The sequence below is a fragment of the Ostrea edulis genome, chromosome 9 (assembly GCF_947568905.1).
Source record: "Ostrea edulis chromosome 9, xbOstEdul1.1, whole genome shotgun sequence".
In the NCBI taxonomy this organism is placed as follows: domain Eukaryota; kingdom Metazoa; phylum Mollusca; class Bivalvia; order Ostreida; family Ostreidae; genus Ostrea; species Ostrea edulis.
Window position 1 is genome coordinate 43268367 of NC_079172.1, and position 121896 is coordinate 43390262.

The following is a 121896-nucleotide window of genomic DNA, read 5'->3' on the forward strand; positions in this document are numbered from 1 at the left end:
AGAGTTCAAAGCCACAAGATCAAAGGGCATGATATAAAATGAAAGGTCTTACTATAAGACATTGATATAAAAGATATACTTTTAATAGTTCAGGACATATTGAATTGGTCACAATTTTATTAAAAGTAGGTCAAACGTCCAGGTCGAGGTCACAAGATCGCACACTGTAAAATCACATGATAGGTCCTTCCAAAACGAATGTATAAACAAAATATAAAAGCCCTAGCTTAAATAGTTCAAGATAAAATTTATAAAGATTTTTCCTACATACAAACTTTGATCACCTATTGTGGCCCCATCCTAACCACGAGGACCATGATTTGAACAAACTTGAATCTACTCTATGTCGGGAAGATTTTAAGTGAATTTCCAATTTTCTGACCCAGCGGTTCTTGAGAAGAAGGTTGTTTTAAAAAATCTCAATGTATCTTGAATATAAAATTTTGATCCCCTATTGTGGCCCCACCCTACCCACGGGGACCATGATTTGAACTCGAATTTGCAATATATCATGAAGCTCTCATGTAAATTTCCATTTTGTTTCCTGGCCCGGTGATTCTTGAGAAGATTTTAAAAGATTTTTCCTATATATTTGCATGTAAAACTTTATTCTCTCTTGTGGCCCCACCATACCACTGGAGGCCATGATTTGAGCAAACTTGAATCTGCACAATATCAGGAAGCTTTCATGTAAATTTCAACTTTACTGGCCCGATGCTTCTTGAAAAGATTTTTAAATGACCCTACCCAAGTTTGCATTTTCGTATTTATCTCCCCTTTTAAGGGGGCGGCTCTTCATTTGAACAAACTCAAAGCACTTTACCCAAGAATGCTTTGTGCCAAGTTTAATTGAAATTGGCCAAGCGGTTCTGGAGAATAAGTCGAAAATGTAAAAGTTTACGGACAGACAGGGGGCAGACAGACGGACGCCGGACGAAAAGTGATCGAAAAATTTCACTTGAGCTTTCAGCTTGGGTGAGCTAACAAGACAAACCACTCAATACACAGCAAATGATTTTATATGCACAACAAACAGTGTTATTTTGCAAATGACAATGAAATCGAGATAAATGGTTTCTCGCCATATATATAAATACATTGAAATCAAGATTCATAAACGTGTGATGAACAGACAATGGATGAGTAAACAGTCATCGGGTGGCGCCCCGTGAATTTTTACCTCGCAGATTTTTGTGGAATAGGTAAACATACATAATAACAAAGAATGATATTTTGTACATTTTCGGAGATAAAGAACAAAAATGGCCCTGAAAGAGATCCCTGAGGAATACCTGATTGTGTAGATCTTGGAGAAGATGTAAATCCATCTAGAACCACTCAATGTGACCTGTTGGTTAAATAGTTTTCTACCCATTTCATTATTTGTTTTGACATACCATAGATTTGTATCTTATAAACGATACCTATGTGCCAGATTCTATCAAAGGCTTTTGCAATGTCACAAAATATAAACCTTACATCTTTGTCAAGATTTGGAATAATTGTATTATAAATTTCAATACGTTGATTTGTTCTTGAATCATCTTGTTGGAACCCAGTCTAATATTTATAAATAATATCATGATCCAAAACATAGTTATTTAAGGAATATTCAATTGTGATTTTTTTTCCGAGTATTTTGTACGGAGCTCATACCTGTAGCATAGGTCTTAATTTGTGGTATTTTACCTTCAGCTGGTGACGTCTCAATATGAGTGAGAAAAAATCTTAAGAGACATAAAACGAAACATAATTGACTACTAAATACATGTTACTTTCATAAAGGATAATTTTACCTGTCTTAAGGTAGCTCACTACACTAAAGCTTATACTCGTTATGACACTACGTCACAAGATGGCGATTTAAATATTTTGTGAAATTATTTGTATCGATCAATTTGTTTGTCCATCATCGTAGCTCAGTGGTTAAAGCATTGGGCTGGTGAATCGCAGATCTCGAGATCAAATCCGCAAGAATCTTTTGTTCATATATGTTGAAATGAATTTTTTGAAAATCATGTTTTTATCCAAATTTGCGTATTTTCTGCCTTTTTGGCATATATACTTATTATATCTCATCAAATCTTTTATGATTAAACCAATTCGTACTAATTTGATAAATTATTTCAAGGTGTAGTGAGCCACCTTAAATGTTACTGTTCGTGTAACAACACGATGATTATGAAAAAAGAAAAAGTAAGCAAGCTCACATGCCCCATGCCCCAAAATTGCTTGGGAATGTCTCACATAATGAATGGTAATGCTATGCATTACTGCAAGAACGTGCTAGACGACCTCGAAATAATAAGTTTAAAAGGAGCATAACTCCAAAAAAAAATATTGAATCAGAATTTTCAGGAAATATGCACAACTACACAATGTGTCCTTATTAACGACAAAGTTTCACGAAATTCTGTCGAGTGGTCTTAGAGAATTTCGAGTCCGTCTGTCCTGTTCTTGTCAACGTTGCATTGACAAGAACAGGACAGACGGGCTCGAAATTCTAAGTTCGAAAGGGGTATAACTTATGGTTATGGTTATTTCCATATATGGGGAGCAGAGTGAACTGAAAACCCTTGGCCAGCGAAGATGGTAAAAGCGAGTAATGAAAACCAAAATCCTATTTCACAAAAGACTACACAAAAAGTTTTAAATCAACATTTCAAATTATGACAACGAAAGAGAACAGCTTGTAAACGAAGTGAAACAAAGTTTGACCATAGGCGCTTGGGTCACGAATAATGTAAATTTAAAAGTTTTGTTTTAGTATACGGTAGGTGAAATTAATTTTCAAACGTTTATGAAATTAAATTTTTACAGCATACCAGTATATAATAAGCAAAATAGATTACAGAAAATAAAAACCCAAATCATGGAAGTTGAAAAAAAAATGTTACAACCATAGTTCAAATTTGTTCGATAGCTCTATTTTTTATTTATTTATTTTTTTTTTTTTTACATTATCCATGACCCGAGCGCCTATGACTTTGACTGACGGACAAATAGACGTATAGACATAGAAAATGGCGCTTCACACTCCCCCTTCCAGTCTACCGGTAGGGGCACTCGAATACCATGATAAAGTTCTGTCAAGTCGTTTGATGTTAAACTTCAAAAACATATCTGGCACCACAAACATTTATATCTATTTCAAATAGATGGATTTCCTAACACTACTGTTAATCGCCTCCAATGCGAAAGAACTCCATTCTAAACACGGAACTTTGGAAATGTCGAACGACGCCCCGATACCAAAACAGAGGAACAGCAATCCTCTTCCTTTCGATTTCTTCTTGTGACCAGGATAACCCTCCATCAGCTCTTTGGCAGCTTTTATAGAAAAGGTTTGAAATTTGAAAGAAGGCTTAGTAATCTTGAATGATTTCTTTGTCACTGGGTTTGAGATTCCTAGGTATTGCATCACAATTTTCTGGGACGAAATTTCAATTTTCATGCACATATCTGGAAAAAATTACAAAATAAAGCTCAACAGTAGTATACGGACAAATAGTTCTTTTCAAAATTTCTTTTTATGAATTAATATGCAATTATCGTTTTAATCTTTATATGACTAAACAAGTAGTAGTATAAAAAAAATATATCACAAAGAGTATACTCGACTAGTTTCTTCAATAATTTTTTCAGGAGTATATAAAAACATTCATAATACGTTTGATACTTTACTTCAACTTGGAATTCATTGCTTTACATATATATATATATATATATATATATATATATATATATATATATATATATATGAAACGTGTTTTTGGATTTTATTCTATGGGGTAGAGAACATTATGAATAATGTATTTGAGTACTTATCATACCGACAGTCTATATTTGAAAATAAAAGTCGTACTTTCATAATTCAAAGATTCAAACACGTCAACTCCGTCTTCGATCCCGTGCATTAAGAAAAAGCGCTCGTCAGGGCTATCCAGGCTGAATGTTGTATGTGGCTATGGAGATAATTATAGTTATTAAAAGGTTTTAAAAATCATACAGGTTCAATTATTGCTTGACAGATCGATCAGTTTTTCGTTAGACTAAAGCCATATTTGTACGACATTGAATATCTTGTTTGATAATGGATGCCGTTACTTTAGTAAGGAGTAACTCTGGAAATTCGGTTGATTTTCTTTATTACAGAGATGAGATTATTGAACAGAATTAATGCACATTCAATTTTATAATCACCTTGAGTATCACAGCGGCGGACTCCTCACCAAGCGTTGAAGAAATGTCGTAGAGTTGACCTTCATCCTCGAATATAAAAACGCATCCATAGTACGCCTGATAACGCCTCTTGGAATCCATTGCTTTGCACTTAAAAAACCGGACGCCAAATTTAACTACAACACAAAATCAATCCACATAAAGAACACGCAAGACTAGATAAACTACAGAAGAACGATTAAGTTGTGAGAACTTCTTTCTGAATCTGTTGTACAATTTATAAAATACGTTCAAACCAAATTACATGTGAATAGCTATTAAATAGTGCAATAGAGTAAGCTGGACGTATTCCGGTACCGAGTTCTTATACTACGATGTTATTTTTGGACTGAAAGCGGCATGGAGAACGAGCAGTGATCAATTTCATAAATCGCATAAAAATTAATTTAATGAAAAATTATCATAGTAAAGATATTGTTAAAAAGCTAGCAATAAGCCTACATTCAAGCTGCAGACATATTTACATTACAAATTACATGTATAATCAAAGTACTGAAAGTATTTACATTACAAATTACATTTAAGAAAACCACCGAGGAGAAGGTTTGGTTTCGTCAACTGGTGGATTATTCTGTCAAAACATTGATAAACGAGACTAGCACATGACCTTGTAAATCAGTGTATAATATAGTAAACTAGCATGTAAAGCTAGGATAAATTAGACTACCACGTGATCTTGTAAGTCAGAGTATAATATAGTAAACTAGCATGTAAAGCTAGGATAAACTAGACTACCACGTGATCTTGTAAATCAGAGTATAATATAGTAAACTAGCATGTAAATCTAGGATAAACTAGTCTACCACGTGTTCTTGTAAATCAGTGTATAATAGTAAACTAGTATGTAAAGCTAGGATAAACTAGACTAGCACATGATCTTGTAAATCAGAGTATAATATAGTAAACTACCATGTAAAGCTAGGATAAACTAGACTACCACGTGATCTTGTAAGTCAGAGTATAATATAGTAAACTAGCATGTAAATCTAGGATAAATTAGTCTACCACGTGATCTTGTAAATCAGTGTATAATAGTAAACTAGCATGTAAAGCTAGGATAAACTAGACTATCACGTGATCTTGTAAATCAGAGAATAATATAGTAAACTAGCATGTAAAGCTAGGATAAACTAGACTTCCACGTGATCTTGTAAGTCAGAGTATAATATAGTAAACTAGCATGTAAAGCTAGGATAAACTAAACTACCACGTGATCTTGTAAGTCACAGTATAATATAGTAAACTAGCATGTAAAGCTAGGATAAACTAAACTACCACGTGATCTTGTAAGTCAGAGTATAATATTGTAAACTAGCATGTAAAGCTAGGATAAACTAGACTACAACGTGATCTTGTAAATCAGAGTATGATATAGTAAACTAGCATGTAAAGCTTAGATAAACTAAACTACCACGTGATCTTGTAAATCAGTGTATAATATAGTAAATTAGCATGCAAAGCTACTTAGCGGGGTTTTACGCTAGAAATAAAATGAAATTCGACTGTAGTGTTGAAGACACAATAAAACGAGTGGCTAGAGTTTAGAATCTACTAAAGGTATAGTCTACTTTCATCCTGATGGAATCAGTGAGTTTGTTGATACATTGAGGGTCGATTACACAGGCACCTGTTTCTGTGAATACATATGTAAGTTGTGACATCTGTATACTCATAATAACACAAAGTACTTAGCTTGAAATGACACTGAATGATACCCTCCTGAGAATGCCAGAGAAACTTTTCGAATTGTCCATTTTCGCGACCCTCGATATTTTCCCCACACAATATAGTCATCATGGTCAGTTTTCGGTCTTTTCTGTTACTGAGTTTTACTTACACATGCTCATCTCTCGTCTTTCTCTGATAGGGTATCCATAAACACATGTTATGTTTCTATCCACACACAAGTACACCCCGGTCTCGCACGCCACGCGAATATGGTAGTTCCGAGGTTCGTATGTTGTCCAGGTCATGTCTTTGAACTTTCTAGGGGTCAGATCAATGTTTGACAAATCCTTCGTACAGTGGCATCTACTTGTCTCCCCTATAACGAGTTTGATCTCAAGTACATCAGTTCTATTTCCTTTGTTTAACCATCGCCACAACACCTATAATCACAAACAGTCAATTAACAGCAAATGCTGTTCAATATCAAATGCTAATAAAAGGAATTAGAAGCTGCAATCGATATTTGGATATATGATAATCACCTAAATGCTAGTACATATATACGTAGACACTCATCTACTTTTTTAGAAACGGTTCTACACTATAATGATCATGGTGGTCCTATTTTTGTGGCAATTTTAGACTGCAAATAAAAGCTTACGATAGCGAGCGGAGGAATGGTATTCTGGTCAAATTCTACAATTTAGATGTAATGGGTAAGATTTGATCAATTATAGACGATTGTCATATCGATAATGAAAGCATTGTTATTGTTAACTGGTTTCCTAGCCAACAAGAAGGGATTCTATCAGGTTTACTTCATTGTGTGTTTATCAATGAATTAGTACATATGTGACCGGTCGACAGGGGGTGCTTATTCCTACTAGACACCTGACCCCACCTCTGGTGTATCCAGGGGTCCGTTTTTGTCCAACTCTCTATTATGTATTGTTTATAGGAGTTATGGGATTGAGCACTGTTCGTTATCTTCACCTTTCATGCTAGATATACAAAATCAACAAATCCAACATTAGCTGATATTGGTAAAGTAAAGTAGAGAAGACTAGTGTATTCTATTGTGGGTACAGCCGTTCATGGGTAGTGCAATCCTTTACAACACGTAACAGATTTTTGAGTTGGTTTTACTGGATAAATTTCAATTCTCACTTACTACCGACACCCCTACTTCTGTCCTAAGATTTTTCAGCAGTTGTCGGACGTGGCTACAACTGTAATCCTTGATGTTTTCGTCGTTGATCTGGACAATTCTATCGTAACGTCTGTTGGAAGGAATAATGAAATATACTGAACGGTTAAAACACCAACAACAAAACATTGTTAGACTGATCTCCTTCCCTACTTTAAATTAACATACAAATGTGTAACTGAAAATAACGTAAAGTACAAAGAAAAATACATTTTGTCGGTTTTACGTTTTGTACATCCCGGAAGTGAATTTGTACTAACTTGAGACTGTCCTTGACGGAGTCTGGTCCCACGTTTTCTATGTAGTGGTGGTATTCTCCAGTCTTTGAGGGATTTTCTGACGATTTTACTCTGCATATTTTTTGTCCGGAGATCACCATCTTTGACGCTTTGATTTTTATTTTAGTTTGCTGTTGGGGCGACGACGTTGATCCTTCACTTGAACTCGACGAACTCTAATGAATTTAATAAAAATTATATATCGCTCGTCAAACGCTGGCATATCTTATGTAAGAGAAATAAAAACTAAAATCTTGTGAATTATCGACTTTCAAAAAATATGACATACTGGTAACTTTCCTTAGGTTAACCTTCAAATGACACGCATTTTAGAAAACGGGGATGTTAACGTCGTCTGCCAGAAAAGCACCTCACAGGCCTTATCTGTAACCTGAGTAGTAGTTAAAAGTATCACTAGTCCCAAGGGCTATGTAAAAGCACTTAATAAAAGCATTTATTAATAACAAATTGAAGAAAATATTGTATGCAGTATATTTAGAAATGTTCCATAAACGAAATCAAACTTCCACCAGAGTTCGTTTGCTCGCAAACCAAACTCTTCCACTTAGGCATTATGGGATAGCGATTTCTTAGGCCGCGTATACTGTGACGTCACTGTAGAATGACGAAAACACATAACGTCAAACGTAAACAACTTTCAAAACAAGAACGTAAACATCAAGTTCATTAACTTTACACAATAATTTGAACAGTCTCCCTACTTTTTAATGATCTTTTGATCATTTTATGTTTAAAATAAGATTCATACTTTTATATTAATGCTCTTAATATCAATATCTTCAAACTTTTAACTGCGAACTACTTCTTTAGTGTTATTTGCCTGCGTGATAATCGCGGACTCACAATATACAAATCTGTATATTGTGATGCGTCACATAGGAGAGTTATATTCGTATATAGGTGACGTAATGAGGCCTCGACGGGGAGTTTGTCAACGAAATAAGTTTTTTGTTTCACGTCATTACTCGCCAGGTGGCGTTACTGTTCTAGGGGGTATATCAAACTCCCCGTCGAGGCCTCATTACGTCACAGTGCCTACGAATAGACCTCTCCTATGTGACGCACCACAATATACAGATTTGTATATTGTGAGTCCGCGATTATCACGCAGACAAATTACACTAAAGAAGTAGTTCGCAGTTAAAAGTCTGAAGATATTAATATTAAAAGCATTAATATAAAAGTATGGATTTTATTTTAAACATAAAATGATCAAAAGATCATTAAAAAGTAGGGATACTCTGTTCAAATTATTGTGTAAAGTAATGAATTTGATGTTTACGTTCTTGTTTTGAAAGTTGGTTACGTTTGACGTTATGTTTTTTCGTCATTCTACAGTGACGTCACAGTATACGCGGCCTAAGAAATCGCTATCCCATAATGCCTCAGTGGAAGAGTTTGGTTTGTGAGCAAACGAACTCTGGTGGAAGTTTGGGGGGTATATATGAATAAGCAGCATGGCGTCACAGTATGCGAGATGGCCTGTGACACGATTAAAACGCGTACTTTCAGAAAGAGGGGCAATTACACGCGGCCGCAAGGAATAGCTTGTGGAAAGGTTAGTATACAAATTACAATGATTGTAATATTTTGATGTCTTTCTCTCAAAAATATGTAGAAAATGTTACAAAATCCCTTCTGTTTATCATGCAGACCCCTGTCGAGGTACGAAAATTGGAATTCGCTAAACAGCTTTAAAGACCCAATTTTAAGTTAACCCAACCCCCCAACCCCCCTCCGAGACATACATGTACATGTGTCTGTTATCTGACGTCCTAAAATATTATCTGTATCCTGATCAATGGTAAGCTACACGCCAATCAAACTTTTAACAATACGCCTGCAGGTAACCTCAGCGAGTTTGGTCGAGGCTGGATACTCGGTCCAAATATCCAAGCTGTCCGCCGCTGCTATATTTTCTCATAATAATATTCAAATTTTTAAAAGTCTCTTGGACAATGCAATTTAATCATTATATTTTTCAATATTCTCTCTAGACAGGTGTTGTAAATTACACAATCAGAATTCAAACAATAATTTGCACATTAATTTCTAAAACATATAACTTACTGAAATAATTTCTATTAATAATTTATAACAGCTTTATATTTATGCATTTATTTTAAAAAGAAATTGTTCATTGACCCATTGAATTAGAGGAAGAGATGGGGGGGGGGATAGACCGTGTCAGATCAGATAACAATTACCATATATAAGCTACACCCAAACCCAGTAAGACACCCTTAGACATTGGGGGGGGGGGGGGGGGGGGGGGGTCTTTAAAATTAACAATAAACATATCGTCAATTCCATATTTATACCACTGTTTAGCTTTCTTTAAACTTATTTCAGATTAGAAGCCTATGATAGAAATTTCAATTTTGTTCCTGAACCAATTGTTCTGCCACAGCCAGATGCTGTCGATTGGCCACAGTCTGGTTTCCAGCAGTTGCAGTCTATGCATGTGCATCTACTGCCGAAAATCACTAAAGAGCAAATTGAGGCTTATTTCATATTTAGATTGGCAGGTACGTAGAAATATAATGTTCACAATAATATTGATAAATAACAAATTCTATACTACTATGCATGAAAAGTTTTCATGTCATTACTCACCAGCTGGTCTTTACTGTTTTAAGTTTTACAAGCACCTAATGATATATATGTAAGCCAAATATCAATTTGTGTTTTTGATTTTTGTTAAACATGACATTTGAACAGTATCATAGTTAGTCACTGTACTTGTAGTAGCACATAGGTATTTAAATAGTGCATACCACTGGTGGACATATAATATTCCAAAATAGAATGAATATATATATATATATATATATATATATATATATATATATATATATATGTATGTATGTATTATATACTTTCAATTTCATCACTTCTATTTTTTTTAAAAGTTTGCGGGCATATGTCACACGATATATGCCCGGAAACATTCCGGCCCGCAAACATTACGTCACAATCAAATTTCTACGCCGTTAATTTTTAAATTTTTCGTGTTTTTCATCTTTTACTCAGTTAAACTGATAAAGTTATTGTTAAAAATAAAATTATTGTTAGTTTCTAAATGAAATTGAAAGTATATAATAAAAAGGTTATAGACTTTGTATGGGAAATATGACGACCTCGTTTTTTGTCGCGAACGGACCTCGCAAGCTCGGTCCGTCTACGCGCCAAAAAACTCGGTCGTCATATTTTCCCATATAAAGTCTATAACCTATAAATATATATATATATATATATATATATATATATATATATATATTAGAATATGACTTATGATATTTACAAGTTAAACACACTGCTACATTTAGATTTAGTGATACATGGACAAATATAATGCAGAATCTTTTCTATTTTAACCACAGGGGACAAATATGCTGCTTCTGATGTGAAAGCCTTGGTAAAGGGTAGACTTATAAAAGATGCAGATAGAGTTTTGGCCTGTTCCATTCTTATGCAGGGAGGTCAAATCTACTTTAGTGGTATTGTTGCTTCAGCCATGAAGAAATTAGTATGTTGTCATCATTTTAATGTTATACATATTAACATAGTAATTATGTTGCATACAGTGATATACCAAGATGTATACCCACTTGTGGGAAGCTACATTGGTACACATGTACCAATATCAATTAAATGAATCCTCTTAGATAATTTTTTACCCTTTGTGTATTCCATATAGATGAAATATTTCTTCGCGTTTTTGTATAGCTTTGACATATTTCCTGCAAATGTACGTACATTCACGTAACGATGGTATTCTATATTTACACACCACCACAAAATAAGAAAATGAAGATATTATGAGGTACTCATAGTAGAGGACTCTAACCACCCCATCCCACCCCCAACGATTGAAAAAAATGAAGTGTAGGGGGGAAATTATTGAGGCAGTCAAAGTAAAAGACTCGTTAACCCTTCACCCCCACATTAGGACTTTGAACATCGGACCAAACATCTTGGTTTGTTTGGTTTTTTTTATTTATTTATTATATTGCAGTTTTCGTTCATCTTTTTAAACTATTATTTTGAATGGCAAGAAATTTTGAAGAATCCATTTTTCCAATTTTTTTCCCTTCCTGTTGTACCCCCCCCCCCCCACCCCCCCATGAAAAATGACGATACATATCTGGTTATTACATGTACATTTCGCTTTGCAACACATGCATGTATACTGATTTTATGGTGTAGAATTGCACCCTTTACCAAGTTTTCCTTCATTTACGCAGTGTAAGGAATGGTAAACTAAAATCACAAAACAAAATGCATAAAGACCAAGATATTTTTAAGCGTAGGAACTTCATTCACGAATACATAAATACATGTCTTCAGAAAAATCGCATGCATGCATTGCAGGACTATATCATATGTGTGTTTTAACGTTTCTGTAGCATGCCATGATGATTACTTTCAAGCTTGAGTGTAATTTATTCATAAATATTTTCATTTCGTAGATCTGGCACAATGGATATATACTGAAAATAGACTTACCTCTGTACGTCGAAATTTCAAATTCAAATGTATTCGATAAGATGTTAGTATTCATAAATCAGTAAAATTCGTGTTGAGGTTTTATTTGATATGATAGTGTCAATATACTGTAATGCATTAGTAGGATATGCAAAAGGCAAAAGTATAAACATTTTCCTTTTTCATTATTAGTATCAATATCTATATGATCACGAAAAAACATGATATAATTTATATCCGGATTCATATACCGATTTAGATATCATTAAAAACAAAGCTGAATAGTTCGGGGAGGGGGTTCTAATAAGTCTGATGAAATTAAAAGAAGGAACCCCACATTTACATTCAAACTAGATGTACTTCAAAATGAATTCATTTCTGCTCTGACTGAAAGCATGATTCTAAATTCGGGAACGAATCTTACATACAAAATAATTAATAGGGGAACACATAAATTCGAGCTCCTTTGGAATTCAATGAAATGCAGGTATGCACCTTTCTTTCAACACGAATTGATATGTTGTTTCAGGCACGTATACAGGGGGTTGGGGTGGGCAGGGAGGCTGGTCTGCTCTCCCCCACGTTTTTGACAATTTATTTTTTTCCGTTATTCTAACATACAAAGTCAGTATTTTCTACATGCGCAGTTCAAACTAATATTTTTTTTTTTTTAAATTGTAATGAATTCAATAATAAGCATCAACTCCTGTAAGTTTCCAATATATTGTAATTCACAATTTTTTATATAGCTGGAAATTTTTAATGCTTGCAATTGTAAGCTTACATTTATATCAGTGATCGATTTTCTTTCCTTCTGTGAAGTGATATATTGTACATCGAAGTAGGACGCTCTCTCTCTCTCTCTCTCTCTCTCTCGCTCTCTCTCTCTTGTTGAATCAATGAATATGGACATACATAGACCGTAAATAATTATATGGTTCCCAAAGAGACAAAATTATGTTTTCGTTTATATATTTCCTTTTATACGTGTCTTTGTGTAATCAATTGTTTATTATGGATTGCAAATGCAATACCCGCATTTTCACACAGGTGTATATTTCGATCATTATTCCCTTATTTGTATATCCAAGTTTGTATATGATCATCAATAAATTTTGAATTGTGCACGCAATATATCCAACCATTAGATTCCGATTTTTATCAACTGCAAAACCTCGACCAGACAAGCATTCAATACAGGAAAAAAAATTGACTCTCAGTCTGACATCTCCCCTGATTGAAAACACCCTGTTTGGCACGGGTGAAATGTGTCGCAGTCTGTATAATGGAACGACAACGTGTTGTAAAGTTCTAACGAGATCCAAATGGAGTTTATCATTTTGTTTCGTGGATTTATCAGAATAAAGAGAATCTAATATTTTCGGTAAGTGCACATCTCCGATATCTGTTGAGTAGACGTCCGTATTTGATACGGGGTTGTTGTGGGTTGTTTTGGGTTTTTTTTGGCGAATATGCTATGTGCATTATATATTATGCATATGGCATGCACCTGTATTTTGCAAGAATTGCTATAAATAATAGATTTTATGCTCTTTACTTATTCCATTCTATCAGTATGTAATTGGCAAATGATTTTTCCGCATTTATTTCATAAGAAACTGCAAATACTTGCAAGTATGCAAGAAAAGATTCTTTTTTTTTCTTTTTTCTTTTTTGCATTTTTGTCAAAATTATCTAAACTTTCAGAATGTTGCATGGGTATACAATAAATATTTTGTAATTTTGAGCAAAGCATAATGTTTTAAAATGTGATTTTATTTGTTTCTCATTCCCTATATATTACAATCGGAGATGTGCACTGGTCGAGTCCACCTAGAAAAATCACTCAGGTGTGACAATCACATTTGGGGTATATACGGGTAGAGTAAATTAGGCTACCTGAGAGAAATATGGCAGATAAGATGAGAAAGGTGTTCGTATTTATTAATTCATGTCAGCTTTAATAAAAGAAATAAAATCAATTCGAACAAGGTGATGGGTGACATTAATCTTTATGTGCAATCGCAAACCCATTGAATACAATGTCGCATTAAAGCATTCAGTGGTGGATGTAGAGAGGGGGGTGGATTGCATCCCCCCTTTTTGGGTTGAACTTTTTATATAATTAAAATACATCCCTCCACTTGTTTTGTAGGATGCCCAGTTAATTGTCACAAATCTCAGTTTCAGTTTCAGTTTCCAAATTCTTCGAAATTTAAGGTCTTTTGGGAAAAGAAACATAATCCCTGTCCCGATTTCACATTGCAGTTCAAAGCAGCGCATTGTACCATAAATACAGGACTTTTCTATGTATACAATATAAAACCCTATCAATGCAATCGAAAGTTGTCTCAGATGACGTCATAAGCTACGAGCGATAACTCACGTCACAACACATTTATCGATCGCTCAGGTAAAAAAGTTTGATAGCGCCGTGTAATTCACGCCAAGTGATTTTTATCAAAATTGCCATGGAAATTAATCCATAAGTGTACGACAGACATTTTTTCTGTATAAAAGTCAAGTTTTAGGAAAATCACCGTACTTGACCTTTAAGTGGACATCAGTGTTACGTAATCTTGGCCGAGATTCGGCTCGGTTGGATAATTGAACCGACGAGCATCCAGCCGAACAAGCTGAATCTGAAGACCAAGGGAATGTAGTTGTTCAAATTAGAAAAATCTTAAATCTCTCTCAGAATTTTGACCATTTCATTTCAATTTCTTTTAAATATATTCTATTTTTACAGATATTACGTTCGATTCGTTCTTTTCGACATTCATATTATGCATCAAGTCAGAGCGAAATCTTTATAGAGTGTTGACACAAACAAATAAATACTACACAACTGATACACACAGACACATACATACAGCAAAACAAAATATATACTACACATACTAGTAGCACATGTCACACATCTTACGTCTTCAACTTATCAATAGGATAATTACTTCGTTACCTTCAAAAGGAAGGGAGACTAAACCAGTATTTTCATGCACGAGCTTTCATTTTGCACGATTAGCTATGAAATGACTTGCACACATATACATCTGCATTTCAGTTACACTTCAAAGTATTTCTTGTAAATCCCATAAACAAAATGATTTCGAGATAAAATTTCAATTAGATGTAAACAAGTGACTACAATTTTCTATTTCATAGCATGTTGTATTTTACATAACTATTTACATAATTTAGATGTAATGCCATTAAACTTGAATAAAAATGGTCAGGACCAATGAAACAGGGTGAATTTACATGTAGCACACATTTTCTAAGCTAGTTTTTTTTCCTGCAAGTATACATGTATATGAAATACGATTTGTTTCTTTTGACACTAAAGTAGGACAAGATTCTTCAGGTATATTCTGGGGCCATTTCAAATATTTCATGTTTGTTTTATAGATGACGTTGGTTTTGATGACATTCTTTATTGGGAAAAACCTTGTTAAAGCGGGCCAAGGTGCAACAGAATCCCTTTTTGTTAAAGCCTAATGTCCAATTCCGCATCACCGATGACCAGGGTGAAGTTGTAGCAGACGAAATTTTAGACACGTACATTAGGCCCCTAGTAACTAGGCCTAAAGATGGTTTACAGAAATGCTTTTATAATTATTGATTAAAATTCACTGCTTGGAATACAAATAAAAACTATAAATACATTTTGTGTGATGTTCAGTAATCACCACGATTATATTTTCCAACACATCTGCAAGTTTAACAGGAAACGGATCATTATGACAATATACACATGTCAGTAGACTAAAACTTATTCTTACAAAATTGGATGGGTAAATTAAATGGTCCGAATAAAATTGGAAAGTACAAAATCCGCGACAATGAATTACATAATGCAGGTGCTTAGCCTATACGCATACGTGCGCAGCTGAGAGAGAGAGAGAGAGAGTCCCCAAAACGTCGTTCCGGAAAAAAGACCCAAGTTCAAATTTAAAACGTTTTCGGGGATCAATCTGTGGTACATCCCGATTATAGATTCATTTTTTGACCAATATGGTGCTTCATACTATTTTCTTAAGTCTCAAAGAGACGAAGCATGTGTAATCATTTAGGGTGACACAAGATTTTATGCCCCAAAACCTTTACAATTTAAAGTTCCGAGAATCAACGGAGAGTTAAAAATCATGGGATTTTCATATTTCATAAAACTAAAGTATATGAAAGCACTAGAAAATTGATTTTTCAATTTTATTTCGTGACTTAGATATCACAGAAGACCGTCTTATTCACATCGTCCGTTGAATTCCGTACATCTAGTGTTGGATTTCCGGATATTTCCCATTTCCTCCATTTTGATGACGTTGCTGTTAAGGAATTCAAATAAGGACTGCAGATACTGGAGTTGATGTGGTGCTACAATCGTTTATAAAATCATAAGTACAGTTATACATGTAAATGTACGGAAGCATATCAATGTCATAAACTAAAAATAGATACTGTTGCGGCCCTAATATGCTTCCGTAGTATTATGCACACTGATCTACCAAAATTTTTCTACCAAGATTTCACAAGAACATCTTACATTAGACTCACTGATGTTTTCCACGATTTAGTGTAAAGTTTTGATCATTTATGTCGAAGTTTTAATGTAAAGTTATCGTTTAAATGACTTGTGCGTTTCCCATGATTGGGTCCATCGTTAGAAATAAATTGCAATTTTTTTTCCAAATACATACCAAGATACTTAGACATAAAGTTTGTGATGTCAGCTGTATTTCCGGTGCTCATGTGGTTCTCTACTTCCTCGAGGTGAAACATGACCGACTTGACGTAGTCAGTGTACACTTGAAGGATGGTAGTAATGGCAGGGGTGGCGTCTGTAGTCAGGTAGGTAGGAAGGAACTTCCTCACCCAGGCCTCTGTCTCCGTTAGGGGGTTGGCAACAGGAAACCTATTCAAGATAACATTTTCCATTAGAATTCTATATACATTCAGAATTATAAAGGCGTTCTTTTTCTTGCGAATCCGACATTTGGCAATAAGGAGAAATTGCAAAAAGGGACAAATGTAAAAATCATTTTTTATGCTTACGTTTCTTGAAAATGGCTAGCAATTCCATGGTGGAATTGCCATAGATGATTCATGCTGGGACATTTAAAGAGAAAGTGATTGTCTGTCAAAAGTTGATTTAGTTTCCCATCGAACACGCTTGGGGACCATTTATTATCCTCAGCCATGCTCATGAGCATCTTCATTTTCCCAAGGAATTCCTCGATATCTGAAACATTGCAAAAAAAAAAAAAGACTGTTTAGACGATCTCAAATTGATTTGAATATATATCTATTTAGTTGGGAAGATTTGAGGGGATATAGAAATACCTTGCAATTGGAAATGACCAAGGTGATCAATGACCTGTCCGTATGTGTATGACTGTGCTGCCGAAACAATTCGCTGGGCGACGTTATTCACATTGGCTGTGTCCATTATCCAGCTCTCTAGAATCTTCCTCACGCGCATGTTCATATTCTGCTCATTGGTCATTTCAGGCGATTTCTGCTTCAAAACATCTAAATAGAAAATTAATGTATATGTTAATGTATATGATGTAGATTTGATCGATACCTAGTATATTAGAATTGCCATATTTCATCGATAAAACTAATTGGGGAGATTTAAAACTCCATTGTAATTTTAATGATATAACTTATATGAACTTTCATGGAAGAAATTCTGGACTTAAAATTAGCCAAAGGTTAGTGTGTAAAAGTTATTAGAAAATATGAACTGCTTACCCTTACAGTGGTAAATATGAACATCGGACAGATATTTTCTAAAACACTTTAAGATAGTGTATTGGAATCAGAAACGTTAGCAAATACTTTTGATCCCCCAAGAAACGGACGCGAATTTTAGAAAATGTTTATGCGAGTACCATGCATTAAATCAGTTAATAGAGAATATTTGTGTTAGTAATCACTTACAGAAAACTATTTGGTTGAGTTTTGTAGTTGCGCACTGGAAATGGGCATTCAATAGTTCCCCCGCAATGTTGCCTAAAGCCCGTTCTCTGAACATCACTTGGTCACTTCTGTACCATGCGCTCAATTTTTCCACAATATCATGTTGTGTTGAAGGCATCTCCACTGAGAATTCAAACGATATTGATATAAAAACCATTCAAGCTTTTGCATGCTTATTTTTTATTAAATGTTTTGGCCTTACATGTGTATGGTCCAACTGGGAAACTGACGAAGTGTGGCCTCAGAAGCTTGCCCAACATTCTGGCGCCGGGGACAGGGAATTCTGGCGTAGACTCGCTCCTTGGTTCGATACGGCTCATCGAGTACTCTGGCATATCCACATAATCTACCTGCCGCCGTAAGCTTCCTACGAGTCTCTCGAGTTGTCCGACAATGACACGTAGCTCATCATCAGAACCAATAGGCTTCGAGAGTGAACCTGAACGAAAATAGAATAGTTCATATAAACACAAGTCTTCTGTTAAATTTCACTATGGTGACAATACGTTCACAACATTCCGTGCGTGTTCGAATGGTTTAACCCCTTTAGATATAAAGCTCGGAAATACTCAATACATTTGAAATAGTGGAAATATAGTAACGAAATATCTTACCGTGAAAAACTACGAACAAAACCACGAGGACTTTCAAGAACTCCATGCTTCGCTTGTTTGGTGTGACTTCTATCACCTGTTGTCTCCTAATACTCGCACTCACTCGCTCACTCCTTTTATATCCACCCGGCGTCGCGCTGTATAACAATGGACCGTTAAAATTTGATGACAAGCGCAATTTTGGTTTAGGAGGGATTTCAAGGATGTAATTCATAATTAGATTTAGCTATTTCATTATCCCCACTCCGTATATTGTAGAAATGAATCTTTAGAGTGTGTATATTAAAAAGATTTTTACTACTAAAGAAAATGCACTTATGCGCATACTTATATATTGGAATGAAAATGAAAAAATACATAATTGCAATATCCTTGCATAGGCCTCTTCTAGATGTTAAATTAGGAATTTCGTCACGTTTATCCCATGAGTGTGTCACGGGTGTATCTTGATTTCATGTAGTTTATTGTCATTTATTTATTTGTAAATTATAAATTTCCTTATTAGCAATAGTGCAATATGGTATTAGGAACTCTCTCTCTCTCTCTCTCTCTCTCTCTCTCTCTCTCTCTCAGATCACATCTTTACATGATCATACAATGTACACATGCATCCTCTCCCAAGGACTTAAATGCCACTTTAAATACCGTGAACATAATATCATTACGTTAGCAGGGGTGGATCTAAGAATTGCGGTAAAGGGGGCGTAACTTTTTTAGGCAGGGGGTCTGGGGGCGGCCTTGCGCCCCCCCCCCCCCCCCCCGTTTCAGGGCTATGAATAGGTCTCCTATGCAGGCATTATTATTTTCTGTCATTTTTGGTAAGGTGAAATTAATAAGATGACGCAACTTTTAAGGGTTTTTGGGAAAAGTGTAAGTTCTCCCAGTAAAAATAATTCAATATATAAAAAAAGATTTTTTTCATTTATTTCTCCAAGAGTGGAAGAATTAATTGCTTCTTCTATCGTAAGTCATTACAATTATTTCTTAGAAAAATTCCTTAACTGGCAGTTAATTACAATCAGAAATAGTTAATTTTCTATCTATTCCTTATAAGACTATGAGTGGCGCAAAGGGCAAAAACATCACATAAGAGAAAATAAAAAAAGTTCAATTTCAATGACAATTACATGCTTAATCAACTGACCTTTTTGCAAAACAAATATACATGAAAGCCACATTAACGGTCTGGTATGTGACAAACAGACGTAACTGCAAAATAAACGGTTATCGAACAATATGCATTAAAAGAGGCCCATGGGCCATATCGCTCACCTGAGCTATATTGGCCCTGTCATTGTTCAAGGTCTCAAGGTCAAACACCAAAGTATAACAATGTCTTACCATAAAGAATCTATATATACAAAGTATGAAAGCCCTACCTAAAATAGTTCTGGATATATTTAATAGGTTATGTTTTCTAAAAAGTAGGTCAACTCAGAGTTCAAAGCCACAAGATCAAAGGGCATGATATGGAATGAAAGGTCTTACTATAAGACATTGATATAAAAGATATGAAAGATATACCTTTAATAGTTCAGGACATATTGAATTGGTCACAATTTTATTAAAAGTAGGTCAAACGTCCAGGTCGAGGTCACAAGATCGCACACTGTAAAATCACATGATAGGTCCTTCCATAACGAATGTATAAACAAAATATGAAAGCCCTAGCTTAAATAGTTCAAGATAAAATTTATAAAGATTTTTCCTACATACAAACTTTGATCACCTATTGTGGCCCCATCCTAACCACGAGGACCATGATTTGAACAAACTTCAATCTACTCTATGTCAGGAAGATTTTATGTGAATTTCCAATTTTCTGACCCAGCGGTTCTTGAGAAGAAGGTTGTTTTAAAAAAATCTCAATGTATCTTGAATATAAAATTTTGACCCCTATTGTGGCCCCACCCTACCCACGGGGATCATGATTTGAACTCGAATTTGCAATATATCATTGAGCTCTCATGTAAATTTCCATTTTTTCCCCTGGCCCGGTGATTCTTGAGAAGATTTTAAAAGATTTTTCCTATATATTTGCATGTAAAACTTTATTCTCTCTTGTGGCCCCACCATACCACCGGAGGCCATGATTTGAGCAAACTTGAATCTGCACAATATCAGGAAGCTTTCATGTAAATTTCAACTTTACTGGCCCGATGCTTCTTGAAAAGATTTTTAAATGACCCTACCCAAGTTTGCATTTTCGTATTTATCTCCCCTTTTAAGGGGGCGGCTCTTCATTTGAACAAACTCAAAGCGCTTTACCCAAGAATGCTTTGTGCCAAGTTTAATTGAAATTGGCCAAGCGGTTCTGGAGAATAAGTCGAAAATGTAAACAGTTTACGGACAGACAGGGGACAGACAGACGGACGCCGGACGAAAAGTGATCGAAAAAGTTCACTTGAGCTTTCAGCTTGGGTGAGCTAACAAGACAAACCACTCAATACACAGCAAATGATTTTATATGCACAACAAACAGTGTTATTTTGCAAATGACAATAAAATCGAGATAAATGGTTTCTCGCCATATATATACATACATTGAAATGAAGATTCATAAACGCGTGATGAACAGACAATGGATGAGTAAACAGTCATCGGGTGGCGCCCCGTGAATTTTTACCTCGCAGATTTTTGTGGAATAGGTAAACATACATAATAACAAAGAATGATATTTTGTACATTTTCGGAGATAAAGAACAAAAATGGCCCTAAAAGAGATCCCTGAGGAATACCTGAATGTGTAGATCTTGGAGAAGATGTAAATCCATCTAGGACCACTCAATGTGACCTGTTGGTTAAATAGCTTTCTACCCATTTCATTATTTGTTTTGACATACCATAGATTTGTATCTTATAAACGAGATACCTATGTGCCAGATTCTATCAAAGGCTTTTGCAATGTCACAAAATATAAACTTTACATCTTTGTCAAGATTTGGAATAATTGTATTATAAATTTCAATACGTTGATTTGTTCTTGAATCATCTTGTTGGAACCCAGACTAATATTTATAAATAATATCATGATCCAAAACATAGTTATTTAAGGAATATTCAATTATGATTTTTTTTCTAGTATTTTGTACGGAGCTCATACCTGAAGCATAGGTCTAAATTTGTGGTATTTTACCTTCAGCTGGTGACGTCTCAATATGAGTGAGAAAAAATCTCAAGAGACATAAAACGAAACATAATTGACTACTAAATACATGTTACTTTCATAAAGGATAATTTTACCAGTCTTAAGGTCACTCACTACACTAAAGCTTATACTCGTTATGACACTACGTCACAAGATGGCGATTTAAATGTTTTGTGAAATTATTTGTATCGATTGATTTGTTTGTCCATCATCGTAGCTCAGTGGTTAAAGCATTGGGTTGGTGAATCGCAAATCTCGAGTTCAAATCCGCAAGAGTCTTTTGTTCATATATGTTGAAATGAATTTTTTGAAAATCATGTTTTTATCCAAATTTGCGTATTTTCTGCCTTTTTGGCATATATACTTATTATATATCATCAAATCTTTTATGATTAAACCAATTCGTACTAATTTGATAAATTATTTCAAGGTGTAGTGAGCCACCTTAAATGTAACAACACGATGATTATGAAAAAAGAAAAAGTAAGCAAGCTCACATGCCCCAAAATTGCTTGGGAATGTCTCACATAATGAATGGTAATGCTATGCATTACTGCAAGAACGTGCTAGACGACCTCGAAATAATAAGTTTAAAAGGGGCATAACTCCAAAAAAAATATTGAATCAGAATTTTCAGGAAATATGCACAACTACACAATGTGTCCTTATTAACGACAAAGTTTCACGAAATTCTGTCGAGTGGTCTTAGAGAATTTCGAGTCCGTCTGTCCTGTTCTTGTCAACGTTGTATTGACAAGAACAGGACAGACGGGCTCGAAATTCTAAGTTCGAAAGGGGTATGACTTATGGTTATGGTTATTTCCATATATGGGGAGCGGAGTGAACTAAAAACCCTTGGCCAGCGAAGATGGTAAAAGCGAGTAATGAAAACCAAAATCCTATTTCACAGAAGACTACACAAAAAGTTTTAAATCAACATTTCAAATTATGACAACGAAAGAGAACAACTTGTAAACGAAGTGAAACAAAGTTTGACCATAGGCGCTTGGGTCACGAATAATGTAAATTTAAAAGTTTTGTTTTAGTATACGGTAGGTGAAATTAACTTTCAAACGTTTATGAAATTAAATTTTTACAGCATACCAGTATATAATAAGCAAAATAGATTACAGAAAATAAAAACCCAAATCATGGAAGTTGAAAAAAAAATGTTACAACCATAGTTCAAATTTGTTCGATAGCTCTATTTTTTTTTTTTTATTTTTTTTTTTTTTTTTACATTATCCATGACCCGAGCGCCTATGACTTTGACTGACGGACAAATAGACGTATAGACATAGAAAATGGCGCTTCACACTCCCCCTTCCAATCTACCGGTAGGGGCACTCGAATACCATGATAAAGTTCTGTCAAGTCGTTTGATGTTAAACTTCAAAAACATATCTGGCACCACAAACATTTATATCTATTTCAAATAGATGGATTTCCTAACACTACTGTTAATCGCCTCCAATGCGAAAGAACTCCATTCTAAACACGGAACATTGGAAATGTCGAACGACGCCCCGATACCAAAACAGAGGAACAGCAATCCTCTTCCTTTCGATTTCTTCTGGTGACCAGGATAACTCTCCATCAGCTCTTTGGCAGCTTTTATAGAAAAGGTTTGAAATTTGAAAGAAGGCTTAGTAATCTTGAATGATTTCTTTGTCACTGGGTTTGAGATTCCTAGGTATTGCATCACAATTTTCTGGGACGAAATTTCAATTTTCATGCACATATCTGGAAAAAATTACAAAATAAAGCTCAACAGTAGTATACGGACAAATAGTTCTTTTCAAAATTTCTTTTTATGAATTAATATGCAATTATCGTTTTAATCTTTATATGACTACACAAGTAGTAGTATAAAAAAATATATCACAAAGCCGATAGAGTATACTCGACTAGTTTCTTCAATAATTTTTTCAGGAGTATATAAAAACATTCATAATACGTTTGATACTTTACTTCAACTTGGAATTCATTGCTTTGCATATGCATATATATATATATATATATATATATATATATATATATGAAACGTGTTTTTGGATTTTATTCTATGGGGTAGAGAACATTATGAATAATGTATTTGAGTACTTATCATACCGACAGTCTATATTTGAAAATAAAAGTCGTACTTTCATAATTCAAAGATTCAAACACGTCATCTCCGTCTTCGATCCCGTGCATTAAGAAAAAGCGCTCGTCAGGGCTATCCAGGCTGAAGGCTGTATGTGGCTATGGAGATAATTATAGTTATTAAAGGGTTTTAAAAATCATACAGGTTGAATTATTGCTTAACAGATCGATCAGTTTTTCGTTAGACTAAAGCCATATTTGTACGACATTGAATATCTTGTTTGATAATGGATGCCGTTACTTTAGTAAGGAGTAACTCGGGAAATTCGGTTGATTTTCTTTACTAGAGAAATGAGATTATTGAACAGAATTAATGCACATTCAATTTTATAATCACCTTGAGTATCACAGCGACGGACTCTTCACCAAGCGTTGAAGAAATGTCGAAGAGTTGACCTTCATCCTCGAATATAAAAACGCATCCAAAGTACGCCTGATACCGCCTCTTGGAATCCATTGCTTTGCACTTAAAAAACCGGACGCCAAATTTAACTACAACACAAAATCAATCCACATAAAGAACACGCAAGACTAGATAAACTACAGAAGAACGATTAAGTTGTGAGAACTTCTCTCTGAATCTGTTGTACAATTTATAAAATACGTTCAAACCAAATTACATGTGAATATCTATTAAATAGTGCAAAAGAGTAAGCTGGACGTATTCCGGTACCGAGTTCTTATACTACGATGTTATTTTTGGACTGAAAGCGGCGTGGAGAACGAGCAGTGATCAATCTCATAAATCCCATAAAAATCAATTTAATGAAAAATTATCATAGTAACGATCTTGTAAAAAAGCTAGCAATAAGCCTACATTCAAGCTGCAGACATATTTACATTACAAATTACATGTATAATCAAAGTACTGAAAGTATTTACATTACAAATTACATTTTAAAAAACCACTGAGAAGGTTTGGTTTCGTCAACTGGTGGATTATTCTGCCAAAACATTGATAAACGAGACTAGCACGTGACCTTGTAAATCAGTGTATAATATAGTAAACTAGCATGTAAAGCTAGGATAAACTAGCCTAGCACGTGACCTTGTAAATCAGTGTATAATATAGTAAATTAGCATGTAAAGCTAGGATAAACTAGACTACCAGGTGATCTTGTAAATCAGTGTATAATAGTAAATTAGCATGTAAAGCTAGGATAAAGTAGACTACCACGTGATCTTGTAAGTAAACTAGCATGTAAAGCTAGGATAAACTAGACTACCACGTGATCTTGTAAATCAGTGTATAATAGTAAATTAGCATGTAAAGCTAGGATAAACTAGACTACCGGGTGATCTTGTAAGTCAGAGTATAATATAGTAAATTAGCATGTAAAGCTAGGATAAACTAGACTACCACGTGATCTTGTAAATCAGTGTATAATAGTAAATTAGCATGTAAAGCTAAGATAAAGTAGACTACCACGTGATCTTGTAAATCAGTGTATAATAGTAAATTAGCATGTAAAGCTAAGATAAAGTAGACTACCACGTGATCTTGTAAATCAGTGTATAATAGTAAATTAGCATGTAAAGCTAGAATAAACTAGACTATCAGGTGATCTTGTAAGTCAGAGTATGATATAGTAAACTAACATGTAAATCTAGGATAAACTAGTCTACCACGTGTTCTTGTAAATCAGTGTATAATATAGTAAACTAGCATGTAATGCTAGGATAAACTAGACTACCACGTGATCTTGTAAATCAGTGTATAATAGTAAATTAGCATGTAAATCTAGGATAAACTAGTCTACCACGTGTTCTTGTAAATCAGTGTATAATATAGTAAACTAGCATGTAAAGCTAGGATAAACTAGACTACCACGTGATCTTGTAAATCAGTGTATAATATAGTAAATTAGCATGTAAAGCTAGGATAAACTAGACTACCACGTGATCTTGTAAATCAGTGTATAATAGTAAATTAGCATGTAAAGCTAGGATAAACTAGACTACCACGTGATCTTGTAAATCAGTGTATAATATAGTAAACTAGCATGTAAAGCTACTTAACGGGGTTTTACGCTAGAAATAAAATGGAATTCGGCTGTAGTGTTGAAGACACAATAAAACGAGTGGCTAGAGTTTAGAATCTACTAACGGTATAGTCTACTTTTATCCTGATGGAATCAGTGAGTGTGTTGATACATTGAGAGTCGATTGAACAGTCACCTGTTTCTGTGAATACATATGTAAGTTGTGACATCTGTATACTTATAATAACACAAGGTACTTAGCTTGAAATGACACTGAATGATACCCTCCTGAGAATGCCAGAGAAACTCTTCGAATTGTCCATTTTCGCGACCCTCGATATTTTCCCCACACAATATGGTCATCATGGTCAGTGTTCGGTCTTTTCTATTACTGAGTTTTACTTACACAAGCTCATCTCTCGTCTTTCTCTGATAGGGTATCCATAAACACATGTTATGTTTCTATCCACACACAAGTACACCCCGGTCTCGCACGCCACGCGAATATGGAAGTTCCGAGGTTCGTATGTTGTCCAGGTCATGTCTTTGAACTTTCTAGGGGTCAGATCAATGTTTGACAAATCCTTCGTACAGTGGCATCTACTTGTCTCCCCTATAACGAGTTTGATCTCAAGTACATCAGTTCTATTTCCTTTGTTTAACCATCGCCACAACACCTATAATCACAAACAGTCAATTAACAGCAAAGGCTGTTCAATACCAAATGCTGATAAAAGGAATTAGAAACTGCAATCGATATTTGCATATATGATAATCACCTAAATTCTAGTACATATATACGTAGACACTTATTTACTTTTTTAGAAACGGTTCTACACTATAATGATCATGGTGGTCCTATTTTTGTGGCAATTTTAGACTGCAAATAAAAGCGTACGATAGCGAGCGGAGGAATGGTATTCTGGTCAAATTCTACAATTTAGATGTAATGGGTAAGATTTGGTCAATTATAGACGATTGTCATATCGATAATGAAAGCATTGTTATTGTTAACTGGTTTCCTAGCCAACAAGAAGGGATTCTATCAGGTTTACTTCATTGTGTGTTTATCAATGAATTAGTACATATGTGACCGGTCGACAGGGGGTGCTTATTCCTACTAGACACCTGACCCCACCTCTGGTGTATCCAGGGGTCCGTTTTTGTCCAACTCTCTATTATGTATTGTTTATAGGAGTTATGGGATTGATCAATGTTCGTTATCTTCACCTTTCATGCTAGATATACAAAATCAACAAATCCAACATTATCTGATATTGGTAAAGTAAAGTAGAGAAGACTAGTGTATTCTATTGTGGGTACAGCCGTTCATGGGTAGTGCAATCCTTTACAACACGTAACAGATTTTTGAGTTGGTTTTACTGGATATATTTCAATTCTCACTTACTACCGACACCCCTACTTCTGTCCTAAGATTTTTCAGCAGTTGTCGGACGTGGCTACAACTGTAATCCTTGATGTTTTCGTCGTTGATCTGGACAATTCTATCGTAACGTCTGTTGGAAGGAATAATGAAATATACTGAACGGTTAAAACACCAACAACAAAACATTGTTAGACTGATCTCCTTCCCTACTTTAAATTAACATACAAATGTGTAACTGAAAATAACGTAAAGTACAAAGAAAAATACATTTTGTCGGTTTTACGTTTTGTACATCCCGGAAGTGAATTTGTACTAACTTGAGACTGTCCTTGACGGAGTCTGGTCCCACGTTTTCTATGTAGTGGTGGTATTCTCCAGTCTTTGAGGGATTTTCTGACGATTTTACTCTGCATATTTTTTGTCCGGAGATCACCATCTTTGACGCTTTGATTTTTATTTTAGTTTGCTGTTGGGGCGACGACGTTGATCCTTCACTTGAACTCGACGAACTCTAATGAATTTAATAAAAATTATATATCGCTCGTCAAACGCTGGCATATCTTATGTAAGAGAAATAAAAACTAAAATCTTGTGAATTATCGACTTTCAAAAAGTATGACATACTGGTAACTTTCCTTAGGTTAACCTTCAAATGACACGCATTTTAGAAAACGGGGATGTTAACGTCGTCTGCCAGAAAAGCACCTCACAGGCCTTATCTGTAACCTGAGTAGTAGTTAAAAGTATCACTAGTCCCAAGAGCTATGTAAAAGCACTTAACTTAATAAAAGCATTTATTAATAACAAATTGAAGAAAATATTGTATGCAGTATATTTAGAAATGTTCCATAAACGAAATAAGTTTTAATTCAGTCAGAGAAATATTTTTAATATTTAATAAAAGTGACTTGAATTTCACAATGTTTAAAAGGACTGGATAGGGCTATGCCCCACCTCCTAATTTGCTATAAACTCCCGATGCATAATTGACCTTGAACTTCATGCTATTGACCTTGACAGTCATCTGACGTCATACCTTGTATACCCAAGCATTCAAACATGTTTGAATTTTTAAAAATTGAACAAAATTGAAATTGTTTAGATTTATATTGCTTAATAGAAAATATCATTTTAAAAACAAAATGAGATATGCCAAACACTAGAAACTATCTAATTGTGTTCAGAATTTACTTGTAAATTGAAAAATTCTGCTTTAAACGAAACTTTTACTATTATATTTAACCTATGTAAACACAAACATGATACGAATCTTGTTTACATAACAAAGAATTGTGAGCTCTTTAACTCTCTTGTAACTCGACAATTGACATTCAATTTTTTTGCCGACCATTAGAAATACCTTATTTAAGCATTGTAAATATCAAAAATGGAAAAATAAAATTTTAAAATATTCTATGACAACTCAATTCATGTCCATAAAGGGTTAAATGATTTTATCATCAGCTATACATACAGAGGATGGCGACGAGGACGATGAAGAGTTGGATTCCCTGCCATCCATTTCATCCTCTATCGGATCCTCTTCGATGGAGCAGTGACCCTGTTTGGCTCCGATTTTCATCCAGTGATGTTGCAGTTTTAGCACACCACGTGGTGACAGTGGGACGGGATTTTTAGATTTCTTGCCATCATATATAACGGACTCCTTCACTATATTACACGTTAGTCTCTTTCCATCGGACCCCAGGACATCCATCCTGTACAAAATGTACGAATGGCGAGGAAGTACTAACGACAAGGTATCTGTAGTGCAAAAAGAATTTCCTGTTATGATATTTACCTGGGAAAATCAATGTCCGGGACGGAAGACATACAAATACAACGTGGCTGGCATTCATTTACGTTGTAAGCTGATTTCTTCCTTATTTCAATAGACATAAATGTCTAGATCTTTCTTCTAAATTGCCTTATTCCTCAAATCTAAGCGATGGATCTATGAGGAATACAGTTCTGTGTGTAAAATCATCATACTGATGAGGCTTGAAAAGAATCTTATTGTTGTATTAGGAAATATACTTAAAACATTGCCACATAAATATCCAAAAGTTACATGGAGAGTTCGATAAAAAAAAAAAAAAAACTGCATCAATAGCGTTCTTCCTAAACCTTCTGATAGGTGATTTGTCGTTATTGTTATTTAAATTTACACCACGTGAGTTTTTTGACCCATTAAAAGGTTAGAGGTGAGGTCAAATTCCGCAGTGAAGGAAACCAGAAATAAATCTGCCAAAGCTATAGTCATTTTCTATGAGCGTGTTTGATTACAACAAAACTGGATTCGGTTTTTGAATCTGGTTTCGTAAACCAACTGCTTGTAATCAAACGCTCAAACCGAAACTGGATTTTAGCAAGATGGCTGTCAGTAATGTAGAATGCTATCCATGGCTTGAGTTTTTGTTTGAGGATGAAGGAATTGACCTTTATACGTATTATTCCCAACCTGTTGTAAATTTCTTTCGATAGCCGGACTGATTTGGGTACGGAACGACCTGTGATTTATTTCTTCTTTTTATTGAATGTTAACCCTAGCTAATGTGTAAATGCGTTTCCATAACCAGTACACATGTATTTACAGGGAACGTCTAGGCCATGTGCGTCTTGCTTTGGTTTTCCGTCTGTTTGGTAATTATATAGGTAAAACTGTCCCAAAATAGCATTCTGTTGTTGACATTTGCACGTACGCAAACAATCTAACAATCTATAAGGATTAACAAATAACAAAACTTCAATAATGAAATGACAAAACTTATGGAACTTTATCGGCCGCCATCTTGAAACCAAAAAATCCAGCCTCAGAGCAGGATTCGCGGTTTCTCGAATCTGGTTCCGGTTTTGCAGAAACAAACGACACGGTTTACGAATCCGGTTTCGGTTTGCTTGTAATCAAACGCGCTCTATATGATATACATGTATCATCAATACATTGCAATTACGTAGAAAATTCAGTTAAGTACTGTCATACCAGTGATGATTGTGAATGAGTGAAAAGTTCAGGAAGTTAAAGTTATTTAAAGATCTAGATTGTATTAATAAAATGCAGTTTAACCGATATTTAGTCTTATTGTCGTGTCATGATGGGGGGGGGGGGGGGGGGGGGGGGGCTTTTCTTCTTTGGGTTGGGGGGGGGGCAACGGTAATAATTCAATTGTATATAACATGCAAATAGAAAAATTGGGGTGACTGCTTTCCTCCATTTTCATTTATAGTGGTAGTTAGGGTAAAGACAGAACTGCAAACTAGTATGGATGGAGAATTTGTATATATATGTCCCCCCCCCCCCCCCCCCCCCCATTCCTCCCCGAATTACGAAATCGAAGGTAAGAAAAAAAAATGATCGTTGGTAGAAAGTTTTTAACCCCAACCCCCAGGAATTAAGAAATCAAGAATTTTTTCGAACTTAGGAGAAAAATTCACCTTCCTCGATTAAGGATTTTGAAGAGTGGGCAAGACAAAAGATTTTTCTCTTGTCAAGGATTTTTAACAAATATCTTCTAAAGTTAATGAAATTTCTTAATTGTATCCTTTATAATTGTATAAAAGATATGATATATTTTATATTTTTTTCTTAACAATATACGTTATAAGATATCTTATAAGACATACATCTAAATTAGATATAATTCAATGTCTTTTAAGATATCTCAAACTTTATAAGATATCTTATATATTTTAAAAGATATCGCAAAAACGAATTTTTATAAGATATCTTGTAAACTTTATCATATGAATTTACTTTTACAAGATATATCATAAAACATATCAGATATCTTCCATGTATCATGAGATATATCATAAAGTTTATGAGATAATTTTTTAAAAATTGTTTATGAGATATCTTATAAGATATGTAAGCTTATGAGAAATCTTATAAAACATTTAAGATATCTATGTTTTATAAGATATCATATCAAAATAAATATCATAAGATATCATGTTTGATATACAAGATATCTTATAAAGCTTAGGATATATCTTACATAATTTATACATTATGAAAGGTGAAGATAACGAACAGTGATCAATCTCATAACTCCTACAAGCAATACAAAATAGATAGTTGGGCACGCACGGACCCCTGGACAGTGGACACACTAGAGGTGGGATCAGGTGCCTAGGAGGAGTAAGCATCCCCTGTAATATATATCGATATCTTAGATATTTTATAACTGTAAATTATATGAGATATCTTATAAGATTTATTAGATATCTTATCAGAAATAAAAGATACTTCATATATTATATACGATATCCTGATAGGAAAAGATATAAATATGGCGTGCCATACACCTCACTTAGGAAAAAGCTAGATTAGCAGGATTTATAAAATTATATGAATATAAACATATTTAAATTTAAAACTTAACGTACCAATTTTACTCTTTATACTAAAGCAATTCATCAGCAAATGTGAATCATTACTACGGCTGTGCTCTGCAATGCATGCAAGCAGGTAGTTATAGTTATACAGTATTAAAGTTGAAGAAGTACTATGTACAAGTTACTCCTCGTAAATGGAAATTGAATGGTTGAAAATTCCCCACATGTCTTTAAATATACATAGTTTTCTTATCTATATGTATTGATCAGAAAGTAAGACAATGTTACACCACTGTATCTGCATAAAAGTTTTTTTTAAGTCTTAACTCTTAAATATTAAAGAAAGTAAACCTTTAGAGTGGAAAATCTCTACAATATGTCTATGTATACATAAAATCAGATGCTGAAATTTTATTAAATTTAATTCAATATCAGTATATATACATACATTTTAAAGTTATAACAATTTCTTAAAAATTCTTGGAAGTTATCTTTCTAACTTTAGTCTGTGACATGCACTTTAGAGTATCACAGACACCATATTACAGGATTTGAAGGTAGATCCTTAATGTAAACTGATGAATTCATCTAGGAATGTGCACTGCACACCAGCAATTTCCTCAAAATGAATCTGAAAGAAAAAAAATCACAATGATCAATATAAGCTATCTAAATTTCATTTTCCAGTATGAAATATAAATACTGATTGATTGTTTTTTATGTTCGTCAAGAATTTTTCACTCATATTGAGACTTCATCAGTTGTAGGTGAGGTACCATAAATTTAGATCTATGCTTAACGCTCAGGGCCGTAGCAGTGAAGGTTCTCTATAGTACCAACTTAAAAGGCTTTGCATGATATAATATAGGTAAATCAACACAACATGATGTTAACTAATTTGGACCCGTCCTAAAGTCAAAGCCCTGGGGTTGTAAAATTCACAATTTTGGTGCATCCTTTTCTGCTTTTCCTAATTATGCACATACTTTTTACACTGTATCAGCAAACTTAAAAAAGTCTTTCAAATGATAAGGACAATAATCACCTTGGAACTAAAGTCCCTAACCCTGGAATCATGAAATTAATTCAAAGTTTGGTAAAGTCTTGTCTTAATTACTCCTTCTAATTATCTATTCAGTTTCGATTTAGTATCAATAGCATTAAAGACAAGAGGCCCATGGGCCACATTTGCTCACATGAGTTACCTTGGCCCATATCTAAAGATCGTTCTTGTATATTTGCATGTAAAGGTTGATCCCTATTGTGGCCCCAACCTACTCCCATAACCATTATTACAAAAATTGAATCTGCACCATGTCAGGAAGCATTCATGTAAATGTAAATTTCGTTGTCCCAATAGTTCTTGAGAAAAAGATTTTCCCTATATATCTGTATGTTAAACTGTGATCCCCTATCATGGTCCCACCCTTCCGGGGGGGGGGGGGGGACATGGTTTTAACAAACTTAAAATCTGCACTATGTCAGGAAGCTTTCACATAACTGTAAGCCTTTCTGGCTCAGTGCTTCTTTAGAAAATTTTAAAAGATTTCCCCTATATATTTGTATGTGAAATTTTGATCCCTTATAATTGTGGCCCAATCCTACCCCCTGGGGACCATGGTTTTAACAAACTTGAATCTGCACTACGTCAGGAAGCTTTCATGTAAATATAAACTTTTCTGGTCCATTGGTTTTGAGAAGAAGATTTAAAATATTTTCCCTATATATTTCTATGTAAAACTTTGGTCCGCAATTGTGGCCCCATCCTACCCTCGGGGGCCATGATTTTAATAAACTTGAATCTGCACTATATCCGGAAGCTTTCTTGTAAATTTCCTGGCCCAGTGGTTCTTGAGAGGAAGATTTTTTAAGATTTTCCCCATACATTTCCATGTAAAACTTTCATCCCCTATTGTGGCCCCATCCTATCCCTAGGGGTCATGATTTTAATAAACTTGAATCTACACTATGTCAGGAATTCAGCTCCTCTGGCCCTGTAGTTTTTTTTAGAAGATTTTTAAATGACCCCACCCTATTTTTGTTATTATCTCCCCTGTGAAGGGTGGCAAGTTAGGTTGAAATTAACATTATGATTCTGGAGAAGAAGTTGAAAAAGTTGAACAAATGGACTGATGACAGCAAAAAGTGATCAGAATTGCTCTTTCAAGCTTTCAGCTCATGTGAGCTAAAATCAAGTTGGAATTTTTCTATGCTATGTGATTTATTTCTATCTACACTGCATATACACTATATGCCTATTTTACCAGAAAGAAAAATCTTAATTATAACTTTACATACATGTATATATTTTATGATTTTTTTAAAAATAGATATTCAATATAATTAACATTTTATAGAAGAGAAACAAAAATACCACAATCAAAATTTGAAACTAAAGATTGTTTTTTAGGAAATACAAATGTCTCCCTGAGCTCCCCAAATTGGAAGTTCGATGAGTGAAACTGTCCCTTATTGTACTGCATTGTGTGGAGGAGAAAGCATGAGCAGTAGCATATAAGCATTATGACCTCCAATAAACCATATACAAGTGTTCATAAACTATTTTATACCCTCCACCCCTCATATTTTAAGAAAACAATTGGATCTTCCTGTCCCTACAATCTGCCTATTTGCAAATGACATTGAAGTATTGTCAAAAGTTTTAAGTCTAACTCTGATAGTCTATATCAGAGGAGAAGCATTCACAAGCTATTTAAACGTCTTCCATCCCTCTTAGATCCACTATAACTTTTAGGAAAATAATTGGATCATCCCGTCCCAACAATATGCACATCTACATATTGCAATGAAGCATTGTACAAAGTTTCAAGTCAATCCGATACGCCATATAGGAGGAAAAGCATTCACAAAAATTTGTGACAGACAGATGGACAGACAGAAAGTACAAAAACAATATGTCTCCCACTGGAAGAGGGGAGACATAAATAAATTAACTGTAACAACATGCTTCAAAATACTTACGATTTATACTAAGACACTGAATACTTACAATTTACACAAAGACACTGTACTATTTGTTGGGCAGCAATTAAAACATATGGCTTCTAGAAGGAAAAAAAATCATGCAGTTATTCAGTACATGTAACAAAAAATGTAATATTATGAAATCATACGATTTGTCAATAATTAAGATTCAGTATTCCATGAAACAGTGTGTGTCATCTGCAAGTGTACAAATGTACTATACTCAACCAAGAGAGAAAGACAGGCAAACTGATACATGTAGCATAAGCAATAATGTATGTTTTCATGTTTTCATGAAAATATTTCTAAGATCTGCTACATGTACAATTATTTGCTTTATTCTTATAATCTTAATTTTTCTGACTTGTATCAAATGAACGTTTTGAGGTAGAAATTGTGTTTGTGCCTTTGTATGCATGTACATAATTTGTAAATGTAGTTGGACTCTCAAGTAGATTTTACATAATAAAACACTGAACACATACATGTGTTACATATATATACAACCGTAAAAACATGTTTAAATACTATAACAATTTTTTAAGAAACATAATTATCTGCATGCAGTGACACTATAGCTTGGCCAAAACTTTAAGGACAGATAAAATGATCTTGCTTTCTACGTGACAGAATAATCTCCTTTAAAATCTTGAAAACATAATCATTACATTCAATTATAGGAAGATTGATACATGTACCTTGACAAATCTAGGATTCCTTTGAGGACCTCAATATACCCTAGTTGAAATGGTGGTGAATCTCTCAAATTCCCCCAAAAGGTACACTGAAAACATACAGTCACAGATACACAAATATGTATTATGATTTGAAATTTAGGCTAAAATTATAAACTGCTGTGTTTCCTCAAACATTTAAGTCAAAATAATGGCAAGTTGGTTAAGGATAAAAAGAATTCCGCTTTTCTACGATACGCTTCCATGTATTGAGGTGTACTGTACTGTAGACGAGTTGAATATACCAGTTCAAATTTTAATTCAGATTGTAATTTGTATCTTTTTTCTTTAACTATAAACATTAAAGTTTAACATTCTCTGATCACAATCTCCATTTAAACAAATTAATTATGATGTCTTATTGAACATTTAAGGGGCTCATTTTTCACTTGTCAATGCAACTTTTATATTTAGTTTGATTAAAATTACTTTTTATTGATGAATTGAATTACAGATGTCGAGCACTTTTAAATGCCTTAACATTTCTTAGGGCATCATCCAAAAGGTCGTAATCATGAGGTAATGGTTCGGTTCTCGTTCCCAGCTCCGCATCTGGCGTCAAACCTATGATATGTAGTGACTGTTCCTTTGCCAAGTGTCCGGCACTAGTGTCGTTTAAAGTCCTTTACCGGTATTTGTTGACAACTCATACGAGTGAAAAAATCTCGCAAGGGACGACTGATCAAAAGGTATCCAATATGTGTGACCTTGACTAACTTTCAAGGTCTAATAATTCATTAGATAGCTTGTTCATAGAAACTTCGTCTTGATACAAAAATGTCTATGCCCAACTGCCCTAATACCAGTTCAACGTTTGAATATATTTAAAATCTTTTTGTAAAGCTAATATGATGAATTGTTGACTTTTTTATCATCACAGTTTTTATGGTAAAGGTAAACCCGACAATGTGTGAAGTACTATTTATCAGTGACGTAACACCCCCAATGTGACGTAGGTCATGACGTGTAACAACTTTTTCAAAGCTTGTAAAGTCTCAGGCTGTCAAGACCTGTCTCATTCTTGGTCCAAGAGTAGACACTATCGTATCAGTGTAAGATCAACCTTCCGCACAGTTTTAACTTTGATTATATTTCACAATGTATGCCCAGACGGACGAAAGAAAGGCATTTTTCGAAAAAGTGCACAAAGAAGCAAGGAATGCAGGGAAAAAGGGATGGGGAGCACTAAGTTTTCTTGTTGGACTCAAAGGGCAAATTTTTAAGAAATATCCTCTTCCAACAAGCATACCTAATATCCCGACTTTGAATATTCGAAAAGATGCTGTTTCCTCAAAGCTTTATCCAAATGATGTTCCTGAGCTTATCCCGATTCAGATATATGGTGATGGGAATTGTTTATTCAGAACTCTCTCTCTTTTGTGTTTGGACATGAGGACAATTTTAAGGAAATGAGGGTACGAATTGTGTTTGAACTTGTTTCAAAACTGAAGCGCTACACGAATGAAAACACTTTTGTGACCATGTCCACAAACAAAAGTTCACTTCAATATGTCTTTGAAAGTTCCCTGTCAGAAGAGTGTTTAATTACTGGTGATTTGATTGCTTCGTTACAAAAGGAAACAATAAAAACAACCCAGAACGGTTACTATTCAAGCCTTTTACATATGTTCGTAGCTTCTAACGTTTTGCAGAAACCAATCATGTCGATTTTCCCCGAGGTGCAAAACCCTGGTGTAAACAGACAAGATCATAATCAGATTATTGTTCCTCTTGACCGTGCGGATGCTAAAGAATATCAGGATGATATCCACATCATGTGGACTCAAACAATTGCTACAAAAATAGATGGTTGGACACCTAATCATTTTGTTGCCTGTATTCACAAGCATGAGGAACCTCTTTCAAAGCGTTCGAGGTTATCCTTTGAGGATTCTGAACCTCATCGCTCATTTGAACCAAAACAATCACAAGATAGTCCTTCCCCACTCTTGGAGTCTAACACAAATGAGGAGTCTATTGAAACAGGTAAATTGGGGGAAACTGCAAACAAAGAAACAGACAAACATGTTAAGGTTGCTTCCTTTATTGATTCTTCTTCTTCTTCAGAAGATGATATCTCAGAAATACCAGTTCAAAAGGTCCAGGTTGTACATGAAAAATGGCATACACCAGAGATCGGTAGTACCCCAAATCAGCCACGGAATATTTTCTTTCCAGCAAAAAAGTTTGGTAAAAAGATGAGATCTTTCAATGCCTCCTGGTTTGATCGGTGGTCTTAGTTACATTATGTAGAAATCAAAGATGTTGTATTCTGTTTTCCTTGCATAAAATCATTTCAGAAGAAGACTCTCAGTTGTCACAAGAAAGAAAAATCTTTCATATCAAGCGGCTTTAAAAACTGGAAAAAGGCAACCACAAAATTCGCCGCACACGAGAAAATTGATTGCCATAAAGAGGCAATGGAAAGGGAGTTTACGATAAAAGAGGAGGTTAAAGATGTTGGAGAATGTCTTTCAAAGACGCACGAAGTCGAGAAGAAGTCTAACAGAGGTTATTTGCTTAAAATCACAACATTAGTTTCTTGCTCGACAAGGAATCGCTCTTTGGGGTGACAAAGACGAGAAAAACTCGAACTTTAATCAACTTCTCATGCTAGAGGCTAAACGCGATCCCCAGCTTCAGGAATGGCTACAACGCAAGACAAATAAGTATGTTGCTCCAGATATACAAAATGAAATTTTGCAGGTGATGGGGTTGCAGGTTTTGCGACAAATTGTTGCTTTCATCAAATCGTCTGAATTCTTTTCAATAATGGCAGACGAAACACGAGATATTTCCAACAAAGAGCAACTTGTTTTATGCATTCGATGGGTTGATAAAATTTTTACCGCTCATGAAGATTTATTAGGGATGTACTGTCTTTCTGACATTGGGGCTAATTCAATAATTTGGCAAGGGCTCTGCAGGCTCCAAATCTATCGGCGAGTGATGGTCAAAAAATGGCATCAACGACAATGAGTGCTTTGCAAAGTCTCCGAGATGAGACAATCTTCACTCAGTTTTACGAGGAAGTTGTTGAAAAAGCAAAAAAGATGAACATCGATGATCCTGTTCTTCCTAGAAAACGCAAATTCCTCGTAAACTTGATGATGGGACAGCAGCACATACTTTTTCATCGTGTGCAGATATGTATAGGAAAGATTTCTACGAGGCATTAGATCTGCTTTTAGCTGGCATAAAATCTAGATTTGACCAACCAGGTTACAAAGCTTATGTTAATCTTGAAAACCTCGTAATTAAGGCTTGCACAGGTCAAACGTTTGAAGAAGAATTCAATTTTGTCACGACCCTATATGATACAGATTTGAAGCCAAAGGATCTTCACTGCCAGCTTATAATGTTAAAGACTGTTTTGCCAAAAGACTTTACGCCAGATATACCAAGTGTGGTTGAATTTTTCAGACATTCAATTGAAAAAAGTCTGTTTGCCGAGATCCTCAAAATTCTCAAACTAATTTTGGTACTTCCTGCAACTAACGCTACCAGTGAGCGCTCATTCAGCGCCTTGAAAAGATTGAAAACATCACGGAGATCAACAATGAGCCAAATACGAACAAACAATATGCTTTTATTGCTTGTTCATAAAAATGAGACTGATGAACTGAATCCAGAAAAAATAGTTGAGGAGTTCGTAAGTGAAAGTGAACACAGACTGGCGATTTTTGGAAAGTTTACCGAATACTAAATACCTTATGACTCAGAAATGATTGATAACAAAATGATAAACATATAAACAAAAACAAAAAAGATTTAAAAAATCCTTAACACCCCCCTCCAAAAAAAACAAAACAAAACAAACAAAACTTAAAATTAAAGTTGAAGGGTTTTCTGGGAAACTAATTAGATTCTATGTACATAATTAGATTTATGTACATCACGTACACCTCAATGCTTGCACATATTTATGCAGTTATCTTTTTACTAATGGTTTTGTCGATATCACTTTTTTGTCGTAAATTACTTTGGTGTGGTGCCATCGTATCGATGGCAATTTACTGAAATGCGGTAGTTCATTCTAATACCGAGACGTATTTAATTCCTATTACATGAATACACTTGTACATGCACTACTAAAATAGTGTAAATATCATCAAAATTATCTAAACGTAGACCATTTATAATCGGAGTTTTACGAAGAGGCTTACTTTTACAATCGACGGCTGACTTTTATAATATAAAGGGACCAACTCCAAATATGAAAAAAATTGGGAGTGGTATTTGCAAAATTCAAAGACTTTACCGCATTCATGTTGTATATATTGTTTGATGTCCCACTCATATGGGATTGTGGTAGCTCAGTAGTAGAGTGTTCGCTTCGTAACCAGGAGGTCGTGAATTCAAGCCCCGTTCGTGCCATGGCCACGTCAAACCTAATATTGATTGATTTAATATTGTTTAACGTCCCTTTTGAGTATTTTCCAATCATATGACAAACCTAAGCTATCAAAATAGGTAGTGATTGCTACTTCGCAAAAAGCTCGGCATTTAGAAACGAGAATCACGGGTCGTTCAGGTATCACCTTAACAACGGAGTTTCCGTGTCGCGGCATGTGTTGGCAGTTGGCACGAAAGAGCCCTCACTACTAAGGCGCTGAGCGCTAAATATTGGCCGGGTCTTCCTTTGTGGTACTTCACCTACAGATGGTGACCTCTCAATATGAGTGAAACATCCCGGAAGCAACCAATCAATCAAATGGAGACGTCATCATTGCCGGTGATTGGCTGCAAGGTGTAGGCCCATGCTCTACGGCCTTTGAGCAGGGGTGGATATTTATCGTGCCACACTCTTTGTCACACGGGGCCTTGGTTTTTCCAGTCTTATCGGAAGGATCGCCCCATTTAGTCGCCTCTTACGACAAACAAGGGGTATTGAGGAGCCATTCTAATCCGGTTATCCACGGGGTATGGCATTTCTAAAGGACAAGCGCATGTCAAATGCTTATATCGATAATGTAAAGAATATACTAGTACACTGGGGAATAATCGTTTTTCATGGGGGCCAATTTTCATGAGTCATTGAATTACCACAAACATTGTTGATTCTACTGTGTATATTAATTGATATACATGTATACAATTACATATCACGTATTGGTTGTCCACACTTTTAGACCTAGATATTCAACACGGAAGAGAGGGAAACAAGGACGTAAACTTTTTTTGAAAATGAGAGGGAGGGGCTATGAAAAAACATATCTCGACAAGCTACCCAGATCTCACCTTTTTGATCTAGTATAGAGCTGTCATTCAAAGGTAGGTTTGTGGGTGGGTGGGTGGGGGTTGATTTGTTCCTGGGGGAGCCAGGATCCTAAGATGTGATATATAGAGAACTTTTAAACTTTGAGGGCTGATGACACATTATTTAGAAATGTCAGGATAACTCGTGTTCGCCTGCTTATATTGAGCACGCTATGATACATTTATGATATACAGTAAATTCGCAATGGATTAATACGAGTTGTACATTGCGAAAGTGTTGAACAAATGTAGACAGAATAGGAGTTGCTAAAAAGTTTACAATACTCTATCAATAAACATAATAATCGGATCGATTGTAAAAGTAAGCCTCTTCGTAAAACTCCATCACCCCATAAATTGACTTTATCTGCAATATATTGGCAAACATACACCTATTTACAAATATCTATATCAATCTTTTTTTTTAATCATTTACTTAACTTTCGTAATATGTATCTTTTTCGTGGTAATTTTGCTTCCCCCCCCCCAAATAATTTCACATTTCTCTTAATTTTCCGCCATGTTGAACACTTGATGCTCCCGCTAAAGTCAGGAGTAAACTTTTCCAACCCGTGTTCAACTCTAGTGTTATGGAATACTCGGTTTATGTACAACTCTAGTGTTATGGAATACTCGGTTTATGTACAACTCTAGTGTTATGGAATACTCGGTTTATGTACAACTCTAGTGTTATGGAATACTCGGTTTATGTACAACTCTAGTGTTATGGAATACTCGGTTTATGTACAACTCTAGTGTTATAGAATACTCGGTTTATGTACAACCCTAGTAACTCGAGTTGTTCAATCAAACGTGTCCCATGTGAACAGAAAGATGGAAGAGGCGATCGAGATATTTGAAGATTTCAAGAGAATAATTTGTATCGATACCTGCAACAAATTGTGTCCGAGCAGGTTCTGCTTTGTCTTTCGCGGTAGGCTTTTGATATTTGACATGTACATGATCATCTCATGTAGATGTGCTGGGTACCATCTAGTGACCTTTGATCTTGAACCTTTATGTTCACACAACTTTTGAAGCTTTTATAGATAAATTCCTCTAGCCAATGTGTCGTGTTCCTAGTTTGTGACGTTGAAATTTCATAGATATCTAGTTATATAAGCATAATAAACTTATGCATAAATGTACAATTTGTTTTACCATACTTTAAAGATTCAGATTAAGCTTATGAGACGGTGTATGTATATACCCCCCCCTCCCACCTCTTGTTGGAAATCGCGGACGAGTCGATTCTGAGGCCTTTGATTAATTCACATGGGTGGGGGTAGGACTATATCTAATTCACATGGGTGGGGGTAGAGCTATTTGTCATTCACAGGGGTGGGGTAGGACTATTTTAAATCACAAGAGTGGGGTTATGGCTATTTTTAATTCACATGAGTGGGGGTAGGACTATTTTTAATTCACAAGAGTGGGGATAGGACTATTTTTAATTCACATGAGTGGGAGTAGGACTATTTTTAATTCGCATGAGTGGGGTTAGGGCTATTTTTAATTCACAAGAGTGGGGGTAGGGCTATTTTTAATTCACAAGAGTGGGGGTAGGACTACTTTTAATTCACATGAATGGAGTTAGGGCTATTTTTAATTCCCATGAGTGGGGTTAGGGCTATTTTTAATTCACATGAGTGGGAGTAGGACTATTTTTAATTCACATGAGTGGGGGTAGGACTATTTTTAATTCACAAGAGTGGGGGTAGGGCTATTTTTAATTCACAAGAGTGGGGTTAGGACTACTTTTAATTCACATGAGTGGGGTTTGGGCTATTTTTAATTCACATGAGTGGGGTTAGGGCTATTTTAATTCACATGAGTGGGGTTAGGGCTATTTTAATTCACATGAGTGGAGGTAGGGCTATTTTAATTCACACTATATAATCCAAATTAAAATGCAATATGCCTTACCAATATACAATAGTGCCTCCTTAATGGATATGCCAGATTCTGAAATACAATTCTCGATTAATGACCACCTATATTTAGAGACTGTTGATGGAAATTAGAACAAAAACAATATCCTTTGCAAGCTATGTAAAAGAAAGAAAAAAAGAATTAAGTGAAAAAGGAAAAAGAATTGTTAGATGGCCTTTTATAATTAAGAGATGATTATGAACATCATATGGATACAATAAATGAAAAGAAAAAAGAATTAGAAACATTAAGAATGCAGAAACTAATGGGTAATATGGTGAGATCCCATGCTAAATGGATTAATGAAGGCGAAAAACCAACAAATTACTTTTCAAATCTTGAAAATCGCAATTATACAAGTAAGATAATACCTAAGATAATTAAAACTGATAATGACATGCAAATAGAAATAACAAAACAAAATAAAATTTTAAGAGAAAGTGAGACATTTTACAAAAATCTATATAATCCCCAACAACAGAAAGAGTCCAAAATTTATTTAAATGATAAATTAAAGGACTATAAAGTACCACAACTTACGTACAAGGGGGAAAATATCCGTTGAAGGTAAAATTACATGTACATGTATAATGAGGGTTTGGTAGTATTGAAGAATATGGCTAACAACAAAAGTCCAGGGAGCGATGGATTTACTGTGGAATTTTTTTAAAATATTTTGGAAAAAGATAGGACATTTTGTCATTAGATCTATAAATTATGGTTATGAAATAGGGGAACTATTATCTACACAAAAGCAGAGGGATTATAACATGTGTGGAAAAAGAAGGAAAAAGGTAAATTCTATTTAGATAACTGGAGACATATATCATTATTAAATGTAGTCTACAAAATTGGGTCGGGGTGTATTGCTAGAAGACTGAGACATGTATTAGACACTATAATCAGTTCTGAGCAGACAGGATTTATTCCAGGGAGATTTATAGGAGAAAATACATAATCTAATGAATTATACAGAAATTAACCATATACCGGGTGTCTTAGTAATGATTGATTTCGAAAAGGCTTTTGATTCAGGATCATGGAAATTCATTTCTGAAACTGAAATACTTCAATTTTGGACCATCCTTTTGCCAGTGGGTTGCAACTTTTCAACATAATACTGTTCCCAGTGTAACTCAAGCAGATATCCTGTCTAATTTCTTTAAACTTGGAAGGGGTTGTAGACAAGGAGACCCAATCTCACCGTACATTTTTTACAATGCGCAGAAATCTTACCTGTAAAAAATAAAAAATAATGAAAGTATTAAAGAGGTATAAAATGTGTCCATGATTTATTAGGTACAAATTGTATTTACATTTTGTCTTGAAAAACTTCAAAATCAATTCAACATTAACGTAGTTCCACATTCCTGTGACGTCATAGGATTTTGCAAAGTCAATGATTTAATGACAGGAACATAAATTGTGTTGGAGTCTTTTTCAATAGTCATTGTAAAAAATCTTGTTAGTCATAAAATATTTCAAAAGTCTTAGTTATATTTCAAAAGTCATTGATATGTTTCAAAATATTGAATCCAAGGACAATAACTCTGTTTTCATTAAATTATTTTATCAAGTTCATTATGCGATAGATTTCCTTTATTTTTTACTAACATTTTACCAAGGTGATAAGGAATCATTATCTGTGTCTTTTCATGAAATTACATAAAATTTTAATCCCGAGTGATTTTGAATAGCTCAACTGTATGGTGCCAGACTTCATTTTTTTATGGGGGGAGTATACATACTCTGGAAGCTATAGATTTGAAATTACATGTATTAAGGAAAGGTATGGATTTTTTTTTCATAAATAACTATAACAGATGTACATCTATTAATATAAACAGAAAAAAATGATATGTAAACCATGCAATAAGGAAAATGCGTCCACTTTTGTTTGTTTTTTAACATTTTGGAGAATAACGCTATTTCAATAATTTTGCACATATCATTCTAAAACTTGATGAACATATTGAAAATGGCATGTGTTTTAATTATTGACATGTTTCCCGATAAATAAATGCAATTCAAAAAATATTTTGTTGTCTTTATTTTAAAATAACAACAAATAACTGTTTCCAATGAATTTCATAAAAATCTACATAGGGGTACACGACTTCAGTAGTGTCTGTAATGAAAATTAATATGGAAATCCTTAACTGTTTTGCCTTTTTTCATTACTCTGAATGTTAATTTATTGATTCCAAACAAAAAAATGCTACCTATACCCCAAAATTTCAGGACTAAGGACCCACCTTAAGATTAACCATTTGACTTACACGGAAATTAAGCAAGTCATACGGAACGATATAAAGAAGTTTAATTTCTATAGAGAGGAAATCATTCTTAAACCACACATTCCATTGAATATCAAAGTTTTTGTATTTTCAAAAAAGGGATCTAAACCCATGTATAAAATTTTGAATAAACAAATGGTGAAGCCAGTGGGTGAAAAAAAGTGGGATAGATATTTCAACATCACACAATAAAAGTGGAAAGTAATATATGATCTGCCTTTTTCAATCACTCAAAATAGTAAATTACAATGGTTGCAATTCAGAATTAATCATTACATTCTGACTACAAATAGTTCTATGTTTAAAATTGGCAAAGAAAACTCAAACTTATGTGATATATGTAAAAACGAAGAAGAAACGTCAATCTATCATCTGTTGTGGGGTTGTCCTCTTGTCCAAAATTTACTTGGAGAATTCATTAATCTTTGTAATTCAAAAAATGCCATTTTAAATTTGGATGTAATTACCTTAATATTTGAAAAATTAAACAAAAGTGATTCAGCCAAAAATATCATGTTAATGGCCATAAAATTCATTCCGTTCCGTTTTCCATTCCGTGTTTTAGCAACACCGATGCAAACAATCGGTGCGAATAAGATTTAATAAAAATTTCACTTGTATTTGATGAAAAGAGTCGTTGAAATACGCTAAAATTACAATGAGTCGGTCAGGTATTATCAGTAAAGAACCGGACGAAATAATATGTAGCTAAAACTCTAGTAAAATTAATTACCTTTCTGCACTTTTGTCCCAGAATTAATTAGAGTACATAAGATATGAAAATACTACTCACCGACTGTTATTAATTTGTTGTTATGAATATGACTTTATCGTAGAAGTGAATATTTTCTATTCTTATAGTGATTTCTGTTCTTAAAAGAATAGTAAACGTTATAAAAATATTACACACGTAACGTTACATAAACGTAATGCAATATACATGTATTCAGGAGGAAGGTGTCAACTTTGCAATGTCATAACTCAATATATAAAAGGAGTTTCACTGAAATATTTCATATTTTTATTTATTGATATAAAACCTATCTGAAAATGTTAAAATCTTATTTTATTGAAAATACTCAATAAGCTTGGTTTTCTGGTGGCTCATCGCATTATATATATATATATATATATATATATATATATATATATATATATATATATAATCCAAATAGAAAGAGTTGATATCACACAGTCAAAATAATTCAATAAAAAAAAAAACCAGGAAAATATACAGTTCCAAAATATATTTAAATCACTAGCGCTTTCTGGATTTTAACATCCATCCTCAGGTGAATACAAATTAATAATGAATACAAAGTTGTTTATCTTAGAGACGTCTATTGTGACGTCATGATAGTCTTTGCGAGGAAGGAATAGATACATGACGTCATAATACAAAAGTTCGGGAAAGGTGACTTGGACAAAATAAGCATGAACATTTAGCAAGTCTCATGGACGTTGATTCTGTTTTAAGTTTATAAAATGGAAATACGCTGTAGTTGCCTCTAGCACAGGTGTCAAAATGTTCGCTGCATGGGGTATTTCTTGTACTGGGATCGTTAATTTGTTGGCGATGGACAACAATTTTTTTATTGAATTATATATATATATATATATATATATATATATATATATATATATATATATATATAATGAGATGTTTAAATAATAGCCTATCCATGGACTCTCTCTCTCTCTCTCTCTCTCTCTCTCTCTCTCTCTCTAACAATGACATCAATAATATATAATCATGTTTTGTCATCATATATCCACATACATGTATAATGTATAATAGTGTATTACATCTATATTCATATGGAAATAAATATTGTAACACCACAAAAAGAATTTAATTCACATGGGGGTGGGGTGGGATGCAAGATCTTTATGTTATCCTAACTGTATCCTCACGGTAATTCTCATCTCATTAGAGTTCAATACATTAATAAGATGCACATCTTGCGAACTGTCATCCGTTGAGGATCGAAAAGCGTGTCTTGGCATCGGCGTGAAACTTTCCGACAAACAGCTCAGAATTATATATATGGTTACAGATAGTATACATATTTTATTCCAACATGTCCAAATCGTCCTGATTGGTAGGTCTATTTTTAATTTGCATGGGGTGGAAGGCATGAGATTTATATATGCTATCTACACTGTATCTTAGTTCTCGGCTTATTATAGTTCAACACATTAATCAATATGCACATCTTGGGAACTGTTATGGTTAACATCTCAGTCACTTCTTAGAAGAAGTGAAATGGTTTTGGTAAGCAAGGTTTTAGAATATTTAAAAAGGATGGTCTTAAAAGATCTTAAGAAGTGACTGAGATGTTAATTAACCCGTGGCACGATAAAGATCCCTTCCTGCTCAAAGGCCGTAAGCTCAGAGCATAGGCCTAAATTCTGCAGATTCTCAAGAGGGGTGTTAAATAATATCCAATCAATCAATCAAATTAAGTTTAGGAGATGCGGGCAGAAACCCCAGCTGTGCCTTGGGTCTAATATTTGGACCTATCTCCACAGGGGCTAAGCCCGTTTTGGGCCCGAACTGTGACAGAGTTCGGGCCCAAAACGGGCTTAGTCCCTGTGCCTATCTCTAATTGAATTGAATATAAGTGGAGATAGAACATACAGGTTTAATTCAGTTCCATCTAATCATGAATGAAATAAACCCATCTTTAATGTTCCACTATTTGACCTTGTTTTTCTAAACTGAATATTCGACATCATCTTCAAATTATTAGCCTATCTCTAAATCAATTAATCATTAAGGATGGGCATATTTTACTAAGAAATTTCATTTAATTTCAATTTAATTGGATCTATATCTATTTATTGAATTTGACCTATCTTTAATTCGTTTAGGGATATGTTCAATAGTGTCCGTGATGCAGTCCATTATACTTTCAGTGGTTCACGTCAAGTTGTATCTCCACGCCTTCCGACAGAACCTCACCTGTGAATAGGTGACAGCAAGCATCGTGAACCCGTGGGGATCCGGGTTAGAACACTTATTCAGTACCCCTTGCGTGTCGTAAGAGGCGACTAAATGGGGTGGTCCTTCGGATAAGACCGCAAGAACCAAGGCCCCGTGTCACAGCAGGTGTAGCACGGTAAATATTCCTTCCTGTTCGAAGGCGGAAAGCGCCAAGCAAAGGTCCTATAATTCTGCAGAACTTCACCGGCAATGGTGACGTCTCCATATGAGTGAAAAATTCTCGAGAGGAATATATACAATATACAACCAACCATGCACCGTGATAATAAAGAAAGACTTTCCCTGTGCTTTGTTTGGAGTTTCTAACTCTAATCTCTGGGAAGACATAGATAGGACGATTGTTAGCTGCAATAATGTAGCCCTCTCTGATTTTTTTTTTTTTTTTTTTTTTTTAGGGAGAGGGCTACAACTCCTTAGGATCTCCGTAATGGTGCAAATGCGGGAGTGATTCACTCCCGCAACATTTGCGCTCATTCTAAACATTTCCTGACTTTCTTTACGTAAATAAAATGATATTCTATGTTTCTTAGTCATTATATAAATTTACAACCTGCAACTTTAGATTTGTGAGGCTCTGTTCTACCGTTTTCAACAATTTCGATAAATTCCAATTTCTCGATTCATATTTGTGCGCCATGTTTGATGTACTGAAGTTTCAACTTCCGGTTGTCAAATCATTTGCATATGCCATATAAGGTAGTATTTACATCAATGGAAAAGTATGGAGGCGAAAGCTATTTCGTCGGTATTGAAAAGGTTTGAATTTAATATCAAGTTTAAAACCGAACAGCAGAGTGTAAATTCTTTCTGCAACAATATGATTTTCCTTTCTTTGTCGAAGTGGCTCGAGTAACTACATTTTCGAGCTGATTGTCAATGATTAGGCTTTTCATTAGATCCACCTACGAGATCTCGCGATAACAAGCATGGCGGAGCAGACGAAGAATTTTGCATGCTGTACATTATATTTAATGAAAAACACCTTTATTAGACATGCCCGAGCACAAAGTTGGTACTCCTTTTGGTGTAAACAACATTTGGGAGTAATACACAGAGTTTATTATCGGTTATTCATAAAATTATTTTGCACCATTACGGAGATCCTATGGAATTGTAGCCCTATCCCGAAAACGTCAGAATTAAAAAAAAAATTGGATAGGGCTACATTATTGCAGCTAGACGATTGTAGGCATATACTGTACATCTTCAATAAGTGCATCAGAAAATCAGACGCTTTATAATGCGTAAGTTTAATTCTGGTTTACATATTTAACAGCCATTAACAATAGATATACAATTTACACATCCGTTAATCATAGTAATTACACACATGTTCATAAAAATCATGTAACCACTAAACAATAGTGAAAGCATTAACGTAAATTAACATGGCCTGGCTTATAAAGCCAATGAAATTGTTCCAGTGATGAGAATGTCCATTAGGTATCGATTGCACGTCCACTAGATATCTATTAGATGTCCATTAAAAGTTCACTTCGGCACATCTACATCTTGTTCTTTATGGCGGTATGAGCCAGCCAGATATCCGAGCTGCAGTCTCCTCCTGGGTACCTCACCTCGTGGGCTAGCATAGGACCCTGGGGCTCTTTGCCGAAATCAACGAGGAAATTCGGGTTCAGGGACAGACCTCCCGTGACATTATTTACGTCCAAAATGTACATCTGGCATCCGTTTCTGGTACAAAAAAATCAATATAGATAGTTTGCCAAATTGATCGCTATCATCATATTAGATCGTTAAATCATCATTATTGGAATGGACGAGTTTTATAAAACTCTGCTCTAATTATTTAATTATGAATAAATCTTACATTTTGAAAAGTTGATAAAAACAAGAAGTTGTGTAAGAATAGTTACTTGTGCATGTCGGGGTAGAATTGTTCGTCCCACTTAGAGTAGAGCGATGTGGTGACGTACAATCTTTTCCCGTCCAGACTCAGCTGAATCATTTGTGGGGAACCGCGGAGGCGTTCGCCTTTCACGTACACCGGATCGGGCTGGCTCTGAAAATTTATGAAATAAAATCATATCTACAAAACAAATGGCGTCATTGCAGACAAAAACACATTCTCATAAAATTATCAGCCAAAGATAATCATTCGTACTTGTAGTTAAAAATGAAATACCATAAATCCAGCATTTTACGTGGAGATTCATTTTGTAAATTTGGATCAAAATTTTGCGTTTCTTTTACGAGTATCAGAATTTTGCGAATCATTATCAAATACCTAAAATAGATATCAAGCGCTTTATTAGAATTCGTTTTCGAGAAAACATATTTGTGAATTAAAAAAGCCCTTACGTGTACGTCTTTGTTAAACAACCGTGGTACATTAAAATGGAAGTTCATAGAATCACTACCTTTAGTTCCGGGTCATCTAGCACCTTGACCTTTCCATCTTTACAAATACTTCCTCCTAGGAATACCTGGAACGTAAGAGCATTGTCCTTGAGGTTTTTATAGAAAATCTTTTAAGACAGGTATTTCCATAAAAGATAAAATGTTTTCCTTCTTGTTCATTGAAAAATTCTTTACATCGCAGGGTTTGACACTAATTTAAGGCACGTCCGACCGACTGAGTCTACTAAATGATAGGTCCGGTCGGGTAAAATGTCAATTTACTAGTCCGACTGGTCGTGTTGAAAAAATAACAAGAAACTTTATTTTAAACCATAAGATATTTTATTCTTAACTAAAAAGAATAACCGCATGATGACACAATCTCTATTTTTAGTTCTAATAATTAAGTCGCGGTCGGAAGTGGTGATTTACGACATCTACTCGATGTTAATGTGTGTAAAGTTGTTTTAGATGAATTTATTTTCATTTTTTTTTTTAAAACCTAGTTTATTTGAATCAAATATAAGAAAGTGTTTATCAAATTAATTGTAAAATGCCATTTTTCGGTGTTGACATATGTGCGGGAATGTCTCTATATTCAAATACGACTTCTCGTCCTCAAGGAAAGATGTCCCAAGAGAAAAAAAGTAAAAGGTTGGGAAGAAACCAAGCAAGACTTATGAAATAGAGATTTAAAAAACGGTTGAGGCCATTTTATTTTCAATTGACTAGAGAATTTCCATGCCAGGTAGAATTTATAGAAACAGAAAATGTATTTGAAAATGAAAGCGTTAAATTGAATGACGAGACTAAAGCTCTATTTTGAGACAATTAAGTATGTTTTAGTTCATGCAAACTCAATGTTTGTCATTTGAATTAAGTACATTTAAATATGGAGAAACTATTAGTTTCTGGAAAGTTGGTCGGGGCAAGTGGATGTAAGGTCAGGTCTAGCAAAAATCATTTGAAGTAGCCCGACTGGTCTAGTGCTAAAAAAAGTAAATATCAAACCCTGCATCGTTCGGTATAACAATAACGCTATGTATCTCACATAAATTGCGGTTAACTCTTACCTAAATAGATCTGCATTAAGTGAAGAAATATTGAATATTTCACTATATGTGGATACCTACTTCCGCCTGGGTTGAACTCATGACCTGCCGAGAAATCTCACGCGTTGTCGCACGCGCTACACGGTGATTGAGAAAGAAAATTAGATAATAGTTCAATCTCAAAAGCGAGAAATATCTTTTCTCAATCTTTTCTCATTGATCGGTCCCGTGTCGATCCAGGTTAGAATAGTTCCTCAGTACCCCTTTCTTGTCGTAAAATGCGACTGAATGGGGCGGTCCTTCGGATAAGACCACGAAACCCGATGACCCATAGATCCCTCCCTGCTCAAAGGCCGTAAGCACCTAAATTTTGCAGCCCTTCACCGGCAATGGTGACGTTTCCATATGAGTGAAAAATTCTCGAGAGGGATGTTAAACAATATACAATTGTAACGGTCAGCTGGGTACGATCGCCGGTGGTCAGATAGCTCAATTGGTAGAGCACCTGACTAGCGATTCGGGGGGCCCCAAGCTCGAATTCCGGTCTGGTCCGTTGCATTTTCTTCCTTCCTGTTACATTATCAATCAATTTTCTCAATGAACGTGTGACTTCCCTCATCATGTGAGGGCCTAGAATCCCAACGCTATTGAAAGCAAGTAAATAGTCGAACAGTTCAGCGGCTTGACTCCCGCTGTTAGGTCGCGAGTTCAACCCCGGAGCAGACGTGGTATCGCGAGTTCAACCCCGGAGCAGACGTGGTATCTATAGCGAGTGGATTTATCTGTGTTTTGAGTGAAATAACATTACCTGTCCCACAAGTTTCGGATTCCTTCTATCTGTTATATCGTACTGCCGGATATCGCCGTGGCACCAGTTACTGAAGTACAGATAGCGGTCATCTAGCGATAACAATATGTCCGTGATCAGACCTACAGGAGAAATAGATAGCGGTCATCTAGCGATAACAATATGTCCGTGATCAGACCTACTGGAGAAATAGATAGCGGTCATCTAGCGATAACAATATGTCCGTGATCAGACCTACAGGAGAAATAGATAGCGGTCATCTAGCGATAACAATATGTCCGTGATCAGACCTACAGGAGAAATAGATAGCGGTCATCCAGCGATAACAATATGTCCGTGATCAGACCTATAGGAGAAATAGATAGCGGTCATCCAGCGATAACAATATGTCCGTGATCAGACCTACAGGAGAAATAGATAGCGGTCATCCAGCGATAACAATATGTCCGTGATCAGACCTATAGGAGAAATAGATAACGGTCATCCAGCGATAACAATATGTCCGTGATCAGACCTATAGGAGAAATAGATAGCGGTCATCTAGCGATATCAATATGTCCGTGATCTACAGGAGAAATAGATAGCGGTCATCTAGCGATATCAATATGTCCGTGATCTACAGGGGAAATAATCCGTAAAAAAGGAACTAGCGATATCAATATGTCCGTGATCTACAGGGGAAATAATCCGTAAAAAAGGAATTAGAATATCGCAAGATACAGCATTCAAAGTATTTCCGCTTACACTTAACACGAAAATACTCCAATGACTTCCTCAGACAGAACACAGACACAGCCAATCTGGATACTGTTTAACCTCCATCCCCAAAATATGAAATTTTATGTATTTTTTGTGAAACCGTTTCTTTAAAAGTTCATTCTCGTTTCACATAAAATATAACGAACGATATGTTTCTTATCCCCTTAAATGATTCATCATGACCGACAGATATTTCAAAGAAGGATAGGGTGTACATTATGCAGACCACTTGGTACCTGGCATCACGTCCATTGCCCAGCCGGACACTTTCTTTGGTGGAATACTAATAACTTTTTCCGCCTCCCACTGCCCATTCTATAATCATTAAATATACAAATTTACTCGTTCATTCTGCAAAACAACAGTGAACTTACATTAAATCTAGTAATTTTATTCATTTTCTTTAGATGATGTAAATGTCAAAATGGCCGCCAATGTACTTACAGGGGCGCGGAAGAACCGGAACACGGTAGAGCTGAGCGCGCAGCCCACGAAACCCTCTGTGGCCGTGGGGTCGTGGAGGAAGCGTATCTCAAGCGGTAACTGACCATCTGGCCCAAGGTCAATTCTTTTAATCAGTTCATGAGTGGTCCAGTCCATGACATTCAGATGGTGACCGTAAAGACCTATGATAAAATCATATGTACAGTAATTCTGAAATAAAATCGGACATTTTGCACCGTGTTGCGGCGCTAACATGTGATCGTTACATCCATTCAAAATACGAAAAAAGCAAGGATAGCACATAAAAAATATCTTTTCTTCTTTTTAAATTGAATGGAGATCCCCAGTGAATAATTACCATCTGTCACGTGTTGGGGGTTGAAGCCACTCCTAAAGGCTTTAGGGGCTCCCCATTCTGTACTGATCAACACATTGTGGTACGGCTGATACCAGTAATCATAGCCAAATTTTAACGGTTCCATCTCCCAGTTTCCCTTCACGATGAAGGACTGTCCATCCAGCAGGACAAAACCACCTACAGAAATCAAACATGTTTCGGTTTTTACTTCCAATTTGTACTGTTATTCAAGTATCAACTTATCATTAAAGATTACTTCTCCGTGCCTTTTGCGTTTCCGCTTTCGTCTCCCATACAGCTGATGAGAACCTCTCCAGACCCCAAACAGTGTGTGGTGTGAGGCGCCCCGAGGTTTGCTTTCCCGTGTAGCTGCCACGGTTCCACACTCTGAAACACATCAAAGTAAATTATCTCTTATTTTGCGCAATATATGCAAACTTGTATCTACATATGTATTTTCATATCATGTTGCTTAAGGCAGCTCATTACACTACGTCACAGGACTGGATGGCGATTTAATGTTTTGTGAAATTATTTGCATCGATCGAATTGATTGTCTATCATCGCAGCTCAGTGGTTAAAGCAGCGGGCTGGTGAACCGCAGATCCCGAGTTCAAATCCGCCAGTCTTGTTCATATGTACTGAAATAATTTATTGAAAATCGTGTTTTTATCCAAAATTGCGTTTTTATACGTGCTTAATATATCCCATCATATCTTTTATAACTCATTTCGTGCTGATTTGAAAAATTATTTTAAGGTTTAGAGATCCACCTTAAGTTTGATGATCCTCATGTGATGTCATAGGTTATTGCAAAAATCTTCATAAACTAAACTTTGCACATGATAGAAATATATCTTTCTGAGGAATGTTATTCACTGGATATAATAAAAAATCTGGTAAACTATTAATACTGAAAAAGTTTACATTTTCCACGAATAATCAATTATTTATGATTAAAAAATGTTGTCAAGGGCAATAACTCCTATGCTGAAATTTCCTCTACTGGATGTCTATTATACATTGGTTTCCCTAACATCCACAATTAATCTATACATATTTATGAGTTAGCAGTTTTAAAACTGTTGGTATCTAAATTTTGTCATTTTAACAAGTTTTTATCTATTTTTATTATTCTGTTTAACGAAAATGTGTGATTTTCTGATGTTGCTGTATACTTTTGTTTTTGTATGTCTGACATCTTTAAAAAGGTGGTAACATATACATTTTCTTTGGTTATTAATTGAATTAAACTATATTGAGTGGAAATTAATAAAGTTTTTCCACTTTTAACCATTAATATTGATAAGTCACATGAGGATGGAGCTACCTTAATTTCTTTTACTGGATAAAGCAACATTAATGAAATCTACAAACCTGTAAATTTCATACCGTAATTAATGTTAACATAATAGAGACACTCATGCCTGCTTAATACAAGATGTTTTGAGGTATCAAGACTATATTTAGAACTAAAGAACGTCTGCAAAGAAGGGAGAACACTCTAGTGAACTTGATGAGAATACCGTGAACAGCCGCGGTGCTCGCTCGTCGGTTCCCACGTCCACAACATACACTCTGTCACTGTTCAAACACGGCAAGATCAGACGATTCCGGCTTTTGGAGGGATCTCCATAACAACTGGAGCAGGCGTTCCACCCTGAATGATGCAATTCATCCTCTTTGTTTGGCATGTAAAGTCGATGTATAACCTGAAACGAGCGTCAGCAGGGTTAAGTAGCCTGTAAAATCAATCAAAGTACTGATAGTACTGAAAAGACGGTGTATAACCTCTTGAAAACGAGCGCCAGTAAGGGGTTAAATACGTTGTAAAACGGAAAAAAGGAAGATTAAGCACTTACCAATTGTTCTCAAATGCCTCTCAAAAAACTATAAATAATTCTATGAATATATTTCATTCGCATCATCAAGTAGCATATATCAATGGACGAATGCATGAATCAAAGTACCAGAAATTAATGTACCAGAACTGTTACATTATCACAATATTTGCCATACAAAATGTTTTTCAAACCATACCATCGGTAATGTTTGTGGTTTCGTAACATAATTTTGAAATAATCCTTTACCTAAACACTGAAAACATAAGATGAATCGAAAGCAAATGATATTATTTGTTGGCAATTTTCTGTTTCTATCCTTTGAAGTCTAAAGGCAAGTCAATGCGATTTACATACTGTCATTTCTCTATTGAATGGTGGTGACACAAACACTGTTTGTAACAATAGACATATTCATTTCATAAACGTTATATTACATCACAAATTTTATTATTCAGCTGTGTGACAAGGCGGTTAAATTTGCAACTTGTAACAACTTTTTAAAATACTCGAACTTAATTTTTCAGGCTTGTGCATCAAGATTTCGGAGAAACCAAAATTAGGAAGTCCGCCGTGCACGCGAACTACCTTTGGTTTGGATTAAGGGGATTGGCTTAAAGAGATGAATTACATAACCCATGCAATACCCTTACTGATCAGCAGTATACACAGTGACTGTCCTTGGACAACTATCAACACATCTAAATAGGGATCGTCTCAAGACACAAAGACGCTAATCAGAGGGATGTTATGTGACAAGTCAACCACGAAGATCAAACTTCCTTCCGTAAACAGGAAAATATTTCCATATGACTTTTAGACTTTCGGTTTGTTTTTAAAACTATACTTCTTTTTACTCTTTGTAATTTATTTTTCTTCACTGAATAGGATTATTGAGTTGACATGGATTAAATCTTGTATCGTGACCTGGATCTTGTCGACGAATGGGTCACGTGACCAGGATCTTATCAACGGATGGGTCAATGCAAGTAAATATACCTTGATGCTATGAATAGGTTATCTTTTTATCATTTTGTATAAATATACATTTCTACCTGTACAACAGTTTCTTGATGCTATAAATAGGCTATCAGCAAAAATGGCGCGTTTGAATTGTAACTTACGAACTTGTCAAATTAAATATTTCGAAGATGTTCCCGAAAATGTTCAAAAAATCAAAAGTCAATAGAAAAACATTCTCATAAAAAAGTAAACTAATGGCATTCAAAGCCAGTTCAGATAAGAGGGATTCTTTTCACAAATATCAAACGGAAAGTCCCATCTTTAGATCTATTGAAAGCTATCTATTAGGAGACACACGCAATTTCTTTGTGTTGTTACGACATGTCAAACAAGAGAAGTGCAAAAACGTGCAGATCCGTGCGAAATACTCGCTATCTGCATGTGAATGTCATTTGACAGATTTACTGAAGGTCGTCTGATCGTTTTTTTTATTTTATTTTTATCGATCATCTGTTCAAAGATCGGCTAACATCAAAGTTCATGCGGGATAATTCCACTATCTGATTTAAAAATTATTTTCATGAATTGGAAAGAAGAAATTGTCTATATATAAGCTCTCTTCATTATGCACGCGATATCATCCAAATTCTACAAGAGTTGAACACAATTTACAACATTTCTACAAGTCGGACATGATTTACTGGGGGAACCTGTGGAAATAAATCATCAAGTAGATCTCAATCACGACGACTTGGGGAAAAAAATTGGCTCAGCAAATTTTCTAATAATCTATGGAACAGTCCCCTAAAACTCAGAAATAACATGTTGGGTATGCAGAAAAACGGGGCATATCCACCAGATTGTCACACAAAACGGATGAGACGCAATGGACGCAAAAGAAACAACCAAAGGGGAAAACGAGCGAATTAGAATTAGATTTCTTCCTCCAAAATAGGATTATTGGAGGTAGCAAAGGTGACAAGCGAGAACTTCCAAATTTACCTGCTGTTGAAAGTCTTAATTTTTCAATCATCAAAAAAAAAAAGCAAAGGTTTGGACCGGTCATTGATACAGATCTTCTTTTTTATTTTTGACTTTTTTTTTTTTTTTTTAATTATCATTTTATGAATAAATGTACATATATTTACAGGTCCATACTAATTTCATCTGAACTTTCGAAACCAAAGGTAAATTCAAAGTCAACAAATAGCGATGGCGGCACAACAAATAGCGATGGTTGCACAGATATCTGTTTGAAATTAAAAAAAAATTCACAATTCTCAATGTCACATCCGTTTTACACATTGTTAAAAAACCAATAGATCGTTTAGTAGGGACTGGTAAGAGTAAAAGGGTGGTTGACTTCATTTTTATCTAGTAGTTTACGAATTTGGAAAAGCATATGTTCCATTAAATAAGGCTTGGGATAAAATGCTAAACGTCTAAATAATTTAAAGAAAAATGTCCATATGTACATGTACCAGAAGAGTTATAGACTTGCATCCTGTCAACAGTGTATAAAAGACTCTTAGAGCACAGCTAACAGAATATCTTGATGCTACGTGTATTTCAATGAACAAATGCTCTATATACATTCAGTAATGTCACGACTACAACTGCTAGACAACTCGAAAGTGGCTCCTATTTGGCAGTTATCTTGATGGATCTTATCTCATGTTAAGATAAGAAAGATCTTGTCACAGTGAATATACATGTGAAGTATGAAAGCCCTAGCATTAACCGTTCAAAAGGTATGGTCAACGTTAAAGTTTTTACGGACAAACAAACAGACAGACCAAAAGAAATATTCCCCCGAATCTGATTGCGGGGGCATAAAAATTATTTCTGACAGTTTTATTTTTAATTTTTATTATTAATTTGAAGACAATAGTGGAGTCAATTTTTCTGGCTGCCCACTCTACTCCTTTCCATCCCACCCCATTTTGAAAAACGATGCTACGTGCCTCGAATTAAAACGTAAAAACTGAGAGATTTACATAATCTGACACCGGTGTAGTTTACAGAGATAAAACCGGCATACTATAAAACCTGCCCTGACCCCCCAATGGCCTGATCTGATCTCAAAGTCGACCAGGCCACTATTTTGGCCTCGACTTTGACTACAACCCAAATTCAAAGTTGACCTCCTAAAAATTATTTGGCCTCAACCAAATATGATTTTTTTTCTGCTTCTCAGAATTGATTGATTTCATAGATAGATGTCCATCCTCAATGAGGGGTCCCGAGTCATCTCATAGTCCCCTGAGTCTGTGAGAAGGATAGATACAATTATTTTCTTTTCCTTTCTTCACTTATATTCTAACTAATGATATGATTAGTCTCTTGTTTCGGTATTCAGCAGACATGATAATCTAAGCGTTACACTTTCAAATGAATCTACAGGGATAGACCAAAAAAAAAAAAAAAACTGAATTGGCGGGTTTTCAAAGGGAGGTCATCCTCAAAATGTGGTGTGGTTTTTTAAACATTTTTAGCAAAATGTTCTGACGAAGGGGAGGGGGCGTTCCGAGCATTGAGAACAGTACAAGTGACATTGTTTTCAATATGAACATACTACAATGATTACAGTAAAAAGGTTTGCTAGTATAGATTTAGATTTTCCACAACAGACTGCAGATAAGTAATAATCGCACACGAAGTAAATAGGATGTTAAATTCATATTTTAGAGTTCATAGTTTTGTACTTTACATACAGTAGAATAAAAATATGTTCATAACCATTGTACATGTAAATTCAATAGGATAGGTAGCACAAAATTAGTAAAAAAAAATATATGCATATCATATTTCTTGATTTTGTATGTTGGTTCATTATCTCGACCAATGATTCCTTTTGAAATTTATTTTTAATCCCCTGAAGAAAAAAATTCACGTTCCCATGCTATAAGCACGTGTGACATTTCCATCCAAAACCTGGAAACTCGCATATCATTGATTAACTTTGACTTCCTTTGAAGAGCCACGTTGAAAAACCGATATCCCATTATAGTGTAAATAAACAAACAGGGTAATGTTTATGTGAATCAAGATTTTCCATCTCATTTTAGATTGTTTGAAATCATTTTGATAAAGTATCAAAACTGAATAAAAGTATGAGCATCGTAAACTTTTATTACCATTAAAACTATAATTGTATTTACTAATCTGCATTTGTTTATGGAGTATTTGATAATTAGACACTCCTAGTCGCACGTGCTTCATATATCAAACATAATTGCTTTTATCAATGAGAGTGAAGGCAGTATACCGGCATCACAACACTGAATGGTTTTATCATTAGCTGGTGCAAATCTGTTAGATTCAACATCAGGGAAATGAAGTGGGTCATTGGTAAGATGAGCGTGTTTTCAATGTGCACGTTTTCATCGTCGGGACCCGCGGGTAAACTACATTCAACGAATGCAGTTTACCGGAGTGAAAACCTGTGGGATCCGACGATGGCACGCAAAATAAATTTTGGTAGTGATACACAGTTACAAAACAGAAATATATCATTTATCTTCTACAATTTTGAAAAGTTAAAACAAAAAATAAATCAATTACAATTCTGGGGAAAAATCAATAAACCAACGATTTCATCAGTAGTGTATACTTTTTTTTTTATACGTACTAGTTCATAATTTAGGATGGGGAATGAAAGAAGAATTGACCGATAAACCGATCGATAGATATTCAATAAAATCAATCAGATTGGTGGCAGTACAAGGTAATCTTTAATGTGCACATCAGAAACATATCACCTATCTACCATAACTTTGAAAAACTAAAACCAATCATATATCTATAAAATCAATCATATATCTATAAAACCATTTATATATCTATAAAATCAATCATATTTCTATAAAACCAATGATATATCTATAAAACCAATTACAATTCTGAAAAACAAAAATCAAATTTGGTTGAGGCCAAATTAGAGGTAATATTGGAGGCCAGGCCAAGTTTTGAACCAGGCCAAGATTAGGTTTGGAACCAAACTTGAGGCCAAAATTGGGGCCAGGCCAAACCAGAACAATAGGACCAGGCCAGGTTTTATAGTATGCCGATAAACTCCCGACTGCCACAATATGTTCAGCTTTGAAAATAGGTCAGGCCTGCAACAAAAACAGTTAAGTGAGGTCAGGAATTTGCTTTTATCATCAATGTCGTGTACATGCGCGGATCTAGGGGGGAGGGGGGGTCTAGGGGATCGGAACCCCCATTCACCTGTAATGTGCAGTGTCGTAGCTAGGTTTGAAATATTTGTAAGCAGAAGCTGAGGACATTTTTCGTAATATGTAATAAAAATTTAACGAAAATATTTGCAAGCACGTGCTTACAGTGCTACAATGAATTGTGTAAAGTATATATCGCCATGATTCATGGGAAAAAAAATTAATTACATATGTGCACTGAATAATGAGGACAGAACCAAATCACAAAATCATCAAAAAATCATACACTGTATACTATATAATGATTTCTTTGATATCCTTTCATTTACAAGTTACATAATTACCGTATGTAACAATTTTATTCCCACCCGATGTTTAAAAATTAGTTCGGATTCAACGAATTTTAAACATTTACCTGTTTCATTATTTTGTCAACAATAAAATTCTGGATAAAGTAAATCTTCGGCTTAAAATCTATGTTCGGTTATCTTTAAAATATACGATACAATCGGGTCCTCCATGCCTTCCAAGTCTCTTTCCACAATAACATACATGTATTTTATACATGTATATTGTGTATTTAATTAAGCCTACATAGTATCTATTATATACCGCTGACAAGTTTATAGTTGTAATGGTATGTATGTTCCTCGTGTACCATTATATGGTTCGAGTGAATGAACTAAACGTGACCTTGAAAGGGGGGTATTAAATGTTATCTCATTAAATATCATAAAGTCATTGACTTTGGTGGAGTGGAGTTTGGACGGTCACTATTTCGTTCTTTATTATAAATGGACCGAAATTGAGCCATCATTTATCATGCAGATAGTCTCTTAGGCTAAGATAGGCACGAAGCATGTCCCCCATCTTTTTGTACAATATACTTTCCCCGTTATCTTTGCTATTTTTACAAGCAAACACCGCTGTAGTTTGATTGACCAGCTCCCCCCATCCCCACCCCCACCCCCACTTTTCCATGACCATTAGTGAAACGTGGTACTTGGAAATATTTTTATAAGCCTTTTGGCTTGTTTCTCAATCTGTTACATGTATAAGACATTGTTTGTAAACATTATTATCGAATTATTGTTTAAACTAAACTAACTCTTAGTCAGTTAGATTCCTTATAAACGTACATACAATCAAAACTCTTTGATCAGTTTATTGGGGGGAGGGTAATTCTAAATCTTTTCGCCCAACACGTGGTCAATGCGGGGATGCCTGAGGATTATTTGAATTTCCAGGCTGCTAATCTTTAGTTTCAGGAGGAAGTCCACTTTGTTAAGTTTCTTTACGTGGTAGGAATGAAAAACCAAGTTCGAGCTCTACTGTGAAAAGCGTATCGTAGTGTATACTGTGTTGGGTGTGATCAAACACCGTTACAAGTGTACAAACTGGGTACCGAAATATTCATTACAGATTCAGCTCCTCAACATCTTCTGTACGCTTGTGATAACTACAAAATGTCGTTTCAAGCGATATTTGATCAGAATTTAATCCGCCTGTAAGTTTTTGGTACATATCGCAATATCTACGATTTTTTTTGAAAACCCTTAACTTCTTTAATACCTGAATTTTCTAACTCTCTTTACTCTGTAATCCGATGCAATACCTTGTTATATGTCGGGGAGTTGGGGTCCATTAAATAATCTTCTCTGCTTACCTTGCTGTGTGTCGGGGATTTGAGGCCCATTAGATAATCTTCTCTGCTTACCTTCCTGTGTGTCGGGGAGTTGAGGCCCATTAAATAATCTTCTCTGCTTACCTTGCTGTGTGTCGGGGAGTTGAGGCCCATTAGATAATCTTCTCTGCTTACCTTGCTGTGTGTCGGGGATTTGAGGCTCATTAGATAATCTTCTCTGCTTACCTTGGTGTGTGTCGGGGAGTTGAGGCCCATTAGATAATCTTCTCTGCTTACCTTGCTGTGTGTCGGGGATTTGAGGCCCATTAGATAATCTTCTCTGCTTACCTTGCTGTATGTCGGGGAGTTGGGGTCCACATCTATCGTGGCTAGATAATCTGCAAGGTCTTTCTTTCTGTGGACGGGGGTTATACATGGGACATATACAAGCTTCTCGTGAGGACCAAGTTTCATAGCATCCAGGGGCGTGGCATACCCCGGGCCACCACAACATCCTACTGTAAAGGAAGAGTCAGAAGAAAACTTAGAATGAACAGCAACATCAAAATGAGTGACGACATGCTTGTCAGAAATAACATGATTTGTGTGTGTGTGTGTGTGTGTGTGTGTGTGTGTGTGTGACAGACAGGGTGGCTTGTGTGTGTATATAAAGTGAGGGAGAGGGCGATACATAGATAGTAGTCCATTTTAGCATTGTCTCTAGAGTAATATGTGTGCACATGTTTGTGTGCCCCCCTCCCCCTCCCGAGTCACGCATGTAACACGTGTCTCGATATGACCATCGTAAACTTAAATCTTATATTGGGAAAACTCACCCTTTCCAACCACAGGGGCTAAGCCCGTTTTGGGCCCGAACTCTATGATACCATATATATATATATATATATATATATATATATATATATATATATGGTATCACGGAGTTCGGGCCCAAAATGGGCTTAGCCCCTGTGTTTCCAACAAAAAACATACATACATTGTATAGTTTATTTGTCATAGTTTTTTTATGAATTTTTTGCTAAACTACGCAACACATGCAAAAAAATTGTTCAGCACATTCTCTGCTTCTCTGGTTGTTTTGTTAATCAAGTCATTCTAACAAATTCGTCGGTCACAGCTCTGCGTGAAAGCATGTCGTACATTGTAAATATTTCGCATGAAATTACTTATGGGGCTCGGTTCGGGTTAGAGTATTTGACAACCATGACACCCCCCAAAAAACTAACAGTATATGTAAACACAAAAGCAAGATCACAAAAACACAATATTGCAACAAAAAATACGAGCAATTTCGAGATGTATATATATCTAGCGAGAGAATACGACTTACCGTACGCCATTACTACCGTGGAGTAATCAATGTCACCGTAAAGTCGATAACTGGAACTTTAAACTGATAAGTGTACACATTTCATTTACACGGTACTCTACCTTGGGTCGAAGTACAATTAAATAGGGACATATCAAAAATGATAATATACCATATGCCAGTCTCACATTGAATGCAACAAAATTATCAGAGTCTTTCATTAATATTTGGAATGAATAATGCTTGCAATACATTGTACTCTCAGCACACTCCCCTAGCTTTTTAATATTACGTAACCTTCTAAACGCTTTAAACGACCGCGGAATTTAGTCAAGGCCACCACTCTCGGCACCAATATCAAGATTTTACAGTTACTCCCCGGAAGAAGGGGCGTGGCTGTCGTTTCACAATCTTAGCTATTATGACAAATCTTAAAAAGTATTGATTCTGCAGTAACTGCATATTTTAATGACACCGATGGGAGCCAAGTTGATCAGATACCGAGAAAAAGCGATCGGACAAATTCTTGATGCACAGTCTATAACCATTACACAACGCTCAAGCTAATTCAGGAGACCCAGACTTCACCAAGATGATTATGTAGAGAGTAAACTTGTCAGTGGCGGATTTAAGGGGGTCGCAGCCGGCGCCCCCCCCCCCTAAAATTTTCAAATTTAAGGTAAATCGTGGCATCTTGTTTAGAAAAATGTACTAAACGATAAAAGAAGCAATAATTTCTTCCACTCCCGGAGAAAAACATGACAAAATCTTTTGATTTCTTGAATTACTTTATTGGGAGAAATTAATTTTTTCGAAAAACCCTTAAAATCTGCTTCATTTTATTAATTTCACCTTATAAAAATGATAGAAAATAGTACAAATGACTAAATAGGAGACATATTTCAAGTCCTATAAAATCTGTAAAATCCAGAAGCTTCCGGGGACTTAGCCCCCTGGACCCCCACCAGGGCTTCGCCTCAAGGCGACCCCCCAGCCCCCCTGCCTCATAAAGTGGCGCCCCCCCCCCCCCCGTAACTGCAATTCCTGGATTCGCCCCTGCGTTTAGCAGATTTTGAGATCCATGTAATCATGATTTTTCAAAATTTCAATTTATAAAAACAAATTACAATATGAAAAAAGTGAAGATAACAAATAGCAATCCATACCATAACTCCTTTAAAAAATTAAAGAATAAAGAGTTGGGTAAACACGGACCCTGGACATATCGGAGGTACATTTAGGATAAGGTGCCTAGGAGGAGTAAACACCTCCTGTCAGCCAGTCACACCCGCCATGAGCCCTACATCTTGATTAGGTAAACGGAGTGATTCGTAATCGAAATCAGTATGTACCAGTAAAGAAGGGCCTAACAATTGGTATGTACCGGTAAAGAATAGCCTACAATCAATATATATCGGCAAAGAACAGCCTCACAATCAGTATGTACCGGTAAAGAACAGCCTCACAATCAGTATGTGCCGGTAAAGAACAGTCTCATAAGCAGTATGTACCGGTAAATACCGGTAAAGAACAGCCTCACAATCAGTATGTGCCGGTAAAGAACAGTCTCACAAGCAGTATGTACCGGTAAATACCGGTAAAGAACAGCATCACAATCAGTATGTACCGGTAAAGAACAGTCTCACAATTAATATGTACCGGTAAAGAACAGCCTCACAATCCGTACGTACCGGTAAAGAACGGCTTCACAATCAGTATGTACCGGTAAAGAACGGTCTTACAATCAGTATGTACCGGTAAAGAACGTTCTTACAATCAGTATGTACCGGTAAAGAACAGCATCACAATCCGTATGTACCGGTAAAGAACAGCCTCACAATCAGTATGTATCGGTAAAGAACAGTCTCACAATCAATATGTATCGGTAAAGAACAGTCTCACAATCAATATGTATCGGTAAAGAACAGTCTCACAATCAGTATGTACCGGTAAAGAACGGCCTAACAATCAATATGTACCGTTAAAGAACGGCCTTACAATCAATATGTACCGGTAAAGAACAGTCTCACAATCAGTATGTACCGGTAAAAAACAGCCTCACAATCAGTATGTACCGGTAAAGAGCAGCCTTACAATCAGTATGTACCGGTAAAAAACAGCCTCACAATCAGTATGTACCGGTAAAGAACGGCCTAACAATCAGTATGTACCGGTAAAGAACGGCCTTACAATCAATATGTACCGGTAAAGAACAGTCTAACAATTGGTATTTAAATGATAGAATATGTGAAATGTTAACTTTTAACTGTTGAAATGCATTTTTAACATCACATTTCGACTTCAAATGAGACAGCAGCTCAATGAAATTCGGTTGTTTGTTCTGCTTCCAGTAGGAAAACAAATCATATACATATATATGATATTTAAAACATTTACAATTTTATACAATTTATGTTTCTTGTTAGATTTTGTCCCTCCTGTCGATGGAGTATCACGTGATCGTTAGAGGTACGAATTAGACAGAGATCACCTGTGTTCCTAGAAATTTAAACGTAATTAATAGCAAGCTCAGCACAACATCGCTCTGAACAATCAATGTCATTACGTATAATAGATAATGATCCCAACTCTGGTATTGTTTATTGACCAAGAACCATACAGTTCATAGGTATAACGTATATACATCAACTTATACAATGAAATAGTAACAGAACATAATATTATATCATACTGATGTACATGGACAGGATAGATACTGAGGATAGTCTTATAATGAGATCTAATAGGGGAACATTTATATAGGTATTTACCAAGTTTACGTAATTCCGTAATATTTCCAGTTGATAATAGTTGGATAAGCTTGAAAGTGGAGGGGTGTTTATAATAATATTTAATTTACATTTTCTTTCGTTTCTTGGAATATTGCTAAATCTACCTTGTTCAATTTCTGATCTATGTGAGGATAATCGGTATTTACTAATATTTTGAACATACATACTTGGAACAGATTTTGTAAGATACAATTGTAATTTAAAACCATCATTGACATATTTATATAAGTTACATTTTGGTGACGTCTCAAAAACACTATAAATTTCTTGTATAAACACATCTTGTAGTCTTTGTTTTACTTCAGATAAAAATTTGTTTTCATTTATATCATAAGTACCATTCCATACATATCCAAATCCTAAAGAATATAATATTTCTTACATATGTCAACCAACAAGTAAAAGAATTTGAGTCACAAACATCTAACATTTCCTGATAAATACTCTTTAAAATACAATTATTTGTCTTCTTTAGTTTCAATCAATATTTCAATATTCTATACTTTCTTAGCACATGTAGAGGTGTCCGTCCTAATACGCAAGATCGCGACTACTTTTTCCGTCTTGGTTTTAAATTTTACTTTCCCCTTTCAAAGTCTTGCGAGACCCAAAGTATGCAAGAATTTGGGCATGTTCGTAAATAATACCAGTTCTGAAACTTTTGTCGTGATCGATCCACCCGATTTTATCAATGGTGCACTATCATTGCATTGCATTAGACTGTAGTAATGATTCAAGAAAGAAACATAATACGCAGAAATATCCACAAATGATAGATTTGAATGGAAATGTGGTGGATTTTCCCCCACTGCTGTCAGCCAGAAAATTCCCAAAGCTGAGAAGAGCTTGCTCAAAATATATAGCTTCGCGAGCTAATTTAGGAATTCATTTTTCCTGTATCCAGACGTTTTTACACACCTTTCATTTAAAAATGCTTTTAATTGCGGAAAGCACATGGATGTTAAATCGTCTTCCGATCCCATGTTTTGAATAAACAGAAAATGCCCAAGATCGACACGCTTTTCCGGACTTCTTTACAAGAGAGTTCCACTAACTCGGTATTCACGATCTTGCGTATTCATTGTAGACCATCATAGACATAGTAGACTTCTTGACACATAAAATCTTTTTACAAAACTTCGAATGAACAGTTTCCAACTCATTTGCTGGATGTGAGCCCCAAACTTCGCAACCATAATTGCTAGACTTTCTATATACGTATCAAACAATGACAACTGTGTACTTACATTTAAATGCAAATTTTTCATTTTGGTTAACAGGCTACTTAAACTTTTTCTACATAGCGCAGCTAAAACATTTTGTGAAAATTTCCATTAAAATTTAATGTTATACCCAAATAATTAATTTTTTTTTTTTTGTTTTTTGTTTTTTTTGCTGTGACAAGGGACCTCGGTTTTTTGGTTTTTTTTTTGTATATCCAGGGGTCTGTGTTTGCCTAACTCTCTATTTTGTACTCCTTATAGGAGTTGTGAGATTGAATGATCACTGTTCATTATCTTCACCTTTCATGATGCAACTGAAATAACCTAGATCAATTGATCTGAAAACTATATACGGACGTGACCTACTTCAATTTTAGTCAATACAACATCAAATGACCCCGGTATATATCCTTTCTATTTTTGTTCACTTTTTACAAGTTGAATAATCGAAGTCTTCGATCAATGATGATAACTTTATCGGGAATTTTCTTGAACTGTCAGTGACTTGTGGCTTGGACTACGGTAGTAGAGTTTCCGGGCAGATAAGAAGAGTTCTTTTCTTTACGGAAACAATTATTGTCATGTACCAAATACACTGAAATTCAGAGAATTAATGACATCAAACTTTAAAACAGTAAAACCGGTATGTATATTTATTTTCAAAATCCAGGAGTTAGTCTCCCCATCCCCACCCCCACACATGTATATTTATTAAATGTCGGAATCTTTGTATGTATTATGCCCCCACCTCTATTTTGTGATAATGAACATATATGTGCATTTATTATTCATATAAATGCACCCTTTGCAATATTATTTACATGAATATAAAATTATACACATGTACCTCGTGTACCATTGTGAATGGTTTCAGTAAATGAATGAATTGAATTGACAGAGCGGGGTCGAATTTTCATCTTAGAATATATCGACAATAAACAAACTTAGCTATCAGATAAATACTTACATTGCATATTTGATAGTTCTGATTCTTATTTTTGTATCGTATAATTCATAAAACAATGCTGATAAACTGAGTTGGGTTTTTTCCTTTGTTAGAAAATATCTATTTTCGGAAGAAATGATCGTAGTAAATCGGCGAAGCGCCATCTTGAATAGGACGCTGACTATACAAAACTGACTACGTCACCTCATAAAATGGCTGATACTCCCTCCTGAGGGTGGAGCACAGTGAAACATTAAGTCACAAATCATTTGGAAAATGATGCCGATGATGAAAAGCGTACATTTAAATCTTTGAAAACTGAAATCTAAAAGTAGGTACTCCGATGTTAGGAGCAGTATTTTCCATTGAATATGGAACACTGGTGCATTTTGGTTTCCAGAACATGCCAGTCACGAGATTTCCCATTGGATGCCTCTATTGTGGAAAGCCCGGCCATCATCTGAGAACTTTTAAAACCAAGTAAATTGATTGATTCATTATTGTTTAATGTCCCTCTCGAATATTTCACTCAAATGGAGACGTCACCATTGGCTGCAAAATTTTGGCCTATGCTCGACGTTACGGCATTTGAGCAGGGAGGGATCGTTATCGTGCCACACCTGCTGTGACACGGGGTCTCGGTTTTTTTGTGGTATTAATCCAGGGACCGCTCCATTCAGTCGCCTCTTACGACAAGCAAGGGATACTGAGGACCTATTCTAACCTGGATCCACACGTGATCCAAGTAAATTGAGGAGAGACAAACCAAACAAAGTAGCCATTATTCACAGAGAAGTATTTTGATAGGAGTGATATCAATGTTAGGAGTATAAAGATGGCAGAGTTTGGATCAGAGGGCGCTTAAAATGTGAAAGTACATTGATGCTTGTCTCCATTATAGATACATAAAACACCGTTTTATTCTTTACCACAATTTTCCCAGTAATGATAATTATTTGTTTTATTAGAAGATTAAGGAACAATACTGGAGGTGCTAAAAAGAAGTGTTTGATTTCAGAACAAAGTACAGCTTCTAAGTAAGTAATTCTCCTTCCGCTTCACTTAATTCCAATAGTAAATGAACACTTATATTAGATTTGAGAGAGGATTGGAAACAGTCCGTGAAATATCAATTGATCTTATGTATGCAAATTATAAAGATAGTAACTTGGTGTTTTAGATTTTTAAACACAGTAAGTGCAGATCATCACACAAACGTATTTCCTGACCAACGGAAATATTTTATAGATTTTTAATGTTTACAGGTCGCGTATTGAAGAAAGAGTTTTATTCATGTGGTACTTGTAAGTTTTACTCATGTGGTACAGTGAACTAGGGTCTGGTATTTTGGTATAGAGAATTTAAAATCTAAAAATGCTTGTATTCGTCTTTGACTTCAGAGTTTAACGCAGAGATCAATCGTTCAGCATTTATCACTGTATTTATTAGTTTTAAAGCATGCCTCTGAGCCATATGGCCGATGTTTTGACATAATTTTGATATCTATATTTGGACAATTGCAAAAGGAATTGTATCTATATGTCCAGCATGTCTAGGTGAACGGGCAAATTCAACATCTATGATTGACCTTTTGGTATTAAATGGCCTCTCAATCTTGTTGGATTAAACTCTTCGACTGAAAATCAGTTTGTTCAAAATATTATGGAAGGTGGAAAAACCTGTATTAAAGAGAAAACCAATACCTGTATCGTGAAGTTCTTTGACAAAACCAACCTGTACAATCGGAGAATTATATGCATGGTGATGTTGGCATTCGCTGGGTGTTTACGTAGCAAGAACTCATTAAGGAAGTTAGCTCCTGAGCTTTTGAACACAACTGCGCAGAATGCTACAACAAAGTATTTACTGGTTCAATACTGGTCCCATTGGACATATTACACATCTATTACTGAATCCTATTCAGTTAAAAAAAAATTATGACTATTCAAATTTTGAAAGGGTTTTGCAGGGACTACATTTTGTAGCGGAAGGATTGATTGATTAATCAAAAAGTCTACAAAATTAGGACCTATGCTTGGCGCTTTCCGCCTTCGAGCAGGGAGGAATCTTTATCGTGCCACACCTGCTGTAACTTTGTGGTCCTATCCGAAGGACCGCCCCATTTAGTCGCCTCTTACGACAAGCAATGGGTATTGAGGATCTATTCCAACCTGGATACCCAGGGGAAGATAATTATAGGGGTGGAGCTAGAGTTAGAACTTTTTTGGAACTAGAGTTGTTGGCAAGAACTTTTTATATATATGCGTCATTTTTCTAATTTTGAGTTATATCTTCGTTTAACCGGGGTTACAAACGATTCATTGGATTTTGTGGTATTCCAAATCGGTAAATGGATACAAGTTGTGGTAAACCCTTGTCCTACACCTGAATTCGAGAAATATTCATCGAAGTGTTGACAGGTATTGTTTTACAATGAAAGATTACGGTTTGATTTGGTTGTGTTCGGGTGGTGCAACTGCTTCTCTGGTACGGGGAATTCCGGTCAGGAAACGACATGAACGTTCGGAGTCGGCAATTGATTGCTCTATTCACGATCCGGTATATGTGATCATTTACGTGTTTCCAAGAATATTGCATTGATTTGTAATAATTGTTATTGTATGTGTATTTATCATAATTACTACTCTATATTAAAGTTATTTACCGGTCGCGGTGGCTCAATGGTAGAGCGTTCGCTTCGTAACCGGAAGGTCGTGAGTTTGGGCCCCGTTCGTGCCATGGCCACTTCAAACCGAAGACGTAGTGATTGCTCTTTCGCCAAACGTTCGGAATTTTGAAGTGAGAATCACGGGTCTTTCGGAAATGACCTTTAAAAAAGGATGTCCCTTGTCGCGACAGACGTTGACACGTTAAAGAACCCTCACTGCTATGGCAGTAAATATATGCATAGATCAAGATAGTACTTCACCTATAGTGGTGGCATCTTAATATGGGTCGACGGGAAGTAAAACACAGAAACACCAACAAAATTAACAATAAAGTTGTTTATAAGCATTTAGTCGGATTAATTATAATATTAAGTAATTTTGTTTTCCTCTGTTTCCCGCGCTTTGTATCTATAGATGTTGCGTGTCGTTGCTACAATATGCAATTCCTGTTAGTTTTTTGCTGTTAATTTTATGCTTTCATTTTTAAAGGAGAGATACGATTTCTTTCGATTGACGTACGAATTAGAGAGATCACGTTCTATCTGGTATTATAATGAATTTCCTATTCCTAATTACAAGGTTTTCATTGGAATACCTGGTTTATACGTTTTGTTACGTCTCTTTAGATCCGGTTGCAGTAGCAATGTAGAGGTGAAAAGTTGTTTATTACCAGATAAGGATGGTACACGTTAAATTTTAATTACAAAACATCCAATTCGTCCTATTCCATGCCATAGTTGACATGTACAGGTAAATAAAGCTGCTATGATTGCAATTGATGTTTTTTTTTAAAATCTATCTACATGTACTTTCATTTGGAAAGTAATGAATGGACACGATTTGAGCCGAAATTTTTCAAATTTTGGTTTTAGTTTTCCAATTTTAATGTTTCGAATCCTTAACTAAGGTATTTCTAATTTCAAAAATTTGAATATCAGTTGTAAGGTACATGGGAGATACAGAGCTCACAATTATTTGTAATGTAAACAGGGAGCTCGTGCCATGTTTTTGTTTACATACATTGTACGTTAAATATACTAGTAAAAGTTTCATTTAAAGCAGATTTTTTTTTTCATTTTACAAATTGATTCTAAATATAATTGAATAGTTTTAGTGTTTGGCACATTTCATTTTGTTATAAACATGATATTTTCTATTATTTCATCTATATATAAACAAAAACATGGCACGAGCCTTGTTTACAAACAAAGAATTGCGAGTGCTGTGTCTCGCTTGTAACTCAACAACTGATATTTAAATTTTGGATGACCATTAGAAATATAAAACAATAAAAATGGGAAATTAAGATTTTAAAATTTTCAGCTGAAATCGAGTCCATGTCCCTTTAAAGAAGAAAATGTTGGCACCATGCACGTGTAAATGATGGATTGTCCTATTTTTCACGTTTAGTTAACAATCTGATCACATCTGTATGATATTTCATACCTAGATATTTATTGTTTTGATTGCTTTGTAATCTCTGGTTCCCTTTGTATTATAGGTCTTTACCCCCTACAATACTGTTTAAAAAACGACCAGTTTACCTGACAGACGCTTGAGAACGGAGAAAAAGCCGACAGGTGGAGGAATGGTGCAATTTGAGACGTTGGAATGCCACATTTCGCGATTTTAGGAGATACAGTTTTCTTAATATCTGAACATGAAAGCATCGTATAAAGAACCGCATGTAACCGGCTACTAACAAAAAGAAACTCGTTTCTCTTGTACACTCGTATGACACAACTTGTGATTTTGTGAGGTGTTCGCACACAGTCGCAAGTCACAGAGAGGAAAAACCTCGTAACCCTGTGAGAACCAGTTAGCATCAGTTCTCATCAATGAAAATTCGAGATCACACAGTCTCGGTAAGATTGAGGGGATTCAAAGGCATGTTTTGCAGTCAAGTTAATTTTTGCAGAGGTCTCTACGTTGAAAAATATCACTAACCTCATGGTCTAGAACTATACTGCAAATTGCACTATTCTTCGCCATGACATCGCCAAGATTGAGCAGCTATGGTACGCCATTTTGCAAGAAAGGAGTTTTTTAATCCGCAAATACAAATATTTAATAAACAAGAAAGCTCAAGAAGAAGTACACGCGAGGTTATAGAGATCGCAATTGACAATGCTTCACTCTCAGATGCGCCGACAAATGACTAGTCAACATATGATGGGCTTTGTGAATGGCCCACAAACTAGTCAACATATGATGGGCTCTGTGAATGAACAGAGTAATCTTGTTGACAATGAAAAATCTGACTTTCCGCAGTGACCCTTGCCACAAGACAGATTGTCTTCCACAGCACTGTTCCTAAAGATACAGAAAATTATTATCAACTACCACCTCTATAATCTTCTCCAAATATCATACCCACTCAATGACATACTTACACACTGATCAACCACAAGATAATGTATTTGCTCACTATGAAATTAAATCCTATAGCAGAAACTTACATACCATAACGTTACCTGCGGAGAAAATCTTAATATCTTCAGGATTCACGACATTTAATGGTAATCTACAACTTACTATGCATGGAATGTCAGCTGTGAGAATATGAGGTCTGAATTACACCTCTCTAATTGAAAAAAATATTAATGTTTTCTTCATGTGGTGCGGTCTACAGTAAAAAAAAAAAAAAAAAAAAAAAAAAGAAAGAAGTAAAGGCGAAAGAGTTAATACCCCACACAGCAATAACCTGATATAGAGACAGCTGCGTTGTTGCTACGGAAGCCCAGAGTCTTCAGCAAAGTACCCAGGGTGACAAATAATAATCGGAAGAAATATTACAAGATATCATAGATCTGGCCACAGAACCTTGAGCTGTGAAAAAGGATGGCTCTAATAGATCAGTTTGACTTACATGTATCGCGTGGTGTCAATAAGTTAGTGAACTAGTTACAGGTACATCTATTAACTATCAGGAGAAATTGTTACTGAACAAGTCACAGGTACATCTATTAAATATCAGGAGAGATGGTTAGTGAACAAGTTACAGGTAACACTATTAGCTATCAGGAGAGATGGTTAGTGAACTAGTTACAGGTACATCTATTAAATATCAGGAGAGATGGTTAGTGAACTAGTTACAGGTACATCTATTAATTATCAGGAGAGATGGTTAGCGAACTGGTTACAGGTACATCTATTAATTACCAGGAGAGATGGTTAGTGAACAAGTTACAGGTACATCTATTAATTATCAGGAGAGATTGTTAGTGAACAAGTCACAGGTACATCTATTAATTATCAGGAGAGATGGTTAGTGAACAAGTCACAGGTACATCTATTAACTATCAGGAGAGATGGTTAGTGAACAAGTTACAGGTAACATTATTAACTATCAGGAGAGATGGTTAGTGAACTAGTTACAGGTACATCTATTAATTATCAGGAGAGATGGTTAGTGAACTAGTTACAGGTACATCTATTAATTACCAGGAGAGATGGTTAGTGAACAAGTTACAGGTACATCTATTAATTATCAGAAGAGATGGTTAGTGAACAAGTCACAGGTACATCTATTAATTATCAGGAGAGATGGTTAGTGAACAAGTAACAGGTACATCTATTAACTATCAGGAGAGATGGTTAGTGAACAAGTTACAGGTACATCTATTAATTATCAGGAGAGATGGTTAGTGAACAAGTCACAGGTTCATCTATTAATTATCAGGAGAGATGGTTAGTGAACAAGTCACAGGTACATCTATTAATTATCAGGAGAGATGGTTAGTGAACAAGTTACAGGTACATCTATTAATTATCAGAAGAGATGGTTAGTGAACAAGTCACAGGTTCATCTATTAATTATCAGGAGAGATGGTTAGTGAACAAGTTACAGGTAACACTATTAAATATCAGGAGAGATCGTTAGTGAACTAGTTACAGGTACATCTATTAAATATCAGGAAAGATGGTTAGTGAACAAGTTACAGGTAACATTATTAATTATCAAGAGACCACTATTAATTATCAGGAGACCACTATTGATTATCAGGAGACCACTATTGATTATCAAGAGACCACAATTAATTATCAGGAGACCGCTATTAATTATCAAGAGACCACTATTAATTATCAGGAGACCACTATTAAATATCAGGAGACCACTATTAATTATCAGGAGACCACTATTGATTATCAAGAGACCACCATTAATTATCAGGAGACCACTATTAATTATCAGGAGACCACTATTAATTATCAGGAGACCACTATTGATTATCAAGAGACCACCATTAATTATCAGGAGACCACTATTAATTATCAGGAGACCACTATTAATTATCAGGAGACCACTATTGATTAACAATTTGCGGGCAATAATATCTGGACACACCAGCTACCTTTTTATCAGGAGCATTAAGAATTTTTTATCAAATTAAAACAAAATCATTAGATAGCAACATTTTTAATGCGCGAGCAAGTTTTCGTTGGGAACAAAATTCATAAGTAGCAAAACCCATTTTGCCATATAGTGGATGTAATAATACTGTTTTGATGTTTATTCAATCAAACACTGTTTTCTTTTGATGTTTTTTAAAGTCAGATTCTGTTTTCTTTTGATGTGCCCCGTTTTCCTTGATGTTTATTCGTTTATACAGTCAGCGCGTGCGACCGAAAATATCCGCGTCGGTTCATTTGGCCAGATGATACACACACAGTCGGTCACTGTTGATATCCTCGAATGGAATTCAAATTCTAAAAAAGCCTGAACTTTTGGATGGCTCTCCATGCATCGTTACCACTTAAGATACATAAGGACAGGGGGGAAATAAGGGGTTTAACATTTAGCAAACTTTAGACATTCATTTACTACACGGGTATGATGAAATCCGGATTTTTTTCAACGTTCAATGTTTAAATTCCATGAACAAACACATCTAGATCACTGATGTCATATCCGATATCAAATAATCATTTTGGCATTTTTAAACAACTTGTATCATAATCAGATATTAGAGAGAGAGAGAGAGAGAGAGAGATTAATGACCATCCAACATAAAGAACAATTTCTTCCAGTTGGTATTGGAATCTATAATTTTATTCGTTTTGTATGAAAAGGTGAAGATAACAAAGTGAAACAGTGATTAATCTCAGAATTCCTACAAGGAATACAAAATAGAGAATTGGGCAAATATATACAATTTGTTATAAGGTTCTAAACTTGCTCTTTATTTCACTTACCAGACCTAGTATAAATAAGTTATTATTCAAGCATCTCATTATATAGACATAAAATCTGATGTGAACATTGATACAATGTTGAATGATTTGGCTGATTCACTTTTGTTTAATTCTCCAAATATGAAGGATGTGGCATCCAAGTTTAAGATTACAGTTTTTAAAGTACAGAAATCAATGAAATCTCAGGGAACTGTTGAACACTGTGAAAAACGACAGCAAATGATCAATTGTTTCTTCTTCATTTTGACATAAATCACACAAGTTTGAGTTTAATTTGCCAATTTTAAACATGAAATTATTTGTAGTCCGAATTTAATTATTAATTCTGAATTGAAAGCACTGTAATTTACAATTTTGTCTAGTTGGAAAAGGGAGTAATAATATATTACCATTTGTATTTGATAAATCATGGACAGATTTTATACCTTTTTCATACCAAGACTTAAAAAAAAACACAGACTGATTTTCAAAACATCTCTCCAGATAGCATTATGTATGTTTTCCTTTACATGATCAATGCAATCCTATCCTGTAGTTAACAACTTGTCAATGTTAAGGAACTTCTCTCATAAAATTTTCCACGTAAGAGTTATCATTCCTAATTAATCTTCTTATCAATGCTGATTTTAATCCCTTGATGTAGCATTCCAAAGCTACCAATCTTAGTCCACCATTTGTATAATCTTGCGTAACTATTTTCCATTTAATTTTATCAATATTTGACTGCCATATATATATATAAAAAAAAGAAAAGATTAAATTATTTAGTTGTTTTTTTTTCAATATGTTATCGGCGGGATTTAGTAAGGAAATAAATAAAGATTAAGCTGCGATATAAGAAGTGATTCTACGGATGTAATTTTTCCAATTGGTGCTAGGTTTCTTTAATTCCATTTTTCAAGTCTTGCCTCAATTTTCACAATTTTTTTGTCATAGTTTAACTAATTTATTTTTGATAAATCAACATCATATTAAATTCCTAATAATTTAAATTGTGTAGTCCATTTAAATTTTCTTTCCGGGCAAAGCCTATCCTCCGAATATGTTTACTACCCATCCTTGCAATTTCATTTGTTGTTTTGTTGATTTTAAGTCCGGATATTTTGTTGAATTCTTCAATTTCTTTCAATGTAGCCTTAACTGACATTTCTGAATTATCAATAATTACCAATGTATCATCAGCATATTGTCACATGATATATTCATTATCATTAATCTTAATTCCTTTAAGAAAAAATGTAAGGTGAGATTGGATCTCCTTGCCTACATCCCCTTCCGAGCTTAAAGTATCTGGACAGGATACCTGATTGAATACACAAGAAATTGTATTATGTTGAAAAATTGCGACCCATTGGCTAAAAGATGAACCAAACTCGAAGTATTTCAGAGTTCCATCAATGAATTTCCATGATACAGGATAAAAAGCCTTTTCGAAATCAATCATAACTAGGAAACCCGATATATTGTTAATTTCTGTATAATTCATCAAATATATGAAGCGTGTATTTTCTCCTATATACCTTTCGGGAATGAATCAACTAATTAGGATATTAATCACTGTTCGTTATCACCAGCTTTCATTAAAGTAACAAATGTCTATCTTCTAGCAATACATGCACATCCTGATCCAATTTTGTAGACTACATTTGATAATGATATAGGTCTCCAGTTATTTAAATAGAATTTACTTTTTCCTTCTTTTTCCACACATGTTATAATCCTCTGCTTTTGTATAGATGATAGTTCCCCTATTTCATAACCATAATTTATAGATCGAATGACATCATGTCCTATTTTTTCCAAAACATCTTTAAAAATTCAGCAGTAGATCCATCACCCCCTGATTATTGTTGTTGGATCATACTGACAAAGCCTCTTTATAGGTATAATTTTACCTTCAAGGATCATTTTTTCCATACTAAATGGTTTAGGTACTTATAGTCCTTTAGTATATCATATAAACCTAGATTGAACTCTTCCTGCTCTCATGGATTGTATAAATTTTTGTAAAATGTTTTCTCTTGATATGATAATAAAATGTCTTTTTGTGGTTTGTTAAACGGGGGGGGGGGGGGGGGGTGTACAGGTTCCAAACATTACTGAAAAAATTGCATAATCATAATGATCAGGTTATACATTTTTGTCAAATCTACGATGGTTGCGACCTTCATGTCCTATTTAACAAACTAAAGAATTCAAAGTATTTTCTTGTTGAACGATACAACGATGCGTAGATTAGTTTATTGTACATATATTTTTGGAATATAAATCAGAACTTAAGCTCTGTTATAACGCAGACTAACCGGACGGTACAACAGACCTGTGCTCGCCTACAAGTAGACTGTGGTTTGTGTTTTCATTGTGCAATTTACACCACTCCATTGCACGTCAGAATATCTGATTATCAACTTTAATTTCAAACCCCGTTCCATACTTGTCACGTTCTATTTAATTTCGCTCAAATATTACCCTGCTAAAATTTCAAATTTAAAAAAATAAAGATTGCGAAATTTCCCTCTTGCTACATAACCACCTAATATGGTGCATGTATGTTTCACTTTTCTCGCACAATAGTTTACAACTGAATATTATATTGATGCAGACCATGCTTCCCTCATTTTGTGAATTATATTCCTAATTACAGATATTAGCTACATACACAAACTTACCATCTTCCTCTGTCGAATCCATCTTTAGGGTTGTGCTCGGCGTGAATGAATTGCCTCAACTATTTAGAACACACTGTTTTATACAATAATGTTGTTTTTTAAAGATCTCTACGATGTTTCTGTTTATTCGGTCTGTTGAACGCGTTTACAAGGAAGTCATGTATTTGAAGCATAAGAACTACACCTGTACTTTACAGTGGTGTGGACTTGAAAAATTAGGAATAGACCACTTGTAATTGAAAATCGGTAATCATTACTCTTTTCCTTCGTTGAAAACTAGGCCGCAATTGCACACGGCACTCCTCATTATAAAATTATTCTTACACATTTCAGAAGTTCCCATTATGAAATTCTGAAGATTTTTTTTTTTAAATCCACAAGGCTCTTTTAGACTAATTCTCACCTCAGAATATCAAGTCAGTAGGTCATATTATATCTCGACATAACTAACGTTGATTTCCAGTAGAATCTGTTCATTCCACTCTCTGATATCAGAGAGCATCATTAAAATGTTAAATGTAAATATGACTTTGGTGAGAATTAAATTGAAGAAAGATTTTTTTTTACAATAAAGTATAACATGAGAAGCATATTTGTTATTTTTCAAAATACACTTGGCACCAAGACTATGGTGAACATGTATACCAGTTTTAATAACTATAGTCTAAATAGCACTGTTTTACAATCACACACTTTCTAAGTTTGGTATATCCGAACCAAACACGGTTTGTAGCGTACTTTTCTGGATATGAATAGGGGTATTCTCACTTGAATTTAAAAATTTCACGTTCATGGTAACCCAGTGATCAGTACAGTGTTCAATATAAACAGTAAAATGGTTTCATTATTTGTTTTGAGGAGAAAGACCAATTGGATCACGCGCTCGTCCTTTCCCGTAACCGGTCAATCTCTACCCAGAGTTATCGTTCCTTACACTCACTTACACGTAAGTGAGAGCAAGGAACGACAACTCTGGGTAGAGATTGGTAACCGGTAAGAACTTGCGGTTACGGAAATAGCCGAGTAGTAACGATTGGATAAGGCATAAAATTACGTTTATCGTTGTGACGTTATTGATGTCACCTTTATATGCTTGTATCGTTGACTGCCCTATTTCGGTGACTGGGCAGAATCGGTGACCTTTTGTTTACGTGTGCGCGTTTGTTGTTTCCAGGTGTTGATTACGTCATCAATTTCGCCATAGTGTTTGCAAACATACACAGAGTACGTCTTCAATTTTTTCTTCTTCCGAAAATGAACTACTACAAGGAGAGTATGCAAAAAATCAACATGAGCACCCCAAAAATAAGCCCATTTACTTATTACTTTTTCAAGGAAACTTTCAAATTAATATAAAGTATACCAAAAGTCGATAAATCTACACCATGTTATTTTATTAATATTGGCGTTTAGTTGCACATTCCTCCTGTATATACGTTTTTACAGTAATTAACTTTTGGCAAACCTATATAATATAATTACACTTATCGTCATTTTATGTACATCTTTAATTCTGAGCGTAGCCCGGAAAACAGATGTAATCTGGTTGAAGCTAAAGGTGAATATAAACGTTATGAACGACAGGTCAGACGTAAGTATTTAAGATCAGAGGGGAACCGACTTAGTCTGTTACGTAGGAATAATCCTAGGCAATTTTACAAAGCGTTTAAGAAGAATTCACGGTCTCCACCTACAGAGTTGTCTTTGAATAATTTTTTTGAGCATTTCAAGTCTGTCTGTAACAATGATGGAGATAACAATAATACAGATGTGGACCGAGCTCAAAGTTGCATTTTCGAGGAGCTAGATGTTCCAATATCATGTGATGAAGTTTGTAATGTATTAAAGAAAACGAAAGCTGCTAAATCACCGGGCATTGATAACTTGTTAAATGAATACTTTTGTAAATTTCGAGTTATTTTTACTCCATTGTTGTCACATCTATTCAATATTATCTTTAAGCGTGGCACATTTCCAACATGTTGGTCTGAGGGAATTATTTTCCCATCTTTTAAGAAAGGAAATGCTAACGACACTAATAGCTATAGAGGCATAACTCTGGTGAGTTGTTTGGCAAAAATATTTACTTCTGTTTTAAATGATAGGTTGTTAAAATGGTGTTACGGGAATAATTCTGTGTCAGATGCTCAGTTTGGTTTCAAACCAGGTTTTGGCACTTCAGACGCTATATTTGCATTACAAAGTGTCATTAGTAGAACGTTATCACGCAAAAATAAGTTATTTTGCTGTTTTGTTGATTATGAAAAGGCTTTCGATAATGTCAACCGAAACAAGTTATTTTTTAAATTATCACGCTGTGGCATCACTGGTAAATTACTTACAATCATCAAATCACTATATAGTAACTTAAAATCCTGTGTTAGATTTCAATCCGAATTATCGAACTTCTTCCCATGTACAAACGGATTAATGCAAGGTGAGGGGTTGTCCCCCTTTTTGTTCTCTCTCTATGTGAATGATTTTGAGAATGCATTTATTAATAGCTTATGTGATGGAATTGACTTTAAAGATATATCACTGTTTTTGCTAATGTACGCTGATGATACTGTACTTCTTTCTGAATCAGCCACAGGATTACAAAACATGTTAAATACTTTATCAGTTTATTGTAACGAATGGGACCTAAAAGTTAACATTCAAAAAACAAAAGTTCTTGTCTTTCGTAACGGAGGGAAAATAAATGCCGCCAGCAAATGGTTTTACAATGGTAGCGAACTAGAAGTTGTTGACAGTTTTAATTATCTTGGTCTTACTTTAAATTTTAATGGTAAATTTTTAAAGTCTCAGTGTATTATCGCCGAGCAGGGTAGAAAATGTATGTACCATATTCTTCGAATTTGTGATAATCTGTCACTGAATATTGTAACAAAACTTCATGTATTTGATACTTATGTTTCAAGTGTTTTGAATTATGGTAGTGAAATTTGGGGTTTTAACCCAGGTAACGATGTTGAAAAGGTACATGTGGACTTTTGTAAGCGAATTTTACATGTAAAGAAGTGCACTCCAAATTATATGGTTTACGGGGAACTTGGTCGTGTGCCAATGTATAATTTACGTATGATAAAAATTATCAAATATTGGTTGAAAGTTATCAAAACCGACAATTGTATCCTTCAATCTATATATGATGACATGTTGACTTGCAATCACAAGAACTGTAATTGGCGCTGCCAAGTTAAGCATTTATTATTATCGAAAGGATTTGGTGATGTATGGTTTAACCACTATGTTAATAATGAAGTTTTATTTCTAGAATGTCTCAAACAGCGTTTAACTGACAACTTCATGCAGTCACGAGATGAATTTTTTGTTAATTCACCCAAATGTATTCTGTATAGACACCTTATTGATAATGTTACCATTCAATTTTACTTGACAAAATCTATTCCGGAAAATCTTATTAAGCTTTTAGCAAAATTTAGATTGTCTGCTCACCAGCTTAGAATTGAACAAGGTAGATATAATGGCACAGCAAGACAAGATCGATTGTGTGAATTTTGTAATTTGAACGAAGTTGAGGACGAATATCATTTTATTTTAATATGTCCTTTGTACAAAAACCTCAGATCTGCATATATAAAAAAATATTATTGGTCGCATGCTTCTATGTTTAAACTGGTACAATTGATGTCAATTCATAATAGAAAACAAATCTGTAATCTGGGTAAATTTTTAAAAGGTGCTTTACTCTTACGATCTAGCCAAACTATCGTCTAATGTATATGCTGGTTTTTGTTGGTTTCTTTTTTATGTAAACTTGTCTTATAACTCTCTTCATGTATGTCCATCCTCTAATATTCACTCCACTTTTCATACTGTATACATCTTTTTTGTTTATACTTTGTAATTGAATATGTATTATGCTGATGAGCCGTAAGGCTTAAAGCCAATAAACAATACAATACAATAATTAACAATGGTCACAGAAATAGGTGACGTCACCGTTTTAGGAGCACAAATAAACATGTTTTTGTCACGAAAATATATTCAATTAACGTATCAATGGATTTGGAATTTTTGGATGAAAGTAAAGAAATTTAATTACTTTAAAGGTAGGTGTATTGTTTATTCATTTAATCTAAGTGATTAATGAGAAAATCGCGGTTTATCATTAAGGTCACCGAAACTGGTCAGTCGACGACACAATCTAGACACAACGCGGAAGAAAAGAAAGTGGTTCCATTTAAGGAATGAAGCTAATTTTGACCTATGTCGATATATAATGTAATAATACGATGTATAATGTAACTTGGTGTTGACGCTCTATAATCTACGAAGCGGATTATAAGAAGCGTAAACTGCACCAAGTTACATTAGATCGTATAACATACCGGTAGGTCAAAATTAGCTTCATTCCTTATACTAGTGATTTGATTTAAAAAGACAAAACTACCTGTACACGTCTTTATTTATACAAAAAAGTAAACAATCACTGAGAAATAGAAATCACTTGCACCGCGCAAGGATTCACTTTATTGACTTAGCAACAGACTAAGGAAGCGTCGAACGAGAAAACCGCCATCTTGGTTCTATGTATAACCGGAGCATAGCTATATGAGATCAACTATGAATTCGAAATTTAAGAATCCAAACTCTCCTTAATCCAAAATCACAAACTTGCATATTCTGTCAAGACCATGTCCATTCAGCACAAAAGTTAGTAGTTATGCAGAGAAAATGGTCATCACTAAAAACCAGACTGTGGGTTAGTTGCTGCGGAATCATAGACTTATAGAGGGGATATTCACAGAAAATTGCTAAGGAATGCAACAAGCGTCACCACACAAGGTTTTGTAATCAGAACAAGGGAGAACAAAAAAAAAAGCACTCAAGAAACTCACCAGCTCCTTACAACCCCAATTCGGACATGCATCAGCGATGGACTTAAAATGAGCTGTTGGACATTAGCCCTATTGGAGGAAACCATCATCGTAGAGGGTGAAATCATCAGAGGGTATAGCCCAATGTTCAGCCGAAGAATCACGAATACGATCTCTACTCTGAGGACCTACGGTCGAATCATCACAGAACTTTCCTACAATATTTTAGTCAACCATAGGGCCGAAGAAATGAACCTTGTTCAATTCTGAGAAGTTGAATCCTTAGGAATGAATGTTAATGTTCACGGAATCTGTTCTCATACTTCTGTTGGCATTGCTTTCATCATAGACAATAAATACATGTTTGTTGCAAACTAGTTCGATCCGGTTTCTAGTACCACCTGTCGGCGTAACCATTACCAAATATAGAACGTCATCAAGGTCAAAGTGTGAATTGCCTGTTTCGTTTAAAGGAACGAATAGGTCAACGATATGATATTTTTAAAATTAGATCTAGTTTATAGTGTTAAAACAATACATAAAATTATAAATATAAACAATAAAATGGGTATCTTTCTTGTTCTATCAGGTGATGAAGGTAGCAATCATTGCAGAAAAAATTGCAGTACCCGCTCACGCATCAAATCATTTTATTGTTGAAATGACAACTAAGGGACAAAATCTTTAAAAGAATACCTCAAGGAATAACATCTCATCCATCAGGCTCAAATATGTCAAATATGCCTTTGCGTAAAGAACACAGGGAAATCTAAACTAATTTGGAAGTCGATACAAACCGCACATTTAAGTGTCATTAAACGCTTGTCAAAAGATGCCAGATCTACTCGGGAAAAACGAAAAATAATCAAGGAAACGAGAAAGTGGAATAATTGAACAAATTCTTGGTGTTCGAAAATAAGAAAACAGAATCGTTATATACCCAACCATTCAGTAAATAGGACTCAATGACAGTACAAGGAACAGTGAAGATAATGAACAGTGACCAATCATTTATAAAGAATACAAAATTAAGATTAGGGCAAACGCGGACCCCTAGGCACATCAGAGGTGGGAGCAGGTGCCTAGAAGGAGTAGCATCCACCGTTGACTGGTCACACCTGTCGTCCCATATCTTGATCAAGTAAACAGAGTAACCCGTAGTCACAATCAGTATGTAAAAACATATCACATACCGATACATCGAAAAGACATTTTTACATCTAAATCTCGATGAGGTAGATAGAGACGTGACTAGATTCGTTTGGTTATCTGATCCTAAAAGTCCCCTTCACTGTTTCGATTTAAAACAGTACTAGTTGGAGCCACATGTTCACCATTCATCTTGAATGTGGCAATTTTGAAACTCGTACACATTATCTCTTCAACTTCAAAGAGACACATATTTTGATAACATGATATCATCGGTGGACACAGACGAAGCTCTGAAATACTATTAGAATTCCACTGTTATTTGTTGTGGTTGGAAACTAGGTCAGGGAACCAGTATTTACTTACTATTATGTGTAGATCCACTCGATTCCATGAATATCTACCTCTTTCATGCATGAGTTAGGTGTTAGACAGTATAAGTCTACTGCTTATTATCCCGAGTCACTAGTACGTTTTCATCAACCCCTTAAAACTATTAAGACATATATTGTTATCAGTATGATAAAGACTGGGATGAAGGGGTTCATCTTGTTTTATTTACTGCGCTTTTTTTTTTTTACTTCGATTCAGTCTTTTTGGATTAGTGTTTGGTCATACAGTTAAAGTTCCTTTGAAATTGTTGAAGGAAAAACGGTTAACTGAAACCAGTGCTCTTAATCTTTTAAACTATGTATATAATTTCAGAGAGAGACTTTATACTGCCTGTAAATTGGCAGAGGAAAATCCCAAGAGTTCTCAAACCAAAATGAAAGTTTGGTATGAAATTGATGCTAGGAACAGAGTTTTTAAACCAGGTGATAAGGTTCTTGTAATCTTGCCATTTCTTGGTCATCCTTTACAGGTCAGATATTATGGTTATCATAAAATTGAAAGCAAGCTTAGTGAACTATGTAGTGAAGACACCTGGCCGGCGTAAAGAAAAACGAGTATGCCACATTAACATGTTGAAAAAATATTTTGATAGATGTGACCGAAATCCTGTAAAATCAGTTTCCACTTTTGCCAATGTTCAGACAATTCAAGATTGTACTGAAAATGATATTAGTGTAGAAGCTTGTGAAAAAGATTTGAATCATAGAGTACGTTTAAAGAACTTCGACATTCTTGCCAATTTTCACACCAAACTTGGGCATCTGAGTATTCAACGTGAAAGGTGAAGATAACGAACAGTGGTCAGTCTCATATAACTCCTATAAGCAATACAAAATAGAGAGTTGGGCAAACACGAACCCCTGGATATACCAGAGGTGGGATCGGGTGCCTAGGAGGAGTAATCATCCCTTGTCGACCGGTCACAGCCACCGTGAGCCCTATATCTTGATCCTCTTATGGCAAGTTATCCTTCAATCCTTTTAGATTTTCATTTTAAAAAAAACGATCAATGCTGCTTGTCATGATGTTAAAGTGGGTGACGCTGTATTGACAAAATCGGAAATGCTAAATTTGTCAGTAAATTTCACCTCCTGAATCGACATATGAATGAAAGCTATCATTGTTAATAGACAAAACGTCATCAATGTAAAACTTATACGGTACCAATTTTGATGCACCAGATGCGCATTTCGACAAATAATATCTCTTCAGTGATGCTCAACCGAAATGTTTGAAATCCGAAATAACTATGAAGTTTTAGAGCTATTATAGCCAAAAAAGTGGAGCCAAATTCGTCCAAGGATAAGAGCTATGCATGAGGGAGATATTCCTTAATTTTGAAATGAATTTCTAAATTTTATAACAGCAATTAAATATACATCTGTATTTTCAAGCTAGTAACAAAGTACTTAGCTACTGGGCTGTAGAGACCCTCGGGGACTAACAGTCCACCAGCAGAGGCCTCGACATATCTAAAAGTCGAATTGAAGGCCACAGCGAGATATTTTTTCTTCTCACGTAGAAGTTTTTGAATAAATTCTGCTTCATATGAATATAAAAACAGGTCAGCTAACAGTCAAACCTGATTTCTGGCAATTTTCTTTTAATTTATGTTCAAAATACATTTCTCTGATAGATATATTTTAATGCACATGTCTCTTGAAGATTTTAGTTGTAGATTTAAAAAATATTAATACTAGTAAATAGCATTTTCCATTTCCATAGATATTTTTTCCTTTAAATATTTAGAACGTCTATCCGAGTATTGTTGGCACGTTTTAGATATTCATATCATGCATCAAATCACAATGACGATTGAATTATAAAATATCTCATTTGCAAACAAAACATCTTCTTTATCATTCCGGAAAAAACCATGAAAACATCATATAGAATAATTGAGAGTTTGTATCACTCTTTCAATGGAAAACTCATACTTCATACTAAGTGCTTTAACGAGCTATTGAATAAAGTTTGGTTTATGATCCACATTAGTTTCGTTAATAATTAGCAATGACTACAAGAGAAATTTACATGCTGGAGTTCGAAGATTAGTTTCAATATTACGTCAGAAAAAAATCCCTCAATAACACAGATTGTAAAGAGAATGTGTAAAACGGTATCGGTTCCACAGACAAGCCCCCTCCATCTACAGGTCTTGTTTCATACAACCCATAATTTGTGTTGACTTTACAAGCACTCTTCACGGGTCACAAGAAAGTTACGAAAGTCTACGTATCTTTTCATCTGTGCAAACTCTCGCGCAATTCATCTTGATACTGTCCAAAAGAATCCTTTTTACAAGCAGTTAGAGGTTGTTTATTACCAAAGATCTGATCTCATAGAAACATATCTACAGCCTCAGCTGAAACCATTCCCCATCTTACACTGTCACCATTAATCCGAAGTGACCTACTTATCAAAACATGGTATGGCAGCTTCTGGGAAAGATTGATTGGATTAACAAAAAATGTAATGAATCTAAGAACCAGAGCCACAAAGTACTAAAATTGGCCCTTTCGCCAAAATAAATGAGACTTTCACAGTTAATGCTCTAGGATTTATAGGTTATAGAACAATTTATTTTACAACTATCTCTTTTCTAGTTTTCGTTTTACAGTCGTTTAAACTTTGTGTTGTTTTTCAGCAGAAAAGTTATATAACGTCATGATGTTGACGTTATGAGAATCACAGTGTAATACACAAAAAATGGACGCATAGGTTAATATATATTCTTTGGGCTTATTCTGGTTGTAAATCACAGCTAATAAAATACTAGGAACTTGTATATTTTCTATCACGATGTTTAAATTTGTGATATATCCCCCTCCCCACTACACAACACTTTACTATTTTTTCCCGCTGTATTGGACATAATTGAAAAATCGTGATCAAAAATTAAAATTCCTTGCAGTGAAGGGACCACAGCAAATAGTATTGGTTTACCGTCTATCTCAAAGACGAGTTTATGTTTTCAAGTTGCATTTATATCTATTCGTATCAATTTCCATTAAAATTGATATTAATTGACGATAAAAAAAGAGAGACAACTGTATAATTTTGGTTAAACTTGAGTAATTATAGTAACTAATTAGAAAATGGATTTTTTGAACATCCACCTCGTAAACTAAATTTAAAAAAAAAATAAAACACGGTGGACCTTTAAAATTGTCGGCACCTCTGAAGTCTTAATTTTCTGAGCGAGGTAGACCTTTAAGTCCACGGAGGATCTAAGTGGATATCTGGCATCTGTGTCTCCTTTGTGCCAACATGCACCTTCGTGTGATAAAAAAAGATAACAAATACTAAGCGAAATATTAGTGGGTGAAAATTAAAACGTATAAAACGGCGACTTCTATATATTCATATCATTTAATGATATATATTATTGTAAATTTGAAATAGTAATTTAATTTTGAAAAATAAAAATAGTGCTCCTAGCTCGACCTAAAATATTTTTGCATGTATGTTCAATTGAAAAGGTGTATATTATAAAAATACGTTAAATATTTTGGGCGAGATGAAACCAGTATGCCAAAATCTTTAAAAAATAACCAGTTTTTGGTGAAAAATGACAAAAATACGGTACCATATCCGGTTCTAGTATGTATACAGCTTTAGTTGTGCTCCTATTTCTAAAATCTAACATGTTTTTTTAAACCCCGGATTCTGATACATATTTATAACACCAATACTCCTATTCAACATTTACTTTCATTTTTATATATTTTAAGGGCCATAATATGGGGTTTGTACGGAAGCCGATAGGTGCCAGGGTATAGAATTAATATTTATTTAACTGGCGGCCGCCACTTCTTATCTGGCGGCCGCCACTTATTAACTGGCGGCCGCCACTTATTATCTAGCGGCCGCCATATAAATTAACTGGCGGCCGCCACTTAATTTATCTGGCGGCCGCCAGTTAATTATATGGCGGCCGCCAGTTAATTTAACTGGCGGCCGCCAGATAAATTAACTGGCGGCCGCCACTTAATTTATATGGCGGCCGCCACTCAATTTAAATCATTTATATGGCTGTCACCAGTTATTCAATTCCTCTCTCTTTCTCTATCTCTCTCTCAAAATGAAAGGGGTGCAATCCATCCCCAATGCTTAGTAATATAAGAGCATTAAATTATTGTTTTTCGATTGTACTGACCCTCCATTTATTTGAACGTTCAATTTCTATTATTTTCACATTTAAACTAAATTATTTTCACATGTGAAATAAGATTAATTGGCCCCCACCCCACTCTTTTGGTGGTAGTAATGAATGGTAAAAATGTAATAATGAATGAACTGATCAATTGAAGGATGAACGGAGCTCCCTCCCTCAAATTTAGGAGTACGAAGTTTGGAAAGAGACATTTTAGGTTCCTTTTCTGCTTGTCAACAATTGTAGAAGACAATTTCTCCTCCGACTGTCCCTATGCACTTTGAAAAACGATGCTGCGTGTTTGCGTACTATTCTAAATCTTTCCAAAATAATCACTCAGCGATACGAATTACATTGTTTTTGCAATTGGCAGCCGCCATATATAAATTAAGTGGCGGCCGCCAGATGAAATAAGTGGCGGCCGCCAGATAATAAGTGGCGGCCGCCAGTTAATTTATATGGCGGCCGCCAGTTAATAACTGGCGGCCGCCAGATAATAAGTGGCGGCCGCCAGTTAATAACTGGCGGCCGCCAGATAATAAGTGGCGGCCGCCAGTTAAATTAAGTGGCGGTCGCCACATAAATTAAGTGGCGGCCGCCAGTTCAATAAATATTAATTCTATACCCTGGCACCTATATCGGCTTCCGTAGGTTTGTGAATCAGGTTCTTTATAATTGTTTCTATTTCAGTTAGATATGTATGAAAGGTTAAGATAACGAACAGTGATCAATCTCATAACTCCTATAAGCAATACGAAATGAAGAGTTGGGCAAACATGGACCTCTGGATATACCAGAGATGGGATCAGGTTGTTTCGATGTATTTTCTGATTACATTAATCTAATATTGGTGGATTCAGTAGCTGCTCTACCAAGTCTCTACCTTTGCTCCTCACGGAAACATTAACAGCTGTGAAGGAGAAACATCAAACATAATGTGCAACTACATATGTCATCACTGATGTAAATCAAATGCGGATTCTAATAAATTATAAATGACCGCCCACTAACATATCTCTCGCCAAATATCAAGGATGCTCCATCCTTCCATATTCGGATGAAGATTGAATTATCTTCCTTTTCCAAATGAAAACTCAATCAACATTGGAGGCTGGGAACATTTGTACTGGAAATGAACCCAGGGAGCAACAATTTAAAAACAATGGAAACACTTCCAGAAGAATCTGATGTCACTGAATGTCATCACACCACTGGAATAAATCACCCAGACATTAAAATTGAACGTGTGGTATTAAGACAAGATCAGTGAAACGGAAATTGGGCAAAGATTCATATTTAGTTCTCAGTCATTCAAAAAATTACATTGTTAAACACAACTCTGATTCTACGCATAAGTACTCTGAAGTTGATATTAAAAAGATGCTGGAGTTCCTCATTGACAATATCTTCGTAGTCGTTGTTGAAATTCCACGGACACAAATTGTGCTCCTTTGTTAGCTTGTCTATTTTTATATTCTTACGATGCAGAATTTATTCAAAAGCTTCTACATGAGAAGAAAAAAAATCTCTTGTTGCGGTATTAAACTCAACATTTAGATACTAGTACATCGAAGACGTTTTATTCATTTACAATAACAACTTTCATTCATATGCCGATTCGATATAGCCCTGTGAGCTCGAAATAAAAGACACCACAGAGTCGTCCACTTCTGCCTCATACTTTTTTTTATTTAAAAGTAGACATTAACAGCAAACTGACAACTCAACTGTATGACAAAGGAGATGATTGCAGCTTCTCCATCGTCAATTTCCCATATATATGTAGAAATATTCCATTATCACCTGCATATGGTGTTTATATCTCTCAACTGATTCGATACGCAAGAGCTTGTTCTGCATATGGTAAGTTTTTAAATCGAGGCAAGCTATTGACAAACAAGTTGACGGTACAGGAGTTTCAACCGTCTCGATTGAAGTCAGCATTCTATGGTTGTTATAACGATCTAGTTCGTCAATACAACCTATCATTGGGTCAAATGCTGTCTGACGTGCTTCATACCGATTGTTAGGCCGTTCCTGGTACACTGATTTTGACTACGGATAATTCCGTTTACCTGATCAGGATATAGGGCTCACGATGGGTGTGACCGGTCTACAGGGTATGCGTACTCCTCCTAGGCACCTGATCCCACCTCTGGTATGTCCAGGGGTCCGTGTTTGCCCAACTATCTATTTTGTATTGCTTATAGGAGTTATGAAATTGATCACTGTTATAATCACCTTTCATGCTCACGGCAGACTATCATTACAACTTTGTGACAAACGGGATAATTTCAGCTTCTCCATTGTAAACTTCCCATATATTTGTAACAAAACTTCATCATCACCTTCATGAAAGGTGAAGATAACGAACAGTTACGAATCTCCTAACTCCTATAAGGAATACAAAATAAAGAGTTGGACAAACATAGACCCCTGGACATACCAGAGGTGGGATCAGGTGCCTAGGAGGAGTAAGCATCCCCTATCGACCGGTCACACCCGCCGTGAATCCTATGTCTTGATCAGATAAACGAGGTAATCCGTAGTCAAAATCAGTGTATGTCTCAAACTCCCCGTCGAGGCCTCATTACGTCACCTACGAATAGACCTCTGGCGGAAGTTTGGTGTATGTCTTTCAAGTGATTCGATACGCAGGAGTTTGTTCTGTGTATTATATTTCTTTAATCTAGGCAAACTACTGACAAACAAGTTGATGTTGCAGGGGTTTCAGTAGCCTCGTTTAAAGTCAGTACCGGTATTTCGTAAATTCCATCGCCATTATAACGATCTGGTTTGCCAATATAACCTGTCATTGGGCCAAATGTTGTCAGACGTGTTTCCTTCCAATTGGTAGGCCGTTCTTCATACACTGATTTTGACTACGGATTACTCCATTTATCCAATCAATTAATATGGCTCACGGCGGGTGTGACCAGTCGACAGGGGTTGTTTACTCCTCCTAGGCACGTATAAGTTCACCTTTGGTATGTCCAGGGGTCCGTGTTTGCCCAACTCTTTATTTTGTATTGCTTATAGGAGTTGTGAGATTTATCACTGTTTGTTGTCTTCATCTTTTCATTTTGACATGCTTGTATATTTCGCAGTGGAATTGATTTCTCCGGAATGGTGTGATACTTTCAGGACACTATATTTAGTCAATTAATATTCATAACATGGAACATAAGCTCTCGGCTTTTGTTCAAGTACAGACGAATTCTTCCCTTAAATATTATGATTGGTTTGAAGGTTTAATACTATTATATAATTCTTATGAACCCATTTTCTGCTGTGAGATTTTTCAATTTCAAAAATCATCATGGCAATTAGAGGCGAATGAAGAATTCTATGGAATTTCCTTTGTCAATATCACATCTTGATTGTTAAAGTGTTGACGCAATTCTAACAGAAAGCATTTGCTAAGGGATACTGTTTTTCTCCAGGTCCCCCAGCTCTGATATGGTTTGTTGAATATTTGTGAATGATATACTGCCAAAAGCTTACAAGTGGTAAGATCGGCGCATAGGGTATGGATATTCGAGTGGCATGTTAGCTGTGAATAGTATTTCAAATTATAAAAAGCTATGGCAGTTCCGCCGACATGCTTTTAACTATTTGTTCAGGTCAGAGGTGGTTAGTATAAGGAAAGTATCAATTAAAATGAAATCTTTAGACATCAGCTTTATTCATGTTATCAAATATTTGCATTGGTCGATTATTAGTTTTAAAAATTTCCAAATGATTTAAGTGTTATCATATTCAAACTTAGGATGTTTGACCAAAGCAAAGACACTTTGTGTATGCAAACTCAAAAGACACAGGGGGGGGGGGGGGGAGAGAGAGAGAGAGGGGGGGATCATTATCGTGCCACACCTGGTGTGAGACGGGGCCTCGGGTTTTGCGGGATCATCCGAAGGACCGACCCATTCAGTCGCCTCTTACGACAAGTAAGGGGTACTGAGAACTTATTCTGACTCGGATCCCCACGGACTGAATAATTAGAATAGTTAGATGGAACAATACTCCTAGAGATGAAACAATTTCTTTCTCTTTTTCAAAGAACTTGGGTGCAACTCTCAATCCTGGCGCCATGTCCTAAGAGCTAGGTACGTTTGTTATCATAACTAGGCCCTGTAAAATACTTCAAAAATGAAGAACAATTATCGATACAAATCATTGATGTATATGAAGTTGATGATCCCTAGTATTTATATATACAAACATATCGGCGGATCTAGGTCTCTGGTAATGTTGAGTACTATTCAAACCTATCCGGAATCCGGGAAATGGACGATTTTCTTCACTTTTTCTACCTTTTAGGAGAAAATTCCATGTGGCCACATACATCGGCCACAAAAAGCAGTAAACTAGAGATAGCTTATCTTTAAAAGAAGTAATTGTGCATGTTTCGTTCTGGCCGTTGGCTGTGGCCAATTTCATTTATTTTTATTTTTATATCTAAACAGGCGTCTGATTTTGACGTTTGTGCACAGGCGGATCGCTATGTAGCGCATAGCAACGAATTGTACATACATGTACAGTGATATAAAAAAATTAATCACAACTTAATGTACTTGTTATTGTTTTAGCGACCACAATGATATAATAATTACAATCTAAAAATATCAGTTTATGAGCAAATCCAGTTCGGGTCATTGAAATGCAAACAGCAACCGGACCGAATAAAATGCAGTACTAGACCGGCTACATGCACAGTTATACACCAAATCTTGTCTTAATCTCTATAAATGTGTACAAATGAAATGTTCCTGTCGCTTATAAAATCATAAATATGCAATAATAATGCCAATATAAAGGTAAATTGGTTAATCCGACAGTTTAATATACATCATCTAAAAATAGAATTGAACCTTGTTAATTTATATTGACAACGTACAATACGGACCAAAAAAGCTGTTTTAACGTACCTAGGTCTTTGTGAGAGTTTGCAGACGATTGCAAAACAAAAACTGTGGGAGTGTTTACTGACTCAAAGGAGAAGGCGGACTGCTATTAATTAAAAGCTGTTAATCGCTTCTCATGATAAAACTGAAATAAGTGATGATTTAATGATATCTTGCTCACAGGTGCTTGGGTTCAGGACCCAAAATTACCCTCGATGGATATTATAACAGAACAGTTCTGTTATAATATCCAACGAGGGTAATTTTTAAAAGGGGCTTATTTTGAGGGTTTTTTTTTTTTTTTTTTTTTTAAGTTTGGGTTTTGTTGTTGTTGTTGTTGTTGTTTTGTTGTTTTTGTTGTTTGTTTTTTTTTGGGGGGGGGGGGGTTGGTGGGTTTTTTTTTGGACTTTTGAGGTATTTAAGACACTGTTGACATGCTTTAGAGAGATTTTCAACTAAAAAATAATCAAAGCTGCATGACCCGATGTTCATGTATTATTTCTGTACATAATTACTTTAAAGCAGAATAATTACTTTATAAAGTTATTAACTTTCCCTTAATTACATGCTTGAAAACATCTGCATGTAAAAGAAAACAGTGCGAATATTATTTAGAAAGTAAATATAGTGGCTACATACAGTACATGCATATGTATATAAATCATCCCATAATAGACTCATAATAGACCCACGCGCGTCAGGGGAATCCCAACATGATGTATTGACTAATACGCAACTGTCTAGTTTTAAGGCTGAAAGGGCGTAAAACAACGAATTACTAAGAGGTATTTGATATTTTTATTTCTATTAAATTTATGGTACGGTACTGTTATAACAAAATACACAGCTTTACATAGATAAGACCACCGATGGTCTGAAAGTTTGAACTGCTCACATGACTGTCAGTGACGCGGTTATTTGTAAACATCGATTTAAAATCAAATAATTTGGGTTAAAATAGGTAAATAATTTATGATAAGTCGTACAGCCTCATAACTATATACGTGAGATGCTTTAATAACGTTTTTACGAGATGGAAAAAATGTTTGTAATTCGGACCATACAGCTTTAAATCAACTCGTGCAGGGTATTCGGGAGGGGGGGGGGGTGTCCTGAAGCCAAGCACCTGTGATCTTGCTATATATTTCACCATAAGTACTTTTAATTTGAATAGCCTTAAAATACTGTTTTTGGAACTGGAAACTGATATTTTAGATGGATGCAAGAATACTAACAAAATAATTATTGCATCATTCAATGTTTCATGATCTGGTTAAATGATAAACTAGTTTTAAAAGACTATTGGTGATAATTGACTATATAATAGAATATTTATTCAACCAATTTGGGCCCCCAGAGGAGCATAATGATGTACATTGACAAAGTCCAAAATCACAGAAGCACATGACAAAGGAAAACAAAGACAATTGCACTGCATGATGAACAGAGAGTTAGCCATCTGCACAATAAACACACAAAACACATATTCATGTAGTACAAGCATAGTAACTATGTTGCAGTAATCAACTTGCATCTTATACATGCACATAACTATAATGTACATGCATGTTGTTTTCTTGTATTGAAATTTACAATTAAACTCTAAAACGCCTTCCTCACAAAGTAGATATACACGCAGTGGCCTACATACACACAACACTTCATTGTATCTTAATAAGTACATGCCTCAATGGCATTGTACTAACAGGGACCAGTTGTTTTTTTTTATTGAAATCAAGTGTCTGAACAAGTGGAAGAGCTCAACATAACACGAGGCATGAAAACCCAAGGTCTTTTACGGTTATTAAAGAACATGGACACGATTGAGCTGAAAATTTTATTTTTCCATTTTTATTGTTCACAATGCTTAACGAAAGTATTTGTAATGGTCATCCAAAGTTTGAATATCAGTTGTTGAGCTATAAGTACAGGTGAGACACAGCATTCACAATTCGTTGTTATGTAAACAAGGCCTGTGTCATGTTTTTGTTTACATGTATATAGATTGCTATAGAAAATAGCATGTTTAAACAAAATGAGATGTGCTAAACACTAGAAACTATCTAATTATGTTAGACGGACTTTTACTGGTATATTTAGTTTATGTAAACAAAAAACATGGCACAAGCCTTGTTTACATAACACAGAATTGTGAGCTCTGTGTCTCCCATGTACACTTTACCTCGACAACTGACATTAAAATTTTTTGCTGACCATTGGAAATACATTACTTATGCATTCTAAACAAAAATGGAAAATTAAGATTTGAAAATTTTCAGCTCAAATCGTGTCCATGCCCAGATCGGTAAAGTTGGCTACTAGTAACCAGCTACTAGTAACTGGCTACTTAAAATAAGAAAAGTTGGCTACTAGTAGCCAGCTACTTGAACCAGGAAAAGTTAGCTACTAGTAGCCAGTTACTAGTAGCCAGCTACTAAAAGTAAGAAAAGTTAGCTACTCGTAGCCAGCTACTAACAAAATATAAAAGTTATAATTACTGATAGTTATAATTACTGATAGCTCGCAACCAGATAAAGGTTAATGAGTTTGAAAATTATTATCTATCAGATTTATTTCTAAAGAGGACGAGGAGTCGTATGAAATTTCATGCTCAATTATCCCCAATTACATAACGTTGCAATGCAAAATACGAATACACTTTTTCAACTGAGTGTTTACTTTAAAAGTGATGCAGATTGAATTCAGACCTTCAATCATTTGATATACCATCCATTTTGAGATATCTGCTACTTTTACAATTTGATTCGAGTTACCCTGAAATTTCAACATAAGTGTGAATACCGTAAGAAACTTTATGTTTGACTTTATGTTTGTATTAGATATCTGACGAATTTACGACTATACATATGACAAGAAGTGATAGATGGTGTTTTGGTACGCCACGAATTTTCAGATATCGTTCTTGAGGAAATCAGTTACTTATACATTTTGATTATCGGTACAATGAAATTTCAAGATCCGTGTGAATACCTTAAGGAACTCCGTGTTTATCTAATATATTTAACTAACTTCCAACGATACGTATGGCGAATAGTGATATTGTGTATCGTGATATGTCATCAATTTTCAGATATCACCCTTAAGGAAGTCAGCTACTTATACCTTTTGATTGCAGGTAACATGAAATTTCAAGTTTTCGACCATTATTTAAAGGAACTCTTGAGTTTGTATTAGATATCTAACCAATTTACAATTATCAAAGTGAAGAAGAGTGATATTAGGTATCTTGATATGCCATAATTATCCATATATCACGCTTAATGAAGTCAGCTACTTGTACCTTTTGATTCCTGGTATCCTGAAATTTCAAGTTTTTCATAAATATCTTAAAGAACTCTATGCTTGTATTAGATATCTGACTAGTTAACAACTATCCATGTGAAGTGGAGTGGTACTAGGTATCTTTATATGCCATTAATTTTGAGATATCACGCTTAAGGAAGTCAGCTACTTATACCGTTTGATTGCAGGTAATTTGAAAATTAAAGATTTTAGAAAATATTTTAAGGAGCTCCGTATTTGTTTTATATATCTGATTAATTTACCAATGTACATATGACAAAATCTGATATTAGGTATCTTGATATGCCATCAATTTTTAGATATCACGCTTAAGGAAGTCAGCTACTTATACCTTTTGATTCCTGGTAACCTGAAATTTCAAGTTTTTCATAAATATCTTAAAGAACGCCTTGTTTGTATTAGATATCTGACTAATTAACAACTATCCACGTGAAGAGGTGTGATATTAGGTATCTTGATATGCCAACAATTTTCAGATATCACCCTTAAGGAAGTCAGCTACTTATACCTTTTGATTGGAGGTAACATGAAATTTCAAGTTTTTCATAAATATCTTAAAGAACGCCTTGTTTGTATTAGATATCTGACTAATTTACAACTATCCATGTGAAGTGGAATGGTATTGGGTATCTTGATAAGCCATTAATTTTGAGATATCACGCTTAAGGAAGTCAACTACTTATACCCTTTGATTGCAGGTAATCTGAAATTTCAAGTTTTTCATAAATATCTTAAAGAACTCCTTGTTTGTATTAGATATCTTACTAGTTTACAACTATCCATGTGAAGTGCAGTAGTACTAGGTATCTCGGTATGTCATGAACTATCAGATATCACCCTTAGGGAAGTGTGCTACTTATACTTTTTGATTATATGTAACATGAAACAGAGTTTTTTAAGATTTTTTGAAAAACTTGAAATTTCAGGATACCAGGAATCAAAAGGTATAAGTAGCTAACTTCCTTAAGCGTGATATCTGGAAATTTATGGCATGCCAAGATACCTAATATCACTCTTCTTCACTTTGATAATTGTATATTAGTCAGATATCTAATACGAACTCAGAGTTCCTTAAGATATTTGTGAAAAACTTAAAATTTCAGTTTACCTGCCATCAAAAGGTACAAGTAGCTGACTTCCTTAAGCGTGATATCTGAAAATTTATGATATATCACGATACCCCCAATATCACTACTCGCCATACGTATCGTTGGAAGTTAGTTAAATATATGATATAAACACGGACTTCCTTATGGTATTCACACGGATCTTGAAATTTCATTTTACCGGTAATCAAAATGTATAAGTAACTGACTTCCTAAAGAACGATATCTGAAAATTCATGGCGTACCAAAACACCATCTATCACTTCTTGTCATATGTATAGTCGTAAATTCGTCAGATATCTAATACAAACATAAAGTTTCTTACGGTAATCACACTTATGTTGGAATTTCAGGGTAACTCGAATCAAATTGTAAAAGTAGCAGATATCTCAAAATGGATGGTATATCAAATGATTGAAGGTCTGAATTTAATCCGTATCACTTTTAAAGTAAACACTCAGTTAAAAAAGTGTATTCGTATTTTGCATTGCAACGTTATGTAATTGGGGATAATTGAGCATGAAATTTCATACGACTCCTCGTCCTCTTTAGAAATAAATCTGATAGATAATAATTTTCAAACTCATTAACCTTTATCTGGTAGCGAGCTATCAGTAATTATAACTTTTATATTTTATAGTAGCTGGCTACCAGTAGCTAACTTTTCTTACCTTTAGTAGCTGGCTACTAGTAACTGACTACTAGTAGCTAACCTTTTCTGGTTCAAGTAGCTGGCTACTAGTAACCAACTTTTCTCTTTTTAAGTAGCCAGTTACTAGTAGCTGGTTACTAGTAGCCAACTTTACCGATCTGTCCATGCCCCTTTAAATGACATCAAATCAAATTGAAATAAATCGCAGATATCGCACAAAAATCCAAGGACATAGATCTACGTTTATGTTAGTGCAAATGTACCATCTTTAATGGTTGATTAGTTGCATTTTGTGATTGATTCACGTCTGTTGGGGAAAATATTTTTCATTTTTTAAGTTAAATATTAAAAATATAACTCATTTAATGTTGACAGCAAAATTTGAACCTTCTGAAGTGAATGCCAGGATGATATAAAAGCAATATCTGTGGTTTGTAAACATAGACTCGACTCTTATGTTTACAAACAAAGTTAGTGAAATGTTAAGCATCATAATTTTGCACAGTCACATGGTTATGTTAGGGTAGATTCTTTATCAGAATTACATGTAATTATGGATACGAATTAAATCGTTATTTAACATCCTAAAATTGATTTTAATTTAACAATGTTGCGCCGATTCAGAATGTAATAGTGGGGATTTGATTTTCTTCTGCACGTATTTATTTCTGTTTTTAAAATGCAACCTGATAATTTTACAAATTACATGTATAAAGAACTGTATTTCATTATCCCACTTTATCGGACTGCTACAGGTGAACACAAAGGCAAGACGTCACAGCAATGTGTTTTCTATTGTTAGTTTATCTAATCTCAAGCTTGTGAAACCTGAAGCAGAAATAAATATTTGGTATCTCTCCACCCAGTTATGCATGAGAATTCAGTCGATTTCCTTTTTAATTGACATTTTGTAGGACACGAATTTTCCCCATCCCACACTCGGGTGGGTGTAAATGTAGTCCGGGACATATGTCCCGGGACATATGTCCCGTGATGTCCAATATTGATATTCGCCGATTTAACGTTTTATGTTAGTTTTTCGTTAAATATCTTACTAAATGTGTTTTAAGACAACACCAAGTGTCTTCATTGTGAATTTGGTGTATGAAAATTCCCTAATTATTTAATAAATGACTTTTATTTATTCTTTTGGGTGTAAAAGTAGTCCCGAAAATTTTACGAAGAAAGCGCATTTCCGGTTTTTGTTTCTGCCTTGTCCATAATTAAAATAAAGTTTTAATGTGTTTTATTTGTCTGTTGATTTTGCTTGGATATTGTTTTATATCACAACAAAAAGATTTATTAAATATTCCACTTGTTATATGAATGCTCGTCCTTCTTTCTATGGGACATCGCTTCGATGGTTGATCCGATACGACAGAGTGTAAAAATAAAACCGGAACAAGGTGACAGTTTGAACCCGTTTTATGAATAGCTAGGCAAGTGTTTTAAAGAGTACGTTTAATAAGAAAGTTTGATTATAATTGGTATATTCAAAATATTATGAGTAATAATAGGTCAATAAATAATGAAAAGATATGTCTTGTTGAATATTCAGCTGTCCTCTCTATGGAATATATTTACATGTATCATTTTGAAGCGAATATGAATATAAATATTTGAAATTTTCTCTTCAATATTATTAAAAGTGTGTAAGGTAAATACTAAATTCTAGCATTACTATTAATCAATATACATGGTTTTACTAATTATTGACATTAAATGAGCGCTGCTATCAAGATTAATGATCATCTAAAATAATTATTCAAATGCAGAAGCGCGCACATGATTTAACGATGAGAAGTAAATTGATAACCCTGTTTTACTTTGTAAGACAAAGGTTGGCGACCACCATTTCTCTAAATCAACCAAAATCAATTATAATGCAGATACACACATATGAAAATGGTGAGCATTGAAATTGAATGGCCAAATTCTTTAACGTCATTGGGTGCCGAATTCCCCCCCCCCCCCCCCCCCACCAATATTGAAAATTAAAATGTATGAACAATATGCTTGTTGATTTTCCAGTTATAGGTAGCAAGAACTGGACAACGTAATTAAATGAGACATTCTTTACATGTCTTATTAACTTACGGCCAAAAACCGCCATGCAATAGTTGTTCAATTATTGATCCTTCCACGATATTATATATAAATTACATTACATTTAACTTCTATGAAATACATGTACATTAGCATTGTTGCTAGATTATTTTGAGTTTGTAACGAAGTGATATATTATATTATAAATATTAATGATAAATACCGCCGTATTGCCAGCCCTTACCTGAATGCGGATTTAATGTTTTCATCTCAGTCCGGTTTTTAAATTAATATCCCAATACTTCTCATTACCAGCTCGTTAGAGTTATCGCGCTTTGATGACTCTTGTGCGTCATTGGTAAGAAAATGCACAAATCTCGCGAGCAAGTGCGAGATTACTGGGACATAAACGGAACGAAACGTACATAGCACCCCCACCCCATTTGTTAAGAGTTAAAATACATGGTGTATTTTTAAATAAAATTACCTTTAGTCAAACTGCATTTTTCAAATATTCTAACACCATCTTATTAAAGATATTACATGTTTTTTAAACTCCACCACACCTATTTTAAAAATTCCAAACAACGATGTTCTCTGGACATCCAAGTCCATCAATATTTTGTAATTTTCAAATTAGCTTAGATGCAGTTTGGAAATGTATTAGGTGTGTTAATTAGTGTTATAAACGTCTTTAAAAAATGCAGTTTGGCATATAAATGTATATAACTTGTTCTAATATATGGAGATTGACCGGGGGTGGGGGGGTGGGGGGGGGTACGTCTACGATTACAAAGTCCATGCCATATGAACCTGTCCTAATTGTATGATAAAATAGAATATCTTCATAGTCTGACAGAATAACTTTAAAAACATATTACTCACATTAATTACAAGAAAATTTCTTGTGTTGGATGTGCATATAAGTTTTTCTCCTCACAGTTCTTCTTGCGATTGATGCTTTATATCGGTACGGTCAGATTTGGCAAATTTAGTAGCTTCTCTCCCTCACATAGTTTGATATCGTCTGTTTTCTTTTAAGAATAATCAATTCCTAAATTTGACTTTAGAATTTTAATCAGTGGTGTGGTTTGCAGTCGGTTATAATATGTATTCGATACCATAATTCATATTACGTATGCCTAAGTAATGTATTTACATTATTTTGTCCCGGTAGCACGACTTTACGTGCCTTTAATTTGAAGAGTTCCACTAATGGAAATGATAAGTATTAGCTGCGATATCCCGAGGGAAAGGTGGGTTTAAAAACCGTTTATCAGATTAATTTGTTTAATCAAACAAAATGACTAGAAATAAGGGTGTCTTATGATTATCAACAGGACACACTACGTAAAGGTTATAAATGTTTTGTGCATAAACAAGGCGAAAACAAAAACCGGAAATGCGTTTTATTCGTAAAATTTTCGGGACTACTTTTACACCCAAAAGAATAAATAAAAGTCATTTATCAAATAATTAGGGAATTTTCATGCATCAAATTCACAATGAAGACACTTGGTGATTGTCTTAAAACACATTTAGTAAGATATTTAACGAAAATCTAACATAAAACGTTAAATCGGCGAATATCAATATCGGACATCGCGGGACATATGTCCCGGGACATATGTCCCGGACTACATTTACACCCACCCCCCACACTCTTTACACAAGGTTTTCCCCAAAATGTTACCTTCACCTCGGCCTCGGGATATCCAGCAGTAAGATTACTCCTCTACATGTATAGTATAGGAATCAGCATTTCTCAATATTCTGTCAAATTCGTTCAATGTGTCAATAATATCTCTGTATTTGTTGATCAAAAAGGCTGGGTTTGGGTTTGTTAAATAATTTGGAGCGAACAAGGATTTCCTAGGCTACTTTCATTTTCGTGAATTTTCGGTAAGTAGCAAAATATAATATAGTAGGCGGCTATGTAGATAATATAAGGGCAGGAGGATACAAATATATAATTCTTGTGCATCGCATAGGTACTGTCACTAACTGTCAATTGATAATTATGTATGACGTATTTAAACATCGTATATATTAACCATGTAAACGTTAAATGTTAAGGTGGCTCATTACACTCTCAAATCAGTACGAATTGATTTCATCATAAAAGATATGATGATATATAATAAGTATATGCCAAAAAGGCAGAAAATATGCAAATTTGGATAAAAACATGATTTTCAAAAATATTTAAATACATATGAACCATCGTCGGAAACCCACGGAGAGAGGAATGAAGCGTTTCCGACGATGCATATGAACAAAAGACTGGCAGATTTGAACTCGAGATACTTTAATACCATAAGTTGTATCAAAATCACAAAGTTCGAAAACTAGCTGTCCATTCTGTGAGAGAAAGAATTCAATGAGGCCAGATTTAAAAACAACAACAAAAGGTATAGAAATATAAAGGTGTAGTGTCAACCTTCATGACAGTACCAAGTAAATTTAGGTGTTGATAAAAGCTCACTTGATTTCTGCCTATATGTCCCATATGTTGATATTAATTGGTCATTCTGACCACAGGCACCTGAAGTGTGGATACTCTGGACAATAAAAGATACATGTTACAAATATATTTTAACAGTGATATACATAAAGTTCTAAAAATTGCTGTAAAATTTATTAGAGACTGTTTTGAATACAGAAGTCATCTGCTTACGACTACATAAAAATTATGTAAACATTATTTAATGATGTTCAATGGGTCTTTGCCAATAATTATTGTAATTGTGCCAATAAATATTTGTATTTTTATAGATCTTATGTACATCCCCTCCCCCTTCTAGAATGAAATTATTTTTATACAGAACCAATAATTTATCCAAAATATGTTTTTTCATCCCTACTGATCACTCTCATAAGTCATTCTGAATAGTCAGTTTCTTCCTTATGTAAGCTTTTGAGATGACCATTTGTGAGATACTAATATATGTATATTAATATATGTATATTAGTATCTCACAAGTGGTCATTTCACTTACATGTATGAGGTAATCGGTGGGGTCAAATAACATTTTGAATAAAAAATAATTTCATTCTAGAAGGGGGGAGGTATGAACATAAGATGTATACAAGCTATCCACACTTCATGTGACTGTGATGGAGGCCAGATTTAAAAACAACAAAAGGTTTAGAAATAAAGGTGTGTTGTTGACCTTCACGACAGTATACCATTAGTAAATTTAGGTGTTAATAAAAGCTCAGTTGATTTCTGCCTATGATATATCCCATATGCTGCTAAATGGGTCATTCTGTCCTGACATGGGAATTAAGAAGAAAGAATATTTTCGACTCCATCAAAAATAATTCTCTGAAATATGTTGCAGGTTCAGATGATAGCTAGGGGGGAAAAGGATGAAAAATTGCATTTTAAATATTTATTAATTTATATGCTATAAAAACATGAAAGATTGCAGAACAGAAATGATGTCAGCTGAGCATGAGTCTTCAGCAGTGTGTTTGTGATGGTCACACCTCTGTAATACTGGTAGATCGAATCACAAGTTTTTGTGGCATTTAGTAATCATGTTCCATAGGCCCTGTAAAATCTAGTGCTTCAAGAATATGCAGAGAAAAATTAAAGGTATACACATGTACCAGGAAAACATGGTATTCAGTATAATACATAATATATGAATATATCACAAAAACACAGAGCAGGTTTATATGGTATTATTGTACCACATACAGAGAGGGGTGGACAGGCTCCCACCCCTGGTTCCATTTATCCCTCCCCCAGTCCTTTTTGTAGATTTTAATTCCCCCTCTCCCTATTTTTTTTTTATCTCCCTTAAATTGCCTTTTCTCTTCTCAATTGCATAGCAGTTGTGCAATTATTTACATGTGTAAAGTACATGTGATACATCACTGTACATACATGTAGTTATTGAAGAGATCCTCAAATGTTTCGTATGGACACTGTAATATTATTGAGAACACTTGAAACTCCCGTTTCACTCGATGGGATATGCTAAAGCATATTACACATTATCTTAAATCCAGTCAAGAGCCCCAAAGCTGAATTGACAGTTTGGAGATGACAGTGAATTTTTATCAGATTATTGTGTTATCTAATTAATGATAGTTTGTTGTTTTGTTGTTAGAAGAGGAGCACGTGTACCATCAACATGTCTAAGTTTAATAACAGCAGGCTTTTTCTAAACGTCTTGATGACCATGATGCTGACATACACTGTTGTTGTCGCAGCGATTGACTGCAATCCACCAGTCAGAGGTATGATACTGAGTCAATAGATTAGTCATCGCTGTGTCTCTCTGTCTATAGATATTTTAACCTGAATGATTTCATATCCAGCATACATGTATAAGTGGTTAGAAGGTCAACGTCACAAACAAGATACTGACTGTATAGGACTGTGCAATAACTAGTATTTCAATAACCGATACTGATTCATCTTCTGATCAGCAAGTAAATAGATGATCATTCAATGCACTAGGTCTCTCAGATGTCACAGTGGGCCATGCTACCCTGCATGGAAGTTAGCTGCAGAACTGTAGCTCTCTGAAAAAATATTGGGACTCTCTGAAAAAATATTGGGATGGAACATATACTATTTTTTCAGAGAGCTACAGTTCTGCAGCTACATGGAAGTGTGAGGCATGTATCTCATTGTGATAGAGATGAAGTTACAATAAAACTTGGTTACAGGGTGGGGACACTTAGACTTCGATACATGTATATTATATATATATATTTATATATGTGTGTGTGTGTGTAGGGGTCAGACAGGTCCAATAGTTGATGGCCAGATAGCTCAGCTGGTAGAGCACCTGACTAGCGATTCAGGAGCCCGGTCCGGTCCACTGCATCCATTTTCTCCCTTACTGTTACATATTTTGTGTTTTAGACCAGCCCCTGGAACTGACAGGTGAAAATACCTGCACAGAGGTGAAAGATCCTGGGTTGATGTCTTCAAGATATGAAGACATTTAAGGTGGGAAGAATGTAGTGGTCAGCTGGGTTTGATCACCAATGGTCAGATAGTTCAGTTGGAAGAGCACCTGACAAGAGACTCAAGGGGCTCAGATTTGAATCCCGGTCTGGTCCATTGCATTTTCTCCCATCCTGTTATATCTTAATTTGCTGTAATATCCATATAACAAATTATTCCTAGTTTTTAGCAAATTCGGTATGGAAAGAGCAGTTAGCTTTATTATTTAACCTCCCAAATATTCACCTTTGTGTATAGCATAAAATTAAGCATAATTGTGGAACACATTACAAAAAACTTGCAAATACATGTACAAACATTGTTTTAATTATCATTTATTTACTGTTTCTGTGTATAACTACCTATAAAGTCCTACAAATTCATACTTTTTATTATTGATAATTGATTAAAATAATTCTTGGTTTGGGCTTGCCTGGACATAGTTGCATAATTAGAATGGCATCATGGAATGAAACCTGGCTCAGTTATAATTATTGTCATCTCCGAGGCAGCTTATTTGTCACTTGTACAATCTCATGGAGACATTCATTCAATGTTCTATCTCTCTATCAATAATAATTCTGACTCTCTCTAGGAATATTTTCATTAGGAGTAATTTCTAACAGGAAAATTAGCATCTGAAAGTTTAGTTCTGAGAGCATATCTTAGATGAAATAAAACAATTGAATATGATATATAAATTGTATCTATTATTAGAAAAATTGGGCCGCTAGGGCAACATAGTAACCTTTATAATATTTTAAGAGAGTAAATTGACTTCCTTCTCAGGTTTAAATTGTGCATGTGTGGTTTAAATTTTAAAAAAGTTTTTTTTTTCCAAGCTGTGCATTATTATGCTCTTAGAAGATTCCTCCCTATATTTGTATCATTGGAAAAGCATGAAAATTACAGTGCAGCTTACATAATGAATATAAATTATAACGGCAAAACATTACGTTTACGTTAAACTCTGTTTTCTCCTGTTATTTTCTTTGTTGTTAGTATATAATACATGATTTAGTCTTGCACATTTTTGAATTTTAAATGCAAGTTTTGTTGTCATTGAATGATGTAACGTTTAAATGTTATGTACTAAGAAATCATTTTGGAAACAAATTACTCAAAATCGATCTGCCATCTAATCTGTCAGAAATATATTCACTTCATATTAACACATGTAATGCCCGTGATTCTGACTGATTAAGTAAGGTTTGGGAGCACAGTTTATGGCCCTTCGGGCCTCATGTTTTGTAATATCATATTTAGAATAAGAAATAACTACTTTTCCTTCCAAGAAATATGAATATGAAATCTGATTTCTCTCTCATTTTATTTGGTAGACTATCTGCATTTTACAAAGAATTTGACAGACCTAGACAGTGTGAGAGCTCGACAATTCATCAGATTAGACTGCTGTGTCTCGGGCTTCAGTTCCCTCAGATGGTATTTCAAGAACATCCATACCAACAACTCCTGGATTCCGTTTCCCTTTCTACACCAACAATGTGATCATAATGCAGACTGCCCAATACCGTCTTTCAGCAACCAGACCCTGATGATTTTGAAGTCTGTTTTTAGTACCGATAACGGATCATATATGTGTGTTGCTTATAATTCTAGCACCGGCCGCAGCATATCACATGTGGAGGATTTATTAGTATATGGTAAACACATAAATCACAGTGTAGTGAGTACGTGTACTGCACCTTTAGAGATGAAAGAACCACATGTTACAATATTGCAATCAATGAAAACTATAGGATATTCCCTAAAACCTTGAAAATTAGCTGCTTTGGACTTTTTGAAAATAATTAACCCCCTATTTCAAAATACTTAGCCAGGTTTACTTTAAGCGATTTCTTGTGAGTTATTTGAATGAAAATCTCATTTCTTTTTCATTCTATTTGTAAAAATCATTTTAAAATAAAGATTCATACCTTAGTTTTTTAATTTGATATTTTCAAATGAAATTTAACACAATTCTTTCTTTCATTTCAGTTACTGACTGTAATTTTTTTGCCAATTGATAATTAAAGCTGCAAGTTGAAAATAAGACAATTGTAAAATAAGCCCCCAATTTCTTTCCAAAATGTAAAATAAACCTCATGGTGGTTTATTTTCAAGAATTTAGGGTATATGCAAAAATGTTGTGGTGTTAGAAATAGAAGACTTTGCCTCATGTAGCACAAAAAATTGCAATTTTAGTGCAACATTAAGAACAAAATCAAAACCCTGCTGGACTTTAAAAGACTGCAAGTCCATCTGTCTGAAAATTCTTTATGCAGAACTATGCAATATATTATGATTGGGCATATCTTGTAGATTTTCTATAACCCTGACAGTTAAGGGACAAAAAGGTTCGAATTTCTACGAATGCTTGTCAGTAGTCATTGGAACGCTTTGTACATTAGAATTCTAGCTGTGTGATACAATGATTGTGATGGACATATTATATACAGTTTTTGGTACTCCTGTATGATACCTGTACACATTGATTTAAACCAATTTATCGTATATACTCACTATATATTGTGGGCTGTTTTGGAAGGATTTGCGATTGACCCGCTTATAAGTCGGTATAACTTTTTTCAAGAATCAGTTGACAATTTCAGATCAATGCTCTAAACGTTTTCACCCCTGTTTCAAATAATATTTTGTAAAATGCGCTGATATTTATTCATTTTCTCAACAAATCAATTTCAATAATATACACCTAAGATGAATGAAATCATTAAAATATGTAAATACTTGTACTTTATGCATATAATCCTAGAATACATGAATAATATAATATTTCCTGTCAATTTTAATCATGGTAATCGTTGGAGTATGAAGTTGTTTAAAAAATACTATACATTACGCTGTCCAGAAAAATGCTAATCTTTATAGGACTCTCCTATAAGTCGGATGTAGAGTTTTGGACCAATTTGAACTCCCAAATATCCGACTTATAGGCGAGTATATATGGTAAAACATATCTTTGATCCTGGCTTTGTATAATATGGCACAATACAGAGCAGATATTGGAGCCAATCACATTTCAATTAATCCGATTGATTTTGCCTATTTACCTTGTTGCTAGCTTACATCTCGCATGTTGTCTGTAGAAAAGTAAACATACAGTTGTTTTTTATAGAGTGTGAAGACAGAACAAAACCACAACCCATTCCGCCCCATGATACAGAAGCGAATGTAGGTCAGAATGTCACGTTCCAATGTGCGGCGGATTTTGGTTGTAAAAATAGCTACCTGCGAGGGGTCGAATGGTACATTGGGACTACTGATGTCCGGCAAATCGATAAACGTTATATTATTACCACATTCAACAGGTACCGGAAAGAACATCATAATCCTATATTTACATTTCCAATGTTTTTGCCTTTGATATCTCTATAGATTGTAATCAAAGCCAATTCCTTGAATGCTTTGCAGTGCAGTAAACAATGGGCATGTAAATCTTGATTAAAAATAGTACGACTATTTTAACGACTTGGAATTCTGATGGAAATTAAAGTAGAATGTAAATGTAAGAAATAAATTTCAGTTTTGAACATACATGAGGGCATCATGAACTGCAACACTTCACACTAGGATACTTCAGATTAAGTGCGCTTCCTGAAGTATGCCACCGTGAAGTGTCGCATTTTCGAAAGTGAAATGAAATCTATTTCTTGAACATAAGTTCTGCTAGATTTAGTAATAGCTTGTCCCATGTACTTTACATATTTAGCTCACCTGTATCGAGAACTTAAATGACCTTTCTGATCTAAATTTGGCCATCTCTTGTTAAGTTTTCACTTTTAAAGATTATCGAGGACTTGCCACATCATTGAGGTTTCTTCCCATGAGGAGTCGCATTTCCTTCAGGGAGAAGGAGAATGCAAAACTAGCTCTCTGGGGAAACTGGGGCCTGGTCTATCCCAATCTACAGTTAAAGGGAGATAAATATAAGATGGAATCATTATTTTTGAAATTTCTCCAGATTTAAATTATTGCTTCCTCGTAGGCTAATACCAGTTCTTACAAACCATGGCCAAAATTTTGTGAAGAAATGATCAAGGTAACACTTTGTCGAGGACAGAAGCCAATGTACCTGAACATGCTCTGTATTGTATGAGTGAAATTCATGATTGTTCACTGTGTACGACCCCCAGGATTAGATTATGGTCAGTTTTGAAAGTGTGCAGAGGTTTCTATAGAACATCAATATTTTGTAGGGAAGGAAAATCATCCTGAGGAGCAGAACCGCAATTGTTTACATTTAAATGAATTCAAATTTTCAAATCATAACATCCTTGACTTTGGGAGGGGGGCAATGGGTTTCAAAGTTTTACATTGGAGTAATTGTGTATCCTTGAAAAAAATATTGGGCTCGGCTTACGTACGCCTTGCCCAATATGATTTATTTTTTTCAAGGGCCCCATATATTTTTGTATTACATACCCCGGCCTCTAAGTGTCTACGTAATGAATTTATCCTGTCTGATTTTAAAGGCATATTCATATTATTCATTCTATTGAAATATGCAATTTCTGAGATATCAGCTCTTTCGTGATGGAGGTACGTTTAGTATTCTGTTGAACGCTTGGGTGGGTACAAGATGTATACATTTAATTGAACACTCCGGTGGTAGCCCCTAACTAACCATATCCATATAGTATAGACTAGCTATGTAAATAAGGATAAAAGTCATGAAAGCATAAATTTAGTAATACTCAAAAACTTACTAAATTTGTGTTTTCCTGCAGTTCAGGTGGCTGTTTGATGTCAGGAAAAGCATTTGTGTATACCCACTCTGCGTGAATACGATAGCATATTTTGCATTTCGCTGTGCAACAAAGGGAAATAACTATTGGGCAACTTGGAAATTGTGTATTAAGATATTTTATCAGATGTACAACATTCAAACCAACAACAACGGGATAAAAACAAGTTAATAGTATTTTTAAAAATGTTCTTACCTATGACATCATAATATGCATTGACTAATTTCTAGTTACGGTGTATACGTATTCTCATGATGTCATAGTACCTATGTGTGGTCAGTAAACCACGTGGAAGGGGCATATTGGCAATATTAGATAAGTAAAGGGCATTTGTATATAGTATTGGTCTCAGCCAATGAAAATTCAAGATTTTTATCAGAGGCAGGATAAAAAGTGATACCTTGTTATCTGAACTCATTGGGGCCCCTGGAGAAAAAACTTCAAGATATCAGATGGTTTGAGATATTGAGGTTAAAATACATAGATGTATGCCATTCAGGGGCTTCAAACTCACTTTAACATGGTGTTCGAGATAATCATTGTTCGAGATATCAAAGTTCAACTGTACAATATTGTGTACTTGCTTTTGCATATTATGTAACAATAAAAAACTGCGCAATAATATTTTCAGGGAACTCCATCCACTTGTGCAGACAAATTTGACAATTTTAAATGTACAACAATCAGATTTTGACCTTGAGTTTTCCTGTTGGATTATATCGGATTATGACATTGATACTCCAAAGTACAATGTAAAACTACAGCAAAAAAGTAAGTCTCTCTCTCTCTCTCTCTCTCTCTCTCTCTCTCTCTCTCTCTCTCTCTCTCTCTCTCTCACCCCACACCACTGTGCCATGTTGCCATATTTTCAGTTAATCTATATATACTCATGGTCAACACCCAAGTGGGTGAAAGTCAGAAAAACATTACAAATACCGTACCCTGATAGATTGTGAGGTGAAAGTCAGAAAAACATTACAAATACCGTACCCTGATAGATTGTGAGGTGAAAGTCAGAAAAACATTACAAATACCGTACCCTGATAGATTGTGAGGTGAAAGTCAGAAAAACATTACAAATACCGTACCCTGATAGATTGTGAGGTGAAAGTCAGAAAAACATTACAAATACCATACCATGATAGATTGTGAGGTGAAAGTCAGAAAAACATTACAAATACTGTACCCTGATAGATTGTGAGGTGAAAGTCAGAAAAACATTACAAATACCATACCATGATAGATTGTGAGGTGAAAGTCAGAAAAACATTACAAATACCAGAACCTGATAGAATGTAAGGCCTCAATGTCATAGAACCAAAGTATTTAGGAGGACAACATTATTGAAATGACATATTACTCTGAGGCTCTTGTCAAGTTTTTTTTTTTGGTCAAAAAATTGTTTTGCTTATTTTTAAGGAGGGAGGAATGTGGCAGATCTGATTTTTTTGTATTACATGTAGATCTGAAAGCTACACTAGATTGAATAAAGAGGGTCAGGGAAGAGATTTCATGATTAGTACGTCAGATTGATACATTCGTATTGTAGTAATTAAGGTTATATCCAAATAAAGATAGTGTCATGCATATACATGTAAAACAACAAATTCACAAAATTTGTAGCCTGCAAAATACCCACTCTCAAATATTGTAGGGAATCTCACGAATGCAAAATCTGTTCAATGTAGTACATGTATATCATTGAATATTGAGGCAATTCAACTCCTATCCATATGTATGTATGAATTGATTGGGGTATATAAATGATGAACATTCTTGAATATAAAGAGAGTTTATGAATAGAAAGTGAATTAGTATCAATAATATAATCATATAAAATCACAATGAATATCTAGATCAGGGTCTCTTAATCTCTGCAGACATCCACTAGTAGTATCAATAATATTATAATAATGTGAAAACACGATAAATATCTAGATTAGGGTCTCTTAAACTCTGCAGACATCCACTAGTAGTATCAATAATATTATAATAATGTGAAAACACGATAAATATCTAGATCAGGATCTCTTAATCTCTGCAGACATCCACTAGTAGTATCAATAATATAATAATAATGTGAAAACACAATAAATATCTATTATTAGAGGGCGAAGCCCTCTCACGGCCCGAAGGGCCGTGAGAGCGGAGCTCTCCCTATAGGTAACACGTATATACATGTTTAAAAGGGAAATATAGGAAAATAATGAAAAATTAAACCATACCTATGGAACTTGAAAAGTTTGGTACCAATGGCGTCGATTCGAATATTAGCGCGAGGACATGTATTCCTCCATTTTGAATCTCGTCTACCCTAGTTCACGTCGTTCTGAGATGTTACATAAAATCCGTAAAAGCATGTAAATCTTATTTTCGTAATCATATATAATCACTCCACCATTAACGCCATGTTTGTTGTTGTGGTTCAAACGCTATGTTTGTAAATTTGCTAAATAACAACGCTGAATATGACGTCACAATGTACTGTTGACATCAATTGCGTTATATTTCCCGCGTTCAATATATGGGCGGATCAAATGTCCAGGATGCTTTGATACAGCTCCGTCCGCGTGCTAACTTCGAGTTGTTTTTGTCCTGTTTTGGATATAGATACTAATGCCAAAACTTTTTTGCTTCTCCCTCAAACACGGTCACGCCGTAAAACATATTACTACAGTAACTTGATCCGAAGAGTCGGATCACGTCGAGTTGACAGGCGGGGATCATCAGATCACACGAGATGCGAAGCGTCGAGTTTGATCTAATGATCCGCGCCTGTCAACGAGACGTGATCCAACTCTTCGGATCAAGTTACTGTAGTAATGATAAATTTATTATATATCCCCTTGTGCATTTTAAATCCACATTTATAAGATAATAAATGTAATCCAAATTATCAAAAACACAGACATACCATGAAATTATGTTTTGTATACGCAGGTTTGTTTGTGACGCGGTCAACATTTTCCACAAATAACGTTGCATTGTTGCATTGTGACATCATCAGTTTCAGAGGATACTGATACGGAATCAGAAAACCACAGTGTGGTGATCCGGAAAACCGGATCACACGCTGTGAAATCCACAGTATCAAAGAGCAATACATTGATGGGTATATAATAAATATCTAGATCAGGGTCTCTTAATCTCTGCAGACATCCACTAGTAGTATCAATAATATAATAATAATGTGAAAACACGATAAATATCTAGATCAGGATCTCTTAATCTCTGCAGACATCCAAAACAAACAGCTGATCCTGATCATCGTCGTCCCCTGCCTAATTTTCATCGTGGTCGTCACGGCTGCAACAAAAGCAGCCCACACGGCATACGGACCACAGATGACATTCTACCTCAGATCACGCGGTCTGCTTGGAGGCTTGCCAAAAATGAGTAAGTCGACAATAAAAATTGACAATTCAATTACCAGATTAGGTCTAGTGCTCATCATCTCCTTCCCTGGATAAGCATGAATATTGCAGGATAATATAGATGATGTTAGACTATGTCCTTTAATGCTCATTGTTGAAACCACAGTATAATGTTCACTTGAATTTTGATTGCAGAGAAAGAGCATCTGTACCATGCAATGATAGTTCACGATAATAATAGACAAGAAGACGATAACATTGCTGAGGAAATCACTCGCACGCTGGAGGAAGAGGGTTACAAGATCACCAATCTAGTGGACTCAGGTTACGGTCAAGGTAGGTCAACATGTGGACTCAGGTTACCGTCAAGGTAGATCAACATGTGGACTCAGGTTATGGTCAAGGTAGGTCAACATGTGGACTCAAGTTATGGTCAAGGTAGGTCAACATGTGGACTCAAGTTATGGTCAAGGTAGGTCAACATGTGGACTCAGGTTACGGTCAAGGTAGGTCAACTTACTGAGAGTGTAGGAATTGCTGCCATGTGCGACATGAATGACATGATAATCAAATGTCTGAGAAACATTCTACAGTGTATGGCTGCAAAATTTGCATTAATAGGTGTCAAAACAGTTTGAAAGGATAAAATTGGTGATCAGCTGTCACGTTCAGGGATGATAAGGAAATGCATTATTTAATGTGTAAGTTGTAATTGTCAAATAATTAAAAGTTTCCTATGGAAATTAGTATTGAAAAGGGAAAGCAACTTTGTAGATTCATGCTTATATTTTCACAGAAATCAAAGATAGATCTAAAATATATGACTGTGGGAATGCACAGGGTAAAAGGGAGGTGTGGGGGGGGGGAGAAAATGAAGAGGGATGTGAAGGGAGAGACACAGGGGAGGGGTGTGAAAGGAGAGGGGGATGGGGGGTAAAGGGAGAGACACAGGGGAGTATGAAAAGGTGGATGTCCCTGTCCATTCCCATCCCTAGATCCCCCCGCCCAAAAAAGATGCTGATACAGATCTTTGAAAATACACAATATCATCTATTCTCCCTCTTCTGATTATGGCAAGCTTTTTCCACATATCATTTGCATAGCAAATGACCCAGTTCAGCAATGGCGTCGAATATAGTGGCTGTTGGTAATTTTAAAAAAAGCATAGCTTGAATTCTATTTGTTAGAGATTTCAAAGATAATATAAATTCATATTTGTATGTCTTGCCTACACATGTAACAACTGCAAATTTAAGAGTTTTGTTGTATACCACAAATACGGCTAAATCAGACCATTAATGAAAATAGTTCTATAATATTCTGTTGCAATTAGTTTGAGGTCATGAACTGTGCATTGACTGCAATACAGCACTACAGGCTAGAATTTCTTGAAGAAAATCTCATACTTAAAGTCCAAGTTTCGACGCAAGTTTATTTCAATGTTAGAATATGTAGAAAATGTTTGATGGTTTAGAGCTAATCAGATCAAGCGGAATCTGTCGTATTTCAGAATATATCAATTAACACTTTCATTTCATCAGAGTATACATGCTTATAGCAATGAAATTTATCATTCCAGGTGTCTTTTCACATTTTGGTGAAAATTTGGGACAATCAGCTGCAATAATCATTCTGGACATGGACAGAAATTCTCAGGATTCAAGTATGTTAAGAGTATTTATTGAGTCCAGCCTGCGAAGTATGTCGGATTCCCTGGCCGGATTCACCATAATCCAGCAGAAGGGAGTGGAGGATTCGGTGATGGACTCTTTAGAGTACCAGGGACTTAAACGAATGGAATGGCCAGGCACTGATTGCACAGAGAGACAAAGACGGAAGTTTTTTAAGCAGCTTCAGTTGCGTCTGCCAGAACCTCGCTATCGGGATCATTTAAATGAAAATACGCCATTGATTTGATCAAGCATTAGAGAATTACCCACGAGAGATAAACTATTACCGTCCATTTTTGTATAGTCTTCATTCTACTTTGAAGGAGGACTTAATTCAAAAGATACTTATAAAAGACATTAGCTGCAATAGCGTAGCCCTATCCAACCTTTTTTCCCTAACAGTGGTACTATGACCATTTTTGAACACATTTTTTTTTCTTTTCAATTCTGTTTACAATCAGCCCATCCCTTTTAATTACTTTGAACTTCATAACCGATTGCTTACATGTAAAACCCATTTATCAGTTTCCGTGATTCTATGTGTTTTGCACATCTACCCTAGACATGATCAGCACGGGAATGTCTGATGTTGATTCAATTTCCTGGGCTGCTTATTCTTTGTTTTTGTTTGGAGTTGGTCCATTTTGTTAACTTATTCAAACTTGTTGTTTACATTATCTTTCTCTCAAACTTTGTTCATTTCTTACTTCGTTTACAATTAGCTTATTTTCATTTATTTATTTATTTTTTATTTATTTATTTTTTTGTATTTGTTAATATTATTATCTTTTATAAATTATGCATGGTTAAAATAGAATCTCTCTGGGTACGAGTTAGCTTTACTATTTGTCAACGTTATTGAGTTAACTCGTTCCACTTGAGATTAATTAAGTTTATTGTTTTTCTTTTCGGACATTTTGGATCAGCTCTTTGGACGAATAAGGCATGTCCTAATTCGCTCCACTTTTAACATTGATTGGCAAGCCTAAAGACCAAAAACATGTAGTCTGCGTTGTAAATACGTTTGTAGATTAGTGTAGTTGTAGTGCTAGATGTATTTATATGTAGTTTTTGTTATTATGCTCTGTTGATATTGACCACTTTATGTAATTCTTTTCGTTTGTCCTGAAGAAGGGACGGGGCGTCCCGAAAATTTGACAATCTCGTTGTTCGTGTCGTTGGTCATTTTAGTGCTTTGTGTATGTGTATATATATATATATATATATATATATATATATATATATCTTTCAAAATTGGGAGGTAGAAAACCTGAATATTAAGTTTTGTAAACATCTACTGGGTGCCGGTAAAAGAAGTACTAATATTGCAATAATCTCTGCCCAGAATCATCCCTGTTATACAGTGCTTATACAGAGAATATCAATCTGAATTCATACTATAAATTGTTGGTACAAAAACATTAGTTATTTTAAGGAAAAAATGGGCATTTTGGTACCCAAATCTCAAATTCTCATTTTTAAAAAACAAATGAAGAATCAGGTACGGAAACAATTTTTACTTTTAATACTGGTCAAAACGACGTGAAGATGGTCAGAAATCAGGAAAACCCACAACATATTTTTCGTATAAAGAAAACTTTACTATGGAAAGTTATATATTTTTAGAATCCCTAGAATTAAGAAAAACTCTATGTAGATTTCGAATTAGTGCACATGACCTTCGAATTGAAAGAGGAAGATATGAATTTACAAAAACCAATTCTGGCCAGAAGATTCTTTAGAAAGAAACAAAAGAATTTGTGAATTATGTAACCTTAATTGTGTAGAAGATGAATTTCATTTCCTTACTGATTGTCCATTCTATGTTGAAGAGAGAAATATGTTTTTTAATGGTATATACAAGCTCAACAAAAAATTTATCTATCTAACAAATAAGGACAAATTTACTTGGTTGATGATTAATGAAGACAAACCAGTAATTGTCAAATTGAGTGAATATTTAGTGCAAACTTTCAGAAAAAGAAGTGATGCTTTAAAACTGCAAAAATCATTATAGTTTATTATTCATATGTTGGTATAATACTGATACTGTCCATTTACTTGTGTATACACATGATTAGCAATTCATATATGTATGTACTTGTTTCCCCAACATGCTGCATCCACATGCAGTTTGCAGTCTATGTAACCTGTAGTTAATGTTGTAAACTTTCTTTCTTTTTTGAATTTCCTTCTTTATAAACTGTCTTACTGTTATTCCCTCTGGGCCCAAAATTGGAATAAACTTATCTTATCTTATATATGTATATACAGTGTGTATATATATATGCTATCCATGGCTCAGTAAAGCATTTGTACATCTGTAGATTATAGCATACTAAACTGGTATATTTTTATATGGAAATATTGAACCACAAATTCATTATAATTAAATTTTGTTAGTGCTGGGTGCACAGTACACACAAACCCAAACATGCCCCATTTTTATGCCCCTAAGATCAGGGGCATATTGTTTTTGTCCTGTCATCCTGTCTGAAACTTTAACCTTGCCAATAACTTTTGAACAGTAAGTGCTAGAGGTTTGATATTTCACATGAGTATTCCTTGTGACAAGACCTTTCCATGAGTACTAAACCTTTTGACCTTGACATTTGACCTACTTTTAAAAACAATTGACATTGCAATGGTCATAACTTCTAAATGGTAAATATTAGAGCTTTCATACTGCACATGAGCATTTCTTGTGACAAGATCTTTCTACTGGTACCAAGATATTTGTCATTGTGACCTTGGTCATCTTTGGAATTGACCATTATCAGGGGCATTTGTGTTTCACAAACACATCTTGTTTAAATAATGTGAAGCAATCATTAAAATTATTATAATGACAAATATCCCATATTTTATAGAAATATGTCCAAATATACTAAATCATATAATTACTGTATGTTTTATTTTGTCAGAACTCAGTAGCCACAGAGGTTTTCTCCTGCACCCCCCCCCCCCTTTCCATGCTCTCACCAGGTAGTGCTTTGCCATGGGCCACTGGGGGCTTCAGAACAGACTCCAGCCTTTTACCATGCTCCCCTTTTCAAACATTTTTGGATCCACCACTGTTTCTGGTTTGTGTACTGTTAATGTTATAGATTTTTTATGGATCCACCACTGGTTCCAGTTTGTGTACTGTTTTAAGTGTTATTAATAGATTTTTTATGGATCCACCACTGGTTCTAGTTTGTTTACTGTTAATGCTATAGATTTTTTCATGGATCCACCGCTGTTTCTGGTTTGTGTATTGTTTTAAATGTTGTATATTTTTTCCTAGCATTATAGTACTCCTATTGCATCTCAGTTTACAGGATGAGAAGTGTGCACCTTGTCCTATCTTTACTGCATACAATGCTCCCTCAATATCATCTTCACAAGTCAAGGGTTATTGATTCGTTACCTCGCAATAACCCTTGACATCAGTCGCTATTTAAAAGGTGGGCACATTAGACCATTACGTAATTTACTATAAATAAAACATCCAATGAAATCACTGCATCTTGTTATGGTGTACATGGATAGAAATGACGCGATCTCATACTGCTGTATTGATAAATACGCGCAATTGTAATATTCACACCACTAATTACGTTTATTGATAGTAGATCAAGTTTGGAAACCTTTTTGCTTAAGACAATATTGCTTAAATGATTGAAATAGCCATAACTGTAGGTATCAATACACGTGTTTTTATTTGAATCTCTCGTTTCGTGTTGTTATAAATAGAACCGCATTCTCATTGGTTCCCACTCTTTTGTGGAAACAATCAGAATGAGCCCAACTTTTATATAGCCACTGATGTCAAGGGTTAGTGCGAGGTAATGAATCAATAACCCTCGACTTGTGAAGATGCCTCAATATATGCCCACGCCTCTCTCCCCTTTATAATGCCACCTCCGCTTATTGCCTGAAAATCCTAAAGGACATGCAGATTTATCCCCTTGTTAACACACCCTTTATAATGCCCACACCACATAATGCCAGAATAGCCATATGTTTCCGATTTCCACTAATGAGTGGTCAAATTTTTACCCTTGATAATATAATGCCAGTTACCCAATACTCTGACATCGGTAATCACACCGGAATGTCAAAAGCATGACGGGCTGGACATGGTATATGGTCAGGTTAATTACTAATAATTACTGAATAAAACTCAAGATCGTCTAAATGTTTATACAGAATGCAGCTCAAATGAATTATATAACTGAATTTCTGCTCAGCGAATGATCAGTAATGGGGAATTTGTTATATAGCCACCTCCTCTTTATTGCCCAAACAAAAGTTGGCAGTATATTGAGGGAGCATTGTATTCACTTCCTCCATTCCAATAAACATCCCTCCTTAATTATCTCATGTGCAGATGATGATGTGTGCCAAACAGATTTAATTACAAGATGTTTGTAAATAAAAATTATGTTTTAGTCATTCTTGTGAAGTTTGTTCAGTCAACAATACCAAATATACGAGTTTATACAATTTACCAATGAAGGGTTATACAATGACAATATGGTTGTTGCACCGCCATGTAATGATGTGTCATCTTACACATGAAACTTCATCAAAATGTATAAAAAAAAAAAAACACTGGGGCAATATACACCAACCTTTCGGAGTTTCCACAAGACATCCTTAAGTAAAAGGGAATTCATATTGCCATACTTCCTTTCAAAGGGAAATAATCAAGGCAGAGGAATTGGGCATTTTAAAAAGATCTTCTCATGAACCGATGCAGCTAGTTCAAAGCCAAAAAAGGGGTTGGACAGTATGACAGCTTCCCTTCATAAATAACATTCAAGTTTGTAATTCAAACCATGAGCCCCTGGGTCAGTAAGACCCCACAACAAAGTTAAAAAGTTTTGCTCAAAATTCTATAAGAATTCTTTTAAAAATCTTGAGAGGAATCCCAGGGTTACATTATATCAAAATAAGTTTCAAACATTCCTGTATCGTGTAGATTCAAGTTTGTTTACACCATGACCCCAAGATCTGAAGGAGGCCATCACAGGAATTTAAAGTTCTACACAAAAGTATGTAGGCTGTGGCCTTTACATTGTATGTTCAGTCCCAGAAATCCATATTGATCCTCAACTTTCCCCATTCAGCACAAGGCTATAACTAAAATTGTAATGCTGTAGTATTTGCACTCACTGAATCTTTTCCATTTCTTTTGCATTGCCTTGATCCTCGACAACGAATACATGTTTGTTGCAAACTAGTTTGATCTGGCTTTTTTGGAACATATCCAAGTAATCATTACCAAATATGGAGGGTCAAGGTCAAAGGGTGTATTGGCTGTTCCATTCAACCCTTTCTCTACCGGCACATTTTAGAGGTTTTTAAAGACTAAATGACAGTAACGAATGGGTCTATGATATGACATTTTAGTACTAAAAATCTATATAGTTTATATTTTTAAAAATATAAACAACAAAATGCCTTCTGTTGTTTTAACGGGTGATGAAGGTATAGCATACCCGATTCATGCATGGCAGTTACATTATCAGATAATATTCATCATCATGACCTTCAATCTTAGGAAGTCACATGGGGAAAACATATTTTTGAAACCGCAAGAGACTTGACACAAATGTTAGGTATAGCTTT

General features: G+C 35.0%; 5 protein-coding genes and 2 long non-coding RNA genes across 12 annotated transcripts; 2 read left to right on the plus strand and 5 right to left on the minus strand.

The window, feature by feature from the left end:
* Positions 1-5783: 5783 nt before the first annotated feature.
* LOC130050537 (uncharacterized) lies at positions 5784-7565 on the minus strand. The gene is made up of 4 exons (XM_056150748.1): positions 7378-7565; positions 7082-7190; positions 6080-6350; positions 5784-5869 (listed from the first exon to the last, which is right to left on the minus strand). The coding sequence occupies exons 1-4, from the start codon at positions 7494-7496 to the stop codon at positions 5784-5786; spliced, it is 585 nt and encodes a 194-aa protein (XP_056006723.1). The 5' UTR covers positions 7497-7565.
* An 8534-nt stretch (positions 7566-16099) lies between these two features.
* LOC125658212 (uncharacterized) lies at positions 16100-18653 on the minus strand. Its single transcript, XM_048889376.2, has 7 exons — positions 18501-18653; positions 18089-18325; positions 17848-18009; positions 17245-17433; positions 16957-17143; positions 16602-16816; positions 16100-16278 (listed from the first exon to the last, which is right to left on the minus strand). The coding sequence occupies exons 1-7, from the start codon at positions 18544-18546 to the stop codon at positions 16148-16150; spliced, it is 1167 nt and encodes a 388-aa protein (XP_048745333.2). The 5' UTR covers positions 18547-18653; the 3' UTR covers positions 16100-16147.
* Positions 18654-20478: 1825 nt separating this feature from the next.
* LOC125658216 (uncharacterized) lies at positions 20479-29339 on the minus strand. The gene is made up of 7 exons (XM_056149308.1): positions 28637-29339; positions 27480-27673; positions 27184-27292; positions 26182-26452; positions 24131-24285; positions 23793-23892; positions 20479-23391 (listed from the first exon to the last, which is right to left on the minus strand). The coding sequence occupies exons 1-7, from the start codon at positions 28877-28879 to the stop codon at positions 23075-23077; spliced, it is 1389 nt and encodes a 462-aa protein (XP_056005283.1). The 5' UTR covers positions 28880-29339; the 3' UTR covers positions 20479-23074.
* A 2581-nt stretch (positions 29340-31920) lies between these two features.
* LOC125657582 (uncharacterized) lies at positions 31921-43261 on the minus strand. The gene is made up of 4 exons (XR_008798572.1): positions 42405-43261; positions 35184-35269; positions 34511-34565; positions 31921-32131 (listed from the first exon to the last, which is right to left on the minus strand). It is a non-coding gene; the product is annotated as an uncharacterized LOC125657582 (long non-coding RNA).
* A 5687-nt stretch (positions 43262-48948) lies between these two features.
* LOC125657858 (methanethiol oxidase-like) lies at positions 48949-101801 on the minus strand. Of its 3 annotated transcripts, none has more exons than XM_056149309.1 (11): positions 101746-101801; positions 62451-62620; positions 55023-55208; positions 53763-53883; positions 53497-53673; positions 53139-53320; positions 52931-53009; positions 51936-52057; positions 50096-50161; positions 49592-49737; positions 48949-49409 (listed from the first exon to the last, which is right to left on the minus strand). In XM_056149309.1, exons 1-11 carry the CDS (start codon positions 101768-101770, stop codon positions 49220-49222), a joined length of 1464 nt encoding a protein of 487 aa, XP_056005284.1. In that variant the 5' UTR covers positions 101771-101801; the 3' UTR covers positions 48949-49219. The 3 variants fall into 3 exon arrangements, with proteins under 3 accessions (XP_056005284.1, XP_056005285.1, XP_056005286.1); XM_056149310.1 differs by lacking the exon at positions 101746-101801 and adding an exon at positions 78928-79064; XM_056149311.1 differs by lacking the exon at positions 101746-101801 and adding an exon at positions 63454-63682.
* On the plus strand, positions 69449-73806 carry LOC125657860 (uncharacterized). 2 transcript variants are annotated; one of them, XR_008798574.1, is made up of 3 exons: positions 70825-71607; positions 71689-71812; positions 72564-73806. It is a non-coding gene; the product is annotated as an uncharacterized LOC125657860 (long non-coding RNA). The 2 variants fall into 2 exon arrangements; XR_008798573.1 differs by having other exon boundaries at positions 69449-71812.
* Positions 93619-120717, plus strand: LOC125658372 (uncharacterized). 3 transcript variants are annotated; one of them, XM_048889612.2, is made up of 8 exons: positions 93619-95158; positions 105623-105752; positions 107811-108134; positions 109607-109799; positions 111868-112007; positions 114474-114632; positions 114806-114946; positions 116190-120717. In XM_048889612.2, the coding sequence occupies exons 2-8, from the start codon at positions 105647-105649 to the stop codon at positions 116525-116527; spliced, it is 1401 nt and encodes a 466-aa protein (XP_048745569.2). In that variant the 5' UTR covers positions 93619-95158; positions 105623-105646; the 3' UTR covers positions 116528-120717. The 3 variants fall into 3 exon arrangements, with proteins under 3 accessions (XP_048745569.2, XP_048745566.2, XP_048745568.2); XM_048889609.2 differs by lacking the exon at positions 93619-95158 and adding an exon at positions 103034-103222; XM_048889611.2 differs by lacking the exon at positions 93619-95158 and adding an exon at positions 103398-103403.
* The last annotated feature ends 1179 nt before the right edge of the window (positions 120718-121896 follow it).

Excerpts from the sequence above, each read along its gene's own strand:
- LOC130050537 (XM_056150748.1), bottom strand. The coding sequence starts at position 7,496 with ATGGTGATCTCCGGACAAAAAATATGCAGAGTAAAATCGTCAGAAAAT. Across the intron at positions 7,191-7,377 it reads TCCGTCAAGGACAGTCTCAA|ACGTTACGATAGAATTGTCC; the intron begins GTTAGTACAAAT and ends TCCTTCCAACAG. Across the intron at positions 5,870-6,079 it reads AAGACGAGAGATGAGCATGT|GTGCCTGTGTAATCGACCCT; the intron begins GTAAGTAAAACT and ends TCACAGAAACAG.
- LOC125658212 (XM_048889376.2), bottom strand. The coding sequence starts at position 18,546 with ATGGAGTTCTTGAAAGTCCTCGTGGTTTTGTTCGTAGTTTTTCACG. Across the intron at positions 18,010-18,088 it reads CCCAGTTGGACCATACACAT|TGGAGATGCCTTCAACACAA; the intron begins GTAAGGCCAAAA and ends TTGAATTCTCAG. Across the intron at positions 17,434-17,847 it reads ACTCAACCAAATAGTTTTCT|ATGTTTTGAAGCAGAAATCG; the intron begins GTAAGTGATTAC and ends TTTTCTATTTAG.
- LOC125658216 (XM_056149308.1), bottom strand. The coding sequence starts at position 28,879 with ATGGATGTCCTGGGGTCCGATGGAAAGAGACTAACGTGTAATATAGTG. Across the intron at positions 27,293-27,479 it reads TCCGTCAAGGACAGTCTCAA|ACGTTACGATAGAATTGTCC; the intron begins GTTAGTACAAAT and ends TCCTTCCAACAG. Across the intron at positions 23,392-23,792 it reads TGAATCTTTGAATTATGAAA|ATATGTGCATGAAAATTGAA; the intron begins GTACGACTTTTA and ends AATTTTTTCCAG.
- LOC125657858 (XM_056149309.1), bottom strand. The coding sequence starts at position 101,770 with ATGAAAACATTAAATCCGCATTCAG. Across the intron at positions 62,621-101,745 it reads AACATTAAATCCGCATTCAG|TAGGATGTTGTGGTGGCCCG; the intron begins GTAAGGGCTGGC and ends CTTCCTTTACAG. Across the intron at positions 49,738-50,095 it reads TAGATGACCCGGAACTAAAG|AGCCAGCCCGATCCGGTGTA; the intron begins GTAGTGATTCTA and ends ATAAATTTTCAG.
- LOC125658372 (XM_048889609.2), top strand. The coding sequence starts at position 103,115 with ATGTCCCGGGACATATGTCCCGGACTACATTTACACCCACCCCCCACA. Across the intron at positions 105,753-107,810 it reads CTGCAATCCACCAGTCAGAG|ACTATCTGCATTTTACAAAG; the intron begins GTATGATACTGA and ends TTTATTTGGTAG. Across the intron at positions 109,800-111,867 it reads ATTATTACCACATTCAACAG|GGAACTCCATCCACTTGTGC; the intron begins GTACCGGAAAGA and ends TAATATTTTCAG.